The sequence below is a fragment of the Diospyros lotus genome, chromosome 13, assembly GCF_014633365.1.
Source record: "Diospyros lotus cultivar Yz01 chromosome 13, ASM1463336v1, whole genome shotgun sequence".
Lineage (NCBI taxonomy): Eukaryota > Viridiplantae > Streptophyta > Magnoliopsida > Ericales > Ebenaceae > Diospyros > Diospyros lotus.
In genome coordinates, this window is record NC_068350.1 from 2,191,287 (window position 1) to 2,333,787 (window position 142,501).

Sequence of the window (142,501 nt, forward strand, 5' to 3'; positions counted from 1 at the left end):
GTGGTTTAATAATCTTTGGGGAATCATAGTGGGAGGCCTTTGAGTGAGTTGCCTTGTCAATCACCTTAATATAATTTCATCTTAATATATAATTTTTAAATTAAAAAAAATCAAACACTTGTAATTTTTTTTGGTAAGTAAAAGTATATTGACAAAAAAAAATCACAAAGTATCAACAGATTACACTAAAACATATCCCGAGCAATCACAAAAAACTAAACAAATCGAAAAAAAAACCCACAAAAGAACAATTCTAAAACAAAGCTAACGTGTCATCATATTTATATTAAAATATGCATAAAGTTAGCACCATCAAGCTAAGTTTGTAAGGATCGATCCTGAATCTTTAGAACTCTTTTGAGCTTTCTCTATCGCATTCTTCTTCTTCTTCCTCTGTTTCTTTAATTAGGATTTGAATTTAAGAAGAACATATCTCGAGCTATCTATCCTATCAAATATAGAATTCTCCTCCTCTCCATAACCTAGTTTACCCTTATTCTCAGTATCCATTTCCAACTCATCAACACATCTTCCTTTTAAAAGAAGATTCAACTCCCCAAGAGAAAAATTGTCCATATCCTTTTCGAGAGCAAAACATATTTTTCATCAATGACGCCAACACAATTGGCTTAACAGAAATAGATTTCTAAACACTTTCGACAATCTCTAAAATGAACCTATTAACAGGTAACTGATCACTCATTCAAATGATATTACTGTCAGGCTGAGTTATGACACTTAATTTGAATATGTAATCTCAATAATTTAGTTCCATTATCGTTTATATGATTGACATATGAATATTTAACAGCTATTTATAAGCAATAATACTAATAGGATATTGAGTCTTTTATTTTTATCCCTTTCTATATTTAGCGTTAAATTAGTTATATTAATACATAAAACTCTTATACTTTATTAAAATTGAGAAATGACGGTTTAAATGTATTTAATACTTTATTAAATATATTTTAAAATTTTATGTTTCAAAAAACAATAAAATTCATTTTTAGAAAATTTAGAGAATAATTTTTTATGTTTAAAGATTAAAAATTAAAATTTTTATTTCTTTTTAGAGATTTACCATTTCATAAAAATTTAAAATTAAAAAATATATTTTCTCTTAAATTGAAGAGTCGCTTAATTTGTACGTCAATGATATAAAGAAGATCGAAAATAATATTTGAATACTTAATTATGATATTTTTAATAATATTCATATATTAATGTAAAATAAAATATAATAATATATTAATATCCGAAGATCACTGAAAATTTTATAACTGAGAGGGAAAATGGCATTTACAACAAGAAGAATGATTGAGTGCTTATTATTGAATAAGCAGCAGCAACAAACAGTTAGAATTGTCACAAAATCAACGTAACTTTCACATTCATGTGTTTCTTTGGGCGGTTGAAAGAGACACTCAACCATGGATTGATAGTAATGTGTCAACGGCCACGGCCTTGCTTGCAAATCATTACCCTCTTCGCCATGGATGCCTTTCAAAGATGTAGGCTGCGTTTGGATTGACTTTTAATTAGCTTTAACATTTTGATTAAGCCTTTCCTTTTTATTTTTATATTCGTTGAGTAATCTACTTAATGACTACATATATTAAATATCTATTAGCTAATTAATTTACCTAAAATTTATTTATTTACTTTTTTTTTTGTAAATGAAAATTTCATTTGACAAAAAAATTGTAAAAAACGACTATAAGTTTATATTAGGGTGTACTCCGATCATCGCAATGAAAGACTAAAACTATGTACGTATAGAAGTCATAAATTTTTTTTGAAAATCTGGTATTGGGAGAACTAACTCCCAATCATGATTATCCTTGAATATTAGAATTATACATTCGCATGAATGTTAACATTTATGATGTCAACTCTCGCTTATTCTCCCAAACAATGACTTAGAGTGTCAAAAAATATACTAATGAGTCGACTACTATTTTATGTAAAAATTAGCATTTGTAATGTCAAAACCCCCCAATATTACCAAATAATTTGACTCAAGGGAATAAAAGAAGATTAGTCAGTCGAAAGCTAGTAGAAATACTGCAAAACTCATTTCTGTAAGATATGAGGGAAGGAAAGGGTAGTAAAAAACAATGATTTACCCTTAAAATATTTAAAGATTAAAGGAAAAAAAGAAAAGAAAGTGGATATATATTTTAAGGATTAAAGGAAAAAAAGAAAAGAAAGTGGATATATAGGTATTGGCATGTAGAGATAGCCACATGCATACAAAGTAGAAAGAAATGAACATCTTAAGAGGGTGTAGATGAAGGCAAGGCCCAAGGGATAAGGTTGTGGCATGTGCATGGATGGATTGGTAGGGTGATCATGGAATCTCTCACATATGATATGCACCACACTTTGCTTCATCTCTACTACAGCCAACTATGGAAATGCTATTCAAATGCTTAAATTTAAGTAGCTTCCTAAATATCAAGTTAAGAGATTAATTAATCTCAATGTTTGTGAAATGTCAAAAAAATGCTCAATAAACGTCAAGAATTTTGTTTTCGGCGTTTATTCCGGCACTCAAGAATTATTCCCGGTATTTTCTAACCTCACTAATATTTATTGACACTTTTAGTTAGAATTCTCGATATTCTGTTAAATACTGATAATTTGAGTTAAAAAGACATTTAAGAAAACACTCTTAAATGAAATAAAACATGGCTTATGTCCAATTTTTAGGGTTTATAAACAACAATTTTTAGATAAATCATATTTTATATGTAGATTTTTCTCTCACTTTTGCTACTGAAATTTGTAACATTTCAATCAAAGAAGAACAATTTTATCATTCTTCTTAATATATAATACATTTAGAAGTCTGTAATTATATACTCCCATATCACAATGTGGTAATAAAAATTATATTAGAAACATGCTATTGCAATTATTTCTTATATACACTGACAATATGATACGATAGTTGAGGATCGAACTTAACTAATTTTGTTTAAAATTGAGAGTGTTTGGTACTTATTCTTCATCTGGAGCTTATCCAAAATTTATTTGAATTGTAAAGATGGGACTCAATTCTTTAGCGTATTCATTGACCATCAAATCAGATTTAGTATTAAAGATAGAACAAAATAATCATATACGATAAATAATATGCATATCTCTTAAAATTTATGTTTTTGTATAGAAATATTACAAGACAAGGGAAGATCATGATCGTGTCACATGAACAATCAAATTGTAGCTCATGGATTAGCTTGGACGATTGATAAGCCTAGATTGAGACAAATCTAATTATTTGAATTTGATATTTTATTATACTGAACCCCAATTTCAATCTGAATATTTTGAGAGATGTGTCATTACTTTTAGAAAAATTCAAAGAATAGTATTTTTGTAATTTCACTATAATATGTATTTATCTTATATTTATAGAATAATAAAATAATAATAATTGGGTAGTGAGTAGGTAAAGATATTTTATTGGGAGAAATTGGTGTAGGGTTGAATAAAAAGTTGAAAGGTTGACCGGACGACGGTGGCGGGCATGCCCGTCCAAGAAGGATTGATCGTAACACCCATTTTGTCATCCCGCCACGTGGCGCCCACGCCGGCATCCCAAGGAATCATGCCCGCGTGCCATTGGTTGCTGTCGCTCATCTCCCTCCCAATATGCATCCATTTCTCCTCTTCTTATTATTATTATTATAATTTATTATATTCTATTTTCTTCAATTATTATAATTATATTTATAATTATAATTATAATAATATAGTAATGTCAGTGAAGCCCAGGCATGATATATGAGATTATGAATTATTATAATGATTTTAGAAAGTCAAAAGATTTTAGCAAATAATGAAAACAAAGCGAAGAAGATTGAGAAATTATGTATGGTAACGTAATTTCTACTTTAAATCTTTGACATAAACACTCTTTGAATTTTTATTTTTTATTAAATTAATTCCTAAAACTTTTTCAAGAAGCTCCAAGATTAATTTAACAAAAAAATAAAAAATTAAAAGAGCGTTGTGGTTAATTTTAAAATTCAAGAAATGTTAAAATTAAATACCCAAAATTTAAAATATATATATATATATAATCAATTTACTCTTCTACTGATCTCTCCACCTTATATCACATTTATAAAAAAAGTTAAATAAATAAACCATTTCCTTTTATATGTATAATAACATGTGGACTCTAATTTTCATTTGGGTTGCAGGGAATCAAAAATAGAAAATGAAAATAGATAAATAATATTTTTTCAAAAACAAGAAACAAAAATACAGAAAAATACCTAAAAAATATATATAAGAGTATTTTTGTAAATATAATTTTTAATATAAAAAATAATTATTTAATCTAAAAATAAACATATATTCCATAATACATTCAAATAAATTTTAAGAAAAAATAAAAAATTTAAGTTATGGACAAAAAGGTTACAAACCGAATTCCATCTCCAATCTGTTGGCAGATGGAAATACATTTTTGATATTTTTCTACAATTACAAAACAGTTTTAAAATTATAAAAATGATTTAAAAAAGCATTATTTGACCTTTCAAAAAAGCTAAAACAGCACCCTCAATACATTTATGTGGATCATAAATTTTAATTTATGTGAGCAATCAACTTGATTTAGTCATATTTGCTATTTCTTGTAATATGCGTTTTACAACTCAATATATTTTATTATTTAAACAAGTACCTAATTCAACATTTAAACATAACAATTAAATAAATTATTTATTGAATTGAAAATATGACCCTATTTTTAAGTTAAAATTAAAAAAAAAAAATAAGAAGGCTCTGCAATTGCACCAACACCCATCTCAACTCAATTTAAGATTTATTATTGAATTGAATTGTTTTATTCACATATGAAAAAAAGATTTATTATTCACCCATCCCAACTACGTACATTAAGTGACAATTGAAGAAATGTTGGTCTTTTTATCTTTTCACCACTCACTCACATTATAAAACACAAGTTTATACAATTTAAATTCAAAGTCCAAATATGACTTATTACATTCAAACATTGTTTTATTCATGAAGAAATAGAGAGAGAGAGAGAGAGAGAGAGAGAGAGAGGACATTAATAGCAAGAGAATAGTTGTTGGGGGAAGACCCATTTAACATTTCCATAACAGCCCAGAAAGAGACTGCTACTTCCTTCGCCTCCTCCCGCTTCCCTCTTCCTTATCTCTCTCTCTCCCCCTCCCTCTGCTTCTGCTTCTGCTTCTTCTTCTTCTTCTTCATTCAACCACAGAGAGAGATTACAGAGAGAGAGAGAGAGAGATGGGAAATTGCCAAGCAGTTGACGCCGCAGCACTGGTGATACAACATCCAGACGGCCGGATAGAGAGGATGTACTGGTCGGTGAGCGCCAGCGAGGTCATGAAGACCAATCCTGGCCACTACGTTTCTCTCATAATTCCCTTGCCAATCTCCCCCGAGGAAGACAACGCTGCCGACCACAAGACCGTCCGATTCACCCGCGTCAAGCTTCTCCGCCCCACCGACACTCTCGTTCTCGGCCGCGCTTACAGACTTGTCACCGCCCAAGGTTTCTTCTCTTCTCTCCTCTCCTGTCCTCTCATTATTCCATTCTTGCTCTGTTTCCGGCTATAGACTTCTCAGCTTGTCTTTTATTTTCCTGTGGCTGTGTCTGTGGCTGCAGATGTTATGAAGGTTTTGCGAGCCAAGAAGCACGCGAAGATGAAAAAGAACCAGGCAGAATCGGCTCAAACGCAGAGTTCCACTTGCGAGGCGGCGGCTGCAGCAGCACAGAAGTCCGAATCGGAGAAAACTAGTCAGGTGACCTCTTCTTTCAAATTCTCTGGTATCACTCTCTGTACTTCAAATTCTCCATGGCAGAGTGCTCGAAATTTGCAACTTGATTCACAAAAAGACACATCATCGAGCCTTTCCGTTTGCAGAGCATTTCAAATATTTGATTCCTTCTTCTGCAATGAAGAGATTTAACACAAGCATGTGCGTGTGTGTATGGTAGATATATTATATAAGCCTAGATCATGGTAACCCATCTTTTGATCATACCTAAACTGCAGGCAACGAGGCAGGAGAGACATCGGCAGAGGCCGGGATCGACAAATACGGCCGGAGCAAGGCCAAAGACATGGCGCCCTTCCTTGCAAAGTATCTCCGAGGGTGTAAGTTAATGGTAGTTCTGTTGTAACCTCCAGCCATGGTATGAGAAGTTGAGTCAACTACATCTTCCATTTTGTAGATGCTTCTCATAAATGAAAGCCTTTTAACCTGGAAAATTTCCATGGAAATTGCTATGGACATATCAACACCATTGTCAGCCACAGTTCTATCTTTTTCAAGTAATAATCCCTCTGTATAGCAAAACAAAAAAGAAACAGCAATGAAGTTTTTGACTCTTTTTGCCCATGGCCAAGACAGAACTCATCCCATTTTCATTGAACATAAGAAGAAGATAACCAGTTCCCTTCAGGGAATTACAGAATTAGGGGTGTTTACTCTGGTGATTGTTTCGATTCCAAGTCTCCCAGTCCTGATCGACAAAATTTTGAGCCCATAATAGAGATGCCCGAGCAGCAAATGAAGCGCCGGGAAGTTTCTTCCCCTTGAGGGCAACAAACATATCCGTAAAAGGCTCCACCAATAATGTCCCAGGTCCTCCATACTCTTTCTGCAGGAACTCATCGAGTATCTGTGGCTTCCAAAACAAGAAGTAAATTATATGGAGAAACCCAAATATTCTATTATTGGTTCAAAGCATAATAAAAAGATCAGCATCAGGAAAATGCCAGCATTCAATCCTACATGCACAAAAAGTTAAAAACAGCTTGATCAAAGCTGTCTGGATAGCCCAGTTTGCTGTATTGAGGAAACAATTTGTTTTCAGGAGTCATGATTTCAACTGTTTTCAGGTCAAGGGATTAGACAAAGAAACAGGGTTTATATTGCAGAATCATCGTGATCTCCACTGCATAACCATCTAAATTGGAAGAAACAATCCAGTTAAGCAAATTGTAGGGTTATTGACTAAATGGCAAGCCAACCTTCCCAAAAAGTGTTAAAAGAAAAAAAGGAGGGAAAAGGAGACAAACTAAATTACATAGAGCATATTGACCAATACAGAGATTAGTTTTATTATACATTTTCACCAATACAGAGATTAAGCTTGGAAATGAGTACTACCGTTCATTATCCTTGGACGCTTGTGAATGCTAGGACAAAAAGAATATGAGCATACTCCTTTTTTATGCAGAAGGGAAATAGAGAGTCGACTTTTTATCTCTAATCATATGTTAGACCAAGTATGCGTCCTTTTCACAAATTAAATTCTCTAATTTGATTTTTGTTTGATCTATCCTTATCCATACTCCAGCAGCCAGGATTGGTACCTTTCATTAGTTTAGAGCGATTCAATGTCAATGAAATTCACAGCTTAAATTAGTTTTAACTTTTGAAATCGATAGATGCCTGATACTTTACAATTTCAATGACTCAAGCAGATTAATTCTGTGAAAAGTATTTTAATTAAATGGCATAATCCATGATCACAACATGTGAAAGTATTTTAATGAAATTCTCCAGTGCATTTTTACTACTCTGTAAAAGAGCTTGAGTAGAGCATAACATTGAAAGCAACGTTAAGGTTCAGGTTTGAGTTGGGGGAATAACCTCTTTGCAAAAAAAGCAAAGAGAAGGTTGCATAGAAATTTCACATTCCCTAACGCTTGTAAAGTGGGGAGTCCTGTGCTCTAGGGACGGGCATTTTTCCTTTTTGCAAAAGGGCTTGAATAAATTTTACCCCAGCTAAAGCAGGAGGCATCAGTTGGACTTGGCATTTCTGTCAATTTGGAACGGTTGGCATTATACATATAACACAGATGCCTCCACACACCTTTGATACAATAAATACAAAATTCAAGCTAAATTATATAAGATGCATAGCAAAGGAGTTCTAGCAACAGTGGGAACAAAACAAGGTTAGCAAAGGAGTTCTAGCAACAGTGTGAACAAAACAAGGTCAATTAAACAAAATCAAGTAAAAACTTTCTTTGGTCATCCACGCTCAAAATGGATTCAAAATTGGTGGTGGATCTGAGATGATCAACTAATTAACACTCACTGCTAACACCACAACATACATGAATTTCAGCCAATTTCCACCATCCATAGCCTGACACGGAAATTTTGTCATTTTTTTTAGCAATTCTTGTTTTAGGAATTAATTATGCCAGAAGACTCTGATTTTTTTTTTTTTTTTGAAATGTTCTTTTAATTTATAAGATTTAATCTCAAGCACTTGCATACAAATACGCTTTAATGATTTAATCCATTTTCCTTATGTTCATTCTATCAAATAGATTATTTGCATAATTTTGGTTTATGCGTTGCGAGATATTATGCTTCGAAATTTCAAGATGCATTTAGATATTTCTTCAAACAAAATGAACCAGAAAATCATTATAAAAAAAAAAAAGAAAAACTGCTCTTACTTGGAATGAGTGTGGTACCACTGCACCATGCATGACCAAGGCAGAAAATTAGATTTGTCATAACAATCTAATTCAAAAAATAGTTTTTAGCCACAAAAAATAGACCTGAGAAGTCAATATGTAGCATCCACACGCCATGAGAGTAAGTGGCATGTGTTGCAAAATCAAGGGTGGAAAAGAAGAGAAGCAACAATAGAAATAATTAGGAGAATGCAAAAAGAAAAATGCAAAAGACAGATCAGCAATATAGCAACAACAGAAAGAGGAATTGAAGGTGAAAGAAAGAAGAAGGGGAGGGGGAGAGATAGAACTAGGTCTGACCACGGTTCCTAAGCTAGCGGTTCCAGTTCCTTGATGGTTTGATTCCGATTCCCAATAGTTTCAGTTTCAGTTCGAACCAATTTAATAAAAAGGAAAAAAAGGGCTTGGACTTAATGTACATCAATCAAGTTGTCTACGTATCCTTTTGAGATTTAAAGTAATCAAAGCCCACGTAGTTCGCTTACAATTTGAATTTGTAACCCCCTTACCTTAATCAGAATTATTTTCGGAAGTACCGATTATTGTGCGTTGTATTATATATTTTATATTTGTTTAATTTATTTTTAACGGTTTGAACCAGTTTCGGTTTTTGAACCGAAATTGAAAAGACAGTTTCAATTCAGTTTTTAAGAGAACGGTTCCGATTCAATTCACGGTTCAAACCGAACCGTGGTCAAGCTTAGATTGAACTCCAACTCTTCCAAATATTCAATTTTTATTCATTTAAAAATTATTATCTGGAATTACAGCAATCAATCATATTTATAGGCTCAAGTTGCGAAAATGGCCTTTTTGCAAACAAACATAAGGGGAAGGTTGTATAAAATATGACCCTATCTTGACTCTTGCCGTAGAGAGCCTCATGGACTGGGAACTCCCTTTTAGTCATATTTATAGGATTGATTTAAAATAATTAAAAATCTTTCATAACTAGTACTATCTAAAATGGTAGCCTAATATGACTTAAATCCTCATAATATATTACAAGCTTTACAAAACTAAAATACATCTTGATAAAATAAAAAAATCTAATCATCAAAATTCCTAAATAAAAAAAAATAAAAAAATCCTAACACAATTCTAATTATAAAATTCTAAACCAAAGAGAATTCTTTTATCTACATTGAGATGTCTTAGCATGGAACCAAAAGACTTGGCTCCATGCAGCAGTTGCGTGCCACCTCATAATAACGGCAAGCCAGGCAAAGTTGACAGCTTACAAGGCATCATGCACATGGCACAGCAAGGATATTTGGATCTTTTTTTGATAGCCACATTTCATTTTTCGTGTGAGATGAGTTCATTTCCACATGCTTTTTGTGCACAGAAACATCCTAAGTAACTTTGATACCAACATTCATACCTCTGATATTTAAACCATTACCCAGAGAATTTATGAATGCTTCATGAGCATACTCCCATTGTGAAATAACATGAATTACTTTTGAGATCATAGTGGAGTTTGATTACTAGAACCATACTGTTAATTCACAGCTCGTGAGCCCTACTCTTTACCAGCAGTATTGAAGAGATAAGCAAAATCAAGATACCAAATTGATAGACTATATCTATCATGAACTGTAAATGGAATCTCTTCTTGCTTATAGAGCTATGAGCTAGTCTCACTTATCATCTAATCTAACCACCACCAATACAGAAATTGTAGAATTCTTCTATCTGAATCACATAATGAGATTGAGTCACTCATAAGCAGACCCATAATCCTACAGAATGAAAGGCAAGCATTTGAAGCTTATGTATGAAAATTAAGCATCCATTTGCTAAATCACATTTGGCTGGTCAATGGTACATTAACATTGCTCTTTTCTAGTTCTATTATCTTATGGCCCTATTAGATGAGATCAAGGGATAAAAATCTGTCTCAAACTGCTAACTGAACCTTTGCCAGAGGAAGTCAAAACCCAATTAATACCAATGTACCTAATAAAAGGTTTAGCAACTTCCTGTCAACAATAAAAATTTAACAGTTGACAGATTAACCATCCTTCTAGCAAATTTAACACAGATAAGGAAGCATGTGTTCCATCTTAATAAGGCTATGATTATAACTGCCTATTTAGCCGCTGTCTGCACCTGACAGTCCCAGCTATGTCTTAGAAACAGTTGCTCAAATGGGATAAGAATTTTGGGAGAGGTGAACCTAGCACTTAACAATTAGGAAGCTATTAGAACATTCAATACCAAAACAACAGACAAGAAATCAAGCTTTTTTAAATTGTTCAGTCATAAGAAAATAATAATAATAACAGTTATCAATTAGGAGAACCTGCTTAGAGGGGGCAAACCCTACACCAAAGAGAGGCAAAACCGGGATATCCTCTAATCTATAAGCCATTAAAAAAAACGATAGGAAGATTCTCCCCAAGAAACAGAGTTAAAAACAGTAAACTTTCAAAAACTCTCTCGATTTTCATCGCAAGGAAAAACAAAACTGCTGTAGATTTTCCACTATCACAGTACTCCATATAGGTTTTGTGTGAATAACAAATGCACAATTAACAAGTTCAACTGCGATGCTGCATCAACAGTGTCAAGAGAATCTCTTGATAAGACATTTCATCAAGCAGGTCATGCTCAAACACCACCACAAACAATGTCATAATCATCCAATAGCAAACTTTCAAAAGAGAAAAAAAGGGTAAATTCGTCCTAAGAAAGAAACAACAATCGTTACCTTAGCACAAACCTCTACGACTGCTTCGAGATCATCCCCAAATGTTTCCCTCTCCTCCGATAGCTTCTTCACCAATTCATCTCTGAACTTCTGAGTTTCCTGTAACACCACAAAAGACCAAAAGTTAACTCTGCATTTGGGAGCATGTATGGAGAGAGAGAGAGAGAGAGAGAGAGAGAGAGATTTGTACGGACGGATGCTGCGAATTCGGGGATTGGATCAGGATAGACGTATTTCTGAGGCGGTGCTGCCCTGGGAGGTATCGGAAGAGAGCGAGGCGGCGTTGAAGGACAAAGGTGTAGGATGACGCGGGAGGTGCGTAGGATAGATACATTGGAGGAGCTTGGGATTTTGGCGGGAAACACCATAGGAATGGAAGTGAGAAGGGAGGGGGAGGCGCAAAGAGCCATGCCCATGCCGTGGTGTTGGCTCCTGTTCGACACGGACATGGAAGAAGGTGCATGTTAAGAAGCCTGTCCATGGGCCCTTGTCCCGGCCCAGGGCCGTATTAGATAGGCTATCTCAGCCCAGCCTAGCCCAGCCCAGCAGGATACCAGTACCCCCTTGCAAGCCCACCAAATCAAAGATGAATATTCTTCTTTTGATTAGATTTTTTGGCTACTCGAACCCAATAATTATCATTAGCTCACATGTTTAGATTCAAACCTATAGCCTAGAAGAATAGAACTATTATCGAGTGGGTGCTGATAGAAAAATATTCTAAAATTAGTTTAGGTCAGATTGATATATGAATTTCTTCTTTAACTTAAATGGGTGTTTGTCAAGACCCAATCTCACGTCAATAATTTATAGATGTTGGGTATATTTGACCTTATAAACTCATCTTCGGCTAACATTTTTGAATGAAAATCTATGATGTTACAAGTAATTATCAAAATTAACCCAAGATCAATCTCAATTTGAGTGCACCAAAAAAGTGATATTGAGATGGGTAGGTGTCTTATTGAGATATATATATATATATATATGACATTTTGACTAAAAAACAGATAGTTTGGAAACAAGAATGACGAAGCTCATATATTTTTTTCTTGAACTTTACATAAAAAAAACTTATCACTCTTTTAAACTTTAAATTTAACTAATTGAATACATAATCTTTATAATTTACACATATTAACTACTTAACCTGATTTTAAAATAATGCGTAAGGTACATGCGAGATAAATTGAAAAGAAAGAAAATAGAAAAAGAATTTATATGCATGAATCGATCCTTCCTTTTTTTCCTTCCCCTTCCCCTTCGGCCTTCATCTTTGCTCCCATTTCTCATCTCTCATTAACCCAAATCGAAGAACCAAGTCTCTCGCCAGTCATCGCTATCTTGATCGATCTCGAACCTTTCTCTTTCCTCCAATCGAAAACCTACAAGTTGCAATCGACCCACCATTCCCCCTCCTCTTTGATTCAATCAGTGATTCGTGACGAACCCACGATTCCCCGTTTTCTTTACTCCAATCAGCGACCTGCGAGTCTTGACCAACCCATCATTTTCTTTCCTCTTTGCTTTGATCGACAACCCTCAATCGACCACCATTTTTCGTCTTCTTTGCTTTGACCGACAACCCATAGTCTATGTATATGTGTGTGTGTCAATCTGTGTATATATATATATATTTTGATTCTTTTGGTCAAATATTTGGTCATTATAATGACACATTTATTACATGCTCAATGCTAATTATATAATTAAATATTCAATAGGAGTAAATTATAAAGATTAAATATTTAATATGTCAAATTTAAAATTCAGGATGATAGACTATTGATCTAAAATTTAAGAAGAAAAATATGAGTTTGCACAACAAACAATCAAGGAGAAGAAGATGGATTCTAATTTGTGAAGGGAAGTTAGTTTGTAAGAGACGAGGCATGTTGCCCATAGGCAAAAGAGTGAAAGTCAAGCAGCATGAAGAATGGGATTAATGAGGCTAACACTTGTGTGTGGGTGTTGATGGCACATTGCTAGCGCCTCTCTAATGTGATAATATTATAAAAATATCTACAGGGGACCAGTCAGTGCTGCTTCACTTTCAGCATGGCTATGAATGGGTGCATATATGGTCCACAATCCACATTTATGGTACATACAATCAATCAATGAAAGGCAGAGAGTGCCAGTGTTACCACTGTTATATACAATACAGATTCTCTTTGGGTTTGGGTTTTGGATCTTTTCTTTTCTTTTGCAATCGGGTCGTGTGGCTGCTTGCTTTGTTGTGGAATGTCTGCGTGGCCTGCACAGATTCAGGTTCTTTTTACGTCCTGTGCTAGCTCATCTCCAAATATCCATCATCATCTACCCAAATATTATTATTATTATTATTATTGCTTTTAGCTAGCCTATAACACCTCTTAATCTCAAGTGAGTAAGTAAACCGAACCAACAGAATAGACAGGGGACAATAGAATGAATTGTCAATCCGTGAACATTTTCCAGCCAACCCACAACATACATGTAACTTGAATGAATTTTTGAATCTCAAGGATGTGACAGAAAATCTTCTTTTTCAAGAAAAACAAAAATTTTGGAAGCCCAATAAACTTTTTAAAGCTATGACTGAAAAGATCATCATTTTATAATTGCCATATATATATATAGTTTAAATGAATGTAGCCCAGCCAGCCGGCGCCACTCAACTTTGCAGCCACATGGCCCCAGTACTAATAATAGCTACCTACGTGTCGCTGTTAGATGCAACCTGAATGGGCCTCGCTTGGGCTATTGCTGGCTAAGCAACCTTCACAAGTTATATATTTATTATTTATTTATTTTAAATAACCAACCTTTCATGGTACTCATTATCTATGACTTGTTAGTCTCTTCCCACGTTTATGTTGTCTTGATACCTGTATTTATTAAGAACATATCATATGTCACTCTTACGTATTAATTATCGAAAAGAATGGCATCTAGAATAGTGTGGCCCGAAGCCATTTCTAAAGACTACGTAATGAAAAAAAAAAAATCAATAAAAATCAAGTTTGAACCATCCCCAATTAAACTATATAAGTACTATCTTATTTAGAATGTAAAAAAATAAAAAAAGATATCTACATACATATATTTATTACTCTATCTTTATGCATGTTTTTAAAGTATAGAGTATTAATTTGATCATCAAAGAATATGCCTGTAAGAGTCTAACATATTATGCTTAAGATCCCACCAGTAAATGAACAACATCATATATAGATTAATAATATTTTATAAAATTCTCTCAAAAACATTAATTCAAGATAATGTCATAATGTATTGTTTAGATTATATAAACTTTTCTTTTCTAATTTTTTTAACCCATAGCCATTAAACTAACAATTCTTTTTTCTTCTAAAGAAGCACCTATTAGCCTTTTGCTTTGATGGTGTGGTTGTAAATTATATCATTGTGACGACATTATTTTTTTGTAGAGAAATTTTGTGAGTTTGGGTGATTATTGAGATATTGACCCATTTGTCAGTACCCTTTGGGAGGTCCATGGCAGCACCCACAAAGCAATAAAGAGAGAGAGACCCGCCAGGGGGGGGTGTTGTGCGCGGCTCCCCCCATTGTTCTTGCCATGGCCTTAGCATCTTTCAACTTCTTTTTTCATAATGGCATTTGAAGGAGAACAAAAACAAATTCATATGAGTTGGAAAGTCACAATGGAGGGCTCCTCCATGCCATACCTATATCTATGCACCTTCATATTAGCCCCTACCTACACTACCCCTACCCTATATATAATGTCTAAGAAAAATGATGCCTTTTTGGGAATTTGTCAAGAAAATGCCCTCAAAAAACAATACCAATTGTGTGGAAAAGGAGAGTACCTAGCCATTTTAGTTAATACTTGTTTTTTATTACCAAAAAAATAATTTATATTATTGTGTTGATAAAATATCACGATTTAATAATATCCCAACATAAATCTGGTCATATTTTTTTACCTCCCTGATGAGTGCTTTTGTGAATTTGAGCCATATATAGAGTTGAAGTTTAAAGAGACAAAAGAAAAATAGGGCAGGAACTAATAATGTGGTGCAAACAGGATTTTCTTTTCATCCCTTTAGCTTTTAATTTTATTTTTTTTTTTCCCTTTAAAACATTGCTTTTCTTTTTGGCAAGCTTTGAGATGGGAAAGGGACCTTTGAGTTGGCCATGGGGGAGGCTTGAAAAGTGGTGCTACTGTCTAGCATTCAGCATAAAATCACAACCCACATCACCCCCCATCTTTTGAGTCCCAGAATCATTCCAGCTTTTGAATCCTTTTGCCCGAGGGGCCTCTGGCTTTCTCACATCTCCCTGATGACAATTCACAATCACTAAAAGTATTAAGTAAATTCTTTTAACTCGAGTGACAAATAAGACCGTTACTGTTCTCATGCATTAAACTTAACTTTTGAAGGGATCATTCATAAGATTTTTACACGTCGAGTTTCTCCAAAACTTAAATTGATAAAGACAAGTAAAACAACTTTAACTAAACTAAGTTTAGACGAAGATCGACGGGGTAACACTACGACAACAACTTACCCTATTGGTATTATACATGTATATATGCAACCCCTAGGGGCGTATGGCTTTTTTGTGATGGCGACCTGTACAATGGGTATAAGGTTGAAATTCTCCTGCAAAAAGAGAGCTACAATATCTGCTCCATCCAACACAGTACCCTTTCATTCCGTAAAGTATTTTTGGCTTTTAGGGTTATGGTACTTAGGATACCCTCACTTTGAAGGGCACTAAGTTGAGAATAAAAACCCAAGTGAATGGTGGAATCATCTTTTGCCTCATTTAGTTTTGGGGGACCCTCCAAATCATTCAAACAGTATAAATATAAATATATATATATATAACCAGATGTGTATATGGCAAGAGAATCCGTTAATGTAACTATGAAAAGAATTCAATTCTCCATTAATCCATTAATTCTTGTAGACTATTTGTCCAATTTAATTCTCCATTCTTCATGAGTCCCATGATTTGGGTCAGTATGGTGCCAAATCGGTCAAATTTTTATTTTTTTTATTTTTTTCATATAATTATTCAAAAATTTTATTATTTTAATTAAACTCTTAAATTTATATTTTTGAATCAGTTTAACTCATATACTTTGATTTTTTTTCATATGATAATTTAAATTTTTTATTATTTCGAATACACACTTATAACTGCATTTTCGAGTCAAATTAACTCATATACTTTATCTCGTATACCTGTATTTCACTTTACTTTTTTTCAGGTTAAAGTATAGAAATTAAATTGACTAAAAAAATATAAATATATAGATATAATCAAAATAACAAAAAATTTGACTTATTGTGTGAAAAAAAATTAAAGTATATGAGTTAAATTAAATTGAAAATATATATATATATATAGTTCAAGCAATTATATGAAAAAATATATATAAAAAAAATCAAGACAAAAATATATATTTAGTTTTATAACTTAAACCAATAAAAGATATATAACTAATCCATAAAAGCACTTAATATATCAAGAAGATTTATAAATGCAACTGGACACGTGGATGAAACACAACCAAGACAGATGCATAATATAAGATATGTTTATAATTAAAGATTAATATTAAGTTAGATTAACGTAATCAACAACTAACAATACTTTGTCCATCAGAATAATTGAGGCAATTATCGAAGAGTGTTAAAAAGATTAAAATATCTTTATTTTAATTAAAAAATTTCAAAAATTGCCACTACCTTGCCTACTGCTATCTCTTCTCCATGGCTACCAATGCAATCATTGATTGCCATTGCCTCCGTTTGTCGTCTCGCTATCCTTGTCTCCAAGGTTGTTAAAATCGAGATTTTAAGTGAGATCGGCAAAGGATTCATAAAATCGGATCGTAAAATCGTAAGATTTTAGAGATAATTAAAAATACTCTTAAATTTTTGTAAATATATATTTATAATAATATAATTTTGTAGAAAATGAATTAATATTATTTAATAACTTGATTATTCCTTATTATAATTCAAAAAATGATATTTCCCAAATATAGCTAAAAAACTAGTAGGTTGGTATAGGCAATTTAGAGGCAAAATATAGGTAATTTAGAGGTAAAATATAGCTTAAAATTCTTTAGAGGATGCTTCCAATGTCTTCCCTTAGATTTAGATTGCAATTTTTTCTTGATTTAACATTGATTAAATTAAGTAATATCCCAATTTGGGGTTGGGTGGTCCATTAATTAATTACTTGTTTGTCTTGATTTACTTATGCAATTAATGTTAAATCAAGTAAAAATTATAATTTAAATCAAGTAAATTGGAACTTATGCAATTAATGTTAGATGCTATGTGATATTGGAATTTATGTAATCAATGTTAAATCAAGTTCCAATTTAGAGGCAAAATATAACAATTCATTGCATAAGTTCCAATGTCAGATGCTATGTGACATTGAGACGTTGGAAACATCCTCTAAATTACAACTTAAATCAATAGAGGTCTTTGAATCGTAAAATCGTTTAGGGATCTCTGAAGCGTAAAATCGTAAAATCGTACATGTAAAATCAAGATTTTATAGGATTTTATCCTAAATTGAATTTTACATGGGATTTAAATCGTTTGGGGGTCTTCGAATCGTAAAATCGTACGCGTAAAATCGGGATTTTAACAACAATGCTTGTCTCACTTCACTTAATCGTCTTTTCGACTACCACTAAGGCGATGCAATGGTGGTTGAAGACGCGACGAGACAAGACAAGGTGACAGTAACAAGGTGAGACAATGGTAGTGAGGCGACAAGGCAAAAGCAGTCGTGATTGATGGTTACATCAACAGCTATGGAGAGAGAAAGAAAACAACGAAGAAGATAGTGATAACTTTTGAAAGGTAGATTAATTCATCACCAACTACCCTAACAAAGATTAAAGATGCATAATCATGCCCCTGGGGCATAGTTGGGTGATAAATGAGAGAATTGTAAAATCATACTGAAAATTGTTAACGTGGGATCAATTTATAAGAAAAACAAAAAAAAATGTATTCTTCTAGAAAAGATTCTTGATAAAAATCATGAATGTAATTTTTAAAAAAATAAAAATAAAAAAAAATCTTGATCACTCAAACACACTTCAAATTTATCTTTCTTATAATGACTTTGGAGTGAATTCTATGAAACGCCGAATAATAGCGTGTAATCTAAAAGATGCATAATCCTAGAGACACGCTTATAGATATGCACACAAATTGATGCAGATGCATTAGTTGCCTTTCCGTGGCTTGTCCCATCGTTTGTCTCCTTGAAGTTTAACCAATCCAAGCAATTGTCTGATTGCAGCCATGGTGGTGGGCTTGCTAATTAGATCAGATCATTAATTAGCATCATCATGGGTTGATGAATACAAAACAATCCCACATTTTGTTCAAACGTGACCTCTCTAGTGGGGGAAGATGGGTCCCACGCGTGACATGATCTTTCAAGCTAATTAATCTCCGTAGCTCATAGGCTAATTGGGAAATGCCACATGTCCTATCCCATCTCTAGTGAAAAGAAAAGAAAGGTGGGTGTCTGTTTGGGGTTTTGGGGGGAGGGGGGGGCTGCTGCTATAATTTCACATTTCATATCATATTATTATTATTATAAAACATCTAGTGGACTCCATATCTTCTCTTGTGGGAACCATTATTGGATCATAAAACTAAATAAAAGTCCCCCCATAAAGTCATACACACATTCGATGCGCTAGGCGCATGTCCAAATCTATCAATGTCATTAATAGACTTGGGGAAAACCATACAAAAGTTATGTTATAAAAAAGTCTTAAATTCATGGCCAATATAAAAACCCACAAATTCCTTTAAGTAGGTGACATGATTAAGTAGAATTAAGATATTGTAACTATGATGAGGATGATTAATGTGTAACCAATTAAGTGTATCCTTCTGGACAGTAATTCAAAAGATGGTACTCAGTAATTCAAAAGACTCCAATTATATGAGATAAATTAATCAGGGATTGCCCTCAAGGTGGTCCATGATGCACAGTGACGATCTTGCATGAAATCTGCATGCATATCAGATATATATTGGCATGAATGAGATACCACGCATGCATCCACATGAGATGCTTGCATGAAGAATTGAAGATCCACCGGGGACAAATCTCTATTCACTTATGGCTTATAAGGAGTCATTCTCTAGTTAATTATCTAAACGAGTTGTCATTTTAGAAATAAAATTGTGCACATTATTATTATGCTTATGATTTAAAACTATATAGTCGGGAATCTTAATGCATGGCAAGGGTTGAGGAAACAGCCAGGAGCCAAGTCATGGAGAGGTGGTGACAGAGGCGGAGCCACCATTGTTCACTCAAATGAAGCGATGATGGAGCTTTATTGATGAAGGGGGTCCGGCGGAGCCCCCATCGTTCTCAATGGTTCTTCTCCTGAGTGATGAAAACAAATTGCAAAGCTACAAAGGCTTCATTGTCATTCACGTGCATGGCACAAAGAAACACACAAATATCATCGCTGAAAAGAAACATACATATACACATAATATATTATATATATATAACTTTGCATTGGTGGTTGAATCCAAATACAACACGCCTTGAGAAAAGCAAAAAAAAAGAAAAGGCCCCAAAGACCCCTTCGTATGGTCAGGCCAAATTTGTGCCCGAAAAAGAAAAAAAAAAAGATCACACGTGTGACCATCACACGTGCGTGATCAATTAATACAAGAAGGTCAATCCCGCCAAAAAAGCCACACACACACAGCACTCATAGAGGTGAAAAGGGGGAAATTTTTTCAAGATAAGGGGTGATGGACCATGGAGATGGAGCTTTCACTCTAATTGAGACATTAGGTTTAGGGTAATTAATATGGAAGATCGATCAGTTGGAGATGGGGAAGGAAGCTTGACTTACATCCATGGGCATTGAAGGCAGATCCAACTCCAATGTTCATCAGTCATCAGTCCCATGGAGACCCTCCTGCCACTTCTGCGATGGCCCCCGCCATCTACATCTACTCCTTTCATTCAATAATAATCATCCATTGCTGCCTTTTGAATTTAATCCCCCACTTTCCCACTCTTTCCATCTCACTGGAAAATTATATATATATATATAGATCTATGGGATCCCCTTCCCTTGGGAATCTGCAACGCCAGTGATGAATGGGAGAACCCACCTTCCCCCACCCGCCAAGAAAGCAAAAAATTAATCAATCTTCAAAACTTATAGTATATATATATATATGTGCTAATAATCTACAGAAGCACCCGAGTCAATATTTTTCTCTTTCTTCTGAAACCCCCTCTCTTAAAAATACTGAGGATTCTAGACAAGACCACCACTTTCCTTCATTTTCTATCCACCCCCATTATTCTGCTCCCCCCCCTCAATCAGAGCTTCCTTTGTCATCATCTGCCCTCGAGCTGCTATTTAATTTCCTCCTCTTGCAAGATGACGAGGAGGATGACGAAGAAAAAGAAGAAGAAGAAGAGGATGAAGATGAAGAAGAAGAAGAATCATGACCCGGCCCGACCTTGGCCCAAGTCATGACTCGCAGCTGGGGCAGCACTTTTGGAGGCTTCCTCACTGGCCTGTGATCAATATCAACCGCTTTGATTTGTTGCATTAACTCGTAGCAGCTGATTATTTTCTCCTGCAAAAATTGGTGATTTTCCAAGTTGGGTGTGTGTATATATATAAATATACAGTTCGCATTTGCCAAATCTTAATCACAGTCACAGGTCCTTACTTTACTGAGGCCTTCGCACCATGATTCTGCGTGTGCTGGGCTGAGCAGAGAGAAGCTTGGAATGTAATGCGCTGCGCAGACGATGGTTGCCGCTGCTATACATGACGGCCAGTACTCCAGGAAACTAGCCTCTGTTACCAACATTAACACGGTTTTAATTAATCATGTATTCATGTCATTAATAACACCATAACTGTCATATATATAGTCTGCAAGTGAACTAATCTTCAATATTACCTTGAATGTTGGCCAGGATAATCTGTGTGGCTTTTGAAATCAGAAATCCAGCATAAGCTCCTGTGGAATCGAGCTTGGAAGCAAAGTAGCTGATGAAACTGAACGGTGTAATGGATCGCAGCCTCCAATCCAGAACGCCCAGTACAAGAAGCTCCATTCTTCGGATTGTTCTTGGTTCAAAAATATATTTTACACCTTCCACCTATTGAATAATGACACAGTTGGCACAAGCTTGGCTGGGTCAACCTTCTTTACAAATCACTTTTAGAGATAAACTTAATTATAACCCATGGTTAATTAGCATCATGTAAGAGGCTAAAGTAACTTTCTTTGCAAGAGTTCAAATACAACTCCCACATTTTTATTTATCTATTTGATGTGTGCAATTGTGTATTATTATATATCTTTTGTGCAAATTGAAGAAGGAAAAAGAAAGATAAGTAACCTGGAGGTCCAACAGAGAAGGAACCAGTGGTTCCTCCATCTTGGCCGCTAGCGACAAGCAAGCAACCGAGAGGAGCTGCAATGGCCAGCCATCTGTTAGCTGTTCAGATTGAAGAAAACCAAAACGTCAAATTCTCAATTGAAAAATTCAACCAATTACCACACTGACCACTGTGCTGTTGACTTGGGTGCCCATAAAAAGATGAAAGTATTCAACTCTGTGATTTCTTTATGTACTTGAGTCACTTTCATGCCATCTTATGAGGATATCTCTGGTGCCATTACTCACACGTAAACATAATTTAATTTATTACAAGGAAGATGGGCTTTGCCAACCTTTCACAATAATAAACGGGCCATTGATTGATCTGATCTCTTTGTTGGCTAATAAAGGATTATATGCTCTTCAGCTGCATGCCAAAACTACTCTTTATAACCCATTAACCAAATACTGTTTTTTTAACTTTTTTTTTTTAAAAAAAAAAAAACTAAAGAGCCTAAGTATTGGGTTTAGTCACTATAATTGGGTCCTTGTCACAATGTGTGGAAAGTCAACATTTTTAATCATTCATCACGACATTATCTTGATTTAATAATAACAAATATAATTTACAGGCATTAATTGTCCTTTCATAAAAAATGTATACATAATTTATGTATAAACATGAAAATATTAATTACCGGCAGCCGACGGGAATACAGGAAACGATCTAAATAGTTGACGGAGAGATACGCCGTTAGAGGCTGGAAACCGTAGTAAGCTTGGACCTGCAAGGCAAAGGAAAACACGGTAACTAACAATCACCCTCGCCCCCGACCGGACGCGTTGGATGCGCCAAAAATTATATAGACACGTAAACAGAACCAAATCGCCGGCGACCGGACGGGCGGTTGTCAGGTCATATCTCCGGCCTCCGCATAGCATCCCGGTGTTTCGAAGATGCGCCGGAGAGCAGTTGAAAAGAATCGGAATGAATATCGACTCTAGAGTAAGCGCATCGGAAAACGGTAAAATGCATTTCTGAGCATCCGTATCGAAATCTCCGATGGCGAGTTGAATATATACATATATATATATGTATGTATGTAGCCGCATCTATTTGCAGTGGTTTGATGTTAACCACTAGCTCACTGTAGCGGCATGAACAACGAATTCAATAGATTTTATGCGATCCGGTGGCATTATTGATCCTGATGTTAGGAACTTTTGAATCGGATCGCACTGGCGCAGGTTAGCGAAGAGCGATGAAGAAGAAGACGAGATTCGAGTATTGAAATACCTTGAGAATCCATGCAACAGACTCCGCGCGAGCCGATGCATCCAATGACTGAGACTGAAACCTCTCGATGTAGTCAATTCCCGGCACGTAGTTGCTCTCGCCTTCTATGAATCCGGCGATCGATTCCTCGGCGTCGGCCGAAGTGTCGAGGTCGGAGGTGGAAGAATATTCCGGCAGGTCCCCGAACAAGTCTCCGGAGTCCTCGCCGCAGAGTAGGTCGGAGAAGCAGTCGGAACAGGAGACGGACATGATCGCAGACTACCGTCCCTCATACCGCGGTCCTCTTCATGTTGGCTCAACGCGGAAGCGATCGCAAACCCTCACCGGAAAGTCGTCAGAGCCGCCGCCGCCGGAATAATTCCCCCGATCGAAGTGTGAAGGTAAGAGCTATCTTCAGCTTTCAGTACTTTGCAGTTTCTATCTGGTTCCTGGGATATAAATACATGACTACTGTGCATCAGATCCCATAATTCGTTTTCTTTAATCCACGAGAAAAGGAAAAAAGGGAAATCTGGGGCGTTATTTTCCCGGAAAATACAACCCCGATTGGCACGGCAGTAGAAAACTTTACAAAAAAGAAAATTACATGGTTCATTAATAATTATAGCTAGCACGACGACATGCATTCGAAATAATTAAAAGGCCCGTCGTCTTCTTCAACCTAGCTAGTTTAGGATTTGATTGATTGATAATTACGACGAAGAGCAGAAGCAGCTAGGCATGTCACAGTAAAAGAGAGAGAGAGAGAGAGAGAGGGGTGGCTGTGAAAGTGGGCTAATAGTGTGCAGAGAGACTTATTTAATGAATTCACTGGGAGCAAAATGACAAACCCCATTAAAGAACACCACATGTCCTTCCAGAATATACGTTGGTGGCGGGAAACTAAGATATCCATTTCTTTACCTTCTTCCTACTTTTTAATCACATTCTTATTCCCTCCCAATCTTATTTTCCTTTCTCTACCATTTGATTTGATTATATTCATATTTTTATTTTTATATTTTTATACAATTATTTAAATTTTTTATTATTTCGATATGCTCTTAAATTTAATTTTTTTTAATTAATTTAATCTCTATATTTTAATTTTTTTGTATTATAATTCAATTTTTTTATTCTTTTTATTGCATTCATGTATTTATATTTTTTAATTAATTTAATCTCTTTATTTTTATGTATAAAAAAAATAAAATAATATAATAAAATACACATCACACTCCATTCATATTAAACTATAAGGTTCAAAGTAACTTAAAATTTAAATTCATTGATGTAATTTTAATAATGAAATATTTGAGTTATCAAATGAAAAAATAATCAAAATATAGAGATTAAATTGACTCAAAAATAAAAATTTAAAAGTGTAATAAAAAAAATAAAAATTTTAAGTGACCATAAAAAATAAGGTGAAAATACATAAATAAAAATATAGATCAGGCCATTCAACTTCCAAACACCATTCCTATTACCATTTCAATTTATTTAGATATTTAAATTTGATGCATGTAATTATATTAGTTGTATTAATATAAACATACAATACATTAATATAAAATATTAATAAATATATCAAACTTAAATATGTAAATAATATTTTTTATATTTCATAATTTGCGTGCACTAAGAATGTGTTTGGTTGAAAAGAGATAACAAAAAAAAAAAATTCCAATTTCATGGAAAATAATTCTCATCTCCCTTAGGTACATTTTTTTTATAAAAAATAGGTCAAAACACGTTTCACCATGAAAAATATTAAGTAATCAAACATCTAAGCATGATGTTTTTTTTATTGATATGACATTTTTCATAAAAAATAATTTCAATCAAACACATAGTTAAAGTAACTTGGATGAGAGTTTGTGTGGGTCACCCTAAAAAGATAGTTTAATTATTTATATATTTTTTTGTGTATTTAATTTAATTTTTCGTTATTTCGATTACATTCGTATACAATACATTTTTTAGTAATTTAACTCTTTATGCTTTGATTTTTTTTTTTTTTTTGTAACAATTCAAACTTTTTGTTATTTTAATTATACTCATAGACCATATATTTTTGAATTAATTACACACCTCAAAAATTCAATTGAAATAAGAAAAATGCAATTAGACCATATATTGGTAAGGTGTAATTAACTCAAAAATACACCCTCTATAAGTGTAATTGAAATTATAAAAATATTTGAATTATCACACTAATAAAACATAAAAAAAAGCTTCGAATATCCAATATTAAAAAAAGTTAATTAATAGAAAGCTCTGTTTCGAGACTCGGAGGAGCGAAAAGGGACATGGGGGAGCGGTGGACATCCTTTTTATTTTTCCCGCTTAAATTTGGTGGCTGCGCCGCTCTTTCTTATCCTCGGCTAAAGCGTGGCCGTTGGATGGCGATAGGACGCTGCTCATCCGTACACGCGTCTTGGGGAATCTGAAATTTGAATACTAGTGGGGTAACGATAAAGTACCGAAAAATTCTATTCTCAACCCGTCAAATTACTTACTCTTCATGATTTATTCTATGCAAAATACTCTATTAATTTTAAAATCTCAATTTTAACCCCAATTATAACAAAAAACAAAAAAAGGAGAGAGAAAGCGAGTCGGCTGCCATGATCAACCCACACACACATATATATACACACACGATCCGGCCATGACAACCGCACAGAGAAAAAGAAAGAGAGAGAGAATGGGTCGTCCATGACCGACCCCCCCCCACACACACGTATATGTACACGCACATGCATGGTTGCGACCATGTCAACCGTGGCCATGGAACCTAGTTATGGCAACAGTTAGGGAACCCAGCGGGTTCCCCGACTCGGGGCGATGGTAGCGATATCGCGACCGCCACCATCCTGACTGACGGAGGTAATGATGCTACTATCGTCACTGAAGTGGGTAGGGGTCGGGGCAGAGGTTTCTGATGGCAGCGACTGCCATGGACGCGACCATGCTTTCATATGTATGAGTGTGTGTGTGTGTGTATAGGTAATGTGTGTTAGGCTAGATTCCATGGCTGCGACCATGCTATATGTGTATATATGTGTGTGTGTGAGTGTGAGTGTGTATATATATGTGTGTGTGGGGGTCGGCCATGACCGACCCACTCTCTCTCTCTCTTTCTCTTTCTTTCTCTCTGTGCGGCTTCCATGGCCGAATCGTGTGTATATATATATGTGTGTGTGGGTCAACCATGGCAACCGACCCACTCTCTCTCTTTCTCTTTCTTTCTTTCTGTGCGGCTGCCATGGCCGAATCGTGTGTGTATATATATATGTGTGTATGGGTCGGCCATGGCAGCCAACCCACTCTCTCTCTCTCTTCTCTCTTCTACACTCTCTCTTCTTTTTGCTACAGCTGGGGTTAAAATTGAAATTTTAAAATTAGTGGAGTATTTTGCATGAAGTGGACTGTGAAGAGCAATTTGGCAGGTTGGGGATAGAATTTCCCTAAAGTATATTTTGGTGGGTAGAGTCAGCAGTTGGGTATTAACTTCCGTAGTGGGATTAAAATTGTGTACATTTTGAATAATTTTATTGAGTTTAAAGGAAGTAATTGATAAATCATCTTATTAATATTTGAGATAATATTTTGTATTAATGTTGATGCGTTTACATTAATATGATGATACACGACACGTGATATATCATTATAAGAGTATCAACTTAAAGTTTTTAGAATATATGTGGAACGATCGGATTACCAATATGCCGGTATTAATTCAGTGAGTTGCGAGTTCAATTCTCGCTATGCACAAGCTTAATATATAATTTATCTCTCCTAACGAAATCGAGAGCATGAGCATTGGGGCCCATGCAAGGGCGATCATTCCAAGAGTATCAGCTTAAAGCCCCGGTAAGTATGGTGCAGTGATAAAACACTTGAAGTTTCATATGAAGTATCGGGGTTCGAATTAGTGTGACAACTTGAAAGACAAATTTATTGCTGGAATGCAAGTTTAGAATATATTGCACCAAATATCTAGTTCTGGGTGTGTATAGACTATGTCTATATTTGGATTTACCCGGAAGTGCATCAAGGGGAAAGTCACTCACTCCTGAGGATTAATCTAAGCAAAACTCGAACACCCTATGTGAATAATAAAAAAAAAGAATATCAGCTCAAATATTAAAATCGAATGTCTAAATATAAATATAAATATAAAATCGTTCACCATATAATAAAAAAATCAAATTACTTGATAATTTGGTGTTAAATAATATATTTATAAACGAATTTGTTTATAAGTTATTTGTAAATTTCTAATTGAATCTATTAATATTCACAAATCTCTAATCGAATACATTCGCAAGCTTAATCTCAGCTCGTTTACAAATCAAATTTCAAAGTTAAGTTCAATCTCAGTTCGTTTACTTTAACGAACAAAATCGAATAAACTTTTATCAAGTTGAACATTGTGTCATTTGCAAACGACTCAGCTTATTTACTACTTTACTTATTTTATGTCATGTAAAGTTATATTTTAATATATCAAATATTGATCAATTCAATAAAATTAATACTAAATAATTTAAATTGCATGGTGACAACATAAAAGAAACCAAAATTATTGATCCATTTTAGGAGGAATCAAAACTCGAGACAACAAGCAACTAAATGCCATTAAGTTAGAAAGTCATTGACCCAAATGAGACAAATTCCAACCATACATATTACATTTTGAGAAAGTGATGGCATTATCATCAATTAAGGGAACATGCATACAAACACACTCTGTGACCATTCCTAACTATATTGCTTTTGAGTACCCCATGGGATAGACACTCCATCCCCCCAAGTCATGTGAAATGTAACTTTTTTTCAATGTTTTTATAACCATAGTTTAAATATTTTATATCTCATCAAATGACGTTATCATCGTATTAATTATTAATTAATTCTCACGTGAAAAAATCTACTTTGTTAAAAAGGGAAAGTGTTCACTTTTAACTTATTAAAATATAATTATAGTATGTTGATCTTTAGTGTCTCCCTAAATCAATTGGATTGTACAAAAGTTTTAAACTTTATTTGAAAAAGTATTGCAATTTTAAGTAATTAAGATTATGAGTATACTAAAGAGATATGGTGGCATATTTTTCAACCAATGTAAAATGTGAGTTCTCTCTTATTCAATCACATGTCTTTATAGCATTATCTTTCACCTTTCTTTGTCTAATTTTACGACGTCTTTATTATTCTTGCTCTTTGTTTTTTCTTGTTTAATTAGAATAAACGCGTATCTGTTAAGCTATCTTTAACTTTCTTAGACGAAGAAATCTACTTCGACTCGAATCTTTTAAAGTCACCTATAATTTTAACGTCTTTCTAAAAGTTAACAAATAGTATGAAACGTTGTAATCGAGAATAGGAGTGTTAAAAAAGAAAATAGTGCAGAATATCAAGTTCTTCTTCTTTTAAATCACGTAATGTCTCATCACACCAACTCACTTCCACTCATCTAATCACATGATGCCCTCGTCCCATAATCACATTAACTCTCACTTTGTTTGGGCTTTTATTGTTGAATCATAAATCAATCTCGGCTTTAATTATTTGGTACAAAAAATTTAAACTTTTACAAAGAAAAAAAATAAAAAGGGGGAAAACTTTGGATGCGATATGGGGGCATGTGCATGGGGGATTGGAGGCACTCAAAAACCCTTCACCTTTTAAGGGTGGGGGGAGCGGAGGCATTGATTTAAACTTTTTTGAACCCACGGGGGAAAGTTACAAACACATCTGATGTATATAAATGCACGTATATGGTTGGTGGTTTGTGCAAGCAGTGGGTAGTAGGGTAGGGAAATGACGGAACTACCCCTCATCGATTGGCATTTCCAGCATTGTCGTCTATCTCCCAATCAAGAGTGAAATAATTCACTCAATTGATTCGTTGATCATTTAGGGGCGGCGTTATGATGACCGCAGCACTGCCCCCACCTCTCCAAAATCCTTTGGCCTCGGAAAATCCCCACAATTATAGCCTCTCATTGCCTTCCTTTACTCCACCCCCATCAAATCTATCTATATTTTTATCCGTTTACTTTCGCCTTTTATTTATATAATAATTATTTTAATTATACACTTATATTTATATTTTTAAATTTTTTCAGATAATAACTTACATTTTTTATTATTTTAATTATATTTATAAATTTATATTTTTAAATTAATTTAATTATTATACTTTAATATTTTTTTTATGTATCAATTACTTTACCTTTTTTTGTTACATATAAGAGTACAAGAGTTAAATTGACTCAGAAATATAAATCAAGATATGTAATTGAAACAACAAAAAATTTGAATTATCATAAAAAAAAAATCAAAATACATAACTTAAATTAACTCAAAAATTATGTTTAGAAGATATAATCGAAACAGCAAAAAGTTCAAATGATCATACGAAAAAATATGTAAAAATATAAATCTGACTCTCTTCCATTGCTACACTTGATTAATCAAAAATTTTATTTAAAAACTTACATATGATGATTTTTAATAAGATTTAATAATTTAGTTATATGAAAGTTAAGAATGAAGATGTAATTTTATTTGGGCTGTTGCCTGGGAATTTAGTTGACCCATTAAAATTCATAATATGATGTGTTGCCCATTAAATAGAAGAGTTAGAATTTAACAGAGGGAAATCCCACGGGTGTTTGTTGGTGTAGGGACAGCGCTAAAAGAGTTAAAGAGGGAGTGATGTCTTCCTCCCCAGCAGTTGTCTTGTATGCTGACTTATTATGTCCATACTTTTTGTGATGTTCATTCATACACTTATATTGGCTGCTCTTTGAATACAATAATAATAATAAATTTATTAACTAAAAATATTGCTCTCAATCCGTCAAGAGTCTATAAAAAAGAGAATGATTAAAAAGTACAAAAAAAAAATCTTTATACAAATACTTTAATATTTAAGAACTTAAAACCCGTATTGAAACTAGTATAAAAAATATACATCTTTTAAAATGAGATCTTGTGTATTTATAGAGAAACATAAAATTTTCTCAAATCCTCTAGAATTATTTTTTTTTTTGTATGGATAATGTTTATCTTTTTCGCAGAATTCTTAGAGCAATTTCTGAATGTTAAAATTATCTTGTTTGATCTTTATTTAGAATCTTCTATGGGAGTTTTACATATTTTTAGTTCAAAAAATTATTTTAGACTTTTAAACTTTTTTTATCTTTTAATGAATTTTTGTCTATGACACATCAATATTAATGTAATGTAAAATATAACATATCAACACATAAATATTATAAAAATATCATAACCAAATGTTTAAATAATATTTTTGACAAAATATATATTTTAACCTTTGTACTTTTACGTTATTTTATTTAAACACTCAATTTTTTTATTATTTAAAAGATACCTATGAATTTATAATTTTAAATCAATTATATCCTTGAACTTTGTATTTTTTCAGTTATATTTTTGAATTTATTGTTCTCATCAAATAAATTCAGGAGTGCAACTGACTTGAAATTGCATAGTTTAGGAGTGTAATTGAAATAACAAAAAATTTAATAGTATAATTGACTAAAAATTATATAGTTCATAAATATCTTTAAAATAATTAAAAATTTAAATATCTAAAAAATATATATATACACACATAGAAGAACTAAAATATACATTTGGCCTAATATTTCTTTGGTTTATTCATTTAGCATCATCATCCCCCTGTGTTTGTTCTGTGTCATCTCTTCAATGACAATTCTCTGGCACTCTGTTCCAACTGTTTTTGATGGCACAATTCATATCACTTCAATCCACATCCCTTACTAAATTCATTTCCCAACACCACCAAACTATTCACTGTCACACTTCACTAAATACACCTTCTTTTGAGTTACTATCATCAATGTTTAAATTAAGTAATTTATTTAACTATTTTATCATAGTTATAGAATACATTTTATATATTTTAAATTAAAAAAAAAACTAAAAAAACACAACACGGGCTTAAACTTGTTACCTCGAAACAATTCAAAAATAGTTTTACCAATAAATCAGGACTCGTTTTCTTTTAAAATTTGCCTAAATAAAGCAAAAAAATTAAATTATAATAGTCAAACATCGTCCGATAAATCTTCACATGAAATCTTTTAATTTTTTACTTACACAAGTATAATACATATAGTTCATTTGGTTATAATAAACTAAAAGTGTGGTTCATGCTATAATTTAGAAATTCAATTTATTGAGAGAATTTCGTAACATCAAAATATTCTTGTTGCTTAAATAATAATATACATTTATGTGTGTGTAATGTATATTATTATTGCAAGCAGAAGGCAGTGAAGTCAACATCCTATGAATATAGCAATGATATGCAGCCCATCCTGGGGATGAGAAACAGGGATTTGTTGGGGGAGTTTGACTGTATCTTGTTCTAAAATTTGGGGTTGGTGTCCTTAAATTTTTAAGGGCAGTGACTCGTTTTTAGTGATAAGTATGAGATTTTGGGTTTAACGTATTCGGATAAGCTTTTTGAATTTTTTTCCTAAAGAGATGATTGTTGGTGGATAGGGCCATGGACCAACCAAACATTTTGCAATGTCATTTTCATTTCACCACTCTCTCTTTCCTCTCTCTCTCTCTCTCTATCTTCTCTGTTTTTAGGCCTTGTCTTGTATTATTTGCCTCTCCCAGTCCCAAACTTTTGGCTTTTTGATCCTTCCTTTCACCATCCCCAGTTGCTTTGCAAAGTTGAAATTGGAACATCTTTCAATGGGGCAATCTTGACTCTCTTGGGGCTTGTTTGATGTTGTGATTTCCAAAATTATTTTTTTATTTGAACAAAAATCGTGCACTATTTTTTTATTTGAAGAGTTTATACGAATTTAGATCTGACCCAATCATAAAACGAAATTAGATCAACTTAGTCTAATTAACGTCGAGTATAGTCAAGTTGGGTCTCGATTTCAAAACTTGTGTAGCCACAAAAAAATTATCTTCTAAATACTATATGTATCGAAAAAAATGTGCATGCAACATAACTCAAATCAAATCACTTTCCCTAAAATTAATTCGGGTTAGGTCATAGGTACAATATCTTTGTCAATTAAGTTCAAGTGTTCGGCCCATACTTGTACTAAACTAGAAGAAGAAAAAAACAAAAAATTCATCCAATCACTTTAGCTCGCCTCGTTCTTAAGTCTGTCCCAATGCATAAATACTTGTATCCCCAACATCCTATTTTGAGAAATGATTAGAAAATATTTTTACTATTCCTATAAATTTTTTAAATTTGTATTCTAAGAACCCAGAAAGGAAATGAAACCCAGAAACTGCAATCAAACATGGCCTTATTTTGCAGGTATAAGTTGCTATCTGGACTTTGGATTCTAAAAATAACCCAAAGATTAGGGACCCATTTTAACCCCTTTTGGAGGTTGGCCGGTGAATTAGATTAGGACATATCCATCTTTGCATTGTAAGCCTATCTATTCAACCATGGCTCTTCAATTGTAGGTGATGGGATTGCTTTCTTGATCACACCCCATGGTGTTTCATCACGTTTAATTGATAAAATTATGGCTATTATTTAACCTTTTAATGCTTTGTGTATCTCATTAGGGTCTCAAACGGGAAAATAAAGACAAAAGAAGTGCCCCCCCCCCCCCCCCCCCCCCCCCCCCCAAAGAAGCTTTATTAACAACCCATTAACTTAATTTAGGTCACGCCCCATGCCCCAATAAGTAAACAATTTCTAAACAACAAAAGCGATACAATTAACAACTTATATCCATGTCCTATTCATGGGTTCTCCATTTTCTTAATTGGGCATTCTCATGGTCAATGGCATCGGCCTAACTAAATTGATGTCCCAACTGCATTCCCAAGCCCCACAGAAGAATATATATACACATATATAGCAAGTGCTTAGCTTGAATTACAAGCTGGGATTAGGGTTTATGCAAATGACAAATTAATCGGCTTGTTGATGATTGGAGCCATTTGTGGCACCCCTCTAATTATTCAGGATTAGTAATACTAAAGTTGTTTAATATGTAGAATAATAATCTAATTAAGGAAAGATAGAGGAAGAAGAGACCCCTTGAGTGTCAATCAAGCTGGTGGGAAGCCCTCTGTTTAAAGCCAACAACTAAGGGAGCTTGTTGATGGTGGCCCTGCCTGCCCCAAATATAACATTAATTAATAAATATGTGCCAACTCCATTCACTTGTTTCTTTACTTTTTTTTTTTTTATTATTATTATATTATACTTGTAACATTGATGGCATTGACCCTTCAATTGTCTCAAAGTTGACAATAAATTATCCAAGAAAAAAAGAAATAGGAAACATTAGGTCAAGGGCCATGCATATGCATGTGCGACTATAGTTCTACGGCTTAAAATACAAACATAACTCATAATGAAAGTGGATTTTTTTTTTTTTTAATATATGAGTTACAATTCATTCGTAAAATCCCTTTTAATTATCACTTATGACATTAAATGTCTATAATGATTAAGAAAAAATATTAATATATAAAAATGACTAACGAGTTAAATCTATGTTAATTATCGTTATCTTACTTAAAATCGAGTTGTGCATGTGATGATGTCGGGATTATAACACTCTTATGTTGTGATGGGAGATGTGAAACAAATTGAAATAGTTGGTAAGTGGCACTTTCAGGGAGCAAATCAATACCTATGGCCTATGAGTATTGAGTCCTATTAGGGAATAGTAGAGGTAGGTCCTAAGAGGCTCGCAAATGTTGGGTGTGGGCTTGGGAGCAAAAGGATGTGATGAATGGGTTGTTCTCTATCTTTAATTCCATGCCTCCATCAAGTGGTGTTTTATCAATTTCAAACACCCAATGAATTCATGTCACCAATTGTAGATTGAGATCACAACCCACCTTGCCTTTGTTGAGCATTATAGCAAAAATAAGTAAATAATGTAAAATCTTTTATTTATTTATTTTTCTTTGCTTAGGTGGAAGATGTCCGTTATGATAATTTGATCGATCGTGTGTAAAGAGCATCCATAAAGACTCAAGCAAGAGCAAATGGAATGAAATAAAATCTTTACCAAAAGAAATAGAGAAAGATTAAGAAAATTGGATTAACTAAAATCATGTATAGAAATGATTAAAAAACTAGAATTCATGTGATTGAAAGCATGTATTTTTTGTCAAATTTATGAGTCAACTTGTACGACTTTATACAACATAAACCTCTAAATGAGTCAACTCGATGGTAAAATCAAAATTATATTGAATTGGAGTTAAGTCACAAGTCAATTTGATAAACTTGATGGTAAACTCAATGAAATTTTATAATAGACTTAATATTTATAAATTTTATATTATTTAATATTTTTAAAATTGATATATGAAGTTATTTTGAAATAGATATATATATATATATTTCATTCAAAATGAATAAGGTTGTAATAATAATGTTATTAAGTAATATTAATTTTTTTAAAATTATGTAATTATAAATATATATTTATATTAAAATATATTTTTAATTGTATTTAAAATCTTTCAATTCGATTTTATGAGCTCTCATTCAATTCTACTATAAAATCTCGAGTTTAACAACCTTAGTGCACACGCAAAGTATTCTGATTTGAGTGATGGCACCCAAAGAAAATTCAAATTTCTAGTGACATATTCTAAAACATTCAATTTTAATAATTCTATACTAAAAAAGTAAAATTCATATGGAAATTAGTTAATATTGTGAAAATATAATACTGCACATCATTTTAAAAATATTTTTTATATCAAAAAATTATATGAAAAATCTCATTTTGGTAGAATTTTGTGGGCTTATTTTGTTGTATCTCAAGTTTGGGCTACTCTTGAGATATGTGGGCCGGCGGCCCAAATGAACCAAACAAATGATTTTTTATACAATTAACAATTAATTTTTTTATAGCAAAAAAAAACATTTTTCTTCCCATAATTATTGAATTAATGAAAAAAATTAAAATTACCTTTTTCAACTTCATTTTAATTTTTATTATTTTATTTTGATTAAAATAAAAGCATTGAAGTTGATTTTTCCTTAGGAAATCAAGTTTTTCTTACAAAAAAAGAAACACAAAAAGCTAATAAATTAACAAAAATATTTCTTAGTACTCTTCTACTAAGAGAGAGCAAAAGTTCTATTTATCTAAATTGACCGAACTTGTTAGTTCAGTTTGATTTTTTTTTAATCATTTTGGTTTGATTAATTTTTTTCAAAAATTATATTTTCGGTTCGATTTTTTGGTTGAAATAACTGAACTAATCAAATTGATCGAACTTTAAAATGATATTATTTTTATATTTATAAAACAACGTTATTTTCTTTAATTTTGTATATTTTCTATCATTTTCTTTATTTTTTTCGATTTAATCAGTTTGGTTCATTTTTATACAATTTGAGTTTGATTTTTTTTTTTATTATCGGTTACCTTGATTTTTTGGGTTAATTGATTGGTTCAGTTTAGTTTTGTTTCTTGATTCAGTTTAATCGATTAGTGAATTTTGGTTGATTCAGTAATCGAATTGATTGTGCAAACAAAAACTTATGGATTATTATAATTGAGAATTAGTTTTATTTTTTTATATATATACAAACTTTTGGAGACTTTCTCTAACATCCGTGCATAGTTGTATGGTTTTTTTTTTTCTTGTTTATTTGTTTGGTTAGCTTGTTTAGTTCTATTATATTTAAGTCTTTTGTTGTAATATTCAGGGTATGCCTCAACATAAAGTTATAGTCGCTTTTGTAGTTTTTTTATTTAATAAAATTCTTATTTATAGAAAAAAATTGTGACGAAAATAAGTTCATCTAACTTGTTAAACACAAAACAAAATAAAAAAATAATGGCATGTTCTCTTTGCTATTTTTAGTCATTTCTTTTGTTTTTAGTTTTTTAAAACACTAAAAATATATTTATTTTATTATTTTTCAAAAATTTAATTTTTAAAACAAAAAGAATATATAAAGAAAATTAAAAACAACAAAATGTGTCTTTAGTTGTTTTCAGCCAAAACAAGTACAAAATCTCAAAACACAAAAAACGACTCTTTACCTATTTTTCTCTTTCTTTCCCATCGTTCTCATACCAAGCCATTGAGGGAAATTTCCCTAAAAAAAGAGGGAGCAAATTCCAATAACCCTAAACGGTCGAGATGCGAGACATTGGCCGTTGAGTCTATATTTGTGATGACGTCTCCTTTCTTCTTTGTTGATCTTTTGTGACTCAGATCTGTTGTCGCCGTTATTCGAGCTTTCGCTACCACTACTTCACCCTCTACTACTGATCTTTCGTGGTGTTGTTTAATGGTTGTCGACCTTCCGTGACTGTTACTCGTCACTATTAGTTTCCATCGAATGGGCTTTTGCCATGAATTTCTTCCATTGTGCCATCTTTTCCCTTTTCCATTAAATAAACTTTTGATTTTAATATTCAACATAAAGTCTTTTATTCCACGCAACTTCGAGGGAAGTTATGGATTATAATATGTGTATATATATGTATTTATATGTCTCATGATTTTTTTTTTTTATATAAGATAATAATCAAAAAACAAAACATTGGCATATACGAAGATATTAAACGAATTAACATATTATTAATGAGATTATCACATACGTGTAATATCTTATTTCCTAATTGATTTGATTAGATTTATTGTAATTTGAGATTATGTGAGGGCCGTTATATTTATAAGCTTTTTGGGATAATATCGTTGGATATGATTAGTAAAAAATGGACATATAATATATAATATTCTTGATTTTTCAAAGTCTAGCAGTGTATGATAATCAAATTTATTAAATTAAATATTATTAAAAAAATATTCTCAAAATTTCAAACAAAATATTTTTTATTTTGAGAAACAGTTATTGAAAATTACAAATAAAACTGTTTTCAATTTTTTGAAAATAGATTATAAAGACAACAAATTAAAAATAAATTTAAAACTTAAAATTAAAAATTAAGATGCAAAGAGAAAGGGCCCTTAGCATTTTGTCACAATTAATTAAATTAATTAAAATATTATTATTTATATGATGGTGCAATTTAGTAAATTTTCAATCTCTTATTTTGTTATTTTTGATAAAATACATATTTAATCTCCTATAATTACATGCTTTATTCATTTAAATATTTTAATGTTTTATTATTTTAATTAAACATTAAATTATGTAATTTTTGAGTCAATTATATTCAATTATACTTATGAATTATACTTAATTCGTTATTCTTGATAGATTTGTCGAGATATATGTAATTAATTTAAAATTATATAAATAATGAATTTGATTAAAATAATAAAAAAATTAATGCGCTAAAATATTTATTTTGCCGTTATTTTTCTTCCAAAAAGAATCCAAATATGGCCGGACGGAAGGATCAAAGATTCATCAGAGCAGGCTGAGGCTGACGGTCCGAGAGTGCCTGGAGGTGGAGCTGATAAGGCAAGCGCTGTATAGATAATACGTTCAAATCCATCAATCAGCTGCGGCGGCGGACAAGTGGTTGGTGGCCGGCAATGCTCAGCCTTGCAGGATTTCCACCGCCCTGCAACGCCATTCCTCAGTTTCTTCCTTCTCCGACCAAGACCCAGCTCTTTTTTCACTCGCACAGACCGACCCATCACTCCTTTTACCCTTTTCTCGGACGATTCCGTACTGGGTTTTATGTTTCTTCCCTAAAGAGTCGCGGAAATGGAGGCCATACCCTCCTGGAAATGGGCGGTTTTGACGACGACGACGGGGAGGACGAAGACGGCGACGGGGAGGACGACGAGGAGGACTTGCCTTTGAGGAGTATGAAGGACTGGCTTGAGAACAAGCCTCGTGGGTTTGGCGAGGGGAAGGTGTATGACACTTCAATTGAAGACAAGTTGCTCGACGAAATGCTGCAGAGTAGGGAAGCTCAGGCTGCCAATATCAATGAGCTCAAAAACAGCCCTCAAGAAGCCAATTCCAGCAAAGAAGTTGACCTCAAGCAGAGAGGTCCTTTATATTGTTCTTATCTTATGTCACCCGATTGCTCCTACCCTATTCTAGTAGTTTGTTTAATACTTTTCCACTGTCATATGCTGCATTGTTAGGGTCTCGTTTCCCCACTTTTCGTTAATACCTAAGAACGGCTCTGCTGACACGTAAAAATAGATAAAATTAGATATGAAATTACTCGTAATAATGTTGGAGCCATTCCTATTAAAAAAAAGATGTGTGAGACATAACTAAGATAGTTTTATCTTGTGAGAAGGAGATGAACAGAAGCTCATGAGCTGTAAGATCTGGATGGATTAGAAAAAGTATTTCATGAAAAAATGATAGAGGAAGGCCCAGAAAAACTTGGTGGGGACACTTAAGTATGATGTTAGTTATTAGGGTTTTGTAGAAGAGAAGGTCATAGATAGAAATAATTGGAGAGCTAGAATTCTTGTAGCCAACCTCACATAGTGGGTTAAAGCCTAGTATGTTGTTGTTGTTAAGAACTGATGCAATCTGGATATTTTGCTTAATTTTGATTGAAAGCGTGGGGAATTTTTCATCTGCCAAACATCTTCCATAAACCAGTAAGCCTTCACAAAGTTGAAATAGTGCTCAAAAAACACTTGCTAGACTTTTTAAATTGACCTGAAGCTTCAAAATCACGGAGCAATTCTTAGTGATTTGCCCTTATGTGTAAAGGGGCTTATTCCCCAGGAGCTCCAGCTAAATGCCCATATAGAGAAGAATTTACTTGTGTGCAAAAAGGGATGAGGGAACCATCCTATACGGACTAGATCACTCGTTATGGATATTATATGTCTAATTTTTACTGGAACTACTTCATATGCTAAATATGCCCTGTTGTAATTACACATGCTTAACATTAGTGGTTATAGTTTGATTCCTTTTCAAATCTCTAATATTTACTGTTGAAAACAAGTCCTAGATTTAATAGGAGTTGATACTTGATAGTGTCTTAGTTTGTACCAATTCGGGGATAGCATTCTTATGGTTTCATTATTTACTCTGCACGTAAATTGAATCTCATTTGGCGCATAAAACTGGACTTATTGCAGCCCCTGAAGTTGTTCCTAGTGCCATTTGTGTACGAGTAGTCAATCTTCCTAAGAAAAAGAACATCGACAGGGATCTGCAGCGGTCTTTTAAAGGAGTTCCTGGGATTGAGAGTATAATTCCAGCTGTTTCTGGAAATAAAAAGACAAGGGATCCTATATGCAGGGGCTTTGCCTTCATTGGCTTCAAGTCTGAGAAGGATGCAAAAAGGTAGTATTTGCCTATTTGGATCGTGAAATGCAATAAATCAAGTGATTAATCTCATGTCCATGTACCGGCTAACCGTTGTACCATGCATGCACGTACCCACATGGGAAAGTATTTTGAGCCTCCAAGGCATCACGTCTGATGTGTTCGTGATTAAGGTAAACTTGTAAATAATGATGTGAACTTTGTTAAATATATTTACAAGTTTACCCTTATCATGTACATGTGGCAACATGTGGTTAGCTTGAGGCATTGCTGATGTGGTGCCTTGGAGGCACAAAATACTTTTTCATTCCCACGCACATTGAGATTATTTGGCAGATTTTTTTAAGTGTTGCATGCTCATGAGGAGATATTGCTTCTCATCAGAAGGAGAAACAAAGAGGCCTAAGGTTGCTTTATGTGCTTAATCTAAGTCTCTGGTATCTCTGTAATTGGCAGGTTTGTAGAGATGTTCTCAGGCCAAAGCATAAGTTTTGGTAAGATTGAGAAGCAGATACGATGTGAGATTATGAATGCAAAATCTCCCACCTCTGCAGATGAACACTCAGCAAACCAAAGCTACAATGCTTCCCAACTAGAAATAGCCAGCTTGGAAGAAGTCCCAGATGTTGATTTTGACATTGATAACGGTTCCTCAGATTCTTGGGAGATAGTTTCCTCTGATGAATCCGAGGGTCGAGATGATGAAAATGTACCGCCCCAAGGGGAAGAAGATAGTGAAAATTTGAAACCTTACAGTTTATCCGAGCAGAGTTTAGGTGACAGTTTGGGAACTAGAACTGAATCGTTTTTAGAACCGTCTTCAAAGAAGCACGAACATGTCCAGGCAAAAAAGAAAAGACCAGAATCCAAAAGAAAGAGGACAAAAGCTTTGAAACTGAAAGTTCCAGGATCTGCAAACAGGTAGACTAAATATGAAATTCGTGCTTTCTTGTGCTTCTTCATTTCTATTTTATTTTTTCCTCCGCTGGATTTTTCATTTCTGGTTTTCATTCTTATATGGCCAATGATACAGGTTAAAAATCAAGGAGAAAGCTGTTCTAAGTGGTGTCCTCTCCAAATATTCAGAACAAGCTGCTTTAGCTTCAAAGGAACAGCCTTGAGATTCAGTTCTTGCCTCTTGGTATACTTAAATATGCAGGCCTAGTCCTTTTTCAAAGTACCAAATGGTCCAATAGGTGAGCCATTTGCCACCAGTGGAAATTAGGTAACAGATTGATTCTGTTTGGTTGTGATTGGTCTGCTATTCCAGGCCATGGGGCTCATCTGATCTCCCTGGGTTGTCTTTGTTCCCCCAAACCCCAGAACTAAAGGTATCAGAGCAGGGAACCCAATCCTGACTGTCTTGAGAAGGTGAAGCCATTGTTTGTATTCTTGTTAATGACTTCATCCAAACAAAGGACTATACCAGTTGTGTTTCATGGGAGACCAAGTGCTTGTTTGTGTTTGGTTATAGTTTTTGTATTTTCCTTTTGGTTTTTCCTGTTTTTATTTTCATTTTTTAATTGAAAGATGCCCTTTTATATTTTATATTTTAATTAATTTTTGCCTAGATAAAAGTTAATTCTTTTATAATTAAAAAATTTACAAATTAAAATTGTAAAATTAATCTCTTTATAAAGCACTAAACTAAACTATTCTTGTGTAGTGTTATATTTTATCTTGCTATATTGTAAATTGAGCATGACAATTGAATTTATTAATTTTAAAAATAAATAATAGATGTTTGACTAACATCTTATATTAATGTTGTAAATATATAAAACGATTAAAAATACACTGACGCATTGAATAATTATTGTGAAAATTTTCATTATTATTGAGAGAGTAAATGATTATAAAAGTAAATATTTTTAATGAACGTTGATTACATTGGACTCATCTTAGATTGAACTAAATCGGAACTAGAATTTACAAAAATTTTAGATTGAAAATTAGACAGATTAAGACTTGATCCGACTGATTTGGTTTATACAATTTTTTTTCTTTTTTAATACAAAATTAAAAGTATAATATGTATTATATATATGCAATATATTATATATTATGCAGTATTTTTAGTTTAATTATAATTAATGTATAATAAATATAATGAAAAATTAATTATGATTAATTTTAAGATTAAGGAATTGAATTGAGGTCTCTTGCTCACATTTTAAATCAGGAAAAATGCTATTGGTACATTATGTCTTACATAATATAGTTAAAATATTTAAAATACTCTGCAATAAAATGATGTAAGATGATAAGATACATGACTAAAATACCCCTCATCCAAAACAGTGAAACGTGATAAAAAATATTTTTATTATTTATAATGCATTATTGTCCGAGGAGTACTAATAGCGTGGTTCTTCGAACCAGATTGGTTGTTCCGAACCAAAGGCCATAGATCTTCCAATTGGGGAAATTTGAGAATTGAGGGAAAAATTTTGAACGACAAAAACCCTAAACCCCGAGACTCTCTCTCTCCAAGTAAAGCAGCGAAGATGGTAATGCTGACTTATTAGCCAGCGTTCTGAGATTCATCTACTAATAAACTGGTATGCAACATATTCCTTCTCCCTAGGATTCTTATTCCCGTTTCAGTTTTCTTCTTCTTTCTCGCCAACCAAACGGAGCCAGAAATATATACCCAAACCTATCCGAACCACTTGCCGCTGAAAGGGTACCGGGGGGGGGGGGGGGGGGGGGGGGGGGGGGGGGGGGGGGGGGGGGGGGGGAATGCCATAGAATTAAGCGTTGAGTCTTGCAGTTTTGGGGTTTAGGACTCGAAAATTGGTATATTAGGGTGGAAAGAATCCACTCACTGAAGTTGGGGAACTGAATGAAGCCAAATGCATTTACTTTTGGTTTGGATCTTGAATGGGTTAAGGCCAAATGCATTCACTTTTGGTGGTTGGTTAGAAATGAAGTGAAGTCGATTTAAGCATAAATTTTTTCTTTTTTATCAATCACCGAAGCAAAAGATTAGCATTAAATAACTACCGAATGAAAATCTTTTGCCCTCAAAAAGAAATATTGTAGTCAACGTATCAGAATAGTATTCATTCCCCATATTGACCTGCCAGAAATCTGAAGAATTTGGAAGGGCCCCTACCCTATCATGAACTCCTTGTTTCGTGCATGTACTGCGACTATTCTATCAAGAACAGGTGATTTTGTTGCAAGGAATTCATTTTGGGGATTCTCTGTTCCCTCCTGGAAAGTAAGATCCGAGCATCCCAGTATTAGAACTGTTAATTTGGGACTTCGGTTGACAATATTTCGTGTTCAATGCTACTCACCTCATATGGGAGGTCGAGGTAAGTCTCGTTCACGTAAATTGGATTCTAAACCGTTTATGGATGAAGAGAAGAATGCTTTCTTTGTTGTGCGGAAGGGGGACATTGTTGGCATTTACAAGAACCTTAGCGACTGTCAAATTCAAGTTGGATCTTCGGTATTCCTTTTGACCCTGCATTCTAGTGTCATCTTTCCCCCCCCCCCCCCCCCCCCCCCCCCCCCCCCCCCCCCACTTCGTTAGGTCAATCTACGAACCAATGTCCTTTATTATGTTGTTGACTTGATTATCTTATTTTTGGATTTGAAGTTAATATCTTACAATGTATGAGAGCTTAGATTGCATAGGCATTTTTAGGATTATATGGTCCTTAAAGTATTAAGCAGAAGTTTCTAAGCATGATTTAGGTTGTTGAAATTTCATTGGTTAAACTGGTTGGATTAAAAATGTTTCTTGACAACTCATTGATGTTATAGCAATTTTTCTCGCATTGCAATCCAAGCGTCAGGGAGGGGAGACTTGGTAGCAATGGCAAGTTTTCTCCTTTGTGGCTGGAAGGTTATGGGTTCAAATTCTAGAAGCAGCCTCTTTGCGAAAAAAGCATGGGAAAGGCTGCATACAAATACAGCCCTCCCCCATCTCTTGTAGGGCGGGGAGCTTCAGCATTGGGGATGCAGTACAAACTTCAGAATTTGTTGTAATTGTTATGATGATTAAGAACTTTGACTGTGCTTGTTTGATGCTTTCTTTTTTCATATTTGGCCCGAAGGTCTAGCAACTAGTGGGTTTCACAGCAAGCATAGACTTATTATATGTCTTACAAGCATGAACCTAATAGTATCTTAGCCCTTGATAGGGCAGAATGGAGAAAGAGAATGCATGTAACCAACCTCAAGCACTTTAGAAAAGGCTTAGCTGAGTTAAATTGAGAATTATTATGTCAGTCAAGGTGTTAATGGCATGCATCTTTGGCTTGTTTGTTTAGATAGATATGCATTCTTTGGTTTATTTTAAATGTCTTCCTTCACTACAGGTGCTTTTTGATTTTTTTTAAGAAAGAACAAAATTCAGTTTATTTGATCTGATCAGATATATTCTTATTCTTTTATTTTTGCAGCCAACCAAGATTTCTTTTATCAATAAAAAGAGAAAAGCCCCCAAGTTTTGTGTCAACATTTTATTGTTTGGTATTACAAATTAGTAGTGCTAAAATACTTGGTACTGAGCTTTCTAGTTACAAAATTTTGAAGATTCCCATCAAGAGTCAATTGTGGGGCATTACTTGGTACTTGGATCTGTTTCCTGACCTGTTATTTTGATTCTGTTATTTCACCAATTGCACCCATGTATTTTGTGGTTTGGTCATACCTGTCAATTGGCAGATGCCAGTGTGCTAATGACTGGTGGCAGTTTTGGCCAAATCTTGTTCGCTTTTTTCCAAATTGATTCTTTTAGTCTTATTTAGAATGTGTAGGAAAGCAGATGTACTGTTCATCACTTGTCTACATGCAAGTTTCTACTGCTAAACCTGCATATGCTCTCCATGCCCCTTTTTCTTGTGATAGATAAGCGATCCTCCTGTCAGTGTGTACAAAGGATACTCTATGCCTCAGGACACTGAGGAATATCTTCTATCTCGTGGGCTTAAGAATGCTCTCTATTCCATTAGAGCTGCCGATTTGAAAGAGGATCTTTTTGGCCCGCTTGTGCCTTGCCCATTTCAGGTGAGTCCAGGTTGTATATAGACTCGTTGACCAAATATTTGCTTCCCTAGTGGGGTAATTATCTTTTCTCATTTGATATGAAATGCATTGGAATAAGTGACTTTAGTTGAGTTTTGATGAACTTATAATTGAGTTTGGCATCTTACCAAATCATACCCGCTAAACATCCCTTATGTTAATAGAATTTGAACCTTCAAAGACTCTCAAAGTCAATCACCGAAGGCTGCGTGCACTGCTACTGTGTATTTTTTACAGGGGAATCATGTTCATAGAAGTAAAAGGCTTGGAACCAGTGTTTTTTTTTATAAAATTCTTGTTTGAAATTGTGATTTTTTCGGCAACAACCTCTTCTGTTACAGTGTGGTGATGGCAGTACAAGCTGATGTGGATGCAATCCCCACTTTCTAAATTATCATTAAATCTGAAACACAATATCGTAACAAGAACAAATCATTTGAAGTTGCTTGCCCCATTGGTATCAAAATGGCTGGGGCTGCCTCAACCGAGGGTTTCCTTACCATTTATGGGAGATTGCAGCTCCCATCACCTTGTGGGATAGATTTTGCCCCATTGACGCTTGAAACTGGCCATGAGAAATACCCACATATACATGAAGCCTGCCATATGACTTGAACTTTCTCCTAAGTTGATTTTTCATGTCATTAGCATGTGCATTCTATTGTTTTGGTTTGTCATGATTTGAGATTCTGAATCAATCAGCAGCATTTAATTGAAGTATCATTTGGTGACCACCCCTGAAAATATTATTGTGCATGGAGATCTCAATGCCTTGCTTTGCTTGAACTAGGCTTTTCTGGAAATGTGGCTTGCAGTCTGGCTCTTAATAGTATTGCCAAATTCATCAACATACCGACATACTACCATAAAAGTTTTGGCTTTGCAATCTGAAATCAGGGGTATTATTTAGGTTTTGCCTTCAAAGGAACATTATAGGCATGGCACCTTATTCACATTTCTATCAGGTTGTCATTATTGATTTGTCCTAACTTCACTTATCAAAGGAAATAAAAAAAAAAAATGGTTGACAATCTTACTTTGTTGTTGTGAAAACTGCATAGCTTATAACCTCCTCCTAAAGTTGAGTTATTCCAAATTTTCAGATGCAGTAACTGGAGTGCTTTTCTCATAATCTTGATTTATAAGATCACATCTTCCAAAAAAATAGATTAATTATTTCCATTTCATATCTAAGACAAACACTTCCCATCATCCTTTTCCTGGCCTGGGATTGCTGTTTGAAATATGAATAGAATCACAAACTGCAGAAGTCAAGCTGATTATGATGATCTCCAACTTTGGGTAATTCAGAATATTTTCTCTTTTTCTTTTTTCTTTTTGTCTTTTGTTTATGTAAGCAACAATTGAAGGATTACTTTCTGTTTTTCTTGATGGTATATAATGGATGGCTAATATGTAACTTAATATATTGTTTTGCTTTCAGCAACCACCTTCTTCCATAGTTGAAACTCCAAGCAAGGATCTGCCAGCAAAGAGGTCACATGAAGTGCTGGGAGCAGAAACTATGGTAAATTTCAAGTGCAGAAACTCATGATGTTCAGTAACTGATTTTTTTGACACAGAATTAAGAAAGCACCGATACAGTGCTCCAGAAAATTAATTTTGAAAATGTCTTTGTCATTGTTATATAACAGAAGTTGGCAGCATATTTCTAATAGCCATATATTTCTTAATTGTGATTCAGGAACAAGTGTCACAGTAGTTTTTCTTATATCCTGTTCATTCCCCTGAACATGAACACATATTCATGATGGGGCATTGCCTTTTTATTTCTTCAATTTTTTCTGTTTATTTTTCTTTTTACTCTTTTCAATAGATCAATACGAGTGAATCTATAATACTATGTTTTAGGATATGGCTTTTATCCTGATCTGATGTGGGAACAAGTCTAATTTAGATGTGGAGAGAATAGAAAAATTGACTGCTATTTTCATCAGACAAGGGAGAAGGGTTGCCTAGAAGTTGGGTCCTTTAATGCCTTGACCCAATCTTATGAGTAGTGTACTGTGATGTTTTGGGTTAGTACTTGGTCCTAGGAATTCAAAAGTTAATGTCAGCTAGCACTTTTAGATGAGTGATATGATGTTACAAGCGGCATTATACAGAAGTCCACTATTGTGCAGGTGCAGGTCAAGATGGTATGTTAGAGCATTAGAAGTTGGTCATTCATGCATGCTCCAATCATTGGTAGCATATTTCATTGCTTGGTCCCAATAAAAGTTAACTTTAACTAGCATGCTTAGTATTTAACTTTTAACTGTACTTTTGAGGTGAGAGTCCATGGTATTTACATCTATTATGTTGTAATTCATCCTTTTATTAATATTTTTGCCTTTGATGTTTTCCTTGTACAGTGTTATAATATACTTGGATGGCCAATCTTGAAGTACAAGTGATGTAGAACCAAAGGAGGAGGAGAGAAATAGGAAGAAGAGAGAAGAGCTATAGAATAGAAGAAGAATATCCAAGAAAGAAAATCTAAAAATCTTTTATTCTATATCAATTATCAAACTCTGAATAATCTCTATATGTGATGTATTTATTGATTTACAAATCCTTACCAGACTAGGAATCTCCACTGAACTAGGAAATAAGAACATAAATCCTAATCGATACCTTTTATACTTTGTCTATATGTCCAACCTTCTTCTGGGACTTGACTTCATTTCTCAGTGATGAAGATTCTGAAAGAAAATCCTGTTGGTTCTAGAAGAATCTCACGATGAACAATATAATTTTGAAGTTTAGCAGTTTTGCTTCTGGATCACATGACAGTTCAATTTTCTAGATTGACACAACAAAGAAATAGCCTGTTAAAAGGTCATTTGAAGTTAGATATGGGATTCGCATTGCAAAATTGAGATTTTATTGTTGTAAGATGCCAGTTGAATAATGTAATCTCTTAGATCCCTTGGTGGCATTTATTTAATCAAAGAAAAAATGCTACTGGAGAAAGAAAGAAGAAAAGCTTTCTCAATGATAGTGAAAAAGACTGAAAATTAAGTAGAAAAAGGAAAGGCAGTAGGATTGGTGAAGATTTTGCCTCTCGGGGAGAACCAAAAAAATTCAGAACTCTGTAGAATTGCGAGCAGTTCCATCAATGTGATAATTGAATAAAATTGAAATCTCTAGTGCAAATGTTGAGGGGATTCTTGCTCCCAGTGAGATTTAATATTTAGAAGCAACTTCAACAGGTCAACAGGGTCACTGCTATATAACTGCTAATTTTATTTGCACACCATAATTGCTGTGTGTTATTTGCAATGCATAATACTCCAGTAGTCACTTCTTTTGACCCTGTTGTAGTCTTGTGTGAAGTGGGCATGTATTTTATTTTGCAGGAAGTAATTGCATCAACATCTATTGCAATTGATCCCTCAAGAAAGCATATCAAGGTCAATCCTGACATCTGAGGCTGAAATTCTATCTTATGTCATGTGTGGATGTCCTATTCATGCTTGATGGATAGTTGGATACAGTAATAAGAATGCCTGCTTCTTCCATTTACTTGCTAAAATTGTCTTCACCGTCATCTCACTTCATGGAGTTGGCTACAAGAATTCTACTCACTGCAAACTTATGGAAACTTATCATAATAAGAATGGGTGTGACTGGTCTACTCTTCCACAAACAACACCACCCCCCCCCCCCAAAAAAAAAAAAAAAAAAAAAAAACAGAGGAAGACTAGGAATTTTTAGGAATCTTGGACTGGGAGAGGATGATGAATATAAATGTATTCTTCTTTTTTTCTTTTTCTTTTTTGTTTTGGGGGGGGTGGTTAAGTTTGTGCTATTGGTGCTTGAGAACCTAATTTCGGTGATTATGTGCAGCGTTCTTGTATTCTTGAGTTTGATGGTGCTTCAAAAGGAAATCCTGGGCAAGCTGGTGCTGGAGCTGTGCTGCGAGCTGATGATGGAACCGTGGTATGTAATCCTTCCTCTGGGGGGTTTCTGGTTATCTTTTCCTTCTTTTCCACATTTAATGTCCCTTAATCTGGACTTTACAATAGATTTGTAGATTACGTCAAGGTTTAGGCATAGCAACCTGCAATGCTGCTGAATATCGAGCCATACTTCTAGGGATGAAAGAAGCACTCAAGAAAGGTTATACAAATATTCGCGCTGTGGGGGACTCAAAACTTGTGTGTTTGCAGGTTTGGTTTTTTATCTTTTGTACATTGCAGTGTCACCACCATTTGTTTATGTGCTATAATATAGTTATCTATTGTTGTTAATGATTAGTATCTTTGGGAGTTAACTATTTGTTTTGAGTAGCATCCTTTCCTTTCTTGTTTTAGTTAGAACTACATTTTTAAGATAAAAATGTTAGAATATTCATAGTAGTTTCAATTTTCTCTTGAAAAGGAAACAAATAGTTATCATGTGGAACTTGTTCTTTGAGTTTGTGTGATGGGAGATATAATACTAACCTTTTAATGTACATGATTGTGGATGATGATGTAGGTTATGGTTCAGTTGCTTAGAAATATATTTTTTCACTGGATTAGAGGAGGCTATTTATTTGTCCTTTTGTAGAAACTTTTGTGTATAGAGTGTGTTGTGTCATTTGTATTAGATTAGATTAGATGTAAACAATATCGCTGTATTGCCGCATGTATTTTTCTGTTGAAGAGATAGAATTAATTTCACTTTTAGAAGGTATGTTTCTAGAAGGGGCAGCCGACCAATTTAGTTAGTTTCAGTCAGTTGGGCAGATAGTTAATTATAAATAGGGATCGTGGGATAGGGATAGAGATTAGCTTAGTGCGCCTATTTCCGGGAAGGTTAGGTTCCGGTTTCTGTCTTGTATTTGGGATTGAGTGCGAGAGGTAGAGAGTGGCTGGGGTAGCTTGTATTCTCTAGAATCCTGTTAGCTTTCAGAGCATATGGGCGAGGTAGGGTTCAAGTTCTCGTTGAAATCATCCTATAGTTGTTTCAAGATAGTGGAAAAGAGGCACCAAGTAGTCTGGATGTAGGTCTTGTTCCCAAGACCGAACTAGGATAAATTCTGTGTGTATTCTTGCTGTTTTGTTTTCTTATTTCTTGTGGTGTTTCTATTGCTTGTGTTATCTAGTGTATGAGTGGATAAGGAGAGCTATTTGAGTCGAGAAAATCGGCGGAGTGCTGTGATCTAGTCTAACAGAGTGGAAAAAAATTTGGTCTGCATCTAGCCACTTCTCCTACTGCTTTAATAATGTGGTCCAACAATGGGAAATGGTCTTTCTCACACTCTAAATGGATATTAGCATATTGTGGTCAAAGACAAAATCCTACTACTCCAGCACCCTATCACATCCATTGCTTCTTGACACTGGAATATTTTCGTAATAAATCAGCTCAATTCAATAAGCTGATGTTCTGAATTCTGGTTTGCCCATATGGATCCATTTCATCCAGTTGGTTTATTTGAAGTCATATTATTCAATTATAATGCATTCAATCTAATGATAGAGCTCCAAACCTTAAGGAGTCTTGGTGGTGGAATGAAGAGGTACAATTAAAAATTAGAAAGAAGAAAACCTGTTATAAGGCTATATATTAGTGCAGCAATGAAGAAAACCTAAAAAATTATAAAGAAGCGAAAAAGATAGCAAAAAGAGCTATTAGTAAAATAAGGTCAAAAGCATATGAGAATCTATATAAATGACTTGATACAAAAAATGAAAAAATGGATATATATAAATTAGCTAAAGCAAGAGAAAGAAAAACAAGGGATCTAAACCAAATGAAATGCATAAAAGATGAAAACCAAAATGTATTAGTGAATGAGGGGGGAATTAAGGAGAGATGGAAGGAGTATTTCACAAAATTATTCAATGATGGTGGGGACACAAGAGTTAGGTTGGGACATCTTAATAAGTCCGAAGGGAACGTGAGCTATATATTTTATCGACGCATAAGTTTAAAAGAAATAAGGCAAGCATTAAAAAATATGAAAAATCACAAGGCAATTGGATTGGATAATATACCAATAGAAGCATGGAAATGCATGGGAGAAGAGGGCATTTCCTGGCTAACGAAATTATTTAACGCAATTCTTAAATAAAAAAAGATGCTAGATGAGTGGAGAAACAGTACTTTGGTTCCTATATACAAGAACAAAGGAGATGTTCAAAACTGTGAAAATTGTAGAGGAATTAAGTTAATGAGTCATACCATGAAACTCTGGGAGAGAATAATAGAGCAGAGGCTCAAAAAAGAAACAGACGTCTCGAAAAATCAGTTTGGTTTCATGCCTAGTAGGTCAATAATGGAAACTATATACCTATTAAGGTGCCTAATGGAAAGGTATCAAGATCATCATAAGGACCTGCATATGGAGTTTATAGATCTAGAAAAAGCCTATGATAAGGTCCCTAGAGAAGTATTATAGAGGGTTTTAGAGAAGAAATGAGTTCGAATAGCCTATATACAAGCCCTTAAGGACATGTATCACGATACAAAAACAAGGGTTAGAACATGTGAAGGAGATACTGAACCATTTAAAATTACAATGGGACTGCATCAAGGTTCTGCACTAAGTTTATACTTATTTGCTTTAGTAATGGATGAACTCACTAAACACATTCAGATAGAGGTGCCATGGTGTATGCTATTTGCAGATAACATAGTGTTAGTGGATGAAACAAAAGAGGGAGTGAACACTAAGATTGAATTGTGGAGAAACAATTTAGAATATAAAGGATTTAAATTAAGTAGAAGGAAAATGTCATGACCCAAGTAGTAAGTAAAGGGCAATATAGTAATAGTATTATAATAATAGTTAGGAGATATTTTAGAAGCACATGGGGTGCACGTGCTAGGTTGTTATTGAGCTTGTAATGCCTATATAAGGCTACTGCTATTGGTTTGTTGGGGTATGCTAAAAAATTATGAAATTGAAATTCTAATTTCTTCTCTACCATTCTTCCTCTCTCGTTCTTCTTCCTCTTTTTTCTGTTCTTCTATTTCTCCCTCTCTTTCTTCTCATTTTCTTCCCCAAATCTGTCAATTCTTAGTTCTAAATTTGCCGATTTCAGCCTGTTATGAACCCTAGGTTCATGACAAATGGTATCAGAGCATGTTCATCGACTGTGATTTCAATCTATTCTAGACGGAATTGAGGCAAATATAGTGATATTGGCGAATTGTCGAAGAGCTTCAACAGAATCGATCGGTCAACAATTTCGATCCGATTCATAAGGAACCAAGGAGAGATCGTCACCAAGCAAGGCGTCCCTCAGAACTGATTGAGGCTACTTTGGAGGATAGTTTTCGGAGCCGGTCGGGTTACAGGAAGCGATTAGGTAAGCTGAGCTACAGGTGATCGCGACTTGTGATCTAGAAGAGTTGTTCGGTTTTATTGGAGGTGTCGATAGCAGCTTAGGAGGATTTGGAAGCCGCATGTTTGATCAACAGGCCAATTTCGACGACTCTACCGAAGTGACGGAGTTGCAGAAGCGTGGTGAACCCTGTAGAAATGGCTGAACAGTGGATTTTTTCGCGTTCAAATCTAAATCGGAAAGAATCAAGGATTGATTGAAATCGTTAGGGGTACAAGGGATCTCGGATTGAACTGTAGGCGGATTCCATTTTGGATCAGCGGATTCCTCTGACTTCGTTCGTTCGTTCGTTGAGTCCCAACACCATGGGCTGCTAATTTTCGATCACCGTAAGTTCCGAATTGGATGGCATCACTTAGCGAGGTTATCCTCGGCTGGAGTTTGGAAATTCTTAGCATTTGATCCACAGTCACTACGGGTGATCCTCGGAAATTGATTCTGAAGCTCGGGGGTGTAGCATGGGCGGCTATTTGAGGCTGAAAGTGGAACGCGAAGCAGATCCCAGTGAAATTTCAGTAAATTATGAGACCGAGCCAATGGTCACAACTAGTGGACGGTGATTGGGTGGGTCGCGGCCGTTGCAAATCGTGATTGACGGCGGATAAATTGAGCTTCCGATCTAATTCGGAAGGTGTATGTCGGACATCAATTAGGCTTGGAGTCGGGAGAAGGACTTCGACGGTGATTGAGCTAAGAGAATTCCGATCTGTTTTTGGGATATTGCTGTTGACGTGATTGTTTGAACAGGGAAGGCGAAGCAGAAGAGCAAGTGGATTGAGGAGAAGAAGGTGCCAATTTCGATGAGGAGGGAATAGGTCTGGGTCTCGGCTAAGAAGCCCAGCAATTTCGGTATCGGATTCCAGCAAGGTTCAGAGCAGCTGGGAGTGGATTTTTGAAGGCGAATTTGGATGGGTGATTCTAGGTTGTGACTTGGGGCGCTCCTTTGCAGTAATTACGATCCAACTTCATTAAGGTAGATTCTGGCTGTAAATTTTTGGGTCAAAGTGGAAAGGAGTGGGTGCCCGACTCTTGAGTTGCAATTAAGGCAAGTCTAGGAACTGCTACAACATGCAAAACAGAAGCATGTATATAACTCCCATTCATTGGCCATTGAAGTATGTTGTTGGTGAAAATTCGACCATGGGTAGTAGTACAGATCTGAGACCATTGGAGTCCCAGTTGCAGCAGAAGAATTCTTCCTTTTCTGTTGGAATGGAGCATCAATGGCACCCAAAGAAGGCTGCATTCTTAGTGGGGTGTCCTATTCATGAAGCTAAGGGAGGCAGTGCATACATGAAGCATAATGCTTCATTTTTAGTAGGAATGGAGCCTCAATGGCAGCCAAAGAAGGCTGCATTTTTAGTTGGCAGCAACAAGGAACAGAAGAGGGGGATCAGCTAAGTTGACAAGGAAACAAGAAGTGTAATACATGAAGAGTGCAAGGAATTCGGTCGAATGTTCCGCGAGAAGTTACAAGAGTTTGCAATAATACTGATTAAGAAGTATCATTACAACTTTCCAGCGGAATACTTTGATGATTATCATGAAAGTTTTAATAAAGAGAAATTCTTAAAAATGGAGCAGCAGCAAGAGAAGCTGAAAGAAAGAGCAAACAAGGAAGCAAGGAGCATTGATCATTTTATGGAAGAGTTGGAGCATGAATCAGAAATGAAGAAAAGGCGGAACCAGGAGCGTGGTGAACATTGCAGTGAAAATTCTGCCTCATCCAACCGAAATGATGAGTTGCCAGATGATTTTAAACTAGATGGGAAGCCTGGATCAGTTGATAATGGAGAGCTGCAAGTTACCAAGCTTAAGGTTGGGAATTTGTCTCCTCAGGTGGATGAAAATTTAGTTATTAAAAAAGTGATAAATCTTGTTGGGACTAAAGAACCATTGGCTGGAACCGAAGAAAACTTGTTAAGGGTAACTAATGATTCTGAAGAAGCAAAGAGAGGTTATAAAGACATAAGTTTAGGCCAAATTTTGCAAGAGAAAGAAGCTAAAAATTGTGTTGAGAATCAGTCTACAAATCAGATTGATGATGAGAACTGCTATGAAGATGGCCTACTTGTAGCTGAAATATCTTCCAATGTTGTGAAGGTGTGTAGAACTGATCCTAAAATGTGCCACGATGTTGCTGTAAATTTTGAGGTTGAGGAGCAACATCAATTGAAGGCTGAAGGACTGCAAGTTTCAGCTGTTGCTTGTGACCAGAAACACCTAAATTCAATGAAGGCACTAGATGAGGATATATTGACTGGATTTGGCATCATATTGGATCCTCAATCTATGGGTACAAGCTGTCTTAATTTGGTAGCTATCACAAACCCACGGGAAATGGTATGCCTCTCCTTGGAGGAAGATGCAGCTTTGATTGCACTGATTATCATTTTTGTTTTAGCTGAGGAGTATCCAAGAACAAAGAAGAAGCGGCCTAGAAAGGGAATGATAAAATAAGGAACAACCAAGCTAGAGAGAGTTGGTATTGGTTGAGGAGCAATGGCTAAATTGTTGTAAGTTCTTGGGGACAAGAACTCTCTCAAGGAGGGGGGAATTGTCATGACCCAAGTAGTAAGTAAAGGGCAATATAGTAATAGTATTATAATAATAGTTAGGAGATATTTTAGAAGCACATGGGTTGCACGTGGTAGGCTGTTATTGAGCTTGTAATACCTATATAAGGCTATTGCTATTGGTTTGTTAGGGTATGCTGAAAAATTATGAAATTGAAATTCTAATTTCTTCTATACCATTCTTCCTCTCTCGTTCTTCTTCCTCTCTTTTCTGTTCTTCTATTTCTCACTCTCTTTCTTCTCATTTTCTTCCCCAAATCTGTCAATTCTTAGTTCTAAATTTGCCAATTTCAGCCTGTTATGAACCCTAGGTTCGTGACAGAAAACAAAATATATGGAATGTAAATTTAGTAAGAATGCAAGAGTGAATGGTGTTATAATAAAATTGGAAGACCAAATCATATAAAGAAAAGACCATTTTCGATATTTGGGATCAGTGATTCAAAAAGATGGAGAAATTCACGAGGATGTCACACGTAGAATTAAGATAGGTTGGTTAAAATGGAGAAATGCATCGGGGGTATTATGTGATGGTAAAATCCCATTAAAACTGAATTAAAAATTCTATAGGACAACTATAAGACCAGTTTTGTTGTATGGCTCAAAATGTTGGGCAGTCAAATACCAGCATGAGCAAAAGACGAGTATAGCGGAGATGAGAATGCTAAGATGGATGTGCGGCCATACAAGAAAAGATAAAATTAGAAATGAGGTTATTCGTAATAAGGTAGGAGTAGTGCCAATCGTGGATAAGATGAGAGAGATTAGACTAAGATAGTTTGGTCATGTGAGAAGAAGACCTAGAACACTCATGTGAGAAGAGTTGATAAAATGAAACAATTAGTCAAAAAAAGAGGTAGTGGTAGACTCAATAAGACTTTGGAGAGACATTAAAATTTGATATGAAGTGTATAAGCCTAAATGAAAATATGACAAAAGACAGAAATACATGGAAGTCTAGAATTCATGTAGCCGACCCACATAGTGGGATAAAGGCTAGATATGTTGTTGTTTTGGATACCACAAAAAGGAACCTTTACTATAATATGTTTAGTTGACAACCAGGTTGGAGTGCATATATATGTCTCTCAAAGCTCCTTTACAAATTATCATCATCAAAAGCTTTAATCCCTCTAGGTGACGACAGTTGCAAAATTATACTTCTCCAATCATCTTTATATCTTGTAAGGTTATTATATCTCATAACATGACGAAGTATTTTTTAGTTTTTTCATTGGTTTCCCTCTACTTTTTTTATTACAAAATTATTCTATTCCATCCACTTGCCTTAGAGGTGCATCAATCAATCTTTTTCTCACATGTTTAAAGACTCCAAACCATCTTAATTATGTCTCATGTATTTTATTTTCAATAGGCACCATTCTAACCTTACTTTGAATAGTCTTATTTCTAATTATATCTTGTATGATTGCTTAATCACCATAATATCATTATCTAAGTTATGTTATTTGCACAAGTTATTATTTAACTACCTGACATCCTGAGCCATAAAACAAAGACAGTTTTATGGACGCACATCTCCACTAAAATTTCTCTTTAAAGAGATGTGTCCAATAAAAATATTGGACACATCTTCACAGTATCCATCCTACGATATCCATGAGTACTAAAATCCAATAATCTCCCATTCGTTTTAAACAATTGATATGAATACTTAGGCTTTATTTATTTGGGGGAAAGTGTTTTCTTGAGGGAAAAGGAAAACAGTTTTCAAAGAAAACAATTTTCTGGAAAGAATTTTCCTAAAATGTGTTTTTCAGTTGTTTGGTTGTAACCTGAGGATTTGAACGCTTGTTGTGACCAAACAAAGAGAGAGAGAGAGCCAGGCGGAGAGATAGAGACTGAATGGAGAGAGCGTCAAAGAGAGAGTTGACATCGCAGATGACAGCGGTGAATAGAAAAGGCAACTGTGAGGTAGATGGTGACCTAGATAGATGGCAACACAAACACAAAAGGGGGCTAATTGAAGCACTTTAGAGTTATTAGGGAGGTTGGGAGAGGAGCTTTAGGGCAAGGGAAAATGACTTCCCTTCTAGCAGATGGGAGGTCGTTTTCCCCAACTTGTGTGTTGTTTTAAGTTAGGTTTTTTATTGATTGGAATTAATTTTCTGTTGCCTTTTGTGTTTTCCTGCTCCCGAACACTGGAAAATAGGGAAACCCCAAATAAACAGAGCCGTAAACTAATATTTTATACAAACAACTTAATCTTCAAGTCTTACTACAACAACATTCTCACTTCTAGTTTTACTAAGTTTACATTTCATACCTTTAAATTCAAGGGTCCTCTATAATTCAAACTTAGTATCAGCAATTTTTTTTAATCCACCAAGGCAATATTATCTGCAAATAATATATACCAAGGCAACTATTATTTGGTGTGCTTTTTAAGTTTATCCATCACAAGAGCAAAGGTTAAAGGCTTAGTGCAGATATTTAATGTCATCCAATTGTAACTAGAAAAGCCCCAGTATCTCCTCTAGAGGTCCCTAAAGTCTTAACTCACATTTCTGCTTGATGATAGTATTTGATAACCTGTATATAAGTAATCCAAATTACTGAGAGTTAGAGAGCCTATAAATAAGCTAAATCTTAGAGGATGGGAATAAATTGTAGAATGATAACAGAACTCAAGTTTTCTCTCTGTTCAGTTCTCTCCCCAATTTCTATCTGTTTTCTCCTTCATCTTTCTCTCTTTTTCTCTTTCTTTTTGATCTTACTCTCTGTTCTTCTGAATTCTCTCTCCCTTCCTATCCTCTCCCTCGATTTCTTCCAAATTCCACCTAGATCCCTGACATGAAGTAACAAGAAACTTGAAGTAACATAAAATAACACCAGCTCTGATATACGGTTGAATGGTTCCCATGTGTCAAAAAATATCAAAAGCCCATCAGTAACAAGTTGTTTTGATTAGTCAAGCTAGTTGAGGGTGCTGTAAGAACAAGGAGAAGAGGGGTGGAGCAGACAGAATATGTTACTACGAGAAAAAGCTGGGTTTATCTTTGAACCAACCAGTCATAGGTTTCTATTTGACTGTCGTTTGAATGTTCTATATTTTCAGAAAGTATCCCAATTACAAGTGTAGATTCTAGTCTTGGATGATAGATTTACTTGGAGAACCAAGCTTTATGATTATCACGGAAGCAATTTTAGACTATCATGATTGTGCATAAAATTCGGTATCTGTGTTCTTTATTTCATTGCTCGAACCAAGTGCCTTCTTCGTCTGCCCATTTTCAGCTCCAATGCCGTGCCAATCATAGTGAATGCAGCATCCCCTGACCTTTACCAATTGGTCTCAAAACTGGAACTGGACAGACATGAATATTTTAGTTTTCAGCTGCAATATCTCCTGATCAATTACCAAGTGTAGCTGCGGCTACAAGTTCAGAAGTAAAAATGTTAACCACAGAATTACTTAGTAGTAATTACCCTAAGATAGAGTCACAAGAAATTCAAATGCATTTGTCTCCATGCCAAATTTTGCTTTCCCATGACAATCTGTTTCACTTTATTAATTCAAAATGCAACTTTTTGGTTGCCTTTTCATGATAAGAGAACATTGTCAAACAGGTTCAGGGTATATGGAAGGTAAAAAACCAGAACATGTCTGAGTTGCATGGGGAGGTGAAGAAACTGAAGGATAAGTTTCTTTCTTTTGAGATAAGTCATGTACTGCGGGTATGTTTATTGTTCCTTTGCTATTTGTGAATTTTTGGTTGTATAGTTTTGTTCTTTCTTGGATGAAACCATACTTCTTCAAATGATTTTCTTATATTTTGCCATCCCATACCCCTTCTGTTGGGGTACTAGCACAAATGTCAAATTTTTTTACCAGCTTTGGATTCCTTCTGCTCTTTACTTTCTGAAAGTTGATCATGGCAAATCTCTAATCTTTCTATTGTCACGTTCAAAAGAATTTGAACTCCGAGGCTGATGCTCAAGCGAACTTAGCTACTCATCTTGCTGGTGAGACCTTTACTTATTTAAGTCTATCTGCAATTATATTAATTCAATAAAATCTTCAATGTTTATGGTATATCAATGTTGTTGCAGACGGCCAAATAGAGGAGGAGATTGGATAGTAGTTCCAAATAAAAGCAGGCCAGTGGATGTGTACATAATTCTTTTGCCTTGTTCTCTGAGCAACATTTGTTCCCAGGAAGGCGAAACAATTATTCAGGTTTGACCTCTGGGAAAAGCACGATGAAGCTCCCAACAGGGAGAGGCAGATAATGTCAATCATTCCATCTCTGAAGCCGAAGCATTTGTCTTACTGAAAAGCATCTGTCAAACAGGAGATTGCTCCATTAAGGTCTCTTACATAAAAGTACATTTATCTTGGGATATATATATCTTACATTCAATTTTTTATTGGAGCCCTGTTTGAATTTGTTTCCACTTGGCCAAGCTTCTCTTTCTACTTCTCCTGTGCCCCCTTCTTGTTTAAACTTAAAAGGAATACTACTTGCATATTAATTCAAGCTTGGGACTTCTGGAAATTCCCTCCTCCAGTGTAGGCTTAAGCTGTTTGCGGTTATGTTGCTAGCCTTGCCTTGTGATGATATCTTGAATGTTCTGCATCATGTTGATTCTGTGTTGTGATGATATCTTGAATGTTCTGCATCATGTTGATTCTGTGTTTAGCTTGTCAATGGCGGTTATCCATTTCGCCTTAAAAGAATGATTGTACGTACCTCCATTGAACATACTGTAATCTGTTTTGTATTTGATGTTTGTTGGTATGCATACTTCTCTGACAGAATACTCCATGAATGAGCCATAAAAAGGTTCCCCCGCTTTGTAAAGAGGGGGGGGGGCGCGTCCGTGCCTCGTAAAAATATGTTATTGTTAGATTTCATTTGTTTAAGAGATTGAATACAGTAAGATTGGAAGGTAACATATCAAGCTAGCCACCAAAGAAGAATCAGAACAAAAAAAATATATTTGGGCAGGACAGCCCTTTTCCACCAAAGTAATCAGAAGAGAACATGTTCATGCAAAACCTACTGCAGTAGCTAAACAATCTCATGGTGAGATGGAGTATAAACTCCCAGTTGCAGTAGCTGCTACGGCAAAACCTATTGACATCAACCCTGTAAAAGAAAGGCAAAGAAAAAAGCCCCTTCCATTTAAACAAGGCATTAGGGCTACTCAAGGACTTGCAATTTGGACATACAATCTACCCATATGAAGGCAGCTAAGACCTTGAGCTTGATGTTTGGCGGATGCTCCCTGTCAACTGCTGTCACCACTGTTCCATTCCTTCCAGTCCTTGTCGACATGATCTTGAGCCCATTTAACTGCAGCCCGTGCAGCTTGTGGTCCCCCGGGCAAGCCTCGCTCGTTCAAAGTATCAGCCATGTCAATGAAGGGTATGACTAAGAGTGTGCCCGGACCCCCGTATTCGGTGTGTAAGAAGGTACTGAGTATCTGTTAAGACTTAGAAGACAATATCAGATGGTAAAATTGTTAAACGCCTTACAACATGAGAAAGTAAACAAAAGACACTTCCGACATACACTTGGAAACTTCCTACAAGGCACTGCAGTTAAAATTCCAAATTTGAGTGTTTTTTGCTTATTTTAAGTTGACTTATGTTCATAAACTAATACACAACTTTTACGCAAGCATAAGAGTTAAATACATGATTTCATAAAAAAAGAACATTTGTTTAACATGTTTGTTGAGGCCACATCTAACCATAGCGGGCACTTTCCACATCATATGGGAAATGTCAAGTACTGCTTTGCCAAATAGACGAGTGCCATTCTTATCAATTGCCAGGTAGTTTTATCATTTCAATATGAGGCACTCTTAACGTCTCCATTGGAACCATATCTTTGTCACTTGCCCAAAAAAAAAAAAAAAATCCGTTGTCCCACTCATTTTCTTTTTCCTTTTTTCTGCCTTTACTCCAACAGTATCATAAGTACTCAAAAATTGAAATAATAAATTTTCTAAATTATTGCAATTTAGTTCAAAAGCAACCAAACTCTGCAATTTGCGTGTACCATCCCACTCATATCTTTTTGTTCTCTAAAATGCAAAAACTTAAAGCATGACTCCCCAGAGAGTATCTAGTGTTAGGGATGTAAATGGGTCCTCATTGGGTCCCAATTAAAGTGAAAATAAATACAAAAATGAGGTATAGGTACAAGACTCGTTTGAAAATTATCAAAACGGGCATATAAATCGAGTTAATTAGGATCCCATTTACATCCCTATCTAGTGTGGTTTTGCTCGAGGAAACTTGAACAGCACGATAGACATTTTTCTTTCTCTATATTTTCCCCCATTTATTTTTTGTATATAATGATGTAGAAGAGGGTTAACCTTAATAGCATTGATAAGGTTGCTCATTTGTGACTAGACGGCTACAAGTGAGTTATGGAAGTACCTCTTTGCAAAGTAAAAGTAAGACAGTTACAAAACAACCCTCCCGACCCTCACAAAGCGGAGAACTTCATTCACTGAGCAATACCCTTATTTCTCCTATGCATTACTAGTGTCATTAGCTAAACAGATCCTACACAAACTTTTCTGCTATGACCCAGAAAACCACTTGCAGATATTTGACACGTTTGCTTTCTAGTTAATGGAAGAGGAACAGCTGACTAGATAAATAATTGCAATAAATGAGCAATTGGAGGATAAAAAACAGAAATAATAGGTTTCATATCAGTAAATAATCCCAGCTAAATCTCTTTACAACAGGTTGAATCAGAAAAGGAGATCAAATATTTCAATTGGAAAGAAGTAAAGAACAAAATAACAGCACTCCAATTATGGCAATTATAAAACCATATAAGCAAAAATAACATAGGCCATCATCTTTTCAATAACAAGTCAAGCTAGTATGGAGTGAATGAATCACCTTGTTAAATAGTTGTGTATTACTATAAAACAATATTAAGCTTTTATCTCATTATGTGAGGTAGCCTACATGAATTTTAGCTCATCGGTTAGTTCTATACATGTCCTTGTCTTCATAAGACTCCTATAACTTTGTCTAGAATTTATATTATTTGATTTAACAAGTTTTACACTGATTGTCAACTACAAAAGCAATTGCCCTGTTTTATCCGAGTTTGGGACTGGCTATAAATAGGAACCCACAGGCGGAGTTTACAGTGGAACAAACATAAAAGACAGTAATTCAAAACTGATAAGTTCATATCTTGCTAAGCTGATTAGTTGTAAGGCGCATCAATGTGTGACTCATAATGTTAAATGGTTGTGTCACGACCCTAGGCTATGGGAGGGGTAATTGGGTAAGTGGAGGGTTGCTGTTGCTGTAGATTGGTTAGAAACAGAAGGTGGTTGCCTCGTTTGTTGTAAAACAGTTTAGCAGCAATGGCTGTAGTAAGATTGTTGGGGGCTGTTACAGGGTCGTTGGGGTCTCAGTTACTGCAACTGAAGGGTAGTTTAGGACTCCTATAAATGGGTGGTTGTAAGAGGAAGGAGGCATGCAATTGAATATTCGAACTTTCCTTCTTTTCCGAGTCTCTCATTTCTCTCTCAACTTTCTTCTCAATTCTTCCTCTCTACTTTCAATTCATGGATCTGACAGGTTGACACCAGTGCTGAAGGTTATCGGGAGTCCTTAAAATCTGTAGGAAGTAGATAAGATTTATACATCCAAGCCTTTAAGAATAATAGTCTCCACAGCTCTATACTTAGACTAAAACAAAACAGTACAGACATCAAGCTTTATTTCACATGATACATCAAACACTACTTTGAATCCTTTTGCTTGCCATATTTATGCAAGAAAAATGAGTTATACGGGTGGTTTTTATAGACAATAAGGTTATAAATAGAAATGATGGGCAAGTTTATGTACCCAATTCATGTAGTGCAATTACGGTGTGACTCATGCTACGCACGGGCAAAAAAATAAAAAAAATTAAGTGATAGTTCATTGAGTGATGTTTGACAATAAGGGTGGATTTTATAGACAATAAGGTTATAAATAGAAATGATGGGCAAGTTTATGTACCCAATTCATGTAGTGGAATTAAGGTGTGACTCATGCAACACACGAGCAAAAAAATAAAAAAATTAAGTGAAAGTTCATTGGGTGACATTTGACAATAATTATTTAAATTTTAATTTTTTTAAGCAAAGTTTTATACAAAATAAGTTTTGGTGTAGCAATAAAATTGTTTCAAAAGTCAATTATTGTTTAGAGATCATGAGTTCAAATATTGTTACCAAAACCTGATATTTACTTATATAATAGAATAGATGGTATAGATAACAACAACACTAGCAAAAAATGAAAGAGAGAGGAAGGAAATAGGGTACTAAAAGGGGATGAAAACAACCTCAGTGCAGATTCCAACAACCTCTTCTAGTGAATCTCCAAACATATCCTTCTTGGAGAGCTTCTTAATAAGATGATTCCTGAACTTCTCTGTCTCCTAAACACACACAAATCACAGTAAATACGATGAAAAGAGGCCCTAGCAATCACTGGACTAAACAGAATAGACTTCAAAAACCAACATTTTTGTTCGTAACAAAATGGCAAATCCACAAGCAGGTAGAGTGCACTCACAGCGTCCGCAAATTCAGGAATGGGATCGGGAAATTTGTACTCAGCTGCAGCCCTGAAACTCAGCCTGGAAGAAGAGCGGCGTGGAGATGGGTGTAGAGACAGCCTTTTGTTTCCTGACAAAGAGATTACACGAGAGTGTTTGAACCTAACGCCATTCCTGCAGTGAGCTCCGTCACTACTTGAAGTGTAAGGCGAAACCCAACAAATACTCTTTGAAGAAGAATAAGAAGAAGAAGGAAATGATCCACAGAAATGTGAAAGAGAAGGATTAAACGGTGAAGAAGAAGGAGAAGAAGATTTGATGGTCACAGGGAACATAGATACAGCTGAAGCCATGTCTATCCCTCCACAAAGGCCACACTAAACCCCTCTCTCTCTCTTCTCTCTCTATCTGAACAATAAAACAGTAACCCAAGTTACCAAATATAAATATTAAATTTAATTAATAAAATATTAACACTTAAATAAATTTAATAATTTTATTAATAAAATATTAATTACAGCAACAAGTATTATTAGTGGAGTTATTATCTTGAGTGGTATTTATGTACTATTTGTAACTTGAATGAAAAGTAAAAATAAATTTATTTTTAGAAATAAAATAAGTTTGATAAGAAACAGATAAAGAATTGATTATAATTGAGAAAAAAAATTTGAATGGACAATATGAAAGAACATCTATTTTTTAATTATGATTACTCTCAAATACTAGTTTTGTAGTAAGAGCTAATCATTTTTACGTGCCCAATCTTATAAAAAGAAGTTATCATATTTATAAGTTGTTAATCCAATAATTCTAATTTTAAATAAAATTTATTTAAATTAACTTGCATGGCACATTTATTGTTTAAATTAAATGAATTTTAAATTCATAGTGTAATGTAGTTAATATCAAATTAAAAAGTGAAAGATTGACAGTTTCTACAATTTTTTTTATGTCATATTGAAAAAATAAAAAAAATTGATATACAAAGCACGAATTTGTGTAAAATATAAATGTCATTATTGCTAATTTATGTAGCATGTTGATTCATTTAAAAGTACCCTTTAAATTACTTGAATAGTTAATTGTGATTGTGTATGAAGTTATTTGTTAGAAAATGATTAATAATAAATAGTAATAAAATAGTAACATAAAACATCAAATCTTATTTTTAAGGCAAAAAACGTAAAAATACCTCTAAACTTTGTCATTTTGACCGTGTGACACATTTAATTAAGACTTTGATCAATTGTGTCCTTTAAATGTCTAATTTTATAACAAGTAGACACTTTTCAAACTCACTCATGCAATACGTACACTCAAGCTAATAGAAAGGTATTTAGTTATTGCAAAATTTAATAATTCAAAGATACAATGAGTCAAAGTCCAAATTAGAAATACCACATGATCAAAATAACAAATTTCAAAGATATTTTCATGCTTTAAGCCTATTTTTAATTCTTCTATATATCGCATCAATTATTATTTTTTGACCATATTTTATATGAACCCATTATAATTCATTTATGCCTAAGAATTTCTCACCCTCCTTTTGGCATTTTTTCCACCTCTAAAGTCGCCATCCTGTCTCATATAATAAAAAAGAATTTATTTAGTCATCTTCTTATATAATCAAATCATCTTGATTTTAATCAAGGTTCACATGTTAAATTAAAGGGAAGATTGCGGATAGTATTATTATAAGTAGCAGAAAATAAACAGTGTGCCAAGACAAAAACTAGCAAAGGCAAGCTGGTTTTTCTATACTCCTACAAGCCTGCTTATGTAACAGCCTGAGCACAACCGTATTAACACATCACAGATTCCTCTCATGAGGTTCAAGCCAAGGAAATCCCAGGAATTCAAACACTTCTTTTTCTGTCCTAAAATGCAAACTTGCGCTGCCTTTGGTGCCCTGCATGATATAGGGGTGCCTAATAAGTGAATGTCAAAAGGGAGGGGGGCAACAATGGGAGAAAGCAGGCGCCATATAAGTTAAACGACCTCCTTACCCGTTTACTGCCGGAACTCTGGGTAGCAGGAAACAGCCCGGTGTCATCGAGTCGGTATCCCTTGGATTCTGCAAGTAATCTCAGTCTGCACCGCATTGTAGAGTTAATCATATTATAAATTTGGTCCATCAAAGAGTAAGTAAGAGAGCTCTGAAAGTTCTTGAGAGAGAAATTGCGAAAAATATATATATCGTGCTTAGGTGTCTGCCATGGAGAATGGAACACATGGTTTATGAAAAACCATAGGAAGAATCATTTTAATAAAAAAAAAAAATCATTTGGTGTGAAGATCTTCTAGGTACTTCGTGTACATAAGACTGCACTCCCTTCTTTGTGCCTTTTAGTATGCTTATCAAGACGAAAATAGAAGTCAAGAAACATTCTCTGCATGAACGAGAAACACAGCTTATTCTTCCCATCAAAACTAAAAGTTCTGGTCCCTGAAAATGTACTGTATGTTAATGTCACATATCCATGCCATTAATGCACTTTGGTCATTTAGGAAAGGGCTTTCAGTAGTACTTATTTAAGTTTATGAAAGGGGAACAGCATATTCCATGCTTACATGTAAGCATATAGTAATCATGCATGTCTTCCATTAAGTCTCAATAAGCGTTGTAACCAAAGAAGAAGGGAATCATATCTATTATAACCTCTTAATAATTACAAATTCACAAGTTAGGACAGTCGGTTCAAATCAAATGAGAGAAGCGAGCATACCTCCTATTCAATACATCATTCCCTGTCCAAGCTATTAGTCCAAATGCATAAATGTCCCTTGCATAGACCTACGAAGTAGAACAGAATTAGGGGGAAATAGAAATGAGATTCCATGGAAGAGCAAAAATGGCTCTTCAGGGAAATCAACATATGAGGATATGGTATGAACGTTTAGTCCCGTAAACAGGTTTCCTAGCAAAGTATTATAAAAGTAAAAGTTGGTAAAACAAAAATGCAGCATCCTTTAATTTTCACTTGCTGTGGATCATCAGATTCAATCTTTTCTTTGATAAAGTGTCGGTTCATCATCTTAAGTTTTAACTAAGAATTCACCAATCTCTCAGCAAAGAGTATAGTTTAGGCAAGAAGAAATTCCCTGTGATTCTTGTAAATTGATACACCAATTGGCTTAAAAGACCATTTTATTATTAAGTTATTAACTACAAGAAACAAAGCACCTCTCAAAAGCAGGGTACGAAATAAAACAAAATCTTAAATTATCATCATCAAGACCATTATGAAGTTTTATCTGGGAAGAAATATATGTGGAACTCTTACTGAATATAAAAAATAGTCTTGACTAATTTTTTTGTAAATAATGTCGTCGTGCCAACAAATAACATGAAATCGTGCTACTCTGCTGCAGAGCATGCACAATATTGAAATTCAGTCTTTCTAACTAAAAAAGCAGGAATTGTCAAATTACCTTGAAATCTATGCGATGTCGTAGCTCCCGACCAGGATAAGTGCAAAGGCCAAAATAAGTGTCAACTCCTGCATCAGTACCCTGTATATTATCATATAGAGAGGGATAGAATGAAAACAAACAAAAAGTGAAGACCAAGAGGAATCAAGGAGGAACCGGACAACAAAGACATTCCAGCAAAGAACATAACATTTTTTCCTTGAATTTTCAGTATTTTAGATAAAGTAACTGACAAGCAAAAGGAAACAAGCAAAAGGCAGCATTATTATACATGTAATGACAGGTCTCAAATGCCAGAACAAGGAATTATTCATGCTGCAAAAAATTTACTGCAGGAAAGTTTTTTTCATGCTGCACGAAATTTACTGCAGGAAAGTTTTCCAAATTAAAGTGAAAACTTCATGTCTATCTTCCGATAATCATTAAATTTTCATTCAGAATTCAGGATAATGAATGAATTATGTTTAGTAGAATTTTCTTTTTTCTTTTTTTTGTTGTTTCTTCCTGGGTTATTAGTTTTCCTCAAATCAAAATGAACTGACCTCCATTTTAATCTTTTAACAAATGATCAGTGCTTAAATGAACTGATGCACAGTGTTCTAGAATTTAAAAAAAAAAAAATCAGGCCCCAATTTGTCTCATATCTCTCATGTTGAATTTGGAACTCCAAACAACAAATTGGTGATTGATCTCATCTAAAGACAGTATGTCATCAATGATAAGTGAATAGAACAATTCAGAGCCCAGTAATTACAGCCCATGCAATTAATATTTTCCTCAAAATAACCTGATGCTCAAACCAATAGATGTACATCAATAAAAAATCCAAATGGTTTATCTTGAATACTTGGGGAGTGAAGGGAGGGATGGCATATTATTAGCAATGGTCTCTGATCCAAAAAGTTTAAGATATTCATTAACATTCCATCTTTGGTACTAATACATGCATTTTAGATTCATTGAACAATATTAAAGTAGCTGAATACAGTTTTAGATTTTCACCAAAATACAACTTAGGAAAAACAGTACATTCAAATATTGACAAGACCAAGCTTCAACCAGCTGCCATGTATTTAAAATTGTCCTTGTGTTAACCAATATACAATCCCAGCAAAACTATACCACCAAGCATGTATTTTATTGGTTTAACTGTTGGAGCTGATGAGCAGCTAATTAATGCTGGCAACTACAAGTTTTCATGTTATTCACTTTGAAAGATTCAGAATATGCTTTTGTATATTTATAGCCACACACATAAATCTCTTAATTATAAAACATAGGCATTATAAACACAATTTGCTAAGGAAAATAATAAGAAAATAAGATATAAAAAGCTACTCCTATAGCCAAGTTTGTTACATGTTTTATCTGCCTAACTGTGTTAAAATTCAATATAGACTATGAGGGGAAAAAAATCCACTACATATATTATCTGCCTAACTGTGTCAAAAAATTCAATAGAAATTACAAGGAAAAAAAGATTCCACTAGACAAACAAAATTTCATTGTAGAAACCCAGATCCTGGATAATAATACCTCCTCACTATGAATGCTGAAAACTAAATCTTCCCTTAAGAACTTCATATCCTTCAGATGCTTCACATATTTCCACAGAAAGCCTCTATGACTACAAGAAGAAAGTACATTATCAGCATTCCAGAAACACAAAGGTACAAATGTAGAACACCTGGAGCCAACTTCCCATTTAAAAAAATGCTACTTCCATTTTAAGTGTAAAAAAGGTCACAAATAACATAAGCACATTCATGTTTCCAACGAACACAATATAAATGAACATAAAACATCTTGAATCTTCAAATTGGAAAGTTGAAAATCCTAACAACGTATTTTTGCTTTCCTGAGATATCAAGAAATACAGCATTTTGAGGACCTCTTAACAGAAGGTGCATTTGGATGAATATGTGGTAAGAAAGAATTTATTATCTTAGAAATGCACTCGGTAGTGGACCTTATATTTTGTAAACAAGTAGAAAGGGAAAGAGAATATATGAATTCCAAATAAATAGCTTGAACTTGAAATGTAAGGCAATCCCTTCTCTTTACAGATATGACTGATGCACACAATTCAATGCAGTTAATTCATTCACCAAAATACAAGCATAAAAATGATATTACACCTTTTGCCATCAGGGTGGGTAATTACAATGTCTAAATCTCCGCAAGAAGCTTTTCCACGTCTATAAGATCCTCCACATACAACCACCACCTTCATCACATAAATTAACAAAATCAGTAACCCATGTGCAGTTAATAAAAAAGCATGCAGTAAGGTATGCATAAGCTTCGAAGAGCGACTGTTGAAGGATATGCAAGTAATTGTATACCTTAAGCTCCATATATAAGTAGGTCAGGTCTACATGACTTGGGTCAAGACATTATTATATAAGCCAATTATGTAAAAGATGTTTTTGCATTTTATGTTCATATTTTGAAATATATGCCACATCAATTACATATTTATATTGATTCCCAAGTGCCTCAGCATAAGAAATTGCTCCAGCAAGCATTCCTAGCTTACATCCATCTTATAATCAAGGGGCTAGTCAAAAAAGCTGAAATTTTCATGGAACACCTAAGGGTTGAAAGTAGAGCTAAAATGGAGACTAGAATTTTTATGTATCTTCGAGTTACCACTAATCATTTTCAGCATTTAGAGATGGCCTATGTGACCTAAAATAAGAACCTTTTCTAGATAAAAGTTCAAGTCAGGAGGGGTTAAGGAATAAGAAATTCACAAATCACTAAATATGTTACACTTCAAGCATGTAAATGCTTTATAAATCAACTTATACACAAGCTTATGATTCTAGTTATAGTGCTCACCCCAGGTAAAATATCTTCCGCGGTTTTCTTCAGAATAAGTTCCATCTCTTGAGCCTGGTAATCAAGAAGTGTATCAAAACAAACTGGCAATTTTTTTTCTTTTTTCTTTTCCTTTTTTAAGGAAAAACTGACAATTTCCAAAATACATAATGAAGTTCCAGCAAAGCACAAAAGTGAGACCTCATGACGTGGAATCCTCATTCTGATATCATCAAAATACTTCAATCCTAACCTCTGTGCATGGGTCAATGAATCATCATTTTTCAGATCATCTAGAGTTCTATGTCCTTTCTCATAAAGTTTCAGTGCAGTGGCTGGACCAATGCCCCATACTTCCCCAAATAGGCTGATTGTTCGCACCTGTTAGATTAGAACAATAAACCAGTCAAAATAAGATAATTTTGGACTGGGGCAACATATATTTCCAGACACATAATGAACATATTTCCTCTATCCTCCCATGGATCAATGAAAGTAGGGTTATATACAGATATCTCGATTTTTGTTAAGAGAGATATATGTCAGATAATTATAAGAAAGGGGGAAGAGCAGTTGCAGGAAGTGGGAAAACATTAGTAGGAATAAGGGCCTCATGCCTTTGGGCATAATTAAATAGATAAAATTGTGAAGTCAAAAATTCAACAGAACAAAGTTGAGGAAAAGAAAATGGTGCCGAAAATACATTAATGATAAATAAATTAGATCTATTGGATAAGAGAAACTTTTGGTTGACTAGGGGCACTTTCAACACCTTCTCATCAGTCTCAAAGTGCTCCAACTTGGAAAGCTTTCCGGTACTCACTATCTCCTGAATCTGCAACAACACAATATTCTCTGTAACCCTCAGAAAGATGAATTCCTTCAAGTAGATGGGCATCTTTATATTTTTATTTCAAATATTCTCTAAAATTCATAAATATCTCTAGCATGTGAATGAATAAAAATACTGCTACATAAAAGGAAAAACTATTTAAGTTTTACATAAAAAAAAATACAAGCACTTTGGCAAACCATGCAACCAGAAAACACAGATGAAGTTGAGAAGCAATCTAGTGTGCCAAGGCATAACTGTAAACCAGCAAGTTTGAATGAAAATTTGTTCACTCACATGATCCTGCATTGATTTCCCTATGGCAGGTAAGTGTTTGACCTGATCAACACTTTCGATTTTGTAGGGCAACTTCTCAATAACTGCAATCGCTTTGTAATAGCTAAAAGACCTACGATCATCACCCAGTGCTGTTATCAAGAATTGCATGCAAATGCATCACGCGTCTAAAGAAGCAAGTAGGTAATAGTGCCAAAATGTGGAAACAGAGCAAACTTTACTGTGCATAAGAAACTAAGCATCATTATAATCACCTCTATATATGATCACGAGCTTCCCAAATATCCCTGTGATATTACTGTTTTGGTTGGGTGGATTATAATGCAAAGCTGAGTCTGAAGTTCCAACCTGATTAGAGAAGGTAAAACATTCACTTGAAAAGTGGTTTGAATATATATATATATATAGATGGTGCTAAGAGTAGATAAGAAAGTTCCTTTTCATCCTATGAAACAATTCAACAAATAGATAGCTTAGTCTTACAGCATGTGTTAGAGCATCAGGGGTAGTGGGACTGCTCTCAACTGGGCTTTCAGCAGGAGATGAGTAATCAGAATCACTGGCTGTCTGCACTTCATGTAGAGCTTTATTATGTTCATTATCCATATTTTTTGTAGTCATGTTGGGATCCTCTGGGCTGGTTTTAATTTTTTTAAGCTTTGATTTTTGGAGATCACCAGAATCATTTCCATTATCAGCTTTAGGAAGAGTTCTCTCTGCAGGTTCTTTCAGAGCTTCAACTCCTGACTCCAGTGCTAGGATGTAAGGTGTTTCAGATACTTTTTCCCCTACAGTCAAACTGTCCTCCAGCCAGTTGTAAAGAAGAACGCTCTGAAAAAGTTGTGAAATCTCAATTATTAAAACTCTACCAACCTTTTAGTCAGATGAAAATACTTATAAATATGAACTTCGGATATTGTTAGATTTGGGAGCACTGGAATCTCAATCTTTTGCCAATACAGAGTCACACACACACACACACACACACACACGATTTGATCCAAAACAGAAACATAAAATAAAGAAACATTACAGAATTGAAAATGAATAAGAACATTCAAACCACATGAAGACACAATCAGTTATCCTAGTTCAGACTGCCAAATGACGATTCAGACTGCCAAATGACGATCCTACATCCAACCTCTTGATCCTGAGAGCAATCCACTAAATCTTGAAGAAGTCAATATACAAGAACCCTCACTCACGAGTACAATTCACAATCAAGATGTCACGAGCCTAAGGGCATAACTATAATAAACCTATAATAGCATAACTGTAATAAACATATAGTAGCATGTGTACTTAGAGGTTACTGCTTATGATGATTGTACCTAGTCGGTTACACCAATAAGCCGAGGGTGATAGCCCATAAAAGGCATTGTAAAAGAGGATGGGAACTATCAATGAAAGCATTCGGTTCTTTCCCTCTCTTTCTTTCTCTCTCTTCTTTAAAATTCTCCCTCCAATTTCTCTCTAATCTATGACTCTCTCAGAATTGTCCAAGTCTCTGATCCGAGACTTGACAATTGCTATCAGAGCCAGCGATCCTCAGCGGCTTTTCTGCGATTGGAAGCGTGGTAGATTGTGAGTAAACAATGGCGGAAGGGACGGGACTCAAACAATTGGAGTCGAGAATGGAAGCGTTGGAGTTTGGAATGACATAGACACACGAAGCTATCACTCAGAGCAGGGAAGATGTAGCTGTAATCAGAGATGGAATGCGGGAGGAATTGGCGACATCTTGTGAGGATATGCAGCAGGAATTGGAGAGACATAGGGACGTGATGGATTAGTTTGGTTAAAGGATCAACAACATGTTCAACATGTTGTCGTCCCTACCACAATTCCACTTGCCTCTGAAATTTCCCCCTCGATCCGGAGCTTAACCGAATTCAGCCGGATCTGGCATACTTCCGAGGCCTCTAGGGGAAATAGAGTTGGAGAGGGTGCAAGGAATGGAGCCTGACCTTCAGGTAAGGGATCTCAATTCCCAATCCGGTAATCACACACCGATGCTAAGGTTGGAGATACCGTTGTTTGATGGATCCAAACCAATGCGGTGGATTCGCCGATATGAGCGTTTTTTTCAATACTACAATGTGGCTGAGCCACAACGAATTACCTTGGCCACAGCCTATCTCAATGATACAGCTGATTCTTGGTTCCAAGGGTGGTTCAGGTCTAAAGGGATTGGGGTGAGATGGATCAACTTTGCAAAAGAATTGAGTAAGAGATTTGGAGAAAAGAACTAGACAGACGTAATAGAAGAACTCAATAAACTCAAACAACACCTAATTCACCTCAAAACCACCTTTGAAATCCTGAAAACCAACCAGTTATATGTGAAACCTTCAAAGTGCTCCTTTGCAAAGAGTGAGGTGGAATATCTAGGGCATATCATATCGGGTCAGGGAGTCAGTACAGATCCCAAGAAAATCGCAACCATGTTGGAATGGCCTAGGCCTTCATCTATATAGGAGTTGAGGGGATTCCTAGGGCTAACTGGGTATTACAGGAGGTTTATACAACATTATGGGGTAATCAGTAAGCCCTTGACCGAGTTACTTGAGAGAGACAACTTCAAATGGAATCCCCAAGCTGAGGCTATTTTCATTACACTTAAGAGGGCAATGACACAAGCCCCGATTATGGCCCTACATGATTTCTCTATGCCCTTCGTGATTGAAACAAATGCATGTGACATTGGGGTGGGAGTAGTATTGATATAGGAAGGGAGACCCTTAGCCTATATCAGTTAGGCATGGGTTGCTAAGCACTGGGGACTGAGTGTGTATGAAAAGGAATTGCTAGCCATGATCATAGCCATTGATAAGTGGAGGCACTACTTGAAAGGCACTCCATTCATCATAAGGACAAACCATGAAAGCCTGAGGCACCTTCTACAACAGAGATTGCATACACAGCTACAAAGAAATGGGGTTATTAAAATTATCGAGCTTGGATTATGTGATACAATATAGAAAGGGCAAAGAGAATATAGTGGCAGATGCCCTATTGAGAAGAGAAGAAGAAGGGGCATGTGAAGCCATTATAGTTGCGATGCCCGATTGGGTAAAAGATGTAACTGAGAGCTATGATAAATCCGAATGGATTAAGTTCCTATAGACATACTAATGCACAGGGGTATTCTATCTCCAATGGTCTGATTAGATTTAAAGGAAGATTAGTTGTGGGGGATGACAGAGAATTGAAGTCCAAGATATTGCAAGCACTACATAGCTCTCCTCTAGGAGGGCATTCAGGGGTAAAAGCTATCTACTACAGAATAAGACAGATGTTCTTTTGGCCAAGGCTAAAAAAAGAGGTGACGGATTTTGTAGCAGCCTGCATGACTTACCAATGATGCAAGCATGAACAAGGGGCTTACCCAGGGTTGTTACAGTCACTAGCTATACCGGAGCAAGCCTGGGAGAAGATTTCCATGGACTTCATTGAGGGCTTACCCAAGTCTGAAGGCAAGAACATGATCCTAGTAGTGGTTGACAGGCTGACGAAGTGACGAAGTTTGCTCACTTCATCAGCCACACACACCCCTTCACAGCCCAAGAAGTTGCTCAGGTGCTCCTTGATACAGTGGCTAAGGTGCATGGGATCCCTAAATTCATTGTTTCAGATCGAGACAAAGTATTTACAAGCCATTTTTGGCAAGAGCTGTTCAAGGGCCTAGGGGTAGGCTGCATATGTCGACCGCATACTACCCTGAGTCAGATGGGCAAACTGAGAGGGTCAACCAATGCCTAGAGTCCTATTTGAGGTGTATGTGCTTTGCAAGGCCTAAGAGTTGGGGAAGGTGGCTATCCCTAGCACAGTGGTGGTATAACACGAGCTAGCATAGCTCAATCAAGATTCAAGAAGACCCTTTTCGAGGCTCTATTCAGATATAAGACCTCAACATTACCAGCCGTAATTGACTTCCAAGAGACACAAACCACTGCGGTATAATACTTGAAAAGTAGGAAGGAGATGCTCAATATACTCAAGAAGGAGTTGACTATAGCTAATAACATAATGAAACAAAATGCCGATCACATGAGGAGTGACCGGAGTTTCAATGTGGGGGACCAAGTCTTTTTGAAGGTAAAGAGGTTTTTGCAGCACTCTTTTTCTACCACACTTCCATCTAAGTTAAGTCCAAAGTATTTTGGATCTTTTCTCATAACTGGATGGGTGGGCAAAGTGGCCTACAGACTACAGTTGCCTACGAGCATGGAAAGCCACCCGGTGTTTCATGTGTCTCCCCTGAAGAAGTATGTGGAGCCTAATGCTACTATTAGCTCTGAATTACCACTAGTGAATGAAGACGTAGAAGTGGGAGCGGAGCCACAAGCTATCATAGACAGAAGGGTAATCCATCAAAGGCCTTTACCCCTAATCCAAGTGTTGGTACAATGGTCCCACCGACACCCCGAGAACACCAACTGGGAATACCTACCACAATTGTTGAAACAGTTTCCACGAGCTGCTCAATTACTTACCTTCCTTAGGGACAAGGAATATTTCAAAGGGGAGGGGATTGTCACGAGCCTAAGGGCATAACTATAATAAACCTATAATGGCATAACTGTAATAAACATACAGTAGCATGTGTACTTAGTAGTTACCGCTTATGATGATTGTACCTAGTCGGCTACACCAATAAGCCAAGGGTGATAGCCCATAAAAGGCATTGTAAAAGAGGATGGGAACTATCAATGAAAGCATTCGATTCTTTCCCTCTCTTTCTTTCTCCTTCTCTTCTTTCAAATTCTCCCTCCAATTTCTCTCTAATCTACGACTCTCTCAGAATTGTCCAAGTCTCTAATCCGAGACTTGACACGAGATTACAAAGCTCTAACATGTCTATACTTTCCTCTCAATTTCACTGCACTCGCACAATATTGAATGAATGATACAAGCAACTGCCTCATGCCTCTTATTAGGCATTTAGGGCAGACAATACAAGGGGTTAAAATATAAGACTCACTCAATGTCTAAATTGCCCTCATATACTGTTACCGTTAGACTCATTCTATCTAACTAATATTTTCGCTTGAAACCGACTTGTCTTTACTGATTTCTTCTAAGTCTTCTACTCCATGCTCAATGCAAAACATAACAGATTTAAACTTGGCATGGACCATCAACCCAATAGGATTTTCTGTCCAGAGGAAATTGAACATCAAATAATAACTTAGTTAATGAATTTCTCAGTCAAACAACTTCCTCTAGAGAAAGTACTCCCTTGTCTACTATAAGTGGATTCAGAAATAGGTAACCTGGTGCAGCATGCCAGAAATCTCTTTTATTTACGCCTGTGCTAAATACCAAACTTGTTTTCTCTAAAATGTTCACAAGTAGACACCAAAATTCTTGTAAAAGCTCAATAGTTGAAATACTCTCAAGCAATCATAGACACAGTGCGTTGGGAGCTATAAGCTATTGTGAAGTTAAGAGCACTGATCACTAGTGTCATCCTTTGATAACAGGCAAATTTAGTTGCATAATAGATGAAATAGGCAATTTAATGGAATCAAATAAGCAAATAGCAAACTATAGGCAGAGATTTAAAACTGCTATCTGTTTAATCTATTATCTGTGAGCTAATATGATTGAGCACTTCCAAACTTGAAAAGAGTGAATACTTGAAGCAGTGACATCCCTAACCAATTGACTAAAATTATGCAATGCGATGCGATGTTTTTTGCATATAAAAATATGGCGCCTGTAACTTTCTTGGGTGGTACTTGATAGGATACTGCTTCAAAAATAAAACTTACCTACTAAAAGGATTCTATTGAATAACTCAATATATATTATTACGAGCATTTCCTAACGACCAATCCAACTATCAGTGTCCATGTGTATTCCCATATGTTCCTATTTGTGGAGCCCCTTTTTCTGTTTCTTTTGGTGCATATTGGCCCGGATTACTTACCTTTCCAGGTCATGCATGCAGTTTGTTATTGACTAAGTTGGTTCTTTCACGTGGATGTATTGAGCTTGAAAATCAATTGTTGACAAACTCATTACCAGCAGTTTAAGATTTTGGTGAAATTGGTGATCCAAAATAATCAACATTGAAAATTAGTCTTTTTCTCCTCCGCTAATGTTTTGCCCTGACTTGATTCCAGAAAACTAATGCCAGTCCAGATATGAACCAGGGAACCTTAATAGAACAACATGAAAAACCAATTCGTACGAATAGATAAATAACTCACTCCTTTAAATTGAGACAATCGTTCTCGCCCAATTTTCTGGAGAATAGCGTCCGAACTCGTAGCAAAGACATGAGTGACCTTCTTCGACAACCGGTCTTCAATAGCAGCCCCCATTTGCTCCAATCTATGCTTCCATATCTTCAAAACACCATATACAAAAACGAAAATCATCAAAGCAACAAAACAAAGACCCCACGCGTCGGAGTAAGTGGCGGTACCTGTAATCGACGCGGCTGGACTCCGACGTCGACGAAGAAGACGACCATTCCGGCGAAGATTCCATTGGGATCGGACGGCGGGGTTCGCTTCTTCCCTGACTTTGGCGGCATTCCTACCTCCTCCTCCTCCCTTCCGGTCCTTTCCAGTCAAGAATCTACACAGCGGCGTGGCGCGTTAATTCATTAATTACACTTTGCCCCAATATATTTTACAATTAAATATGCTTTATCCCCCGCATTTTAAAAAATCTCTCATTCAAGTCATGCAATTCCTTTTTTTTTTTTTTATGCCATCCAACATTATTATCTGCTGTTCAAAACTAACACCACTGCTAAGATAATAACTTTCATAGTACTTTTCAAATATATATTTTTAATTAATTAGCATGATTAATTTTTATGAATAAATCATACGATTTTTACTAAGAGTGAGCATTTAGTTTGAAGCACATAATCAATCAAATTTTTGAAATCAAATAAACTAAAATTGTGTAAAAAATCAAACCAAATCGACCAAATAAATGCTTAAAGCGAACAAATTAATAATTTAAAAATCTTAAAAATACAAAAAAAAAAGAAACTGAACTAACCAAAAAAATTAAATTACAAATTCACCTATGTTTGAAAATTGGAGCCAGATGCGGAAAAAAAAAAATAATTTACATATGAGAGTTCGTTGATGTTGAGTTGCAATCAGAATAATGAAGTCATATAAAAGAGATAAAGAACAAAATAATATGAAGAATATGACAGTAAAAAAATTAGCATCGTAGTGTATTATATTAAAATTAAAATTAAAGTGGGACCCATTCAATATTTTAACCATATTAAAATAATTTTTTATTCTCCGTCATGCAGAGATTGACTTGGTATATTTATGTGCCAAAAATGATAAATGGGTTAATGAGAAATTGATACTCAAAATATACACGTTGAATTGAAAAAATAAAAAAAAATACTCTTACCCACGTCAGAAAAAAAACTTAGCCTCTTAATGTTTATATATGCTTATATATTTTATAATGAGTAAGCTTGTTAAACAAAAAGGCTATTTATTGCATGTGCGTGTATAAAGGTGCAAATCCTAGGCCCCATAAACCAAACTTGTGTACGACCCATGTACATGAATACAACACCAAAATGAGCACTCGAGACCAAACTACGTTTCTTTTATTTTTATCCATAATTTAAAAAAACTATAACTATTATATAAAAATAAAAGCAATGAATATCGTTCTCAGTTGATTTAATCTAATAACTGCCAAAGACAATTAATGCTTAATTTAAATAGGGTCATTCATTTTCTTAAAAACACAAAGTTTTTACTTGCATAAAAAATGCATATTTCTAAAGCATTATGGCATATATAGATATTCTGATAGTATTATACTATTGTTCAAGTATATTGGAATATTTAAAAATATGTGTTAACTTTAAAATCTATATACCATTGTATCTTGAGAGACATATGCCTAAATAATCTGTAACACGCTGATGGTGAATGTGTTTTAACAACATTGTGTCACACATAAGTTGGATCTCTATCCATGTACTATTTTTGTTCAATTTTATATACTATTATATTGTTAATTTTATTTATAATTTTCTAATATGTTATGAGAGTCAAAGATAACAATCGAAACAAAGAGAAAGAAGAATGTTGAGGGTTGATCGTGGATTGTTGATTGGAATAAAAAGAAATGAAAGGTCATAAAGGGTCAGGACTAGTTGGAGACGAGGTGGTCATATCGAATTGTAAATAAATAGTTAAATAGGAAAATAGAATGCTAGATTCAATTATTCTATTTTATGTTCTTATTTTATTCTGAAGCTATTATATTTTACTGAAGTTCATGTAACAAATGACGTTTGGCAATTCCAATTGATTTGGTTATTTTGATTTTTTTAATATAAAATTTGAATTGAACAAAAATAATTATAATTGTCAAACTTAATAATTGAACCAAGCCAACTCTGAACTTGAACCAAATTAAATTGAACTGACAACTTTGGTTGGTTTAGTTTTGTTACTTTGGTTAAACTTAATTTTTGCTTATCTCTAATTTTTATCGATAATTTGTGATTAATTTTAATATTTGGGGTATATATGTTTTTGTCAAACAATTATTGGTTTCATTTTTTTTTATTTTTACAAAATGAATTTATTAAAAAGTGTATTTTATATATATTCATAAAAAATGTATAACTCTCGTTATAATCAAATTAAATCCCAACTCTTTTCAGCAATTGCAATAATGGAGATCAGAAGTTTTCATTGTCCAAATGGTGAAACGCTCACCCCGGGCGCCCCCCACACCCGACCCGACAGACTATGGGGGGGGAGATCAGAAGTTTTCATTAATACCATGAAATGTGAATCATCTAACACACATTGGGAGTCAGTACTCCTTATTGTTCAAATCGGATTTGAAATCAATTTCGTCCTCAGCTAAGATCTATAAGTTTGTCAAAAAATTAAAAAATGGACAAAATATGCATAACAATAAAAGTTTATTAGCTGTGATAATAAAAATTAAAATATAATGATTATTGCTATTGTTGTTCAGTTACAACAATGAATTTGTAGATGAAAAACCATTTTAATTAGATGACTCGCGTGTGGATTATCCAAATGATGGGTGACTATCGAGAGCGATTGATAACTCTTTTGGGATGGAGCGATAACGATGAATGACTCTATTGGAGGAGTAACAACGATGGATGAGTCTCCCAGTTAGGTTGAGAGTGATGAAAAATCTATAAAAAAAGAATATTGGTTAAGGGCGTGAGTGAGGATTATTGCGCAGACCATTTGATGCCTAAATTAGTCTATCAAAAATGTATAGTAGTTAAATTCCAAAAAAAAAAAATAGTACAAGAGATTACTTGCTAAATGGAGGAGGACTCATCTATTTATAATAATGGAAAAGGCAACTAAGTGTCAAGTGACTCAATTTATTCGACAAATAACTCGAAGTTGGTTTTAATCGCATCCCGAGAGAGTAATGGTGCTCGAATCATGGGCATGCCCATGGCACCCCTGGATAAAGGTCACTAGGCGAGGGTCACCTGAGGGTGTGGGGCTGCGTGGGTGAAGGGCTAGCAACGCGTAGGGCTGCGCGGCTAGAGGCAACCCATGTGACATCACTCAGGGGTGCACGGTGCACGCGTGCCAAGCCAAGCATGATTGCACGAGAGCGCGCACCAAGTTGGGCGATGTTGTGGCGACGCAGGTGTGGGCACGTGTAGGGTTGTTATAAAGCTTACGTGGCGGGTCACAGACATGCACGTGGGGCCTCCTGCCCATGTGGCGTTGTCTCCTTCCTTCGATTTTTTCGTTTATTTTGGATCACTTTGTCAACTTGTTTTGCATGAGACATTAATTACAAAGTATAAAATTTAAGAATTAACAATATAATTTAAGCTTAGAGGTATGATAAAAACTGATGAAAATATATATTTTATTATTTTAAAATAAAAATATAAAAAACAAAATAAATTTATTATCAATTAATACGCTCGTAGTGACAGTGTTGCGCAATTTGCACTCTTCCGTAGCCAATGGGGGATGCGGAGACGCGGGGAGATGCTGCTTCTCTTGGCATCAATCACAATGCTTTGATATTGAATTGAAACCGCCATGCCCCAAATTCATGAGAATGCACTCCAGGAGGCTAGGGTTTCTCTTAGCATCGTGCGCCAGAAGATCGTCACTGCCTGCCCTGCTGCCCGATACAAAATCCGCTGCCGTTGCGCGCCCGCGCAATGGCCGATTTTTCATTGCAGTGCCAACGAGCAGTAGAATTGTTTTGTTCAATTTCCTGTTCTCCGGACGCCGATCGTTTTGCGGGGGATACGCCGTCGAGCAGTTCTCCGATGACGACTATGACTGTGACTACGACAATCATAAGGTGTTTTCTTTCAGCTCTGAATAGCGCCCCCCCACCCCACAGACGCACACTTGTTAGTTTAATGGCATTTGCTGTTCTGTACATCGGTTGTGATGAATTCCATGGAAGAGACCAACATCAAAAGAAAATGGGATTTTGACTTGTTCTACTTCTTGCTTTTTTTTCTTTGTGAAATATTTTAATAAGTATTCGTGATATCCTTGAAGGAGTCCCAACTCAAGGGGCTGTAATCCTTCAGAGTTCGAGCATTCAGAAAGCTAGAAAGATATGTGATGACTCGAAACATTAAGAAGGCACGGTAAACGAACAGGAATCCTCTTGGAAACCCAAAAAATGCCTTTCGAAGACTCCCTTTCTGTCAAAAGCTAGCTTGACAGAACAAACATTTCAAATTGAACTTGAAGGCGATGATCCTAAGCTATCCTATCTCCTCCAGGGAAGCCACTATTCTAAGCCAACAAAAGATACCTTATAGTAGGTGGCATCACCAAGTAACTCCAGAAATAGAAATGAAGGAATAAGTGAGCTACTGAACAACGAAGAAGTTGGTGATTCATGTTTTTGCCTCATGCACTTGTAACTCTGGTTTGGAATAGCAATACTGAAAGCTTTATTTAAATTGAGGAGATTTGGTTTGGGCTTTAGGGCACTACCAAGGAGCTCGGTTCAGCTCAACTCAAAAGTGTCTGTTGTCTTAGCTCTTGGGGTTTACGTGTTTTTCAATTTTGCCATTAGTGAATTTAAGACCTTTCTTTGTTCACTTTATATTTTCAACTTTTCCTAACACTGCAGGTTATGGATGTTATTATAACTTCTTTTGTTCTTGGTCCATCCACTGTCTTGTCTGCAAGGCTGGGATAAAAAATAGATGGTCTGAAAATTGTTTATTGCAACTGCTGGGGAATGCAAGAATGGAGATTCCTAGTGCCTGTCTGCTATAAGAACTATGAGCTAATAACCACACGGAAAGAAAGGCTTTTAAGATGACACTTCTTACTTACAAATCCATAAACTTTCCTATACCATATCTATATGTTTCTTTGTGCAGATAGGTTTAGCAACATGTTTACTGATGTACTTTTTTATGTATCAATGTGCACGCATGAATTTTCATGTGTTGTATAGAATTCATATATTGATGACTAAAAGTGGTGAAATTTGTCTTTCTGAATTCTGCATATTTTTATGGCAGGCGTCATCCTCGGTTGCCAATATCGATGAATGGAAATGGAAACTTAGCTTGCTATTACGCAATGAACAAGAACAGGAAATTTTGTCCAGAGATAAAAGAGACAGGAGAGATTATGAGCAAATATCTAACCTTGCCAAAAGGATGGGGCTTTATTGGTATGGAACCCATTACTTAAAAACCTCTTGCAGTTTTGTAATGTGTTGTTATTAATGAGATATCTTCTTGAATGGTGGCATTCCATGTCAGCGAAATGTATGGAAAAGTGGTGGTTGCTAGCAAGGTTCCTCTTCCGAATTATAGGCCTGATCTTGATGATAAACGGCCTCAAAGGGAGGTAACTAACTTCGGGATTCTCTTAGTAAGGACATTATTCTATATTTTCATTGGAATTCCTTTGAACTTTCATGGCCCAATTTTTTGCAGGTGGTTATCCCTCTAAGCTTGCAAAGGAGAGTAGAAGGTTTGCTGCAGGAACACCTTGATAGACTGCAATTGAGTTCTGAAAAGGTCTGTAGCTCCTCAGCTGAGGCCAAGGCCACCGAGGAGGTTGAAGATGTAAATCCAGATGATGGTCCTGATTCTTTGCTAGATAGATCTGTTATGGAAAAAGTTCTTCACAGGCAGAGTTTGAGAATGCGTAACATGCAGAGAGCTTGGCTGGTACTTTAAATTTTCTTCTATTCTACCACATCAGATTTAATAACTAAGCAGCTTAGACCTGTTTTCCTGTTTCTATTTTGACTAGCTGGCGATGTCAAACAAAAAGTCCCCTGCGGCATATATTGCAGTATCAGCCATTTTGATCACCCCATTCAATGATTAATCTTTCAATAAAGTTGATTTCATTTTGTTATGACGCAGCGTGTAGTGCGAGTGTGAAGAAAACACACCAAAATAAACCCTTGAAAGAGCAAATTTCAATGGCCGAAACTTGACTTTTAAGAAGACGCAAAAACAAGACTGTTTTGCTAAGAAAACCCAAATAGGTTACTGAAATTTGATTGATTAAAACTTGATTACAAACTCTAGATCCTAGGTATATTTATAGTGTTTGGCTAATCCAAATCCATCTAATATTTGGAAAACAAAATCCAACTAGAATTTTAATAGAAATAAATCCTAAATAAAAGTCAACTAGAATCCTAATATAAATAAAACTCTAATCAAACATGAAGTAGAATCCTAAATCAAGTAGAAACATGAAATAGAATCCTAAATCAAGTAGAATTCTAAAACTTAAGAAGTATTAAAATAACATTATGGCACTACTATTTTGGTGATACTGTTCCGGTTTAGTTGGGTCAGCCTTGGGCCGAGTCTTGATTGGTGACCGCATCATTCAACAAGCAATCGATATTTCACGATCAAGGGTGTAATACTCTTTGTAGTAGCGGTCCTTATATATCGTATTAACAATCGAAATATGGTCGAAAGAAAAAATCTCTATTTGATAGGGCTTCTTCTTATACCTATGAATTCCATTGGACCCAGAAATGATATATTGGAAGACTCCTTTAGGTCTTCCAATATCAATAGGTTGATTGTTTCGCTCCTGTATCTTCCAAAAGGAAAAAAGATCTCTGAGAGTTGTTTCCTGAATCCGAAAGAGAGTACGAAGAGAGATTAGCCACTTTGAATGTTTAGAAATACCCATATGATTAGGCGAATCCACAACATAAGCATTGTCATTGGTCTTCTTTGGAATCTTGTAAGGACCATACTTCTTTGGCTTGAACTTGTTTTGCTTTCCTGCTGGAATTTGTTCCTTCTTCAAAAAGATCATAACTTCATCTCCAATCTCAATTACCTTGTGCTTCCCATGCTTGTCAGCTGTCGCCTTATATTTTTTATTTGTGCAACTTTTGCTTGACATCTTCCTGAACCGCCTGAACTTTTCTGCTAAGGGAACATGAGCAAAGACATTCCTCCCCTTCTTAGCCATATCAGCATTGGCATGGGTCCAATCATCGCCATGTTTGTTGCCTTCTGCCTCCATTGCATTATTACTGTTAGATTGAGGACGTTGAACCTTCCATCTTGAGCGCTTCTCTAATGTAGTAGATCTTATTGCCTTCGATTCAACCATGCCAGATCTTGAATAAACTGTAGAAGGATTTGCTACCATGACCTCCATCTCCTTTACAGTCGCAAGTCGATCAGAGGAAACACCACCATCCTTGGGTTGCGAAGCAATGTTTGAGCCATCGGGACTGGAAAATACCCCAGTATGAGTCAATAACCTTGGAGTTTCTGTCATGTTAGCAGCATAAATCAGACTTGAGTTTGCAAACGTTGAGGTTGCTGGGACAACATAATCTTCGAAATTAAGCTCCACTTTAGAAGATTTGGTTTGATTCTTTTCCACTATGGGTAACAAAGTATAACGCACATCTTCTTTCTCAAGCTGATATGTGTTCTTCCTACCCGAGTGCTTAGCATCCACATCAAATTGCCAAGGCCTCCCAAATAAAATATGGCAAGCATCCATATCAACAATATCACAATAGACTTCGTCGGAGTACTTACCAATAGAGAAAGGCACCTTGCAACGTTCATCCACATGTATGCCACTAACTTCTTTGATCCATCCAATCATGTAAGGGCTTGAATGTTTTTCAGGAGTTAACTGCATCTTTGTCACCACGTCTCTTCCTATGATGTTCTCCTGACTTTCACTATCAATAATCAACTCAAAGATTTTTCCTTTCACCGTACACCTCGTGCGAAAAAACTTATGCCGTTGAGTAGTATCTTCATTCTTTTGAGATAGCATTAATTTTCTCACTACACAGGTATATTGCCCATGTCCATAATCTTCTTCGTCATCCTCCCTATTAGGCCCGCAATATACTTCATCTTCAGCAACATCTTCCTCTTCTTTTTCTACAATGTTAACTGTTTTCTTCCTTGGACAATCACTAGATCGATGCCCAACCTCATTGCACTTGAAACATTTTAAAAGAATAGACTTTGCATAAGGATTAGGGGATTTTGGAAGATTAGAAGTAGTACCTTGAATATTTCCCCCCGTTGTAGCCTTATTAGGGTTGACTGTATGGGGTGGATTGGAGGGTTGCGCTCCTTGAACTGACTTGCCTTTATCAAAAGCTGGTTGTTTATTTTCATTCCCACTATACTGAAGATAGTTGTCATTACGAGATCTCTCACTCAACATTAACTCAGCCTTTAAAGCTAAGTTCCTTGCTTCTTGCACACTCAGAACCATCTGAACCCCAATTTTATCACGAATAGCAGGCTTCAATCTATTCAAGTAACGAGCTGCTTGTTGATTGTCACTTTCTGACAATTGGTTTCTCTCCGCCAATCGCAGAAAGTCAGAGGTATATTCATTCACACTCTTCATTCCCTATGCACATCTTTGATAAACTTCAAACATATATTGTTCATAGTCAGGGGGCAAAAACCTACCTCTTAACAGCTGCTTCATTCGTTTCCATGTCTGAATAGACTGTCGGCCTTCCCTCAATCTCGTTTCTCTTAATCGTTCCCACCAAACAGATGCACCGCCCTTCAACCTGTAAGCCACTAACTTTACTTGTCGTTCATCTGGGATCTCCATATATTCGAAAAAACGGTCAACCTCAGTGATCCAATCCAGGAACCCCTCAATATCAAGATCTCCATTAAAGGTAGGAATATCAACTTTTAGTTTATACTCATCGTTGCCTCAGTGGTTGTGCTGATGCGCGTTCCTCCTAACCCCTCTACCACCAGGGTTAGCTATTGCTCGACCAAAATCATCCTCTTCATCTCTATCTTCAATCACTGGTCTTCTAGGATTAACAAGGACATGATTAATGGGTGGTCTTCCCGCTCCGGCTTGATTCACTCCATTATTCAGGTTCCTGTCATCATCAACTCGTAGTAAGGTGCTATGTTGCTCCAATCGCTGCTAGATAGTACGAGTTACTTCCCGCTGTTCTTCGATTGCTCTCCAAACTGCGGACAACCCCTGATCACCGTCACGAGGCTGGTGGTACCGTTACCTTCAAGATTGGCCATCTGATTGGTTGATTAATCGCTCTGATACCACTTGTCGTAGCGTGTAGCGCGAATGTGAAGAAAACACACCAAAATAAACCCTTGAAAGAGCAAACTTCAATGGTCGAAACTTGGCTTTCAAGAAGACGCAAAAACAAGACTGTTTTGCTAAGAAAACCCAAATAGGTTCCTGAAATTTGATTGATTAAAACTTGATTACAAACTCTAGATTCTAGGTATATTTATAGTGTTTGGATAATCCAAATCCATCTAATATTTGGAAAACAAAATCCAACTAGAATTCTAATAGAAATAAATCCTAAATAAAAGTCAACTAGAATCCTAATAAAAATAAAACTCTAATCAAACATGAAGTAGAATTCTAAATCAAGTAGAAACATGAAATAGAATCCTAAATCAAGTAGAAATATAAAATAGAATTCTAAATCAAGTAGAATTCTAAAACTTAAGAAGTATTAAAATAACATTATGGCACTACTATTTTGGTGATACTGTTCCGGTTTAGTTGGGTCGGCCTTGGGCCGAGTCTTGATTGGTGACCGCATCAGTTATCACCACTTCTTTTTAGATAGGTTGTTTTTCATATTTAATGCAAATAATTTCTCATACCCTATTGAACTGTACAGATGTCCCTAAATTGGGGCCATAGATGATGCCAGCAGTCCAATTATCCCATGAATAGAGCTTTTGAAGTTTTACATTGGCAGTAAGCCTGTCAGTTTAAATATTGTGTCTAAAGGAGAAAAGATGTTTACCAAGAATATTCAGGCATTAGATGAAATTTATCTATATGCAAAAATAATCTCAAAACACATTAATGACCCAGCAAAAAAAAAAAAAAAAAAAAGAAGATCACATTAATGGATCTATCCAATTACCTATAATATCATTCATTATTTATTTTTGTTGGTTCCCCCAAGGAAAAGATTACTGGTTCCCCAAGGAAAAGATAAGGAAGCTTAGCTAACATCTCAAAGAGATTTGTTAGTCAAACTATCCTTAGTTTAGAAGCTAATTAGATCTTTAGTTTTTTTGGAAATTGCTAAATCAGTGTTTAGGAAACTTTCCTATTTGTGTATAGTCAAATCTTCCCTAATGTTTAGTCTTTGTAATCTTTCTTATGTCGCACATTCCTCACTCCTATAAGAGGGCTCGTATTGTACGTATGAAGATATGAAGAATACATTCAATTTTTCACACTTTTAAGTCAGGAACATAACTGCCTTTGGGCAAGACAATATTGGAGGCAACATGGTATAACTGTGAAACTAAAGTGAAGGCCTAATTCATGTTAGAACTTGCAGAAAACAAGAACTTTTTGTTGCAGAATTTATGTGTTGATCCACACATATGTTAAGCTGCTATATAGTTGTTAAATGTTTCACTTAAGTGAAGAATTACATCATTGTTGTACCTCCCACAGCAAATTGTGTGAGATATCAAAAGATGATTGTTTCAATCTATTTTACTTGGTGTCATTGCAATACACTGATCTTATTATTTTACTGTTGATATCTTTGATTTTACCTCCATCTTTGTGCGACCCCCCTTTTATCAGATTGAAGCCCTTATTCTTCCCATTTTTATGTTATGATAAATTTTGCTTGTATCTCTTTGTTCAAAGATGTGTTTGCCAATTATTTAGGCCATGGTGATTTGATGTTTTTCTTGAATGCATGAAGTTTTTAGTTTTGAAAATCTTTGATAAGCTGTCTAACTTTCTTTTTGTTTTTTTTTTTTTTGGGTTGAGAATTATTATAAAAAAGAAAAGCACCACCTAGAGAGGGCAAACACTATAACATTGAACCTTGCCAAATGGATTAATTAAAAAAAAAAGTGCCGCAAAAGGAGAAGAAAAGGAGTCAAAGGAGAAATGAGTTTCTTTCCTTAACCACAAAGAAAGAGCACAAGGAGAATGGTTCCCTTTCCACTACTGTCTATTTCTCTATAACCTCAAAGCCTATTGTTCTGCTGAATTTGCTCCTACCAAATATGCCACGTAAAACAAAAAGGAGTGGCCATCCAAGCTTGCGTCAAACTCTGCTTGGGCAGGTACAACCCCATTTGCAAAAGATATCCAAAACTTTGGTTGGCATGCATTGTTCATAAAATATGGTAAAACAATGCTCAAATATCTCAAGCACTTTCCAATACAAAAGAAGATGGCCCATGGGTTAGACTCCCCATCCCTTTTACACATGAAGCACCCGTCTAGCACATGAGGTAGGTGAGCACTATATTTAATGCCACCAAATTCCTGAGGAAGTATCTTCTTTTTTTTTTTTTTAGCACCCTTTTCTCTTAACAATATTTGAGGCATGAGCTCCTTTTTTATGTTGACACTAGGAGAAGAGCAAGTGTGTAATACCATGAATCTTCACTCAAAATTGCTAGTTGAAGGTGACTTATAGGTTCGTGGGACCAAGTAATGTACCCATTGCTTTAACCTGTCTTTGGTACCACTATAGGTCCTCACCTAAAAGTGCTAGTTGAAGGTGACTTGTGGGTTTAAAAGCCCAAGTAATATAACCCAATATTTCCCAATAGACTATTGATGTGAGATTGGGTCATGTCAAACTCCTCTTTGTTAACTCATGGTGTTCTCGCCAAGCCAAAAATCCCATATCTCAATCTACCCAAGTCAGTCTCAAAACATTTTCATGATTTGCACCCATGTGGTAGTGGTATCAAGCCGACCCAGGACCAATACCACATGGGTGCAGGTTAAGAAAATGTCTTGAGACTAAAGGGATTGAGATACGAGATTTCTGCCTTGATGAGGACAACAGGAGTTAATAGAGGGGAGTTTGTTATGACCCAATCCTTGGTAGTCTATTGGAAAAGTCTTGGGCATATTACTTCATCCTATGAACCCATAAGTCACCTTCAACTAGCACATTTGAGTGAGGACCCATGGTTACAAAGTGCCTTGATAGAACTCTTGTTTCTACTCTCCATTTTGCAAATTTCTATGAAGTGGGTATCTAATTCTCTTTCCCCTTCTATTTTCTTTAATTTTAGAAATCAATTGGATTGTCTTATTGGCCGTTTCTTTAGATTTGTTTTTGGATTTGTACATAGAAAATGATATGTGTTATAGTGGCTTCTAAGGATATGGCTACAAATAAAGATGATGGATGAACTAGAGTCCATGTGGCTGACCCCGCTTAGTGGGATTAAGTTTGCTATGTTGTAAAGTACACAGAAAAAGATCCATTTTAAAGGGATGAACATTGTATGAGGGAACATAATTTAATCACAGAGAAAGATCATATACAAAAAGAAGTAAAGACTTTGGGGAGTAGGGAAGCAAGAATGGTTCCCTTTTAAAGTCAGCTGCTTTACATTTTAAGCCATCATCTCAATATGTCATCTTGGAACTTCCATCTGATGTTCAAGTTATAGAAATGATCAATCCCCTGATCTATAGGAATCCCCGGAAGGCATGAGGATGCTAGACTTCCGCAGATCTCTACCAGCATTCAAGGAGAAGGAGAGGCTGCTGCAGGCAATTGCAAGAAACCAGGTTAGACTTGGAAAATCTTACCTTTACCGTCTTGATTTTCAGCAAATTATATTGAGCAAAATTGATTTTCCCCCCTTTTTCTGGATAGCATATATTTCTAATGTTCTCTCTGTCAAGTTTTTGGTCAAGCCCTTTCCTTGATTGGTTTGTTTTGGTTTAGTCCTCTATATACTGTTGCTATCCAGTAAGCTCTTATATTTGTTGGCAGGCTTCTGCCTAAATGTATTTTTTAGTTTGCTTATAGGTTATTAGGCTGAGGTGACAGAGAAAGAGGTGAAGAATGTTTAGAGTTTCCTCTGACCAAAAAGGGCAGTCAAAGAATCAATCTCCAGTCTTGAATATTGCATCTGAATTGAGGGGATTGAACATACCAGCAAGGGAGAGGGAAAATGAATCAGCTATCAAGCCTTTTTATTCCTAAAAATACAGAAATGTCAGAGAATTTCTTACAAAAAGGTCCTAAGCTACACTACCAGTCAAGCCAAAACCTCACTCTATTTCCGCGATATATACCTTCAAAGTTAAAAATCTAGAGAAATCAAACAAGACCTACATAATATCCATCCAAAGGCCAACCCTGCAAAATTCTTAACCACTAGTAGACCAGCCACTTCTATTACTCCTGCTTTTACTTTCAATAACTCTCTGTCAAAACCTACCTCTCAGTCCTCTACCATAGCCATTACCCACGAGAGATCTACTAAAACCCTCAAACCTTCTAATACTGAGATTGTCTCCTTCAATCAGCAAGCACACTTATGACTCAGCCAAATGATGCATAAAAACTCATCCTCCACACTGCCTAACAAAAATTTCTCCGTAACTTCTCTTAACTCCTTAACCTCAGAGCAAAACACAGTAAAGAATCATGGTATTCATGGGAAGACTTGAAAGAGTACTCCTAATTAACACAATTCTACCACCCTTCAGTAAGCAGTGTCTTTTCCAAATAGCTAAGTGTTTCTTGATTTTCTCAATGAAGAGATCTCAAACCAATTTGGATTTAAAAGAAGAACCTCTAGGAAGACCCAGATACAGGTAAAGCACCTATTCTGCAATCTAATTGCCTAGCTAAGCCATTAATATAATCTAAACTCCCCATTGGAACAAGTTTACTCTTGTAAAGATTGACCTTATACCAGGCTGCCTCAAGCCACAATAATACAGAGCTCACTCACTAGCTAAAGGGTCAAAATACAATAAGAGTGTCATCAGCAAAAGATGGGACAGAGTAACCAAAGGACCGCCATTATCATCCGTAAAGCCACTATTTTTTGTTGCATGGGATGGGCAATAAAAAATAGTGGGGAAACAGCTTTTTGTGGAGTTTTGGTGCATGAATTTTCTCTTGTAGTGTCATTCCCACATGACAAACTTTATTATGTAATTACTATATGTATTTGTGAACATCATAATTAAAAGCCATATATGTATGGTTGAATTTTACACTGATTTATACCCGTACACACATTTTCTGTTTGGAAGCCAAAAGGTGGTTCTTCTGATTCTCAGGGTAAGGTTATATTTATATGATGTAGTTCTTGTAGTATATTCTTGAAAGCCATATATGTGAGGTTCCATTTTATGGAAACTCCTTCTTGCAATGGCAGGTTATTGTCATCTCTGGAGAGACTGGATGTGGTAAGACCACTCAACTTCCTCAGTATGTATTGGAGTCAGAGATTGAATCTGGTCGTGGAGCATTCTGTAATATAATTTGTACGCAACCTCGAAGAATATCAGCAATGGCTGTTGCAGAAAGAGTGTCTACTGAGAGGGGTGAACCTCTTGGTGATTCAGTGAGTTTACTCCCTCTTCCTTCTTAACCTTTCCTTTACTAATATCATTTTAATTAGTATTATGAGTACTTAATATGCTGAATCCATGTTCTACACGAAAACTTCTTTATTCTACTTGCTATCCTATAACAGGAATTTTTTGATAGGTTGGCTACAAAGTTCGGCTAGAAGGAATTAAAGGGAAAAACACTCATTTGCTTTTTTGTACAAGTGGTATTTTACTGCGACGGCTGTTGAGTGACCACAACCTGAATGGTGTAACCCATGTGTTTGTTGATGAAATTCATGAGCGAGGCATGAATGAAGGTGAGCTTCCTAATTAATTTAGCTTTCATCTGGTTTGGAAATTCTCAAATTCTTAGCACATTTTCTCTTTTGTTCATCAGACTTTCTATTAATTGTGTTAAAGGATCTTCTTCCACGGCGGCGAGATTTAAGATTAATTTTAATGAGTGCTACTTTGAATGCTGAGTTATTCTCTAATTATTTTGGAGGAGCACCAACAATCCATATTCCGGTAAGATGGACTGTTTCATTTTTATTTATAGATCATACTTTTTTTTTGTATTGTTATAACACAACAAATCTTTTATTATACTGCCTCACGTATTAAAATCCGTGAAAACAAAGTTTCTGTGGGTAAATAAGTTCATGATTTCTGTCTTTGGGATTAAACTGTTTCTTGAACTGATATTGTGTTGGTGTTGGGTCATGGTGGTACTTTGATGACTTGTAATAACTTTCTCAATGACTTTCAAATCAGAGTTGGACCTTTACCGAATTTGTAAATTCCCTAGGAACTAACTGTAGAGATTCTTGTATGCAAATAACTTTCATCCAACTCCTATTTATTCGGATATTATAGTGCAGTTTCTCAGACTAATGAACTGTTGTGGTTTATGGCTTTCTGAAAGCATTTTGTAGTTGTTGTTTTTGTTTGTTTGTAAGAAAATCATGCAAGAGGACCAAACTCCCATCCTACTTTTCTGGATATTGTTGTCCAGTTTCTTGAACTGGGTCTAGTGGCTAGTGACATTTGAATTTAATTTTCTTCTTTATTTCACGTTAATCTAGCCCAGATAAGCTTTGAAAAGTATGTGCTCTTCAAGTAAGAAAAGATTTTTCATGTTGCATCTGACATGCAATACATTTATCTAAATTCAGGGCTTCACATACCCTGTGAGAGCACATTTTCTGGAAGATGTACTGGAAATAACTGGATATAAGTTGACTTCTTTCAATCAAATTGATGATTATGGCCAAGAGAAGATGTGGAAAACACAACGACAGCTAGCACCTCGGAAACGGAAAAATCAGATAAATGCACTTGTTGAGGTATTGCACTAAACTACAAATCTATTTGCTATCAATATTTCTTAAAAGGATAATATAGAAGAGTTGTTTTATGATTTCTTGTATGTTCATAAGATTTTGCTTATGAATGAAACTTGTGAGATTTCATGAAATATTATATGTCTAATTTAGCCATTTTCATGAAATCTCACATAAAAACTTGAGCAATTGTTCATTCAGTTAGCCATTACATGTTTGCTTTGATAATCTATTTTCTAGCTGGTTAAGCAATGACATTCTGTCATGCTTTCTCTGTAGGCATTGTGCAAACATAATCTCCTGCTATAAAAACAGTGGCAATACGAAAGTGAATTTTTTTCGTTTTGTAGATTCCTTTGGTCTACTTACGTCACTTTGTTTTGTAATAAAAGGTTTATAACCCTTTTGTTTTCTTTTTTCCCTTTCTTTTCAACAAGAAGCTATAGATAGACCCCATAAACTGAATTTTGTAAAATAACTGTGTGATTAATCTTGCTTCTTCTTCTTTTTTTTGGCAGGATGCTCTTAATAAATCAAATTTTGAGAATTATGGTGCCAGGACACGTGATTCACTTTCATATTGGGCTCCTGATTCTATTGGTTTTAATCTTATTGAGGCTGTGTTATGCCATATATGTCGGAAGGAGCGGGCTGGAGCTGTCCTAGTGTTTATGACTGGCTGGGAGGACATTAGTTGTTTGAGGGATCAACTTAAAGCTCATCCTCTGTTAGGGGATCCTAACAGGGTTTTGCTGCTTACTTGTCATGGTTCAATGGCAACATCTGAACAAGTAAGAGTATTTCAATTTCAATTTTTATGCATTAGAAATTATTTCAACATCAGAATTATCATTGTAATCAACATCATCCTTGCGTTGTATTCATCACATTATTACTCCATAGCATTTTTGTTCTTGCTGTGAACTTGAGAGGTTATGTGGTGGTGCATAAAATTTTGGAAGCTAATTTCTGGTTTTAAGTTATCAAATGATGGAATGAAGAAAAGTTGGTAGATCGTCCAATCAGGTTGGAATTCTACTGTCTAATTTGAAATAGAACTCAACGTTGGTAATGAATATCATCCTTTGATCAAATGTTGAAAACTAATAAGAAAGAACATAAAGTTTTTGACTGTCAAATTCATCTCCTCCTGTGTGTTGAATGTTGAATGTTGAGTTTTTCAGGAACTTGTTCAAATAGTATTAGATAATCATACGGGTTAATGTTCTCCAGGGGATTGCTAAGCCCCTTAGCAATTTTCCCGATTTCTTTTTCATCTTCAAAGTTCTCTCTCTTCATTGATTGATTTCATTCCCACTGAAAGAACCAAAAGAGAGAGAAGGTCCCCTCTACAAAGGGGGAGAGGGAATCTATCAAGATTTTTGTTCACAAGGTAGAGAATTGAACTTCAAGTGCTTCACTGGATGATGATGAAGACTTTCTTTATATAAACATATTATGGGCAACCTTTCACTTGTATAAAATCTAGAACAGTTTCAACACAAGAAAGAACTTGACTAGACCATTTTTTTTTAAAGAGGAAAGGAGTCTTAATTAGGCAATCTAGATATGTGCAAACCTGCCATATTACTGCTCAGCTCTAGGGAAGACTGAAGTGGCACTTCCCTTTTGTAATGAAGGCAGCCGTATGCTTGCCTCTGGGATGGAAATGAACAAATTGTGTGTAATTATTTCAGTTTGATTAATTTCTTATATCCATTGACTTTAGATCTTTGTTGATGCTTATCCATGATTCCATATAGGTGATTCCATATAGGGCATAACTTATCACATACTATATTTATGTGGGCATGTATTTGAACATTTTCCACCTTTTCAACAAATTCATCCCAGTTTGTTTAATCCTAGCACTTTGATTAATTTCTTGCATGTCTAAGTGGAGGAGAAGATATCACGTGATAGAGTGACAAAGACCATTAGGCTGAAAGAATTTGAAAGATAATTTATTATAATTATTATTATTTTTTTTACTTCTTTCAATGTCAACATGCCAAGATGTGCAAAATTTGAGTGTAGTTGAGATGTGAATGTAATGATGGGTGTGCGGCTATACAAGAAAAGACAAAATAAGAGACAAGGCCATACATTAAAAGGTTAAGAGTGGTGCCTATTGAAGCTAAGAGGTAGGAATCACAATTAAGATGATTTAAACATGTGAGAAGAAGACTGATAGAAGCTCTAGTGAGGTGAGTGGATGAAGTGAGGAAAATTTGTAGCAAAAGAAGGAGAGGAAGACCAATGAGAATTTGGTGGGAAACCCTTACATATGACATAGGAGAAAATGGTCTCATAGAGGATATAATCATGGATAGAGACGCATGGAGGGCTAGAATGCTAAGAACAAGAAGATAGCCTTTACCAAACTATTTAAGGAACTTGTTCAACTACTATTAGATAATCATTCAGGTTAATGGTTGGTCAATCTAGATCTAACAATCAGTTGCAAGAAGCTATTTTGAGGGATATGGACACCATAATTGAGTTCTAATCCATAGCTTTACTTGGGATTTTTAACAAGTATATGCTCCTGCTATTTTGGAGGGATTAAGGCTTGCTATTATGTTGTTATCCATCTGCTGTTTATGTTAATAATATTTAACAGATCATTTCTTAATTTCAAAATCCTCCAATTTCATTTTATTTTTGGTTGTCATTCTGACTTATTCCGAAACTTCTACTTCATGGTAATTTCTTTTTTTATATTATTTTTTAACACTGTCAATCTTGTATGTGAGAGACATTTTACTGAGAAAATTTGTGTCTGTCAATCTTGTATGTGTATCTTATGTATGCTAATGCAGATTCATTTCCATTTTATTTTGTTGTGTATGATTTTATTTACCATTTTTGACTGATTTTTCACAGAAACTCATATTTGAGAAGGCACCACCTAATGTACGTAAAATAGTACTTGCTACAAATATGGCAGAGGCAAGTATTACTATCAATGATGTAGTGTTTGTTGTTGATTGTGGAAAAGCAAAGGAAACCACTTATGATGCTTTGAATAATACCCCTTGTCTCCTACCATCATGGATATCACAAGCTTCTGCACGGCAGGTAAGTTAGCTTCTGATCAGGTTTTTCTTTGCCTAAACTTGGAAGCAATCATATGCATTGTGGTATGTGAATCATATTTATGTACATAGTGCATGCATATAAATATGTATTCCTCTGTGGTGGTTGGTGTTTTCATGGTTGCAATGTGAAATTTGGAGATTGCCTCTGCAGGAAAGATATTGTTTCTACATTTGCATTTATTAATGAAGAGATATTGAAGTAGTATGGATGGAAGGCTTGTAGTTGATCATTGACAGCGTGGTGGAAACTTTTTAAAATAGTTTATTGGACACCTGCCATGGTCTTAATTTCTTTTTTTTTTTTTTGATCAAAAGGTAAATGTATAAAGATCAAAAGAACTGTACAAGTACACTGGGCATACCCAGGCAAACAATCAGTGACCCATAGAGAGGGTCTCAAATTGAATCAAAACATGAGGATACAAAGTAAAAGTGACCCTGTATACTTGTGTTTTGATCCTACGAATGACAGAGTCAATACAAGGCAAATTGTCTTCAAAAATCTTCCTATTCCTTGTGTTCCAAAGGTAGTAAACAGTGCAGGCAAGGGCAATCCTCTTGACCTTGGCTTGCCACGATGATCCTCGAGCTTCCTTCTTTAACCATTTTAAAGCACTAGGTATAGTGCTCATGAGCCTCAATAGGCCCAGCCATTCACGGATGCTGCCCCAAACAGATGCGCTGAAGGGGCATTGGAAGAAAAGGTGGTTGTTGGTCTCCACATCAGCCCCACAGAGTGCGCAACTTCTGTCTATGTCAAGATAAAGCAGCCTGTCCCTCATAAGAAGCCTTGCTTTGGCAGCCAGCCAGAGGGCGAAAGCATGCTTAGGCACCACACTCGGGTGCCAAACATCAGCTGCCCAAACCCTCAAAGGGCCTTTGTCGCGGAAGAAATTATAGGCCGATAAAATGGAAAAGCGACCGTTGCTGACCCAGCAAGCTAACCGGGCTATGGCAGCATCATTAGACCCAGCTTCCAGCAGAATTTTGTCCCTGATCCAGCAAAGTTTCTTAAGAAGAGGGGAGTCATCCTTCTGCCAGACCATGCCCAAACGGACTGCCCCTTAAGATATTCATGGGAGACCCACTGGACCCATAGAGAATCCTTCTTTTGATGGATGTCCCACAGAGTTCGAGCTAGAAGTGCAAGGTTCCAAACCTTGATATCCTTGAAGCCGAGGCCCCCTTCCGCCTTAGGCAAACAAACGTCTTTCCAAGGAACAAGAGGTTGCTTGGAGTTCCAAAGAAACTCACGGCATAGATGGACAATGCGGACGATAACCGCTGAAGGAATAGGTAGGATGGAGAGCCAAAAACACTCTACACCTTGAAGCACTGCTCGGATTAATTCAGCCCTGCCTGCATAAGAAAGAGAAGCAGAGGACCATGCATTGATGTAGGCAGCCACTTTGTCCACAAACGGAGCATAATGAGAGACTTTGAGCTTTTCGGCCGCAAGAGGAATACCAAGATATCTAAAAGGCATGGACCCATTGGGAAAGCCAGTAAGGCTTCGGATCACTTCAAGATCAAGTCCCACAATACCGGCCATGAAGATGCTGGATTTAAGGGCATTGGCTGAGAGGCCGGAAACAGCCCCAAATCCATTGAGGCAGTCCATAAGGATTTTAATAGATATGGGGTCGCCCCTTGCCATGAGCAGCAGGTCATCCGCAAAGGCTAGATGCGCAATTCTCTGATCACCACACTTGGGGTGGAAATTGAATTCAGAAGAGCTGGTTGCAGCTTTGATAGATCTGGAAAGATACTCAAGGCAACAAATAAATAAGAAGGGGGACAATGGGTCACCTTGGCGAAGCCCTTTTTTTCCTTGAAAGAACCCTTGCATGATCCACATGACAAATTGCGAAGGAAAACCCAAACCAGTAAGAGCAGCCTCGATGAAGACCCAATTGACTGAATCAAAAGCTTTACGAAGGTCAACTTTGATCATGCAACGAGGGGAGATCCGCTTCCTGTTATACTTTCTGAGGAGCTCTTGGGCAAGATGAATGTTCTCAACCAAGCTCCTGCCCTCGATAAAAGCTGCCTGAGCATGATCAATGATGGAATTCATAACAGGGGCCATTCTCGATGCTAAGATCTTGGAGATGACTTTGTAGGTAACATTGCAGCAAGATATAGGCCTGAAATCTCCCACTGAAGGAGAATGGGCAGACTTCGGAATGAGCACGATAGCTGTATGGTTGATCTGTTTAAGCAGGGAGCTGGCGCTGAAAAATTCCAAGATTGCTTCAGAGAAATCATCACCAACCGTGGGCCAAGCTTTCTTGAAGAAACAAGAAGAAAAACCATCCGGCCCAGGGGATTTTCCATCACCAATGTCAAAAAGAGCCTCTTTAATTTCAACAATAGAGATGGGCCTGACAAGGGCAACAGCCTGATCGGAAGGGACTCTAGGACCCGCATCAAAAACACTGGAATCAACTGGCTGGCTACTGCTGGAAACACCGAGCAAATTTTTGTAATAAGATAGGAACTCATTGGCCACCTGTTGCTGGGAAGAGGATATTGAGCCATCCTCCCTGGTGATCGAAGCGATATAATTTCTTTTGGCATTCCTCTTGACAAGGGCGTGAAAGAATTTGGAGCATTTGTCGCTGTTCTTGATGTACTTGCATTTGGCAAGCTGACCAAGGAATTGCCTCTCAGCATCTTTAAGGAAGCTGGCAGATTTCCGTAATTCCGCCACCTTACTTTGGAGCTCAAGGTTGGCAGGATCATCATGCAAGGCAAGCTGGGCAACTTTGAGGTCGCAAGAAGCCTTATCAGCTCTAGCAGATATATGGCTGTAATGAGCAGAATTGAGCCTGCTTTAAAGGCTCTTTAAGGCTGTGAAGCTTCTTACAAAGAATGAACTGTTTGGACCCAAAAAACTGCTGCGACCAATGATGGCTGACCAGGGCTTGAAAATCATCGTGATCTGCCCACATATTGAAGAAGCGGAAAGGCCTGTTGGGAGGTCTAGAAGGATGGAAAAGAGAGACCAGGCAAGGGGAATGATCAGATAGGAATCCTGAAGGGAGAAAATTTGCACAGCCGAGGAGGCCCGCAATAATCCAGCAATTATTCACCATGGCTCTGTCAAGCTTACTCCACACCGAGTTGTTTGACCAAGTAAAGCGACAACCAAGGGACTGCAAGTCCGAAAGCCCCGAAAAAACGCAGCATTCTTCAAAGTCCTTAACTTCATAGGGGGTAATCTCCGAGCCATTACATCTGTCCCCGATCCTTAAAGCGTTGTTAAAATCGCCCAAAACCAACCAAGGGGAGGAACAAAGAGCCCCAAAGTCCCTAAGATTGCTCCAAAGGGGCCGCCTGCTAACAATAGAATGCAAAGCATATACAAAGCTAATAGAGAAGGAAATGAAGGAAACCTTACAGATAGCTTTGCAATGGATAACTTGAGGTGAAATTTCGATTGGCTCAAGAGCCACTTTCAAAGAGTCCCACAGAATCAGAATGCAACCAGCTTGATGGGTGTGGAAGTTATTCAACTCACTCAACCCTTGAAACTTGGTTGCCATGATCCTTTGAAGCTTCTCAGAATTCAGTTTACACTCTAAAATACCCATAACAGCAATGTTATTACGTTTCATGAGATCCCTGACCCCGGTATGCTTAAGAGGCATATTAAATCCTCTTATATTCCAGCTGGCACAGATCATGAAGACTTACGGAGGGCTGAACCCCTCTTGGCATTTTTCATCAGGCTGGGAGCCTTAACCTTAGCAGAGGGACCCACTGGCACTTTGCCATCTGCGGGCAAAGGACTTGCTCTGCTGCCATAACTGACTCAGCGGGATGATCCTCTTGGACTTGCCTTAGCCTGCTACTTCTCTTCCTGCCATAACTGACTCAGCGGCCATGGTCTTAATTTCTTGCTGATACTTTTGTATCACTTATTGCAAATAATTGTCTTGTTTGTGTTGTTTTATATATATGCTGTAGAAAAGGTGTAGGACCCCACCTAGTGGGATTAAAGTTTGTGATTGTTGTTGTTCTTGTTACAGAGAAGGGGTAGGGCTGGTCGTGTGCAGCCAGGCGTTTGCTTTCATCTTTACCCACGATGTGTTTATGAAGCTTTTGCTGAATATCAACTTCCTGAACTTCTAAGAACTCCTTTGAACTCCCTCTGCTTGCAAATAAAAAGTTTGCAGGTTGGAAGTATAGGAGATTTTCTGTCAGCTGCTTTGCAGCCACCAAAACCATTGGCTGTAAGTAACTATATTCTTTGAGATTTTTCACATTTTTTTTTTTACTGATCTTTCTTACTATAAACATCAATATCTTTATAGCAGTCCTGGATCTTGATGTATGTCGGTATATGGTCGAAGCACAGCATAGTGAACCATGGTCTGATTTTGGGTCTGCTGTGTTGTTGGCTCATTATAGTTTTTACTTTGCTCTAGAAATCCTAGTTGACAAAGTTTATATTTTCCCGTCTTCAAGATCTGGTCATATGGAAGCATCTAGAGTCCAATAACCAATATATCTATGCAAAAGTATTTAACTATTCATCCCCAAACACTTTTCTAGAGCTACATGCCTGGCTGGCCCTTCCTCTACATTTTTGAAACTTGAAAGTTTAATTACTGGTCAAAATTCAGCATTTTGTGCAATTATTTTTCATCATCTGTAACAGAAATTTTACCTGTATAGTTCTTTGTTGATCTTGTTCATTCTGCATGGTCTGCATTTTTTTGACCTTTAACAAGAGAGTAAACTTCTGTAAGTTATTTCTCTCTCTGAAATAGTACAAAAACTTTCTGCATGTATAATTTTAACAATTATATACCTATTTATTTATATAAATTGACCCCCCAAATAAGCTAGCTTTCGGCTGAATTAAGTTGAGAGTTATGGATCCTCCGAAGTCATCTGGGAATTTTACTCATCATTCTGTTGTAAACTAGCATCCATGATACACTACACATTTGCATTATAGTTTATTCATTTGAGTTAACAAAATTATGAGAAAGGCTTTGATTAATTTTCACTTTCTTTAAACCTTGTGGTCACAATTGTTCTTCTCATAACAATAATGGAAACAGAAACTGTTGATATTGATCAGTACAGAAGTTTTTGTGTGGATGTTTATGTGGTGTTTAACTGTTTAGTTTTCATGAGGGAAACAAGTCACTGACTTCAATATATTTATGTATTACAGGTCCAAAATGCTATTGATTTTTTGAAGATGATTGGGGCATTAGATGAGAATGAAAGTCTTACATATCTTGGTGAGTATGCTATTTTTTATATTGTTAGAACAGATTTTTGAGTATATGTAAGTGAAGTGTTCCTTTGATATTTGTTTAGTCCTCTGCAGTTGGTTTTTGTATCCATTCACTATACACTAGCATGCTAAATGACATTTATGGCATAAAGCTGTATATAACATGAAAAATATCGTTACTATATGTAAACAGCAATGCATTTAGAGAATGGCTTGCCTGATAACTTCTAATCTTGGTTTGGTCAGAAATGAGGCCGTGACTTAAAGATGATACACAGCTTTCTGTTTACACTTATACTCATTTAACAAATTTATGTACAACCCTAACACTTATTTTCTCATTCCAGTCAGTAGGGAAAAAATATCTTTAATCTTGATAAATTTTCACTTCCCAGCTCTTAAATCTTTTCGTATGATTGTTTGTTTCCTGGTCCAGAACCAAAAGATTGTACAAACTTGTAGCTTGCATTGTAGAAGGAAGTAATAGTAATAAAAATATGAGTAAAGCTCTCCCCCAATCTATGCATTCAGCACCTAATATGCAATTCACGAATGCACCATAATCGAATGAGAAAATCATAGTTTGCATATTAGCTGTTTCCTGCACATCTTGTATGAAGCCTTACCATTGGTTTGCAAAGAGATTCTTTTCACAACTTGAACCTGTGACCTTCTAATCACAAAAGAGCAACCTTATGCTGCAATTTTCATTACCCAGTGTGCATAAAAACAAAATATTCTTATCTTCCAACTCTCAATCCACCCAATTTAAACCAAATTATCATCATTGGACACCGACTTGGGCTGACAAATGCATATTGCAAATATCTTACAAGTCATACATCACACGTGTGTCTGATACATTTATTGATGTCTCCAGTAAGTATATGTGTTCAATATGTGTTGAATACATATATGATACAGATTAGTGTTCATACCTCATAAGGCACAGAGCCTATTGTATGACAGAAATTAAAGTCTATGCTATTTGAGTTAATATAATAGAAACCAATTTGCTGCCAATATCTTTATGTAAATTAAAGAATAGATGAGAGCGAGGAATAGATGCCATGATCTGGAAAAATTGTAGGCGGTTTGTAAAGATGGCATGGAAGGATCAATCAGATTGGCAAAATTATTTATTGATGTTTCAAAAAGCTGTGGGATAACTTGATTATAATGGACATAACAAAATTTTAACCATTTTTCAGAAGACCATCATGTACAATATAAAACAATTGATTTATTCTAATAAAAACAAAATCATTCATGAATTCATGTATTATTATTTTGGTAAATTGACCATATACCCCCTAAACTTTGGGCTTTTAATCCAAACACCCTCTGAACTTTGTATTTCACCAAATAGGTCCCTAAACTTTCTTGAATTAGCCACAACACCCCCTCCATTACTAACAACAATAAGTAAATTGATCATACATTCCATGAATTTTATGCCTTTGGCTTGAACACCACTTGAACTTTATTTTTTTGCTAAATCAGTCCCTAAACTTTCCCAAAATGTCCAGAACACCCCATCAATAAGAAATGATGTTAATTAAACTAAATTAAATAGAGACTAGGGAAAATTTTTAACTTAGATTAGTTTAATTAGTGTCATTTCTTACAAATGGGGTGACCTGGCTATTTTTGTGAAATTCAAGGACCAATTTGGTGAAAAATAAAGTTTAGGGGGTGTATAGGCCAATTGTCCAAAGTTTAGGTAGTGTACAATCAATTTATTTAATGTCGTTACCATAGTTCTCAAAGGCGCATAGTGCACTGAAACGCAAATTAGTGCTTAGGGCCTAGGCACGAGGTGAAGCCATAGCCTCACAAACATGAGGCGCACATTTATTCAAAATACTTATACAATACTTATGCACTGTTCTTTTTAATATGTACCTATAAAGAGGTAGATAGAAAGATGCAAACTCATAAAAAAAATGATAAATAACTAACCCTATAACAACAACTAATATTATTGCTGAAAAAAAAAATTAGTTTCTTTTAATTGCAAAAGAGATTAGATGAAAGAAAAAAGTTATTGCAGAACACACGACAAAAAACAATTACAAGAAAACAATTAATTTCTTCTAAATTAGAAGAACAAAAAAATTACAGCAGAATACACAATAAAAACAAAAACAGTTACAGAAAAACAATTAGTCTATTCTAAATTGCAAAAGAAATTAGAAGAGAGAAAAAAAAATCAGTAGAGCACACAGTGGAAATATTTGTTTCTTAGCAATAATTAGTTTCTTCTAAATCATAACAGAAATTAGAAGAAAGAAAAAAAAAAAAAAAGTAGAATACAGTGAAAAACAATTATAGCAAAGAATTGGTTTCTTCTAAATTGCAAAAGAATTAGAAGAAAGAAAGAAATATGAAACATAACATATACATGTGCCATTCTTTAGCGAGTGAACATCACTGCTAAAGAAATCCAGCTAGTGGGAGATCTGACAATCCTCCAGATTACACCACTAGTTTTGTCTCTTACTGATATATAAGAATATGCAATCAAATCAACAAGAAATAAGATCTAAGGAGACAAATGGACAAATAATAGGGTTTGAATACCCATGTATATACAGGCATGTGCCTCATGCGCCTAGGCAGCACCTCAAGCATGGTGCTGCACCTCGTGCCTAGGTGCGCCTTGAACAACTATGGTCGTTACTAACAGAGGGTGTCTTGGCTAATTTGGAAAAGTTTAAGGACACATTTGGCGAAATATAAAGTTAGGGGGTGTCTGGATTAAAAGCCCAAAGTTCAGGGGCATTCTGTCAATTTACCCTATTATTTTTTATGTTGTTAATACTATAGTGTTCATTAGATAAATACTATAATTTACTGTTAATAACATTAACATATTAATAGGTAATATCAGTAAAGAGTTATTATATAATGTAATGATGTGATTAAAATTACTATAAACAATAAAATAAGTAATATTATGATAGTATTTTGGTAACACGCCTTGTGTATTGTTGTTGATGTCATTTGTCAAGTTTAAAATTCATATTTTTATAATTAATATTGATATTATATAAATATAATTAAGTTCGTTAATAATATATATAATGGTATCATGGATATTATATCCATTTTTACTATTCTAACAACTATTATTACTTGGTGGTATTAATTTTAGAAGTAATACCAGAAAAGTGCAGTATCCTGACATTCTGACTAATGAACAAAAATTAACAAGAAATTGAAGTATAAAGATGGATAGGTTCACAAGAGAAAAAACTGCATGTTTTAGGGTCATAGTAGACTAATAAATTCTTTTATCATTTCACTTATTACATTTTCCAAAAGAGAGTTGGAATTTTTTTTTTTAATCAGTTGGGTCCTGTTCACAGTGCCCATGTTTGGAAAATACCTTTTGAGCATTTGAGATAGAGGTAGAGATGTTAAGTCTCATTTATTCTATCTTTTTTTTTATTCATTCATTTATTTAACCGTTTGTTTACTTATTTATTCAATCAGGACGGTTTCTTTCACTGCTGCCTGTGGATCCCAAGCTAGGAAAAATGCTAGTAATGGGTGCTATCTTTCGTTGCTATGATCCTGTTCTAACAATTGTTGCTGGACTTAGTGTCAGGGATCCTTTTCTTTTGCCTCAAGATAAAAAGGATGTAAGTATGAAAACCAGCATATAGTTTACTGAGTCAATATGCTTCATTTTTTACCTCCTCAATGTTTCGTTTTATGTACATTCAGAAGTGTGTATCTATGTTTGGCATCTTTTTTCTTGTTTATGGAAAAATGCAATGAGATGCATGAGAAGACTCCAAGAAAATAAAGAGATAACCAACCATCATTGTCGTAGTGTAACTGGGGCTTGGCAGAAAGGACTGCAAAACCTGCTACATGACATTTAACCAGAAAATGTTATAAAATCCTTGAAATAAGGTCAAACAAATAGTCTGAGATAAAATCATAAAATTGATGATCTTCTTTATTGAAAGTCTTAACAATAATGAGAATGCATGTTGTTGGCTCTAATGTCTTTTCCTGAATTCAATCTATACCAAATAGCTAAATTTGGTTTATTGTTTTCTACCCTTTGTAACATCCAATATTCCTAGTATGCTAGTCTTGATGGATTTTGATAAGAACTTCTAAGTATGTACGGCAGCTTCAAATCTATTTCCTAGAATCGAACTAGAATTTTCTGTGAGAGTTGAGGGAGTGCTATTCCCCAAGGAGAGTTTCAGTAGTCTTCGGTAGGGTAGACTTTGGTTTTAATATGCTTGTGATGGTTGACAAACATGATTAGTTTAGTTCATTCAAGCTTATTTATTTAGTTAAATAAACAAGCTCAAGCTTGGTTTTTAAGTTCGATTAGTAGACGAGCCAAATAACCTCATTTAAATGCTCGACTATAGGCTTGTTTATTCATTTATAGGCTTGTCTGTGTCTCATTCCAAAATAATGTTTGTTTCTTACAACTAAGGATGTTTTTTGGTCATATTATTTATATTATTTGAAATTTAAATAGGTATTAAAATTTACTAATTTTATGTTCTACTTAATAAGTGAACAATTTCAGACTTGGATTTTGAATTGAAAAAGAACTCGAATGCACAGAAAACTATCTTGTCGATTCTAGGATACAAGGGTACTTTAAATACAACTATACTTCTTATCTCTTAGTTAAAGATTAGGATATTTAAAATTAAAATACAACAGCAGATTTGGAGTGATTTAAACTCCTATATTTTCGGATATAGCTTTTGCTCTATCTTCTTATCGTCGCTGCATCTTTGAATCCCTTTCTCTTCGTCCGGCTTTATCTTTTTATTCTAGGATTATCTTCAACTCTCCCCCTCAAGCTGGAGAAAAGATATCCTTCATTCCTAGCTTGCCTCTCATCACTTCAAATCCTTGTTTGTTCATTGCCTTGGTAAGAATATCAACTTCTTGTAGACTGGTAGGGATATATACTAGGTTTATTCCACCTTCTTCAATCTCTTGTCTGATGAAATGCCTATCAATTCTTACATGCTTCATTCGGTCACGTTGGATTGGGTTATTTACTATACTAATGGCAGATTTACTGTCACAGTATAGTTTTGTAGGATCGGTGTTAGGCGTCTTCAAGTCATTCATGAACTTTCCTGGTCATCCCAACTTGCCTGTTTCTTTTAATAGGTCTAGAGTGTATTTTCTTTGGGATGTAAGGATTCCCTCCTTGCTACTTGCTACTTGCTACTTCCATCCCAAGAAAATATCTCACCTGCCCAAGGTTTTTTACTTCAAAAAACTGCTGTAATTGTTCCTTTAATGCTGAAATCTCTTGCTTATCATCACTTGTAACAATAATGTCATCCACATAGACAATTAAGATAGTTTTAAGGCCATTAGCAATATGTTTAGTAAACAGAGTATGGTCAGACTGCCTTTGTTGATACCCTAGCTGATGCAATGTGGTACTAAACTGCTTGAACTAGGTCTTAGGAGATTGTTTCAGCCCATATAATGATTTTATTAATCTACAAGCCTTCCATTTTTCTTCAAATCCGGGAGGCATTCTCATATATACCTCTTCTTCTAGATCTCCATTAAGAAATGCATTCTTTATATCAAGTTGGTGTAGTTCCCAATCTAAGTTAGCTGCAATTGAAAGTAACACACGTATAGAATTGAGCTTTGCAACAGGTGCAAAGGTCTCTTCATAATCTATACCTTGAGTTTGAGTGAATCCTTGAGCCACCAACCTGGCTTTATATCATTCAATGCTTCCATCAGCTCTGTGTTTTACAGCAAATACCCATCTGCTCCCTACTACTTTCTTATTTTGAGGCAAATCTACCACCTTCCATGTACCATTTCTCACTAGGGCATCCATTTCCTCCATTACAGCTGCTTTCCAATCTGGTTTCTGTAGGGCTTCATCAATATTTTTTGGAATTTGCACCTCATCCACTTTGATGGTAAATGCCCTGAAACTTAGGGAAAGTTGAGAGTATACTTTCATTGGCAGTTGTGTTTTAGGACATTTTTCTGAAATATGCTACTGCTGCTGCTGTTCTTCTCCCCCTGAATTTGTTACATCATTCGGAATAGAAATAGATGAGGTCACTATTTCAGGAAAAAGACTAACATCCCAACAATTATCCCTACCTTGATTTGCACTTGGAATCACCCCCTGCAGATTGGTTGTAGGGTAATAAAATTGATGTTCAAGAAAGGAGACATCACAAGACACAAGGAATTTTTTTGTGTTAGGACATAACACTTGTATCCTTGTTGTGTAGGAGAATAACCAACAAATACACACTTCAAATATTTTGGATGCAATTTAAAGTTGTAGTTGTGAACATAAGCAGTACAACCGAAGACTTTAGGGGATAAGGAGTTCAGAATGTGGGTTAGGTGAGGGTATGAGATAATGAGAGCGTTTAAAGGGGTTTTGAAGCTGAGGACTTTAGAAGGGAGTCGATTAATGAGATAGGCTGAAGTGAGAATGGCTTCTCCCCAATAGGATGTAGGCACAGAACTGGAAAACATTAGTGTTCGGGTTGTTTCGAGCAAATGCCGGTTCTTCCTTTCTGCCACACCATTATGTTTGGTATTATAAGGACATGTGCTTTGGTGAAAAATACCATTGTCACTTAGATATGTCTCAAACTCAGATAAGAAGTATTCTTTTTCATTATCCGATCGAAAGATATGGATGGATGTGTGAAATAGGTTGCGGACCATTTGATGGAATTTTCTGAAAATTGTGTAAACTTCAGATTTTTCCTTCATCAAGAATACCCAACATACCTTGGTATGGTCATCAATGAAGGTGACAAACCAGTAAGTTTTAGTTAAATTTGGTACTCTAGTTGGTCCCCATACATCACTATGGATTTTGTAGAAAGGTTTGGTTGGTTTATTGGCATGAAAAGGATGTGAAGATTTTGTTTGTTTAGCAAGAATACACTGTTCACAGTTGAAGGAATCACTCATTTTATTGCTAAATAAACGAGGATACAAAAGCTTTAAATAACGAAAATTAGGATGGCCTAATCTCTTGTGCCATAAGTGAATATTAGAATTTGAAACAACAGAAGAAACAAAGGAATTTTGTAACCTAGGAATGAGAACAGAAGCAGTAGCTAGTCCTTTCACATAGTAAAGGCCTTCTCTCTCTTCAGCATTACCAATCATCCTCCCTGAAATTAGGTTCTGAAACACACATTGAGTAGGAGAAAAAATTACTTTGCAGTTCATGTCTCTAGTGACTTTGCTGATAGATAGCAGGTTGCATCTTAAAGAGGGCACATATAAGACAGATTTCAGCCATAAATCATTTAAGTATATTGAACCTTTCCCTTCAACATACGATATTGTACCATCTGCCATAGTTACCTTTATATTCCTATCACAACGTTTGTAATCCACCATGCCACACATGGATCTAGTCATATAGTCGGAGGCCCCTGTATCAACAATCCAATCATTCCCAGTTATTAACTTAGAGAGATAGCAATTATAACCCTTACCTTGGTCACCTGGGAGGCGGTTGGATTCATTACTTCCTTAGAATTGGAGGGTTTTGTAACCCCTATTTGTTTTAAAACCTACTTCAAAACCTCCAATTGATTAGAGGTTAAGGTAAAACTCTTACCATCTTCTACATCCACTGCATAAGCTGCTTGTGGCCTCTTCTGATTTTGATTTCTCCCCCTCCAATTAGCAGGCTTCCCGTGTATTTTCTAATAGGTTTCTTTAGTATGGTAAGGTCTTTTGCAGTGATCACATCAAGGTCTGTCTTTTGTATGATCTCCTCGAGGTGTTGTTGTCCTTTGCTTCAAGGCTGTAAGTGCTGATCCATCTTGATTATTGACCTCAAGAGCTGTGTTTAACATGACTTTTTTCCGGCTTTCCTCCCTCCTAACCTCAGCAAAGGCCTCCTTGATAGAGGGAAAGGGTTTCATCCCTATGAGCCTTCCTCTGACTTCATCTAAGTCTAGATTTAATCCATGTAGGAAATCAAAAACCCGCTCTTTCTCCACAATTTTGCATATTTTACTCCATCCTTTGTACACTCCCATTGTATATCATAAAATAGGTCATTTTCTTGCCATAATTCAGATAGAATATTATAGTATTCAGTCATCGAATGGTTACCTTGGCGGGTGGTTCTCAAGGCTGATCGCACCTCAAAGCATTGTGTTGTGTTCTCCATGTTTGAATATAGGCTCTAGACAACATCCCATACATCCTTTGCTGTCTTGTAGAATAAATAGGTTCGCCCTATCTTTGGCTCCATGGAATTGATGAGCCAAGCCATCACTATAGAGTTTTTAGCATCCCATGCCTCGTACTCGGTAGTTTTAGGATTTGGCTGAGGTATTACTCCTATGAGATACCCCATTTTTCCTTTGCCTTTCATCACCAACATAACCGACTAAGACCATTCCTGAAAATTGGTCCCATTATGTTTATGTTGTGTGATTTGAAGAGTATGGTGATCTAACGAGAAGGGAGAGGGAGAAGGGGTTGGAGGAACTGATCAAGAGGTTGTAGGACCGATATTGGAGGTTGCACTTGTGGTTGAGGAGTCTGCCATCTTGAGGAAAGTTGATGTGCTGGTTATTGAGAACCAAGCTCTGATACCAAGAACAATTTCAGACTTGGATTTCGAATTGAAAAAGAACTCGAATGCATAGAAAACTATCCTGTCGATTCTAGGATACAAGGCTACTTTAAATATAGCTATACTTCTTATCTCTTAGCTAAAGATTAGGATATTTAAAATTAAAATACAACAACAGATTTGGAGTGATTTAAACTCCTATATTTTCGGATATAGCTTCTACTCTATCTTCTTGTCTTTGCTGCATCTTTGAATCCCTTTCTCTTCGTCCAACTTTATCTTTTTATTCTAGGATTATCTTCAACAATAAGTTCACATAACCATTAAAATAATTAATATTTATTTTAAATACACCAATTTTAAATTTAGAGCTCAAGAAAAGGCTCATTTAAAGATCATTTAGTGTAAATGACCTGAGCCCAAGATACTATAAATTTTTAATAAACGAGCTTGAGCCTCAATTTTGGGCTCGACTCAAGCTTGAGCCAAGCCGAAGTATCGCAAAATTCTAAACAAATGGACCTGAGCCTTTAAGGGCTTGACATGACTTGGTTCGTTTGTAACCCCACGAACAAGAAGAGATTATTCTACTAATGAGACTTTAGATTGAACATGTAGTCTTTGACTTTTTGGGGCCAGACAGGGCCACAGGCACACACTATCTCTGGGTACTATTGGAATCATTGAAAAGAAACACACATTTGCCGCAGTTCTTAATTAGGCCCTATCTTTTCTCCAAAATTTTTTGGATATCATTTTCTAATTCATTTCTTTCTGTTATACTTTAAAAGAGTTCTAAGGAACAAAATGAGATTTTGACTTTGTTCACGTTCAGAATTAGTTGACTGTGATTCGTAGGCCTGCAATGAGTAAATAAGCCCAAATGCAAAGAGGAGGAACAAAATAGAACATACGCAAGAGATTTTTACGTGGTTTGACCAGAATGATGCTTACTCTACAATTATTCTCTGGATATTCCAGCAGAGTAACAGTATGTTATTATGGTTGTTCTCTCTTTTACAATGGTATTCTTGACCCCTATTTATAGTGAGGGGTGTTTACAATTGCATAAAATACAAAAGTGTAGAGATGATATCATGGGGGACAAGATGTCCTTATCATCTCCATAAAATCAGGAATGGGGCTCCGTATTACTAGGGATCCGGTTTGCATCAGATAAAGTAGGTGGGTCCCTGCTTCTGGTTCTTCAGCAACAATGTTGTTATGCGAGCTGAATAGCTTGACCGACGAGTTGAACTGTTGGCCAGGGAGCTAGAAGCATTGTAGGCAGCTTGTTGGGTATATCGCTGAGAGCTTGCCGGAAGCCTTGCTGGGAGCTTGCTTAGTTCTGCGATCTAAGCTTGGATTTCAACGATATATGAGCTTGCCTGACGAGCTCGGCTGGACTTACTGGGTTTTAGGCGATTGGGCCGGCCTATTGGACTGAGTCTAGCCCATAAGAAGTGGTGCAGAAAATATGTATAACAGACTCAAATAATGGATACTATGAGCCCATAGCCTACTATTCATCTCCTTGCACTACTATTCATCTTCTGTTGTTTCTTTTCTCATTCCCTGTTTTTATCCTATACTCTTCTTGCTCATAGCCTCTTCCCTTCTCTGCATTCTTATATTATTTCCCTCCTTTGCAGGCTCTTCTTCCCCCATTCTCATCTCAGTGTTGAATTAGTTCACCAGGCAACTGCTTAAGAGATCCTTGATATTAATTCTTGTAACAAATCTCTATAGATGATGTTTAGTTGTGAAGAACTTGTGGCATGGCTGTCTGCAAGGAATCTTATGTGCTTGTGATATTTGTACTTATTTGTATTACCATTTAACTGTAGTTTGAGAAGCTTTAGTTTGAGCTCCTTAGACAATCAGAGAGCTGTGAGAATTATTTATGCCAAAATAGCAGAGGGAATTCTCTCAGAAGTTAGATTCTGGATTAAATGTGAAAGGTCTTGCGACAAAGCTCAATCTGAAAATTCAGCTATTTTGCTTCTTGTTTTCAATTAAGAAAACTGCCGAGAAATACTCAGGTGAATTAGATTCACTATCTGATCACATAATATCATTTGGGTTGCTAATTGTCTCCATGAATAATTCATGTGTTATGTGGTGATCCCTGGAGCATCCATATGTCCTAAAAACAACCTGCTCTTATAATTATTTGTTTCTTCCAAATGATGTTTCCTTGTTATTCAACAAGCCGTGAATGCAGCCATGTGCCCATTCATTCTTGCTTGATGTCAGGTTTAGATCTAACTTCATGTTCAGCGTACATGTTAAATAAAGTTCCATAACAATTCACATTCTTTTTGTTCAGTTAGCAGGGACGGCAAAGTCAAGATTTTCTGCAAAGGACTACAGTGATCATATGGCACTTGTCCGTGCATATGAAGGATGGAAAGATGCAGAAGGAGAAGGATCAGCATATGAGTATTGCTGGAGAAATTTCCTTTCTGCCCAAACACTTCAAGCCATCCATTCTCTTAGAAAGCAATTTAGCTTCATTTTGAGGGATGCTGGGCTGCTAGATGCTGATACTGGGACTAACAATAAATTAAGTCACAACCAATCACTGGTTCGTGCAATTATATGTTCTGGCCTCTTTCCTGGAATAACATCTGTAGTGGTAGGGTAACTCTACTTTCAGTTGCTTTTGCAATTAATGTCCAGCAGGTATACCCAGCTAACACATGCTGCTTTCCTTTCCATGTGCAGCACAGAGAGACATCCATGTCTTTCAAAACAATGGATGATGGCCAGGTCTTGCTCTATGCGGTGAGTGTTGAGCAAATTTTTATTTTGAATTATCAGGATACAGGAATTTGCTTCTTTTAATGATTCCATAGGCAATAATGACATGCACTTTGCTCAAGAACATGGCATCCACCCATTGCATTTGGACCTGCACTGTGATTGCATACAATGAATAGATTCTTACATGCAATGAGTTGTTTTGTTATTGAATTGTCCCCTAAGATGCATAAGAGATTGTTAGGATCCTAGGGTTCACCTAGGGTTTCAGCAGAGAAATAGGGCAGAATTAGAGAAAGAGAAGGAAGGACAGAAGGAGGCGGAAGAAACAGGGAGATCAAGAGGGAGAAAGAGAGGAAGAGAAGCTGAGGGAGAGAAAGAGACATATCCGAGAGGGAGAGATAATTTGGAGAGAGAAAATCAGAAGATTAAATTGATATTTCTGAATAATGCATCTACAACAGCCCTAGTAGCTTTATATAGCTACTTCAACAGTTTAACAGAAAATATAACAAGTAAAATAACTACTGCTAATAACATAACAGAATTAACTACTCCTCCTGAGAAATAATCTGCTACACTCGGCCCTACTGTACGCTACTATACACCCTAGGGTCCTAACAGAGATGGCACCTAGGACCCACATTCAAGCTATGACTTGGTTGTATGTTGTCTGTATTTGGTTGGTTAAAACAAGTTTTCCAACACTTTTCAAACCTAGCCGGGTGTCAACTCAATTGTGTTGTAGTCTTGATTGATTGAAATGTTTAACTTGCTTTTGTTCAGCCTTGTTGACTAGGGTTGTGCAAACAGTTGGTTTAGTTACTGAATCGATTGAAGTTCAAAAACCGAAAAAATCGAACCGAACTAAAAAACCGAACCAAATAGACCAAATTAACCAAAAAATCAGACAAATCGAAAACTGAAAAAACTGAACAAAAATAATAATAAAAAAAACCGAACTGACTGAATAAGCTGAACAAACACAAAAAAACCAACTCAACCAAAGACTAAACAAGTTGAAAAAACCGAATAACCGACAAAACTAAAGAAACCAACACAATTGAAAACCACAAAAATAATTGAAAAACCAAATGGACAAAATCAAATACAGAAACATGTAACCATAAAAAAGGACGTCGTTTTAAAGTTCGGCTTGTTCGGGTAGTGCAGTTATTCCAACCAAAAAAACCAAATTGAACCCGAATATCCGAACTTTTGCGAAAAATTAACCAAATCGAACTAATGCAAAAAAAAAAAAAAAAAAAAAACCAAACAAAACCGACAAGTTCAATCAATTTGGTTCGGTTAGTTCAGGTAAACCAAACTTTTGCTCTCTCCCATTGTTAACCCCATGATTAAGTGAAAAAAAAAGTGAGGAACAATAAATTTAACTTCCCTAGGTGCTTCCTTGGAGTGGGAAAGAAAGGCACGTGCAGATTAGAACTCATAATCAGGCAGTCAGTTTACAGACGTCTCTGGTTGCATGATTCTGAGAAAAGTCATAAAATACATGTTGTGCAACCTTGCAAGTTAAGATGCACAAGCTTTTATAACATATGAGAGACAAGCCATTCGAACCAAGTACCAAGATGTGAGTTTTCAGTGAAGACTTAATGGATATGCAATCAAATATAGAAGTAACACACATTAAGAGGATGACAAGTAGATTTATAGTAGTGCTGGTTTAACCTAATCTTAATCTTTTCCCCAAGCTCCACGTTGGAACCTTTTTACTGTTCTTCCAATAGTTTTACGTCTGCTAGCTTCCCTAGTGTGAGTGACCTTTTCCCAACTGCTTGTCCCAAAAAAATCTCCCTTAAGACAACACTCTTTCCTAAAGTGATTTTTACAAATTATTCACAAATACTCAATGAGAATCACCAAATCTCTCAAATGAGAAATCTCCCAAACTATTCTTTGGTATACATATTTGCTTTATCAGGATATGCTTAACTCTTGGACTCCATTATGCTATACGTTTCTTCAAATGGTGCTAATTCTTCTGCTTCAGAATTCAGTGAATGCGCATTACCAGACAATTCCCTACCCATGGTTGGTTTTTGGCGAAAAAGTGAAAGTCAATACAGTCTTCATTCGTGATTCAACTGGTGTTTCTGATTCTATCCTGATACTTTTTGGCGGTGCTCTTGACTTTGGAGTTCTGGTAATTTTCTTCACTTAAAATTAATTTTAATATGTATTTTATCACTATATTCATAAATGATGGGATCCTATAATTTGGAATTGGATTTCTTTCAGGCTGGACATTTGAAAATGTTGGGAGGATATATTGACTTCTTCATGGATCCTTCTCTGGCGGAGTTCTATGTGAAGCTCAAAGAGGAGCTTAATAAGCTTCTGCAGAATAAGGTGAATTTTGAAAAACAAAAATACTCACCAGATAAACATTTCATATATTTATCATGGTTTATATATATACATACATATATGAATATAGAAGTACGTGTGTGTCTATAATATGAAGTCATAGTTCACATTCACTTACAAAGGAATAAATAAATATTTGTTGATTCATCAGTGCAAGATTAAATAGTAATCCTGTTAGTTCTCAAATGTATCAAAAGAAACTTACTCTCCAAAAGAGGATAAATTGCAATCCATAAAAAATGCAGACACAGTATGTGTGGAATTTGTGAACCTTCACATACTGCAAAGTAAACCGCACATTCAATTCTCAGGTGAGAATCAAAATTAATACTTGAACCATGGAAGTGACAAACACACTAAAGGACACAGTATGAGTAATTACTGTAAAAGTTTATATGCTTAAGTGCACTCTTATTGATTTAGGTTGTAGTTATTAAAGATTTCTAATGAAGTTTACAACTGGTTTAAGACCACCATAATACAACTTTAGATGTTATGCTAGTTCAAAGAGTCGATGCCCCCTGTCCCTTAGTTTCTTCAAATGCTATAGAGGCTTAAAAATCTGAAAGCACCCGTTCTTTGATTGGGTAAGACCTAAAATTCCAAAACTCATTCAATCTAAGTTGTAGATGTATTGAGATATTATCATATTGGTGCCAGTATCCTTGCAGATTTTTTTTTCCTCGGCAGGTCTTCTTTTGTTGTCCTTGCTTTCTTTATTTTTTTTATATTAACCCAACTCAGAGTATCTGTTTTCTCTTCCAGCTTTATTAGATGTTTACATGATTATTCTGCTGGGTACATATTAAATTTAAAACTTTCAATTGGAGTTAAGAGTGTAGAAATATTTTTCATGCAAATTTTGTTGCTGTCCATGTAATTCTTGTTTCTCTCTCAAATCCTAGTTCCAAGCATAGCATTAGTGTTGTAGAAGTAAAAACAAAGGCCTTTTTTTGTGTGGAAAAGTTCTTTTCAAGTCGAGCCAATAGTTTGGTGATTATGGCCTTGCAATGATGCAGCTCCAAGATCGGAGCCTTGACATCCACAAGGAAGGAAAGTACCTCATGCTTGCTGTTCAGGAATTGGTATCTGGAGATCAGTGCGAAGGAAGGTTTGTATTTGGTCGTGAAAGCAAGAAGCCTAAAGCGCCTAGTGACAGCGAGAGATTTACAAGGGATGGGACGAACCCCAAGAGCCTGCTACAAACCCTGTTGATGAGGGCAGGTCACTCACCGCCCAAGTACAAGACCAAGCATCTCAAAACAAATGAATTCCGAGCTCTGGTTGAGTTTAAGGGAATGCAATTTGTGGGGAAGCCCAAGGAAAGCAAACGGCATGCAGAGCGGGATGCTGCTATAGAAGCATTGGCCTGGTTGACTCATACCTCTGACAAAAGTTGGGATGAAGGTGATAACTCCCCGCCCGACGTCACAGACAACATGATGAAACTTCTCGGTAAGCGCAGAAGATCAAAAGGCAGGCCTAGTTGATGATTCATTCTTGCCAATGGATCTTTTGGCAGCCGCAGGCCCAGAGAATGAGGTAAATCATCGCTCATCACGATGCACGAAGATGATGCTATTGCACCTGGTTTTGCTGAACGAACATGCTGAAACTTATTGGATGCAGCCAGATGGAAGTGTCAAATCCATTACCTGTCCTGCCCTACAGCTTCTGCTCTGTAACTGGAGACCAGGTGACAGGGCATACATTTTGAGTGGCAAAAGCGTAGACATAGGCACATTAGCCAATCAAGATAGCATCATCAAATTGGTTTACACTCGTGGATAGTATGACAAAGGATCACCTAAGCAACTGTCAAGCATCATATTATTAGAATATTAGATCTTAGATCCTAGTACAAGAGATGCTACCAAGGGACTGCTCTCTGTAGTATTTGAGGGTATTTTTTTAGTGTAAAAGAATTCTGTTATTATGATAAATATGCTGCATATTTGTCCATGGAGATGAATCATTAATTTAATTCAATCTTCAAAATTTGAGAGCTTTAATTCATTTTTTTTTTATGTGAAAAGGTGCAATCTTTTTGGTCTAAATTTTGGGTAGACGCTTGCTGTTTACTTCTTTTGATTTCAGTCTGGCATTTCAAGTTCATATAATCTTTTAGTCTAAAGTTATAACACTTCTTGTTTGTTATAATTTTAAGTTTAACAGAAGGGTTATATGAGTTGTGTCATAAAAGAAATAGTCATGGTTATGGATAAAAATAATTATCGAGTTAGGATTTATTCGGTGGAATTAATATTTCATATCTTATTATTGTAATGGAAGATGTTAGTTAAAAGTAAATGAAATTCAAGAACTTGATTATGACACCAATTAAAATTATATGCCCTCAAACTATAATAAAGAGACATGGCATTTTCATATTATAAAGCAAATAAAGAATGATAACTAAAAATTAAAGAAGAAAAATAATGACATGTAAAAAAAATAACACGATTTGACTCAACATCCTAAAATCCCATCACAAGAGTTTTTACTAACCAAAATAAACTAATTTTACAACTTTAGATCTCTCCAAAAATTATTGAGAGATTCATTAACCACCGGATTAAGATTATATCGCAACAACAAAAGTTGCTGAGTATAAGAGATTCACTTATAAATGCTGGAGGTTCTTATGCCGAGCCCTCAAATATATTAACTGGATGGACTAAAAATGGTTCCCTGAATACAAAAGCTGCGCATGAATATTTTCGGCCCAAAGGACAGAAAGTTGGATGGGCGTCTGTTGTTCGGAAATCCAATCCTGTTCCTAAGCAAGCGTTCATATTATGTCTGTGTGCCAAAGCAAAACTCCTAACGAAAGGATAAGCTGGTGTTTCTGGAAATTGATTGTGCCTGTCCCCTTTGCTGTTCAGCTGGGGAGTCATTGACGCATTTGTTCTTCCAATGTTCGGTAAGCTCTTCCATATGGAGTAGAATTCGGGGTTGGCTGGGAATCTCTCGTGCCATGTCAACTGTCACAAGTGCGCTGAAATGGATTAAACGAGGAGCTAGAGGGAGAGTTAAATGGATGGCCTTGGCAGCTACTGTTTACCAAATTTGGGCTGTGCGGAATCGTGTGGTATTTGAAAAAATGAAGCGTGTTGGGGGCATTATTTATAGGATTAAAATCTTTGTATATAAATTTATGTTTTCTTTGTATCTCCATGTTTTAATCCAGTAGAAATTTCTAACTAAGGCTCAGTAGCTTTGTTTTCTCTTATTGTCCCAGATACGCCTGATGATATACTATATATTTTTTTGATCAATATACATATTTACATTCTGATAAAAAAAAGAGATTATAGTGCAACAATATTAAGTTTCTCAAATATATTATAATTTATTTACTAAAACTATCGTATAATAAAAAGTATCATAGTCTCTTGAGATAAACATAGATAGTCCACCACACACACATGAAAGTTTAGGATATCGCGAAATCATGTGTTTGGATTTATTTTCATGGGAAATTATACAATCACTTGTGTTTATTCAACAGGTCAAGCTCCACAAAATTATATCAGTGACGAATATTTTCGTTCCCCTCAAACTGTAAAGCAAGTAAATTGTGAATTTTAGGGAATATAAGATAAATCCAAATCGAATACTTTCTATGATCAATGAATTCCTCAAATTTTTTATGTTATCCAAAAAAAAAAAAAAATTATTATAAAGAACTATCTCATGCTTTGCTTTTATCAATTTTTTTACATTTTAGGTATATATAAATATATATATGTATTTTCATCCATCTTTATTCTATCTTTTATTAGTCAAATATATATTTTAACCCATATTTTTACATTTTTTACATTTAGACACTTGAAATTTTTATTATTTTAAAAATACATTTGAATTATATAATTTTGAGTTAATTATATTTTTAATTTTTTTTATTTTAATTATATCTCTAAATTTATTATTCACTTAAAATTATAAATTTAGATATATTTTTAAAATAATAAAAAATTTTAAATAAAAAGATGTAAAACTATAGGGAGAGAGAGAAACCCCTATCTTCCGCGAACAAAAGCCAAAACCTTAAACCCATTGCAGAACAATCCCTTCTGGAAGCTCAAACCAAGGAGAAGCAAAGCTCTGTGATTGTGCAGAAACGCCGTGTCTCAATGCTCCACTTCTGCAGATTATCTTCTCCTCCATCAAGACTCCTCTTACCTTTAAGCAAACATTTCTCCTCCTCTTCTTCTTCTTTTACTTCGAAAAGAGTGAGATTGTGTTCGCTCAACCAACCATGGCGGAGTGGTAGAATTAGGTCATTTGGGGCCTCCACTGCTGCAGTGGCGGCGGAGGCGGCGCACGATAAGAATGGAGGCGACACGTTCTTCGCCGAAGACAGCGTTTCGTGGACGTCTCTTGGAGTCTCCGATCGGCTCTCTCGACTTCTCTCTAACGCGGGCCTCAACCGGCCCTCTCTCGTTCAGGTGCCGGCCCACTTTCCATTATGTTTCGTTGCTTTGCCAATCCAGTCAATGGAATCGTGCAATTAATGAACTCAGTTTCTTATAGTCTCAAGGGAATTGATTTGCTTTCTCTGCGTTTCTTTCCCTTCCGATGTTTTCTAGGAACCGACTAGCATCTTATATGATGGCTTATAGCTTTGCTTTAGGTGTCATGTGAAACGCAATCAATTGCCCGTGGTTTTTGCTTTTGTGCGTATACAATCTTATATCTACCATTTGAAGTGAGAAATTACAGTTGGAGGTCTATTAAATGCTTACTAGTGAGAGGATCGGTTGGACTGGCAGAAGAAAGAAAAGCGGCAAGAACTTATTTATGGACTGATTCCAAGTGATTACTGGACACGTGCTGACCCTTTGCCATAGCGCAGTCACGAAAAATTAGCTAAGATAAAGCATAAAGATATTTTTGATTTACATAAAACCTAGAAAGAAAGAAGATTGCTAGTGTTTGGATGTGGGTCTACGTGTCTTCGCGTTAAATGTTTAATTGATGTTAGAGCATATGAGTACTCCCCTCCATTCTATTCCATTTGAAGGTTTGTGGTGGCAGGGTTGTCCTTCCTGCATCTCTCTTTTTCTTTTGATGAGTTTGTGATAGTTATTGAGGTGTTTTCCTTGCATTTCAGGCTTCTTGTATACCAGCTATACTTTCAGGAAACGATGTAGTAGTTGCAGCAGAAACAGGTAGTGGTAAAACACACGGTTACCTAGTTCCTCTGATGGAAAAGTTATCTACTTCACCTGATTGTTCTGTAACTGCCAACCATGAATTGAGCCTTCAGCATAGGCGATCTCTCATTCTTTGCCCTAATGTCATGCTGTGTGAGCAAGTGGTTCGGATGGCTAACTCTCTATATGATGAGAACAGCAAACCCCTTCTTAGGGCTACTGCTCTTTGCGGTAGACAGGTGCTCACATCCTAGTTCTTGTGCCTTGATATTACACTTTATCTATTTGGTACTCTGTTTTATTTATCAAAGGTCAAACCCTCCATATTTCATCTCTACATGTTATATTTTGACTTTACAACTAAAAGAAAATTGACTGCAGGGGTGGCCAGTTGATGAACCAGACATAATTGCATCTACCCCTGTCGCTCTTTTGAATTACCTGTTTGCTGTTGATCAAGAGAAGTGCCGCCGTTCTGATTTTCTGCGTGGTGTGAAATATGTGGTAATTCTTCTTCCGCCTCTGTTCATTTTCCTTAACTTGGTGTAAAAATTGCAATTTTGTTGCTAATTATCATAATATGTAGGTGTTTGATGAAGCAGACATGTTGCTTTGTGGGAGTTTTCAGAATCAAGTTGTCCGTCTTATAAACATGCTTCGTTTTGACGAAAAGCTGCTGTCTGGGATGAGAAGTTCTGAAGTTGACAAGCCTGTGGACTCTTGTTCTGATTCTCTTGTGGATATTGAAGTTCATGAAGATAAAGACCAGCTGACTGATCTCATCTTGGCAGAGGAAGATGGTGCTGAGGGAACTACTGATGTTGAAGACTTAATAAAAGGGATTGAAGCTGAGTCCACAAAGAGAAAGGACTGGAGAAGGGTAAGGAAGATCTATGAGCGCAGCAAGCAGTATATTTTTGTTGCAGCCACCCTTCCAGTTAATGGAAAGAAAACTGCTGGGGGAGTGTTGAAAAGGATGTTTCCAGATGCCAGTTGGGTCAGCGGACATTATCTCCATCATCACAATCCAAGGTATAATCCTAGTTCCTGTTCACTGTCTGTTATTTCTCATGGTTTTCTAGATTCTATTGCAATTAATATTACTCATGCTTCTCTATTGGCACTCACTGGCTCAGTTAACCCCTGTGATCAATTGGCTTGCTGGATGCTTTTTAAAATTATTTCAGCTACCATTTGTTAAAGATCAGTTAGATAATTTTATAAAGCTCTCACACCTTAGGCTCATGTATACACCCCTGCACACGCATACACTATATGTATACCGACATTATAGAATGTCATAGAACTTGGGTGTGGAAGTAAAAATTGCACACATCCTCTCTCCAAGCCAGAAATCTTATCCCTACCTGTCGAAACACACACGTGAAATTTAAAGCCAATCCCAAACATTCTCTGGCAGCTGTAGCAGATTCTGATGGCAATTCTAGCTCCATAGCTACCTAATCTCTCAGCATTATCATAACCAAAATATTCATCATTAGTCATTGGTTTATCCCTATTGAAAATTTTGATATCAACTTGCACGTCCTTAACTAGTGCAAAGGGTTTGTAGGATATTTAACAGTTGCGATGGTGGTAGTTGAAGAATGTGGGAGTGACAGCTCAGAAATGTGGGGTTTGTGCTGGGTAGCTTGTGATTGCTAACAGCTGGGGGATTGACTGATGGGGTGGTGATGGTTGCTCGTGGGATCTTTATTTTATTTTTGTTCTACCAATTTGAACTCACTATGATAATCCTCCCATTACCCACTCTTGGTGGCTAAATTAATGTAATTTGCACCAACTATTGTCTAACTTCAAGGAGGCCCACAATATTTTATCTTCAATACCAATTAACATATCTTTGTTCACTACCAACACCACCACCTATGTGATGTGGGACAGCAAAGAAAAATTGCAGAAAGTTGGGAAAAGAGTCAAGGAAAGAGGGAAGAAGAGAGGATCAAGAATTCAACCAGGGAAGCAAAGGGAAGAAATCTCAATGTACATTCCAAGTCAATCTCCTATGAGTACATCCACCAAGCCTATTTATAGGCTAAAGATAAATCAGCTTCTTAAACAAATCATATTAAAAATAAAGCTGAGATTTAATCAAATCTCCAAATAAATCTTCAAAAAATAAAAGATAAAATCTAAATAAATCTTATTGAAATAAAATCTAAATTCTAAATTCCAAAGTTTAAATAACACTTAAATCCTAATTTCAGGAATTAAAATTCATCATTCTAATTTCTCATCAGTATGAGTGGAGCAGAAAATCACCAATGTTTGACATGGTGTAATCATCAGGGAGGACAACGATTTAAGACTAGAGGGTGTAAACGGTTGTCAACCATTTGAAGTAATCTTATTCAGTTGACAGTATTGAGATTTTGTGGTGATTAGTGCATGTGGGCAATGGGGTAATTCGTGGTGTACTAATGCTCCTCTGAGGTGGTAATTTGGTACCTTTAACCAGCTGGGAGGATCTCTTACAAAAGGTAGTCAGTCATTGTAATTTCTAAAATATTGCAGGAATTTTGTGTTTTTCCTCTTATCAGAACTTCAGGCTGGGTAGTGTAATTTACCAAATTAGTTAGTGTCTAATGTCAACAAATTTCTTCTGTTAATGTCCAGTTCTTGCCTGAAGATGAGGTGTGCTCATATGTTTAAGAATAAATGTGTCAAGTCTTTCATGATTTGATGCCGCAACTGTTACTCCAAAAACCATTTGGTTATACACATCTTCAAGAAATGGAAATAATATTGGTTTTAATCAAATAATGAATAATACATTTTCTTTTTCAGATTGGAGCAGAGGTGGATCGAGGTTACAGTCGATACACAGGTGGATGTTCTCATAGATTCTTTAAAACAAGGCTTCAAATCAAAAGTGTTTGATTCAGGTTCCAGTGTGTTTCGGACAATGGTTTTTGCAAACACAGTTGAAGCTGTTGAAGCAGTTGCTAAGGTATTGATAAGGTCTGGCTTTGAATGCTTCCGGTACCACAGTGATACCTCTTTGGAAGAACGTACAAAGAACTTAGTTGATTTCCAACAGAAAGGCGGTATTCTTGTGTGTACTGATGCTGCTGCACGTGGACTCGACATTCCAAATATTTCACATGTTATTCAGGTACTTGCCAAATCAAGTGATGGTTGTTACTTGTTACGTTGTGAGAGAAAGCGACAGTATTCTGGGTGATAAACCTTTTAAAGTGATTGTCTAACGAAAACCAGGTAGAAAAACTCTAAACTCAGGATGGGAATGACCTTCAAATAGCAGTTTTGGCATACTTAGCTTTATCCATCGAATGGTTTTTACTTGTTCCTTTGTAGTATGGCTTGTACTTGTTCCTTTGTATTTATATGTGCTTGTCCATGCTTTATGTTTGAGGTTGAGCTAAATCTTCTACAACAAGTATATGATTTGCTGACACAGACATTCACATAGAGATCTTGACCAAACAAAGGCATTGCTTCCTATTACTCTCAAGAATCTGGTTTATTTCCAAAAACACAGGAGTGGTCGATGACTTTTAGCCAAACCTCAGGGGCCACGTGGAATTTACCTGGTTTATTATGACTTTCTGCACAGACCTCAGGTTTCATCTGAAATTGACTGTAAAACTAAACCCTTTCCCCCCTCATTATTTTGTCAAAACATATCTTATCGCATGGTTCATATTTTAGAAAATTACCTCTAATCTTCTGATAGGTTCTGGGCAGAATGTGCTATTGTAGATTTCCGTCATGGTTGTTTTTCAAAAATTTAGTTGATTCAGAGAGAAAGTATCCTCTTCTTAGATGTGCTCCGTTTAGATTCTTCCTTGTAGATTGATTTAATAGCGCTTCTCCAAAATCTGCTTTTTCTGTCACTAACTCTTTGAATTTTGTGATATATTCTAGGCAGAATTTGCCACGTCTGCTGTAGATTTCTTGCATAGGGTTGGTCGGACTGCTAGAGCAGGCCAACACGGACTTGTTACAAGCCTGTACACTGAAGCAAATCGAGAACTTGTTGCTGCTGTTCGTCAAGCTGGGAATCTGTGCCAGCCTGTGGTAATATTTTTTAGAATCATGCTACATGTACATCATTTTTTGTACATCTTGGACTACATAAGGGGTATTATGATCAAAATATCCTGCGCCTCTCCATGCGCGTCACGCACCTCTATACGTCTCATGAGGGATATTTTTGTTATTGGTACACTTTTGTGTAGCCCAAGGTATACACAAAGGTGTACCAATAACATTATTCTATTTTTTAAGTACGTTTTGATACTTACACTTCAACATTTTTTACTAAATCCAAAGCGCAAGCACATTCTGGTTTTTTCACAAATCCCCAGGGATTTCTGCGATTGTGTGAACAAAATTTCTGTTCTGAAATTGTTGGAATCAGGAAGACACGTATTGTTTTCTACATAGTTGAAATCTAGTAATCCAATAACATGTATACTTCATTGGGCTTGTCTCGGGCCTTTTCTTATCGCTGCAGGAGAAGGCATTTAGCAGGAAGAGAAGCTTCCGTAATAAGCTTAAGAAGAGAGGTACACATTTTTTACCGTTTTAGCAATAGTCAAGGTTATTCTTTTATGAATAAAAAAAGTTATGGATTCAAATTATAGAAGTACCCTATTTGCAAATAAGAGAAAAACTATGTATAAAAATGACTATTTTACGACTCCAGCAAAGTGAGGCGTCATCCTATGCTCCGAGGATGGCAGACCCATCAGCAAAACATAAAATCTAATCCCTGTTTTAGAGGTTTGGCTTGTGATGGCTGTTTGATAGGGGCGTTGGCAGCAACGCGTTGTACTCAAAATTGGAGACTTGATTGCTATTAAGTTTTATCGGATACAATACCAAGTTATACCAACTTGATCTGATGTCTGTCACTCACTTTTTGGTAGGTTACAACAAAGCAAACGAGGCGTCATCAAGGGGTGATAAGAGTTCTAGCATAACGTAGGAGGGTTTCAGGGGCAATCCTTTGTAAGTTACTAATCATGGGATGGGACGGATGCCATATCCTAGTTCTCTCTGGTGGTATGGGGAGATGCCATAAACCTTGGTTTCAAATGCAACATTAGGATACGTTTGATGTAAGGATTTGTTTAATAGAAACAAAAGGGAAAAGAAAATATCATTTTTTGTTTAATATGGCATATATTTTGAGTATTTAACACTTTTTGTTTGTTTTCGCAAGTTCTGGAAAGATTTATACAAAAAAATATTAAAAAAATAATATATTATTTCTAATGTTCTTTTTGAAAATAATGAAATATCTACTATAATTTCTTAAGCTAATTACCAAGTATAAAATTCAGTCTAAAAATATTTCTATTGACTTCCATCATTTCTCATGTCCTCTGGGTTTTCTATTGACTTTCTCTATTTCCAATTATTGGCTCCTGTATCTTTTTTTGGCCAAGTATATTGACTCCAGTTTCCGCATGATATTCTTGCAGTCAGAGATTGCACATAAGCGTGGAATGGCCTTGGGTATACATCATTAACACTTGGATGTTAGCTTAAACCTTTTCAGTTGCCTAATTAACCATTCCAACAACAGACCACAGGGATAGATATGCGCGTCTGTGTGTGTGTGTGTAGAGAGAGAGAGAGAGAGAGAGGCTGCAAGCCATCACATGAAACATATTCTAAAATTTGAAGGAACAGAGCTACACCATACTATAGAGAAAAGAAAACTAAGCACAAAGGGTTGGTGGTCTTATGTTTGGATGGAGACATTTTAGATAGGGTTTACGAGAAGAGGCATAGATTAGGGGCACTTGGTCCTGTTGCCATGAGTGGTCATGTCTGTGTAGCACCTTCCACACACCTCCCTGTTCCCTGAAGTCCCTGGAGGCACACACTTGCACCTGACGCAGCACGTGCCACATGCCCTGTTGCACACGTTTGGCCTCGAGTGCAAGCTGCACCTCTCCTTGCACAGCCCTCCACAGTCTGCCAACACCAAAATTCACTTCCATTTTATACACTGCCTTCACAACACACAAGAAAAGAGACCCAGAAAGAGAAGAGTGTTCAAAGCAGTACCCATAAATGGCAAGAGCCTTCTGTTAGCTCCTTTCACCACCTGAGATTTGAATAAACACAGTTAATACTTAATACCATCTTAGAACCTGTAAGACCACAGCTCCTCACCATCGTGCTAGTTAAAAGTGACTTATGAGATCATAGACATTTTATATAGTAAAATTTTGTAGAAATATCATTTTCCCCTTCCGTGGGTTAAGAAACTTGAGAAAAGAAAGTTGGAATTGGTGATGTTGATGATGGAACCTGGGCTTCAATCTCTGCATCAGATGATCCCTGCAGTCACACTTTCAAGTCAAGAAACTGTAGTTTTGAGAAGCATAGAAGCGCAGGCTAGGAATGTAATCTCTACCTGGGAAATGCAGAAGAGCAGAACAGCCACTAGAACTAGCCATCTGGACACCATTTTCGCTAGAGAAAGAGAAAGACTACAGAGTTTGAAGAAGCTTTAGGACTATGGTCAAGGATCTGTCCTCGGATTGCAATTTATAGCTCCCCCGCCACTTGCATGAGTACAATATTGCCCTTGGTTTTTTGACAGCTTTCCTCACCAACTGTCAATAAACATTGAAGATCAGGATAGGGTTAAATACAATTAAGAAATTTTGATAGTACGAGAGATGGACAATAAATTTTGTGTGGGAAGAGGAGATGAAATAGAATAAATATTTATTTAAAAAATAATAAAAATTGAGTAAGAAATGTTTAGACGTGATAAGAATTATGAAAATTTTATAGAAGATAAAATTATAAATAGATATATATATATATAGATATGATGATTGATAAGTTAAAATTTATATAATTTACTCTATTTAATAAAATGAAAGTTTAATATGTTATTTTGTTATTGTATTGATTTATAAGCAATTAGACTTCTCTCTAAACTGAAATTACACAGGTTTTTTATATTACTTGGTGCAGCATGTACAAGCTTTTACATCACGTGTTTAGATAGATTTGGTAATGGCCAAGACAGGCATTAAAGAATATAAAATGGTAGTCCTTTCGATGAGTGTTGTGAATGTTAATGGAATATATTATTTGTTTTATGATATATAATTAGGTAAGTATTATCATTGCCAACAAGTGGCAATGGGTACTATTATAGTCATATAGAGTTGTCCTGCAATGCGGCATTGGAACAGTAAAATTACTGAACAAAACACTTGATGTTTTGTCACATTCTTGCTCTGCCTCAGTGGGGAACAACCTCGCGCTGTCCTTGTTAACTTCATCCCCCATTTTACAGACACAAGGTGGTCCTCAAAGCTCCCATCCCTATTTGTTTTTCTTTTTTTTTTTCGGAGAAAGTTTCCATCCCTAGTTACAAAATTGCCCTAGTTTCAATTGTATTATATGAAATTAGTTATGTAAATTTTATGCATAGTTGTAAGACTTTTATGATTTAAGTTATATGTAAATGTTGTCCTCAGGATATAGGTTGAGTGGTCGCGTAACGATAAATTGAGATTCACATCAGTAAATCATAGGTTCGATTTCTTGCCCTACGTAGTGAGACAAAGTTTTACACCTACGATTTACTTCTTTTGCCAGAATCCAGGATGTAAGCAGCAAAGATTGTGCAAAGATAAACATCCCAAGTTATATGTAAATGTTATTCATTAAGTGGCTTTTCTTTATTTCTTTTATTAAATAATTGTTTTCAATCATTTTACTCTTTTTCAGTCTCAAAAAATTTTCTTTATTTCTTTTATCCATTTAAGAGGTTGTTTGGGGCTTAGCGATTTGACCGTATATAAGCTATTTTGTAGTTGTATAGCGTTTGATGGTTAGGTGTTTGAGATCAATAATAAGCGTAAAAATTATCTCACGTATACGCTGTTGTAACAGCATTTAGCAAAAGCTGGTACCCCTAGCTTTGCCAAAAACGCTATTGCCAAAAACGCTACTAGGTTGACTAAGAAAAATACCAAAATGCCTTCAAATATTTTTCATATTTACACATAGATCCTTCTTTTCCCCAAAGCTCTCTTCTCCCATCATCTTCTTCGAAGCTCTACTCTACTATAACCGTTATCGCAGCTGTCGCCCCTCCTCCATATCGTCGTCGTCGTCGCCGTCGCCTTCGTCTAGCTGGGCCGCTGCAAGCAATCTCATTCCAGATTCGGGTCGCACCATCACCTGCTACCTCCTTCTTCTCCAGATTCGTCGTCGCAAGACGCCAGGCTTCCTCTCCAAATTCGGCTTTGCCATTGTCATCGGTGGTGGGTCTTTTCCTTGTCGTGCCATCATCGCCTCTACTTCCATTGCTGCCTCCTTTTGCTTCTAGTTCCTTGGATTCTGGTTTCAAGTTCAAGTATAGCTTTGAAGAAATGTTTGATGCCTTTGTAATTATTAATTTTATTTAATTATCAATTAAATAATCTTATTTAATTTTATAATTTTATTTTTATGCACTAAACCTAAATTAATAAATATAAAGTATTGTATTATTATTTTTTAATAATTATGTATAATTTATTAATTTGTAATTGTAAATATTTTATTAATTAAAAATTAATTTATAATTTTTTGATCAAAAATAATATTTTTATATTTTTTAATTATATTATTTATCATGATATCTATTTTAGTCTTTTATCAAATTTTGACAATTTATCAATTTTTACAAATTAAACACATAATTATTAACAAATAACTTGAAAATATATTTATTCAAACTCATTATCAATTTAAATACTATACAACTTTTATATTAATCGTGCACTGACTTAAAAACTCTAATAAAGAACGTTAAGTGAAACATAAGTGTTTTCATTCAGAATCATGTTAGGTGTACATTTATTTTGTACATCTTGAATTATATAAGAGGGTATTATGACTAAAATATCTTGCGCCTCACATGCGCCTTATGAAGAGTTTTTTTATCATAATACTCTCTTATATAACTCAAAATATACAAAATAGATGTATTAATAATATTTTTCAATCACTTATCTCCTCTTTATCTTATTTTTACGTTTGACCACTGTTTTTACGCAACATTTTTTTTTAATTGATGACTCAGGTATCCAGGCTGGACGTCTTGTTCTGGAGGACAGACTTTTTCTCTAATTCGATTTTTGAGTAAATCAGGTACGACCACAAACTTATATATTCCCATATAAATACGTGATCAATCTCACTGAGTGATGAGTGAGACATTTATGCCTCCACAGTAGCAGTCCCCGTGTATATATAGTGAGAGGAATTTGCCTTTTCGAGGCAGCCTTAATGAGGGGCTCACAGAGGACTTAGGAGGGCAGGAAGTGGCAGAGCAGAAGAGAGAGAGAGAAAGGGGGGGGGGGGGGGGGGGAACAGCGATTTGGCAGCTGGATGGATGTGATTGAGGCTGGGGGAGAGATGATGATGAATGGATGAATATGATGATGAATCTTTCTTTTTCTGGAATGGTGAGAGAAGAGAAGAGAAGAGAAGAGAAGAGTGGGTGCCAATCAAACATTAGGTGGCAGAAACCGCGTAGTAGTAGCAGCAGCAGTAGTAGCTGGCTGTGGGCTCTGGCTGGCTGGCAGCCTCTCGGCCCGCATAGGACAAAAGAGAGAGAGAGAGAGAGAGAGGAGTCTCCACCAACTCCCATCCCCATCCTCCACCTCAAAGATAAAAGATAAGAACAACCTCAGTTCGAGAATCTAGACTGTGTTTGGTAATGGGAAAAATGTGTTGCAGTATGGGCGCTTTACTTCCCCCCTAGTCCTCGCCCTGTTATTGCTTCCCACAAACCCATTCTGTCGAGGTTGTATATATTTATTATATATCACTTGAAATCAAATGGTTTTCCAAAAGGAAAAAAAAAGATGACTCAAAAAGTTTCTATGTTAGTTCTTTCTATTTAGAAATCTCTTCTTGTTTCTAAGAGTTGATCGGTTGTATTGTCACAAGGTTATTTTTGGATTCAATTGGATAATATTGTCAGTCTAGTGAATAATATACTTGAATGGAATAGAATATGGTTCGTGTAAATTAGCCTTTCGATATAACCTAATAGATAAGACTAGGGGTAGGGGGCTAGCTATGCTCTCTATCCACAATTGAAATCTATACTCAAATCATTTTTGCTCAAACAAAACCAATAAAAAAAGAAAGAAATGATCCACATCTCTTGCTATTTTTTTTTTTTTTTGTAGTATTTCGATTAAATAACATAAAAGATGATTGAATTTTATACTAAAATATAAAAAAATATTAAATTTTAATTTAATATAACTCTAAAATTACAGTCAATTATTATTAAAAGAGACTATTGAAATGTTAATGATTTTGTATTTTAGTCCAATAATTATTTGTACTATTTAAGTGCCCATGTTAACCACCTCAATATTCCATTAAGCTCTTTTAATGTCAATGGATGATAATTATAAAATTATACATTAAATTAAATTTTAATAATCTTTAAATTACAAATTAAAGTTTAGTAACATTTTTTTTTATCTTAATATAAAATTCAATGACTATTTATTTTATTTATCCAATAATATTCCCCCCACACACAATAAATTTAATTCTCAGTTTTTAATCTTAATTTTCAATTTTTGTGTTTAATTTCTATTCTCAACTAAAAATAAAAACTTGATACATTATTGACTAAATTTATTTTGATATTAGTTTTACTTGTGGGTTCCATTTTCCTTTTTTCTACTCTTTTACTCGATCGGTGGGACTCCCAAATTGGATCAGTGAGCCTGAGACCCTGTTTAGAGATTTTTCATTCTTATCACATGGGCTATGCATTTGATTGTTGGCACCATTGCTCTGTAAAGTAGTGTTTTGACAGTGAGTGCACAAGGGACCAACAATGCTCTAAAAAGGTGGAAAAATTGAAAGGTACAGAGAGCATTGCCCAATGCCCATACCTCAAATGGAATCATATCCAAGACTTTGGGTCCCCACACACACTGTTCAATGCATCAAGGAATCTCAACAAATAAAGATGAAATCACCATACATGATGCATCCACCACCTTAGGTGGTAGGTGGGCTAGCATTAAGATAGGTTTCAACACATCACATTGCGAAGGGTACAAAGGTACGTTATGGGTTTGAGTCTTAGCTCCCTAACAATTGATCAAAGGTGCGGGATGGCCTTCGTACGTTATGATTGAAGACTTTGACAAAAAGTGGTCTTGCATTATTCCCCAAGTATCCTTTTTTTGCATAGAAAAAAATCACTAAACATTACAGAGTAATATTCTCTAATATTGTTAGGCTGCTCATAGGTAGGCCCAACAACTTTTCATACGACCCGATTACATGACACGATTTAACACGAAGTTAAGCAAATTCAGGTTGAGAAAAAAACTGTGTTTTAAATGGGTCAACTTGCTTAATCTATTTAGACATATAATAAACATGTTTAATTAAATATGTTAACATCTTAAATATTAACCTGTTTTAAATGTGACATTAATATATTAATCTATTTGTATGTGTGTTAATAGGTTAGTGTGTATTAACAAGTTTTTGTGTATTAATAGATTTTTGTGTTAATAAATTTTCTGTGTCAAAATCAGAATAACATATTTAATAAATGACTTGTTATATTGTTATTAACACGATCTATTTAACTCATATGTCATGTCTGTCACCCATTTAATAAACATACTTGGGTTCTAGTTAGAGTTAATAGATTTAACACGATTAATTAAATAAGCTGTATTCGGGTTGACCATATAATATATTCGGGTTGACCATATATATGTTATATGTGTGTCTCGACACAACACAATTAAGATGATCAACCCGAATTACCACCCCTACTCAGGCCCCTTCCCCTTCCCAATTAAACGCGTGGTTCGTATAGCCAACGGACCAACTAAGCCCAGAATGGACGAAGTTAGGCCACTTGCGGGAGAACTCAAACTTAAGATATTTCTCTCACACCAGCATTGGACTACCACCCTAGTGGTGGAAACCTTTCCCTGCAAAAGTATTTGCACGCAACATTCCAACCTCGATGCATTGGCACAAACAGGTGTTACAGCAACCAACCTAGAATTGCAGCCTACTACAGTTTTCCGGCCAAATCAATGGTTCTCTAGGTGGCAAAAAGAAACTACACTGGAGTGGAAAACCTGAATCAGATAGGTACATGAACAAGAAAGGCTATAATTCTGGGAACATCAACTCTTGTCAACTGGTAAGATTAATGCTTTCAGATTCAATAATTGTAGTATTTGAGATTAAGTTGCGGGGCAAATATCATAGAGTTCAACCACGGTGCTACATCACAAATTGATAAGACTCAGAATCACTTTCCTATTAAATCATATCATCAAGTGTGCTAACATATATAAAGCTCGCAAGCTAACTATAAATAAACCTACAAAATAACACACACACAAAAATAGAAGTATGATCTCATACTGCCAAAATTTTTATGTTCCCCCGGTTGATGGATGTAGGTCAAAAGTAAGAGCATGAGAACTCAGAGGGCGAATTACCAACATGTGCCTGAAGAGTAATGAACAAAAGTAATGGAGGATATATTCATGCTACTTCAGAAAACAACACTAACTTCCTTTTCCGTCATCTCATACACATGGTCTCTTGCATCTGCGAGGGCACTCTGCACGATATATTCATTTTAGATGGAGCAACATACCAGAATAAGCACACACAATAACATCTCACAGAGAGAAACAGGAAAGATGTAATAATAGAGAAACTGATAACTCAAACCACATTTGATTTCAAGTTTAGGGCATAAGAATCTAAAATCATTAGATCTATGCAAAAGGCTGTTTAGGGATTTCATTTTTCTGGAGTGTGTGCTTGTGCAAGTTTGGTCAGGCAGAGGGAGGTTTTCAAAAACAGAAGGTAAAAAAGTACAAAGCATGTAATACCTGTCCCAATTTGGTAAGAAAGTTGCTGGCAAGATTTAGACTTGTGAGTCTCACATCCTCATTAGCTTTCAGAGCTTGGGCAATGGCAAAGGCCCCTTCATCCTGTGTCAGAGAGGAACTCCACGGGTTTAAAAAGCTAATTTACTTTCAACATGAATCTGAAGGGGCGGAAAACATTACATACTCGTATTTCATTAAATGCTAAATCAAGTGAAGTCAAAGCTTCATTAACCACTTTCAAGCTCTGAGCCAGACAGATAGCACCCTGCAGAAGCACAACAAAAGGGGTTGGCAAGAGAGGGGAGGGAGGAAGGGTATAAAGTTGGAGAGCTAATGTGATAGGGAAGTAAGGAAAAATATATATCATTAATTCCTTGTCTACAAGAACTTACTTCATCTCTAAGCCCATTTGCTCGCAAGTCTAGAGTTGATATGGTAGAGTTGTATTTCAGAGTATCAGAAATGTATTCTGCCCCCTTGGCTCCTATCTGAAAGATGTTCCCATATCATTGTGAAAAATTACATCAACAGACGCCAGGCAGCTGAAATCTAGAAATTACCTGACACCAACCCAGACTAAGGGTCTTTATATTTCCATTAAACTTGAGAACTTCAGACAAAGCCTTTGCTCCATCTGGTCCAATTGGATTATAACCAAGTTCCAACTGAAAGAGAAGAATACCTTTGTTCAACAAGTTCTAAAAATAGAGTAAAAGATTATGTTCAGGGAAAAGTTGGTAGCAGAACATTCACATTGGTAATGACAGAATTATCTTTCAAAACTTCAGCTATTTCACTGATCCCTTTGGCGTGGATGTTGTTACCTCCCTGTAAAATCCTCAATGTTCAATATTTTAGGATTTTGTTGAATGCAATTTTGTACATTATAAGATTATTACACAGAAAACTTGGTGCTTGGTACTACTCACCAGATCTACGTTTGTTAGTGTCTTGTTCTGCTTTAAAGCCTCAGCAATTTTCTCTGCTCCCTGAAGCATTTCACAATCCAAATTCAATATGCAAGTTGTAGAATTATTTGTAAATAAAGGACACACAAGTCTAAGACGGCAGTGAAGTGACCAGGTAGACCATGACTTCTAGAAAATATTTAATAAAAGACACATTTAGACCAGCTAGGATGAACAATTCTGAATATTCATCACCAATGAAATATTTGACCCTGAAGAATCATTCACAAGCTTCCAAAAAGGATAGCAATGCCCAGCTTAACATCCAACACAAATACTTCCAAAATTCAATGCTCAGTTTACATGCTCAGAAGTTCAATGGTTAATAAAGAGAGTAATCAGAATAAAGCAAATTCTTGGAGCCCCAATGGCCTGGAAGATTAGTATTTCACTTTTTTTCTTTTTCTTTTTTTTTCAAAACTTTCCTCTTCGCCTACTTGAGTGCATTTGAAATTTAAAAGAAACAAATCAAAAGCAAATGCTCAAAACTGCATTTAGAAGGAAGCTACTTAAGCATCCCTCTGAAGATGCAAATGGAGGATAAGAACTTGGCGACAAAGAAGCAAGACAGTAAATGGATTCTCTTTAGCCTTCTAGCTTTATCACTCATAATAGTTTTTAGAATTTTAGTTGAACAATAAAATGCTACAATGCCATCCCTAATTACCTCAACCCAATTTTTGCCTTTTCCCTTATCATACCACAACCTTAACTGCAAAGCAAGCTGGAGCTATTTGGCCATTTAATGGTAACAAACAGCCAATTGAAATGAGATTTTGGGGTCGGGGGCTACTTCTCCCAGCTCTCTTTTTACTTTTCTTTTTTTCAATTCCCCTCATAAGAAAAAGAAGAAGAATAATAAAATAAGCAACAGCACAAAACCCAATATACTGGAGGCATAATGTACTTGAAAAGTACCTCTCAAGTAAAATGAGAATTGTTTATTGTTAATTCTATATTGACATGTCACAGAATTGAACATGGCCCTCAAGTGAATTTGCAAAGCACAGAGAGAGATTAAATTACAACATCTAAAATAATACTAGACAAGTTTAACCATGAGAAAAACAATACCTCATCTCCAATATCATTCATATACAGGTTCAACCATAATAAGCTCTTGGTTTTCTTGACATATTCAGCAACATGAAAGGCACCTTTTGAGCTAATTCCATTGTTTCCAATGTCTAGATGTTGAATTCTCCCTAAAGAGAAATATGATTGTTAGATTATCTCTGATCAGCGGGATAATGATATTTAAAGTGTTCTTACCCAGTAAAGGGAAACCAAACCTTTGCGTAAAGATAAACCAGACATAAGAGCACGAACCCCTTCATCCCCAATAGAATTTCCATGCAAATAGAGTTCCTGAACGTAAATTTGTTTACAAATTTCACCTCCAACAGAATTTTCATGTAAAAAGGATACATGGACTTAATTGTTTTGTCTACAGATATAAATAACTGTAAGAAAAGAACTTTAAGTTTATTCATTGTGAGCTCATAAACGAGCAATGTATTTCTGCAACAGGAAGGGAAAATGTTGAAGAATGATACCTTTAGTTAGCAAGACAGATAATTTGCTGTTACTATTAATACCATTAAAAATATCTATTACTAATGCCAAATAAAAAAAATGTTCAAGAATGAAAGCATTAGTCAGTAGCACAAATAATTTTGTCATCATTTAAAAAAATCTACTTACCGATGACAGTCATGGACTAAGATATTGAGAGAACATTAGAGCTAAGGACAAAGACATTGAGACAACATTAGAGCTAAGGCAGCTTTTATTTCATTCTTTTATTTTTGGTTGTTCCCACATGCCCCCCGGGGGGTGGAGGGTTAAGAGTCTTAAGACATCTCTATTGACTTCCCAAAGGGGGTCTCACCTGTCTCATTAATAGTGAGTTTCATTGAAAGAGCAGAGCTTGCAAGCAAGGTGGGGATATTTTCCATCTGCAAGGAGATTTCTGGAAGCAAAAATCCAGGATGAAGTTTACCAATGGAAGGGAATACAACAACATCATCAAAGCAAACCTTAATCCTACTAGGTAGGGTTGGCCAAATAGATTTTAACTGGAAAATAATCTTTATCTATGACCATATCTTTTTATAAAGCCATTACAATGCATATTATGCGTAAGAATTTCCCACCAAGTTTTTCTTGGTCATCTTCGGCATCTTTCACTAAGAACTTCCATTATATCAACTCTCTTCACTTGAGCATCTATTAATCTTCTTCTTACATGACAAACTCATCTTAATCAAGTCTCTCGAGTCTTATCTTAAGAATCACTCTAACCTTATGATGGACAACTTTATTTCTAATCCTATTATTTCTTGCATGGTCAGAATCCACTGTAATATCCGCACTAAGAAAGGTGATAGAAACATGAATTTTTCCCCCCGTAAATTGGCAAATGCAAATAGGAGATTGAACTTTATTGGTAGACTAGTTAAGGATGGGGAGGAGGTTGTGGTGAGGCGGCCAGCTTTCTACACCAGACTTGTGCAGTAGTTTGTTTAGAGCTGGAGACTAACAGGCAACTCTTTGAATTTAGAGTTTAAGTCCCTTGTCTAGAAGATGAAGTGTTAAGGGCATGTGGATCTAAATGACTTTAGACCTGGTAGTCTTATTAGTAGTGTGAACAAAGGTCTTTTTAAGATTTTTTTCAGTTAGGCCCAATGGAAATGATTGTATCTTAATTTCAGAATCTTAGGATGACTTCCATCAGAGTTGTTTTAATTGCCAACTAATTTATAGACTGTAGATTGATAGTGGTTCCAAAGGTCTCATATGCAATATGGACACCAAGAAAACCTATGACCATGTTAACTGGGATTTTTTTGTTAATCCTATCATATAGAATGTGGTTCAACTCTAAATTGAATGAGAGGATTAGTTTTTGTATTTCTATCTACACCCTTGTTAACGGTTTCCCATGGGCTTTCTTTTTTCCTTTTTGGTTCTAGGGGCCTAAAGACAAGGATACCCTCTTCTTCTCTTCTTTTATCTTAATTATGGGCATATGGAGGCTTTTAAGTGTGTTGTTACAGAAGGCAGAGGTGGTGGGTGGGTCAGGGGTTTTGGGGTTGACAATAGTTTAGGTCTTCAATCGAAGTGTCTCATGGGACAGAAAGAGAAATTGCAGAAAATTGAAAATGAAGATGAGAAGATCAGGGAGGGGAGAGAAGAATTCTGGGGAAAAAAAGAGGGAGGGGGACCCAAGAGGAATAATTCAACAAGGAGTCAAGGAAGAGAGAGAGAGAGAGAGAGAGCTTGTATATTATTCTAGACCAACAACTTACATCTGATTACATTGATAATGCCTATTTATAGGCCAAAGTTGAACCAAAACAGGAAAATCAAGCCACAATTATCTAAACAAATCTACTAAAAATAAAAGCTAAAAATCTAAAATATAATATCGAATATCTAAGTATAAAAAATAAATCATATTTCCTATCAGTTTCTCATCTCATTTTTTGCATAAGATACTTTGTTGTTTGCAGTGCATCCAAGATAGTTGAGGTTCTTAAGGGATGCTTTTCTCATGCTTCTGAGCTAGTAAAACAGCACCAGCGATGCTTTCAACCTAAACCTCATCCAGCACAGCAGTTCCACATAGTTTGTGCACATGCATGCTGCACCAGCTCTATCCATGGAGGGGAGATATTGAATCCAATCTCATCTGGGAGCATTGTCGTCAACCAAAATAAAGGTATAGGTGACTGGCCCTCCCAGATCCAAAAACATTGGGACAACAATCACAATGGCTACAATCATTGGTAAATGCTCCTCCTGCATTTGTGAGTGCAAAAACACAACATGCTTTCTTCCTCTTTCATAATGTTGGCCTGATTTGGTTTGAGCAACCAACATAAATTCATAAAGTCAACTGTCCTGTAGTTAAGAAAAAAATAATGTAAATGCCACGTTGATGACTAAGCTAGAGATAAACAAAAGAAGGAACCTCATCTTTGGTAAAAAGGTAAGAGTTCACTATTTTTCATAAGGAGGTGAAGTTAAAACTAGGCTTTCCGCTAAAATCAACATTTCTGAACATGAGCTAAGTGATTACCCGGCCATTTAGTTTGAGGTTTTCCTTCACTAACCCAAAGGCCCCTTGGCCTATCTCTCCTCTCACCTAGTTAGTAAAGAAAGTAGCATGACTCCAGCAGGGTGTCTTTTGGAAATCATACTAGAGATAAGAGAAGAAAGCAAATAGCACCACACTCAGTCTAGGAGATCTCAACCAATTTGAGGGAACCTAACGTGCCATTACAGGCAAAAGAAATATAACCCACAAGTTCATATCCACTAGGTTGAGTGAAGAGATGTCTCAAGTACATAGATAATCAGACCCAAAGATGCATGAGAGCTTGAGTTGAGAAGAAAGTGATGGTGGCATTAGTCTTAATCATCATGGTGAGCATCTAGAAGTATCTTTCTTATTGATCTACATGTCAAATCAAGTGGCCAACAAATGGATCCCAAGTTCATGGAGATGGCCTTGCCTTGTCATGTGGAAAATCTGGATGCATGAATATAGTGCATGATGAAAAAGAAGGATTCAAATGATAAAAACAACAACATATCCAGCCGTTATCCCACTACGTGGGGTTGGCTACATGAATTCTAGACTTCTATGTGGGTTACATCCCAACAGATAGTTTGTCTAGAATTTATATTTGGATCCGACTAGGTTTTACGCTGGTTGTCGGCTACCTAACGCAACCCTCCTCCTTTATCCGGGCTTGGGACCGGCAGTGGATAATATCCTCTGGCGGAGTAATGATGAAATGAAGTTTGAAGACCATCTTCACATGGAGAAGTTTCATGAGATGGTGGTGGGTGGTGAATAAAGATAATTAATATAGTTGTGTTCCATCACTTAGTTGATATGGTGAAACCAACAAGTACAATATGGAAACGCAACACAAGGATTCAAATGATACATGGAAGTATATATATATATATAGATATATATATATCATATATTTGCTGAACAAGAAGAGTTATTTGAACTGGGAGATTAGTGTGACACAAAAAACAACAGCAACCTTCCACCAAACAGTTGCAGGTTTAACCTGTAAACCATAACTCTAGAACTTTATCTTTTATGAGTTCACATGCAACGTGATACAAAATCTTCATCACCAAGGGAAGCAAAAGATGCAGGGATATGCCCATACAAAGCATGTAAGAACTAGCCAACAGGATAAAGAACACTCTCCATATCGATGTCTACCATTTCCAGCCATGCAGCTTCTCATGAATATTCTACCTTTCTATTAGTTCAGGAAGAGAAAATGAGATGACGCATCTAGATCTTATGGCCTGTGGCTTTATTGGAGAATCCCATGATGCATAATCCATAATGGCAGTGATCAATTGGGGGGGGGGGGGGGGGAATAGTACGAGGACATATATGTTGAATAAAATAATAATTTATTTTTTCTTTCATTTTATTTTCCTTTCATCTCACCCACAGGACTAATTGGTTAAACCATTAACTGACGATACCCAGGAATTTTCTAGTGTTCTAAAAGGCAGGCCCTGGCTACCGTGAATACTTCCAAATCGGCACCCCTAGGCATCGGGCTTGATTAATCAGGCCCAATTGACGCCTAGCTGCCTGGGCTGCCTAGACATGCGTGTATGCTAATATTGAGCTATTCAGTATTTCCCCTTTCCCTTTCTCTTGTCGTTGTCGCTTTCCCTTTATCTCTCTCATCGTTTCTCTCTCGTCGCTTTCTTGTTCTCTCTCTCTCTCGTCGCATGCCGCCTGGGTCATCTCTTGTGGATTTGTCACTTTCTCTCTCTCATTGCCGCCACCGCCGCCAATTGTCTCTTCGCCGTTCTCCTTGCCAGTTCTCGCTCTTCTTCCTCCAGTACGTATGGCCATCATCTGGGTTTGTAGTTCTTCTTCCTTCGGTACACAAAATTGCTACTTGATGCAGCAACAGCAAAAGCAATCGTGCACATGCTTTGTTATTTTGCTCTTGTTCATCTTTCTTATTTGTCTATGTTGTATTTTGTTGTTGGTTTTGTTATTTTTGTTCTATCTTTGTTTGATTCTATTGTTTGTAACGCCTATAAGTTGTGTTTCACAAAGTCTAAACCCTAAACTTAATAATCTATGTTAATGTTTCATAAAGTCATTAGCTAATTGTCTATTTTAATTCAATGTTAATTACTCAATATTCAAGAAAAAAAAAAGAAGAAAAAAGAAAGTCAGGCTTCTTGAACCTAGAACTAATCAAACAACTTGTTTTTTCAGGCTTAATTTCATTTACATAAAAAAGTTAAAAAAAAAAAAAAAACAGCATTTTTCCTAGGCCTCGCCTAGGAGCTAGGCCCTAGTTTGGCGCCTGACTACCACTTAGCGCGTTTTAGAACATAGGAATTTTCACCCAGATTAACTTCTTCAGGTTCTGGAAAAATTGTGAAAAAACCACCAAGGAAAAATAAATAAATTTCCTCTCAAGTATAATTGGACAGATGAATGTTCTGAAAGGAGCATTTCCTTATATTGGACCTAAAAATATTTAAGAACTTTCAGGGATGATGCTACTACAAGCACTATCTTTTTTTTTTTTTTTTTCCTTTTTTAATATCTGAAAGCAAAAATGCTATATCTACACTCTGAGGTTTTCAAGTGTATGTGGAATTTACTAATACATGTCAATGAAGAAGCACATACTAAAGTATACCTTTCAGATATTTACCATCACATAAAGCAAGTATGATATAGGCATAATCAGCTTAAACAGAAAAACAAGGAATGTCGATGCACTTCAGTCATCCACGTATCGAGAATTAAATTCAGCTCTAGCTTTGTTGCTATATGAAGATAGCCTTAAGATACCTCTTGTTATAGTAGCTTTTATTTTTAAGCAGAAGGAAAAAGAATCACATATAGCATTCTCACTAGATGCATTTTAACAAGCTTAAAGATTGTCTATGCTTGTCATAACTCAAATTAATCTGGTTAATCTTCTATTACTCGCAACAAAGAAAGACATCAAGTGAATACAAATAAGAAAGGTACCCTCAAAGATTTGTTTCCCTCCAGACCTTTGGCCAGACCTGCAGCCCCCAAACCACCGCCATAGTTGCCACTTAAACAATAACAGAACACCAAATAAACTCAAAAAAGGTACAAAAATAAAGCACACTGCTTGAAGAAGCATTTTTTACAGTCAATATAAATATAAAAGACAGCCAAGTGAATCATGTAGGTAAACAAAAAGTTTGTGCTGTCATAAGTGAAGAAAGAAGAAGATACAAACACAAGACATTTACTCACTTGAGATACAAAGTTTGTATAGTATTATTCTCCAGGAGTGCTCCAGCAATACTCGTAAATCCCTACTTCCATTTCCAAATAGAAAACAGGAATGAATAAATTATGCAGTTTGAGCTTATTTAGGCAGAGAAATTATTATAGTTGTTATTGAATTTTAAATGCATACAAAATAGTCAATCATGTTGTTGTTAAGTTCAAGGACTCGTAAGCTTGAATTTTTCTTCAACATATCAGCAATAGCCTTTGCTCCCTGCACAAAAGGTAAGCTAACTATCAGGCTGGTAAAAAAAAAATGTGCACTTGTTAATCCTTTAAATGCTAACTATCAAGGCACACTACTACAGATGGGCATTTTGGTAATCTTTAAACCTTAAGTTTACATTTAATTCCCATGTTGGATAAGAAGCGTACAATCTCTTAGGAGATGATACCTTAGTAAATAATAAATAATATGATGGAAAAATGTATACCATGTTGACCATTTCTCCCATGTTTGGAAAGCATGAAATAACTTGGTGGGGTAAGCATTAAATGTGCAACTGCAATTTAGAAGGATATGTAACCCTAACATTATTGCATTACATATTTATACAATTTCTACTAGTAAAGTAATGCTATTATATTGCTATAGTTTATATAATATGATTATAACAATATCAGAATTATATTAATATACATTAAACAAAATTATTATTTTATAATTTTAGGCAGGATAATCATATTATATAGATTATTATACTTTTGTATTCTATGTCTTACATTATATTGCATATAGTATTGCTTTAATACGATATGAAAATATAATGTGATGGTACATATCCAGAAAATGCCATGTTTATACACGTATCAACATAATAACACTACATATAAACATAAATACAGAGATATGATTGCATTTTGGTCATTAAGGGTGTAGTTATGATGATAACATGATAAAGTTGTCTCCATCCCAGAGGATTTTAATAATAAGAGGTAGCATTCCAACCTGCATTTGGTCCATGTACATGACACATGAATTTAGGACAGGTGACATGCCTCTTAAAGTTGCACCAGTTAAACATAAAAAAGGCAACACATGACATCATTTCTTATCCAGTGAAACAAACATGGGCAACAAGGAGCACAATTGCAGATAGCAGGGTACTAATTTAATGCACAAGGTCAGCTAACCTCATCACCCAAATCTGTGCTGTTCAGCTGCAGTTTCTGGATCCCAGCATTATCAGCGAGAATGGCACATAAGCACTGTGAGAAGCTAACATTATATTAAATAAGAACCTCTCATTAAGAATTAACTTGTCAAATTCACTGACAGTAACTTTGTACACATTAAAGCAAATAGTTTCATACAACTGAAGTAACATAGAATGTGAACAAATATGTTCTAACAATTGATTTAAGCTGACCTTAGCTCCCTCATCCCCAATGGAATTTCCAGAGAGATTAAGAGTCTTCAGTGCAATGTTCGATTGGAGAACACTATCAAAGGCTTTTAACCCAGCTGCAGTAATTCCATTCGCAGCAAAATTTACTTCCTCTGCAGTCTGGAAAACAACATTTTAAGTATATTTTAACGACAGAAAATTATAATAAAATGAAAACACATACATATATTGAATAAGTAGTTCTCTAGTAGCACATTTTTGAAGATCCCATGTGCATATAGCCATAGAATTCCAGC

General features: G+C 35.7%; 11 protein-coding genes across 16 annotated transcripts in view; 5 read left to right on the forward strand and 6 right to left on the reverse strand.

Annotated features, from left to right (window-relative positions):
• Positions 1–5,295: 5,295 nt before the first annotated feature.
• LOC127789207 (uncharacterized) lies at positions 5,296–6,428 on the forward strand. The gene is made up of 3 exons (XM_052318027.1): positions 5,296–5,563; positions 5,678–5,814; positions 6,069–6,428. The coding sequence occupies exons 1-3, from the start codon at positions 5,296–5,298 to the stop codon at positions 6,177–6,179; spliced, it is 516 nt and encodes a 171-aa protein (XP_052173987.1). The 3' UTR covers positions 6,180–6,428.
• A 62-nt stretch (positions 6,429–6,490) lies between these two features.
• Positions 6,491–11,673, reverse strand: LOC127789205 (protein PLASTID REDOX INSENSITIVE 2, chloroplastic-like). Of its 3 annotated transcripts, none has more exons than XM_052318026.1 (3): positions 11,427–11,673; positions 11,245–11,331; positions 6,491–6,697 (listed from the first exon to the last, which is right to left on the reverse strand). In XM_052318026.1, exons 1-3 carry the CDS (start codon positions 11,646–11,648, stop codon positions 6,491–6,493), a joined length of 516 nt encoding a protein of 171 aa, XP_052173986.1. In that variant the 5' UTR covers positions 11,649–11,673. The 3 variants fall into 3 exon arrangements, with proteins under 3 accessions (XP_052173986.1, XP_052173985.1, XP_052173984.1); XM_052318025.1 differs by having other exon boundaries at positions 11,233–11,331; XM_052318024.1 differs by having other exon boundaries at positions 6,491–6,703; positions 11,233–11,331.
• An 8,084-nt stretch (positions 11,674–19,757) lies between these two features.
• Positions 19,758–23,707, reverse strand: LOC127789123 (cyclin-D1-1-like). Of its 2 annotated transcripts, none has more exons than XM_052317911.1 (6): positions 22,937–23,707; positions 22,338–22,424; positions 21,658–21,732; positions 21,213–21,414; positions 20,976–21,106; positions 19,758–20,879 (listed from the first exon to the last, which is right to left on the reverse strand). In XM_052317911.1, exons 1-6 carry the CDS (start codon positions 23,183–23,185, stop codon positions 20,613–20,615), a joined length of 1,011 nt encoding a protein of 336 aa, XP_052173871.1. In that variant the 5' UTR covers positions 23,186–23,707; the 3' UTR covers positions 19,758–20,612. The 2 variants fall into 2 exon arrangements, with proteins under 2 accessions (XP_052173871.1, XP_052173870.1); XM_052317910.1 differs by having other exon boundaries at positions 21,658–21,756; positions 22,937–23,706.
• A 13,603-nt stretch (positions 23,708–37,310) lies between these two features.
• On the forward strand, positions 37,311–40,664 carry LOC127788481 (uncharacterized). Its single transcript, XM_052316815.1, has 4 exons — positions 37,311–37,937; positions 39,002–39,209; positions 39,648–40,112; positions 40,225–40,664. The coding sequence occupies exons 1-4, from the start codon at positions 37,472–37,474 to the stop codon at positions 40,310–40,312; spliced, it is 1,227 nt and encodes a 408-aa protein (XP_052172775.1). The 5' UTR covers positions 37,311–37,471; the 3' UTR covers positions 40,313–40,664.
• A 931-nt stretch (positions 40,665–41,595) lies between these two features.
• LOC127788482 (uncharacterized) lies at positions 41,596–58,673 on the forward strand. Its single transcript, XM_052316816.1, has 9 exons — positions 41,596–42,651; positions 44,058–44,216; positions 45,679–45,762; positions 47,597–47,650; positions 48,087–48,179; positions 48,266–48,409; positions 57,745–57,852; positions 58,089–58,140; positions 58,228–58,673. The coding sequence occupies exons 1-9, from the start codon at positions 42,316–42,318 to the stop codon at positions 58,254–58,256; spliced, it is 1,059 nt and encodes a 352-aa protein (XP_052172776.1). The 5' UTR covers positions 41,596–42,315; the 3' UTR covers positions 58,257–58,673.
• Positions 58,674–59,090: 417 nt separating this feature from the next.
• Positions 59,091–63,129, reverse strand: LOC127788483 (protein PLASTID REDOX INSENSITIVE 2, chloroplastic-like). Its single transcript, XM_052316817.1, has 3 exons — positions 62,735–63,129; positions 62,502–62,597; positions 59,091–59,604 (listed from the first exon to the last, which is right to left on the reverse strand). The coding sequence occupies exons 1-3, from the start codon at positions 63,068–63,070 to the stop codon at positions 59,410–59,412; spliced, it is 627 nt and encodes a 208-aa protein (XP_052172777.1). The 5' UTR covers positions 63,071–63,129; the 3' UTR covers positions 59,091–59,409.
• Positions 63,130–64,311: 1,182 nt separating this feature from the next.
• Positions 64,312–76,721, reverse strand: LOC127787914 (DNA polymerase lambda). Of its 3 annotated transcripts, XM_052315980.1 has the most exons (14): positions 76,547–76,721; positions 76,329–76,466; positions 70,591–70,938; positions 70,362–70,455; positions 70,108–70,238; positions 69,751–69,813; positions 69,180–69,359; positions 69,000–69,053; positions 68,294–68,382; positions 67,692–67,782; positions 66,156–66,236; positions 65,450–65,517; positions 64,730–64,814; positions 64,313–64,632 (listed from the first exon to the last, which is right to left on the reverse strand). In XM_052315980.1, exons 1-14 carry the CDS (start codon positions 76,655–76,657, stop codon positions 64,534–64,536), a joined length of 1,632 nt encoding a protein of 543 aa, XP_052171940.1. In that variant the 5' UTR covers positions 76,658–76,721; the 3' UTR covers positions 64,313–64,533. The 3 variants fall into 3 exon arrangements, 2 of the variants coding, with proteins under 2 accessions (XP_052171941.1, XP_052171940.1); XM_052315981.1 differs by lacking the exon at positions 69,751–69,813 and having other exon boundaries at positions 64,312–64,632; XR_008020284.1 differs by lacking the exon at positions 64,313–64,632 and having other exon boundaries at positions 64,734–64,814; positions 66,156–66,223.
• Positions 76,722–80,092: 3,371 nt separating this feature from the next.
• Positions 80,093–116,408, forward strand: LOC127788476 (DExH-box ATP-dependent RNA helicase DExH3). The gene is made up of 19 exons (XM_052316789.1): positions 80,093–80,457; positions 81,650–81,804; positions 81,896–81,983; positions 82,073–82,309; positions 89,103–89,198; positions 90,809–90,997; positions 91,144–91,303; positions 91,384–91,514; positions 92,162–92,332; positions 92,848–93,120; positions 95,216–95,410; positions 99,465–99,668; positions 100,622–100,691; positions 104,186–104,334; positions 111,622–111,930; positions 112,020–112,079; positions 114,070–114,222; positions 114,318–114,428; positions 115,466–116,408. Exons 1-19 carry the CDS (start codon positions 80,200–80,202, stop codon positions 115,934–115,936), a joined length of 3,480 nt encoding a protein of 1,159 aa, XP_052172749.1. The 5' UTR covers positions 80,093–80,199; the 3' UTR covers positions 115,937–116,408.
• Positions 116,409–118,474: 2,066 nt separating this feature from the next.
• LOC127789202 (DEAD-box ATP-dependent RNA helicase 22) lies at positions 118,475–124,772 on the forward strand. The gene is made up of 8 exons (XM_052318021.1): positions 118,475–118,900; positions 119,566–119,847; positions 119,990–120,112; positions 120,195–120,640; positions 122,417–122,744; positions 123,518–123,670; positions 124,110–124,161; positions 124,525–124,772. Exons 1-8 carry the CDS (start codon positions 118,586–118,588, stop codon positions 124,581–124,583), a joined length of 1,758 nt encoding a protein of 585 aa, XP_052173981.1. The 5' UTR covers positions 118,475–118,585; the 3' UTR covers positions 124,584–124,772.
• Positions 124,773–125,247: 475 nt separating this feature from the next.
• Positions 125,248–126,166, reverse strand: LOC127789203 (gibberellin-regulated protein 11-like). The gene is made up of 4 exons (XM_052318022.1): positions 126,027–126,166; positions 125,921–125,950; positions 125,675–125,714; positions 125,248–125,581 (listed from the first exon to the last, which is right to left on the reverse strand). The coding sequence occupies exons 1-4, from the start codon at positions 126,078–126,080 to the stop codon at positions 125,397–125,399; spliced, it is 309 nt and encodes a 102-aa protein (XP_052173982.1). The 5' UTR covers positions 126,081–126,166; the 3' UTR covers positions 125,248–125,396.
• A 5,764-nt stretch (positions 126,167–131,930) lies between these two features.
• LOC127788878 (uncharacterized) overlaps positions 131,931–142,501 on the reverse strand; it is a 13,165-nt gene continuing 2,594 nt past the window's right edge. The window contains exons 5-18 of the mRNA XM_052317537.1: positions 142,227–142,364; positions 141,991–142,065; positions 140,987–141,070; positions 140,821–140,882; positions 140,563–140,632; positions 134,798–134,873; positions 134,580–134,710; positions 133,467–133,526; positions 133,291–133,365; positions 133,098–133,202; positions 132,930–133,025; positions 132,722–132,802; positions 132,538–132,639; positions 131,931–132,260 (exon numbers count right to left, since the gene is read on the reverse strand). Coding sequence (XP_052173497.1) covers positions 132,192–132,260; positions 132,538–132,639; positions 132,722–132,802; positions 132,930–133,025; positions 133,098–133,202; positions 133,291–133,365; positions 133,467–133,526; positions 134,580–134,710; positions 134,798–134,873; positions 140,563–140,632; positions 140,821–140,882; positions 140,987–141,070; positions 141,991–142,065; positions 142,227–142,364 — 1,224 coding nt within the window. The 3' untranslated portion in view covers positions 131,931–132,191. The remainder of the gene's footprint in view (positions 132,261–132,537; positions 132,640–132,721; positions 132,803–132,929; positions 133,026–133,097; positions 133,203–133,290; positions 133,366–133,466; positions 133,527–134,579; positions 134,711–134,797; positions 134,874–140,562; positions 140,633–140,820; positions 140,883–140,986; positions 141,071–141,990; positions 142,066–142,226; positions 142,365–142,501) is intronic.

Bases quoted from the DNA above. Each gene is read 5' to 3' on its own strand.
- LOC127789202 (XM_052318021.1), top strand. From the start codon at position 118,586: ATGCTCCACTTCTGCAGATTATCTTCTCCTCCATCAAGACTCCTCTTA. The intron at 120,113-120,194 runs GTAATTCTTCTT...CATAATATGTAG, and splicing joins TGCGTGGTGTGAAATATGTG to GTGTTTGATGAAGCAGACAT. The intron at 123,671-124,109 runs GTAATATTTTTT...TTATCGCTGCAG, and splicing joins GGAATCTGTGCCAGCCTGTG to GAGAAGGCATTTAGCAGGAA.
- LOC127789123 (XM_052317910.1), bottom strand. From the start codon at position 23,185: ATGTCCGTCTCCTGTTCCGACTGCTTCTCCGACCTACTCTGCGGCGAG. The intron at 21,415-21,657 runs GTTACTTATCTT...ATTATTCAATAG, and splicing joins CTTCTCTGTTGGACCTCCAG to GTGGAAGGTGTAAAATATAT. The intron at 21,107-21,212 runs GTAATATTGAAG...TGTTGGTAACAG, and splicing joins TATCCTGGCCAACATTCAAG to AGGCTAGTTTCCTGGAGTAC.
- LOC127788481 (XM_052316815.1), top strand. From the start codon at position 37,472: ATGCTCAGCCTTGCAGGATTTCCACCGCCCTGCAACGCCATTCCTCAG. The intron at 37,938-39,001 runs GTCCTTTATATT...GACTTATTGCAG, and splicing joins AGTTGACCTCAAGCAGAGAG to CCCCTGAAGTTGTTCCTAGT. The intron at 39,210-39,647 runs GTAGTATTTGCC...TGTAATTGGCAG, and splicing joins TCTGAGAAGGATGCAAAAAG to GTTTGTAGAGATGTTCTCAG.
- LOC127788483 (XM_052316817.1), bottom strand. From the start codon at position 63,070: ATGGCTTCAGCTGTATCTATGTTCCCTGTGACCATCAAATCTTCTTCT. The intron at 62,598-62,734 runs GTGAGTGCACTC...GTGTGTGTTTAG, and splicing joins TTCCTGAATTTGCGGACGCT to GAGACAGAGAAGTTCAGGAA. The intron at 59,605-62,501 runs GTTGTTTTCATC...AAGTCTTAACAG, and splicing joins TTGTTGGAATCTGCACTGAG to ATACTCAGTACCTTCTTACA.
- LOC127789203 (XM_052318022.1), bottom strand. From the start codon at position 126,080: ATGGTGTCCAGATGGCTAGTTCTAGTGGCTGTTCTGCTCTTCTGCATT. The intron at 125,951-126,026 runs GTAGAGATTACA...GTGTGACTGCAG, and splicing joins TGCTCTTCTGCATTTCCCAG to GGATCATCTGATGCAGAGAT. The intron at 125,715-125,920 runs GTTCCATCATCA...TTCAAATCTCAG, and splicing joins ATGCAGAGATTGAAGCCCAG to GTGGTGAAAGGAGCTAACAG.
- LOC127789207 (XM_052318027.1), top strand. From the start codon at position 5,296: ATGGGAAATTGCCAAGCAGTTGACGCCGCAGCACTGGTGATACAACAT. The intron at 5,564-5,677 runs GTTTCTTCTCTT...CTGTGGCTGCAG, and splicing joins CAGACTTGTCACCGCCCAAG to ATGTTATGAAGGTTTTGCGA. The intron at 5,815-6,068 runs GTGACCTCTTCT...CCTAAACTGCAG, and splicing joins AATCGGAGAAAACTAGTCAG to GCAACGAGGCAGGAGAGACA.
- LOC127788476 (XM_052316789.1), top strand. From the start codon at position 80,200: ATGAGAATGCACTCCAGGAGGCTAGGGTTTCTCTTAGCATCGTGCGCC. The intron at 91,304-91,383 runs GTGAGCTTCCTA...TTTGTTCATCAG, and splicing joins TGAGCGAGGCATGAATGAAG to ACTTTCTATTAATTGTGTTA. The intron at 99,669-100,621 runs GTAAGTAACTAT...TATGTATTACAG, and splicing joins AGCCACCAAAACCATTGGCT to GTCCAAAATGCTATTGATTT.
- LOC127789205 (XM_052318024.1), bottom strand. From the start codon at position 11,648: ATGGGCATGGCTCTTTGCGCCTCCCCCTCCCTTCTCACTTCCATTCCT. The intron at 11,332-11,426 runs GTCCGTACAAAT...GTGGTGTTACAG, and splicing joins TCCCCGAATTCGCAGCATCC to GAAACTCAGAAGTTCAGAGA. The intron at 6,704-11,232 runs GTAACGATTGTT...TTGTTTTGGAAG, and splicing joins TCGTAGAGGTTTGTGCTAAG to CCACAGATACTCGATGAGTT.
- LOC127788482 (XM_052316816.1), top strand. From the start codon at position 42,316: ATGAACTCCTTGTTTCGTGCATGTACTGCGACTATTCTATCAAGAACA. The intron at 48,180-48,265 runs GTATGTAATCCT...ACTTTACAATAG, and splicing joins GAGCTGATGATGGAACCGTG to ATTTGTAGATTACGTCAAGG. The intron at 48,410-57,744 runs GTTTGGTTTTTT...ATTGTCAAACAG, and splicing joins CAAAACTTGTGTGTTTGCAG to GTTCAGGGTATATGGAAGGT.
- LOC127787914 (XM_052315980.1), bottom strand. From the start codon at position 76,657: ATGCCGCCAAAGTCAGGGAAGAAGCGAACCCCGCCGTCCGATCCCAAT. The intron at 67,783-68,293 runs GTGTAATATCAT...TTCTTCTTGTAG, and splicing joins ACCCACCCTGATGGCAAAAG to TCATAGAGGCTTTCTGTGGA. The intron at 66,237-67,691 runs GTATTATTATCC...GATAATATACAG, and splicing joins TCAGCATTCATAGTGAGGAG to GGTACTGATGCAGGAGTTGA.